The sequence below is a fragment of the Nelumbo nucifera genome, chromosome 1 (assembly GCF_055504915.1).
Source record: "Nelumbo nucifera cultivar China Antique chromosome 1, China Antique-T2T, whole genome shotgun sequence".
Classification (NCBI taxonomy): domain Eukaryota; kingdom Viridiplantae; phylum Streptophyta; class Magnoliopsida; order Proteales; family Nelumbonaceae; genus Nelumbo; species Nelumbo nucifera.
In genome coordinates, this window is record NC_142649.1 from 21,662,502 (window position 1) to 21,782,253 (window position 119,752).

Below are 119,752 nucleotides of genomic sequence, written 5' to 3' on the forward strand. Positions count from 1 at the left end.
AGAGCACCGTTTTTTTTACATGGCGCTGATGTGCCACCGTTTTCTAGAGCAACGACATCGATGTCAAACAGACACATAGTGGCTGGCAAGGAACTAAAGGAATGCTGACATGGTTATATGAGAGGACTAAGAAGGGGAAAAGAAGAAAGGAGAGAGCCTTCAGGGAAAAATGAGAGAACAGACATTTCTTGGAGCACCGTTTTTTTTTTTTTTTTGACATGGTGCTGATGTGCCACCATTTTCTAGAGCAACGACATCGATGCCAAATAGACACATAGTGGCTGGCAAGGAACTAAAGGAATGCTGACATGGTTATATGAGAGGACTAAGAAGGGGAAAAGAAGAAAGGAGAGAGCCTTTAGGGAGAAATGAGAGAAAGGGGAATGGGAGAATGGGAGAGATGTTGATGTGGATCATGTATATATATATATAGTATAGATGCTTTATTAATGATAGTTGGAGTATATATAAGGACCATTACAATCTGATAAGTATAACTGATTTTCGAGATGGTCTCCAACAACCTTTAGACGCGTCAGGAATGGGGGGGGGGGGTTCATCACTATATAATTGGCGAATGGGGATATGAATCATCCCCCTCCCTTAGAAGCATCCTTGTCCTCAAGGTAAGCATTTGGGATAGAAGAAACCCATTGGGTGCCAATGGTGGTAAAGTGGGTCAGGTCAAGTGTCAATGCCTGACTTTTTTCTTGAGCAACGAAATGTGGAAAGCTTGATGTATCTTGTTTCCTTTGACAACCTGAGTTTATAAGTTGTTAGTCCGATCATCTCTATGACTTCATAAGGGTCATAGTAACATGCGACTAACTTCTATGATTAGTGGGAAGATATTGAGCCTTTCTAGTAAGGCTATAATAAAAAATACACATATCACTAAGAAGGAATTCTCTCTCTGAAGGACCCATATCAACACACTTATTTATTTAGGCCTAAGCTCATAAGAGGTTCAATTTCAACTATTGCAAGGCCTAGTGTTAGTCACATAACTCTGTTTCCATCGCCTAAACCTTAGTAGCTCTTAGTAGAGATAGCAATTTTCCTCATTTCCCTGATCCCCGTGGGGACCCACCCTTAATGGGGTGGGGATGGGGATGATTTTTCCTCCACAGGGAGAGGGATGGAAAAGTTTTCATCCCCATTGACAGAGAAGGGGTGGGGATGTGGATAGCACTCCCCACCCCACCCCACCCCACCCCTCCCCGCAGGGATCCCTGCTTGTATATAGGTATGTATTTATCTATATATGTGTATTCATATTTTTGAAAATATGGTTGTATATGTTTGAATACATTTGGATATTTTTTAATAAGATTGTAAATTTTAACTATTTTTATTTTTAATTTTTTAAATGAAATAAAAAGAAATAACAAAATGATTGACATCATAAAAAAAATCATGGATAGAGGGGATGCCCGTGGGGATGGGGATGGGAACAACCTTGTCCCTGCTAGTGGGGATGGGGAGTGGCTCCCCATCCTGCCTTGCCCCATTGCCATTCATAGTTCTTGACACATTACCAATCAAAGTTGAGGGCTTCCTTCCATACAAAGTCTCAAATGAAGTGGTAGTAGTCATAGATTGATAAGTGGTGTTGTACCACCACTTGGCCAAAGGAAGCGACTGTGCCCAAGTATTGGGCTTAGTTCTGGAAAAACATTTTAAGTGTCAAGGATTCAATTCAATACCTCTATTTGGCCATTCATATGAGGATAGTAGGTAGAGCTCATCCTCAAAACTTTCCTTGAAATCTAAAGAGCTCTTTCTAGAACAAGCTCATTGAATGTGGGATCCCTGTTGACAATACCTCCTAATATTCCATGAAGCTGAAATACTTGATGCATGTAAGCATAAGCTACCTCCTTGGTAGCAAGGATGGGAAAGGGCAATGAAAATATTTAGAAACCTAGTTAATAGCCTCATGATCATAGTTTTTCAAATTAGATGGTGGTAATCCTTTAATAAAGTCAAGTGAGACTTTTGACCAAAGATTCTCTGGTATATGCAAAGGTTGCAACAGTTCGGGAAAGGGTAAGTTCTCATATTTATTTTGTTGGAAAATGTGATATTCTTGGACCCATCCTTGCACTAGTCAATCCATTCCTTTCCAATAAGAATAGTCTCTTGTTGTTTTCATTATGATGTCAAACCAATATGAGAGAGAGCAAAATATGGTTAAAAAATAAGGTGTGCCCTCACTCATACACACCCAAGAAAGAATTGTATTTATATTAAAATGTTACAAGAGTCTGAAAGGACAAATCTGCCCTTCGGGACCTCTAACATTCTCTTTTGGTCACAGGGGCTTTATAGTAGCTGAGGTACCAACCTAAGGTGACATAGACGAGGTGACACCTCATCAGCCAAGGCGACACCCCCTTAGCTGAGGTACCAACCTAAAATTCCCTATTTCATCCTTGTTGCAAATTTTGGCAATAATAAAAACATTCTCAAGAAAGATATCATTCCTAAAAATATGAATGCAGAAGGAACCCCTTATGTTCTAAATTGTACTCTATGAAAGTACATAAGACAAATTGAAAAGAAATCTTAGTGCATTCATGAGGTGGAAAATGAACGAAACAACCACATCCAAGCACATGAATTGATGAGAAGCTTGGTGGACAATGAAATAAGCATTGAAAGGGTAAGGTGTTACTAACAATAGAAGATAAAAGTTGATTAAATACACAGTAATGCTGGCCACCTCTACCCAAAAGGAAGTAGGAACATGAGAGTCTTAAAGAAGGGTTCTCACAACATTCTAGATATGTTTGTTCTTACGCTCTACAACCCCATTTTGTTTTGGAGTTCGCGGGCATGACCATCAAAAAATAATTCATTGTTCTTTCAAATAGGTTTGAAACTCTCTAAACTCCCTATTATAGTATTCCCCCTAAATCTGAATGCAAAGTTCCAATAGTACCATTAAATTGATTTTCAACTAAAGCTTGAAATAATTTAAATGAGAGAAAAAACATTTGATTTCTTGTGCAGAAAATAGATTCAAGTGAAACAAGTACAGTTATCAATGAAAAAAGCAAAATATTTATAGCCCAACCTAGAAATTATGAGAGATGACCAAACATCACAATGTATTAACTTGAAAGGAACGATAGAGTGTTCAACAATAGAAGGAAATGGCAAATTATGCCTCTTACTCAAGCAACATGTAATACAAGACTAATCAACATCAACAAAAGTAGTAGCGTTAGACAATAGGCAACTAGTACACAATAAAAATTCAAGTTTCTTAAGATAAGGATGACCAAGGCGTCTATGCCAAGTATACCACTCATTATTTTTGCGAGCAATATTAGAACTAGAAGCAATAGAAAGCAAACATGATGAGGTATGTGGTATCTTCATCTTCTTGACTTCTAGAGCAAAGAATCAGCCCAACCTACACCCCTTTCCCATTCACTATCCTAGTGTGTTGGTCCTAGATTAAACAATCATCAAAAGAAAAAAGAAACAATGTTACCATCATCAATCAACTGATCAACAAATATTAAATTAATAATAATTTTTTGGGACAAATAAGGTTTTAGGTAGATGAAAATGAGAATTAGTAGGGGTAGGCAAAGACAAATCATCACACGTAGTGATTTTAAGTTTTTGGGAAATTCCTTATTAGTACCTTGTACTTTAGGGGTTGTGTCAAGTTATTCCCCAAACTTCAAAACATGTCTCTACAGTACCCTAAACTTTCAAATTGTGTCTAATAGGTCCCTACTTTAATGGACAAGTGAAATGACAGAAAAACCCATAAGGTGTCATCTAATTTTCTTTATCTGCCAGTTCTACATAAACCAATTCAAGAGCTGAGTAACTTGATGTCAAACCTCATCTTCACTCTTTTAGTAGCCTTTGTAGCCGGACCAATCTGAACCTTTTGGGTGTCCTTAGATGAAATTGTATCACCTTTGGATGCCAAGTTGTATATGAACCAGAGGTCGTCTAGTTCCTCAGGGATTATCACCATTGTACTAGACCCATCCAGAGACTTTTTAATGAGCTTCATTGCAGTGGAGGAAGCCTTGAGCCTTGAGTAGTATAATTCTTTGTTCGGTTATAGTTGATTATTGAACAGGGGAGCAGGAGCTTCAACAGTTGATCGGTGTCTAGTTTCATAACCCTTCTTCCCCTTTCTTTCTTTTAACACTAAGACGAAATGGGTAAAATGGTCAGAAAAATACCATAAAGGGTAATTTTGCCATTTTGGAATTATTTAATGTGCACCTGATGTCACATGATGGTGTTGACTGATGGCTAACTAACAGTAGAAACCTATTAGACACAATTTGAAAGTTTAGGGTACTACAAAGACACATTTTGAAGTTTGGGGACTGACTTGACACAACCCCCAAAGTACATGGTACTTTGATAAGGAATTTTCCCCAAGTTTTTCACCATTAGTTGTAACAATGTGTTTAACAAAAGATGAAGGTTTGAGAGGCTAACCAAAATATATCCCTGCCATATAAATAGAGGCACTTGAATCAATTATCCAAAGGTGGCTAGGGTTGGGACAATAAGGTGATAACTTACTTGACAGACCAATAGCCAAAAACGTAGAAAAAATTATAGTGGATACCAATTGTCACATCTTTTCCTCGATTAGATAATAAAGGACTCTCACTTAGTTGAAGATTTGGACGAGGTAATTGCACCATTTGGACCCTCAATAGTAAATTAATAGGCTATGTATTGATTCTTCTTTGGGGTTGAAGTATGTCTTGTAGGTGGTCAAGTGGGACTTAGTGATGATGTGTTCATGTTGTTTGTGGTAGGTGCATGTGTTTATTTTGCAATGGGAAACCGCATGACCAAACTCCTTACACCCATAACATTGCACCGGAAACAAGTCCCTTTTGGGTTTGGACTTTCTAGCAAGAAAAACATTTAGCTCCAGAATCATGTTTCCCATCAATGGTAGATAAAGTAATCATCATAGTTTTTTCTCTGAGAAACCCTCCCAAGATAGAATCCAGGATAGGTGTAGTGCCCTTACTCAAAATATTTGACCTAATTACCCCAAATTCAGGCTTTAAGTGCATGAGAAAGTGCATTTTTTCTATTGTCAATGTGTTCTTTCATTGCTTTAACACAACAAGCTGTTAAGGAATCCCCCATATGGGCCGATTTATATTCATTCCAAAAGTTTACAAACTCGGCATAATATTCATGTATTCTCTTCTCCCCTTGATTGTAGAAGAAGATTTTAGTTTGAATTTGGTATTGCCTAGATAGGTTAGATTGCTTTTAAACCTTCTCCATATAGTCAAACATTTCCTTAGCAGTTCTTAATCCTCTCATCGGAATGGTAATATCAATCTCAATAGATCTAGGAATCCAAGAAGCAATTTTAGTATTGTCTATTTTTCATTGTTTCATCCCTTTACTGTCTAATTCATCTAGTTTGGGTGTTGAACATCAATATAGCCCCACAACCCTTGTCCTTCAACAAAAAATTGAAAATGGAATTCCACATTGTCTAATTATTTTCATTAAACTTAATAGGAAGAATTTCATTTCTATCTGAAGCCATCATAGTAGAAAAATACCAAGAACAAATCCAACAAGTGATAAACAACAAAGATTTAATGTAAAAACCACCAAAGAGAACACCTTTTCCAAGAGAGTAACTCCAAAGAATAATAGCAAGAATGGACAATCCAAATAAAGGCGAATTTTAGCAATATCAATAAGAAGAGATGGATCAAAACCCTACTACAATAGATTGGATCCAGAAAGATCTGATTTGGTAGAATGAAAGAGAGGGCTAGGGTGACACAAAATATAGAATCCCAGCTAGATACAATAGTTTGATTGAGAGAAAATGAAAAAAAAACACAAATCTAATATGAAATTTTAGAGTAAAGTAAAGAAAGATTTGTGTTGACCAAAACAACACCTAGAAGGCTTGTAGAATATTGCAGAGAAATTGATTTGAAGTCCTTCTATCTCCCTTTAAAACTCAGGTGTCGAATCCAAATTAAAAACATGTTAGGAAGACCTGATCTGATACCATGCCAAACTAGTATGAGAGAGAGAGAGAGAGTACGGTTGAAAATTAGGTGTGTTCTCACTTGCACACCCCTAAGAAAGAATTGTATTTATACCAAAATGTTACAAGAGGTTGAAAGGACAAATGTTCCCTTAATAAGTAACAAAGAAAGAATAAGGAACAAATAGAATACATATAATACAAGATATAACCATATGGCCAAGCTTATGATATATGATCTCTAAATTGTGGAACCCCAAATGGCCACCTAAAGGGCGAGTTATGCCTTTCATCAAAAAATTGTCTAGAAAACTTGGATTGAGAGATTAAAACCAATATTCCTTTCCTCCAAAACATCCCACCTTTAATCTAAAATTTTCCTCGTTATTCATTTGTTTTCCTCCTTAGTTGTTGTAGTTTAGGATCAGGCATTGCTTCTTCTTTAAACTCTTCCAGCCATAGAGATAGGATTGTCAACAGGTCGGGTCCAAGTAGAACCGGAATCAATCCAACAAGAAATACTAAGGACCTGGAACCGAACTAGACCTAATAGGGTCTGTAATTTTAGACCCAGAGTTAAACGGTTCTCGAGACAATTGGGTCTAACCCAATGGACCTTATTATAATAAACCTACTAAAAATATATTATGTATATATATATATACATATATATATCGAGTTGGACCTGGATAGATTCAGGACTGGAAAGAACTAATTCCAAACCAATAATAATAGGACAATATATCGGGGACCAGAACTGGCCCATCAATTCAAGTTCCTAGAACTAGAACTAACCCAATCAGTTTAGGTCCACCCACTGACAACCCTACAAATAGGAATTGGACATCAGAGGGCATTGTGCTACATCCATGATAGAGAGTCTACTATAACATTGCATTTCCTCTTATAATATCTAATTTCATAGTCATATACAATGAGCTTAGAGAGCAACCTTTGTAGTGTAGGAGTGGAAAGCCTCTACTATGATAGGTGTCTAAGCGTTAGTAGTCAGTAGGAATAGTGAAGCAGTGACCCAACAAGTATGGTCTCACTTTTGAACTACGATGACGAAGGCTAACAACTCCTTCCCATAAGTTGACAAGGATTGTTCTCTTCCTCTGATGGCCATGCTAAAGAATGCAATTGATAGGGCTTTTTGAGAGAGTACTGCCTCAATGCCTAAATTATTGGTGTCACATTCTATGGTAAATTCCTTGTTAAGTCAGGTAAGGATACCACTAGGTTTCTAATCATGGCTTCTTTAAGTCTATGAAAAGCTTATCTGCTTCCTCAATCCATGCCCAACTCCCCTTCTTCAATAAAGTTGTGAAAGGTTTGACAATACTTCTATATTGAGAAGCTTCTTACTCATTTACCTTCATTTGTTGCAATACATTGTTACTTGCACTTATTTACCTTATTCAATAAAGTTGTGAAAGGTTTGACAATAGTTCCATATTGAAAAGCTTCTTACTCATTTACTTTCATTTGCTGCAAGACATTGTTACTTGCACTTATTTGCTTTAGTTATTTGAATATATTGTTCATTTATTTTACACGATTGCATTTGTTGTTCTAATAATTGATTTAAAGCATTTTTTAATTTATTTGTTGAATCTTCTTATTCAACTACTTTAATCATAGTGCACACACACTTTAGGCCTTCCATTATGCAACTCTTAGTTTCATTCTTTAAAGTAGACTTAAATCAGTTTTTTCTTTTTTGAAAAGATTTTAAGGCATACCCAATCCATCCCCTCTTGGGTAAGGCCATCCAATCCAACAACTTGTGCTTAACAGTGGCCTAACTGAGTGCCCTATAGTTTATGCCAAGGCGGCAATTGCTATCCTTCTTCCTCATTAACAATAAAAGGGATGAGCAAGTTTTGGAACTAGGTCTTATGGTTCCAATTTGTAACAACTCCTAAACTAACCACTCTATTTCATTCTTATGGCTATAGGAATACTTGTATGGCCGGACATAGATAGGATTGGTTCCTTCAATGAGAGGTATATAATGATCCTGATCCTTGGGTGGAGGCAAACTTTTGTGTTCCTCAAGCATATCAAAAAATTCTTCTAATAGCCTCACAACTTTCAATTCAATCTCCTTTAAACCTGAAGAGGTTTTTATCATCTGATTGCAAAACAAATAGTTGACCTTCCTTATTGGCTAGAAGGTTTAATTCCTTTTAATTGTTGGGGTCCTTCCAAACCTTGACATTAAAGACTCATTTCAGCTAAGTCCCAAGTTATAGGCACAAGAGTTCAGAGCTATTGCATTATGAGAACAACATCATTATTAGGCAAATCAAGCTAAAAGAAATTAGTTGTGATGTTGTTACCTTGGATCTAGAGGGTTACCTATAACACTTCCCAACTCCAAGAAGTCGTTCGCCGCTAGCAACCTTGACTATGAATTGAGTGTCAAAAGTGGTGGATAGCTTGCACTTGTTACCAAGTAGTTATGAGTGAATCTCCCATTAATAAGGATTAATTTGTCCTACACAAATCCTTGAACCTTCATAATTTGCAATGATGGTCCCCTAACTAGGGCATGAATGGAAATATATGGGGAGAGTTCTTTACATTCTACATTATCTTTTAGTAATGTCTTTTCCATCTCCTTTGTTGAATCATGGACAATCCATAATAGTTTCTAACTCTTACACTTGTGCTAATGGATGTAAAGCTCATCATAATTGTAGTAAAGGCCCTTAGCCTTGCGTTCTCTTGCCTTGATAGGTGATAGTCTCTTGACTTCTGGGAAGGGCCTAGTGGTTGCAACTGGTCTAGAAGGTGGCATGGGTGGAATTGATGGTATCTATTGCATGGGTTTAAACAGGTTCACCCTTTGTTTCACCACAATCTCCTCTTGTTTGAGCAAGGCCGAATGCAAGCCTTTATCCATAATCCTGGGCTCCAACATTTCCATGCCCACTCTGATTTTGATTCATGCAATGAAGCACTCAACCAATTACTCCTTAGGGAGTCCCTTAACTCATCTCAAGAGCCTTTGAAACTCCTAGTAAATGGTAACAAAACTTGTCTGGGTGAGATGTTGAAATGACAAGATCTTTATAGTTCATTAAAGCAAGCATTGAGGGCCACAACATATTGCCACCAAGTCGTGCGAGGGTGATAAGCACAAAGCCATTGGTACCATTCAATGTTATTGCTTTCAAATCGAAGGCTTAAAACAGTCACCCATTATTCTTTGGGCATTCCATGCAATGTAAAATACCATCGGAGAAGAAGGATCTACTTGTTGAGTTGTAAGCTGTTGAGTCTTGGAAGGTCTAGTTTGAAATGCCTCCAACTACCTCTTGTCTAAGAGCCATAAGCTTTGTATCCGATGGCCAACATTGCTCTTAGAGGTTGGGTGGTTCTTCTAGTTCCTTGCCTTGGCTAGGATGGGAATTAATAGTGATACCCAACTGGGGAGGGGGTAGGGATGGGGAGTAAATTCAACACCCACCTTGATCTCAATTATATATATATATATATACTGTGTTTATATATGTATGTATGCAAATATATATTAAATATATAATATTATTTATATTTAAAAAATTTCTTTATTTAAAGTATATAGATCATGTTATTAACCTTAGTTTTTCATTGTGCCTAATGATTTAGAATAATATAATAATTTAAAAGGATCTATTTATGCTCTTTTATCATTAAATAAAACAACATTCTATATTTTAGCATTGTTAGATAGTATATATTCTTAACTCCAATCAGAATGATGTACATAAACCTTTATTTGTAAATGAATAAAGTACAATATTGTTTCATGTTAATATTGATATGTTTTTGTATATCTACCCCTTAAATTGAACACTTATGATACTCGTGTTAGTTTAGAATGTTCTCAGTTGTTGGATAGATTTGGGGAATTTATCTTGTCAAAGAAGTTGGAGCAGCTTGGTTCAGCCCGAAGTACACAGAATTTGTATTTGGATGACACAATAAACTCAGACCATTTTCTAGTTATGCCTTGGACCTTGGAGATTAATGGGCAAAACTGGCAAGTTATACATAACTCTGAATTTGATTATGGTACTACACTAGGTATTGGATTGGGTTGTCTTTGATATGCCAATCAGTGAGATACATCAAGGGTTAAAACCTGGGTATGTTGGGGCAATATGAGTAGGTGATCATAGTGATAGAATTGACCCATTTGTTAGAAAATTGAATGATATGGTTTACACTCTCTCTGATGGAAACCTAAACTATGAATAGTGAATTTCAATTGTGTTTGGAATATGATTTTGAAAAATGTATTTATGATATATATATATATATATATATATATATATATCAATGTTTTATGAAAAATGCTATAATTCCTGGGATCCATCTGAATAGAGAGTGTGACATTACACCTTATAACCAGGGGAAAGGTCATTCCCTATTGGACAATGTTTGATCATTACGGGCTGATGGGTTAAGTGTAAGAGACCATTACATGGCTGATTACCTGATAGACTTTATCTTACTTAAATCCATTATCTTTGGGTCTTCATAGGATGATTGAATTCAAGGATCGTTTAGGTATAAATGTTGGGCCCATATTGAGTCCATAGTGATGAGCTCAAGGGTTCACTACGTTTAGCAATGAGTTCAGCCAAGCCTTTTTGGGCCAAATCCATGTGGACTTATGTGAGGTCATTGTGAGGTCCCACGCCATGCAAATCGGTCATAAGTTGGTTATGCAACATCTTGTGTTGTGATCCTTTAAAGTAAATGGGCTGAAGGCCCATACTAATAAGATTAAGTTAGCTGTCACAACTCTGGGTCAAATCTGGGTTTGGAAATGGGTCCAGAGCACCCATCATCTTAAGAGGATAAGGCTTATCTCTTAATAGAGTCCAGATCCAAATTAGATTTGGATAATCTCCTAATTTGATTAGGAGAGTGCTCCATAGGGAGATAAAAGAAGAAGAGAGCGAATCAAACTAGAATACCACTCTCTTTTGTTCTCTCTTCTTTTCTTTTGCCTTCCAAGAAATCCTATCACGACTTAGGCTTTCAAGAACTAATTTAGATCAGTTTTCTTCTTTGTTTTTGCAAGAAAAACTCCGAATAAAATCAGGTTCACTTACCTCATTCAATTCAAGCATGTTGAATCACAATTTTGCTGAAAACTATGTTGTTGAACCAGCTTCACCTACACACTGCGCCATCTTTAGTGGAGGCTGGTTTTAGGACTGATTTGGGCGTGAACTTCCACCTTGGGATCTGCATTTGTAGTATCCGTATCAGGTATACATATCCCTCTTGATTTGGTTTCAAATCCAGTCCGGTTCAGTGCAAGATCAATCAGGAAAATTCAATTTTCAAATTCACCAAAAAATCAGTTCCCGTAAGGGTTAACAAAATTTTGAAATTTCGCCCAACCATCTAGCATGGTTCGGCCATCCATATGATGGGTTTTAAATCCTTCCAACAAGAATATTTCAAATTGTTTCTAACATGTCTTTAATTTTTACAATATTTTCATATAATGTTTCTAACATTTTGAACATGTTTTCCATATTTCAATGATTGATATTTCCACCAACACTTATATTTTAAAACTTGGCAGTGATTTCTATTTAAAAGAAATCAACAAATTAATAGTATTTTGTAAATGTACATAGATTAGAAACATGATTGAGGGTAGTTGTGTCATTTTTCCCAAAAACTATATCTAGTTTGAAATTCGAAAAGGAAGGAGGCTTAAAACCACTTTCATATTTTGAAATAGTTTCTAGGAAAAAGCTTTGAAACCTATTAGAGGCAAGGTTTAAATTATTGATATGATACTCTTAATATAGGGCATATTCAAGGTTTTATAAACAACCCAAAAATGGAACCACTTTGACCACTGGTTTTCGGGTCAGTGGTTCGACCGTATGGGTCGAAGGGTTCAAGAAGTTTGATATATTTAACCTTAGATTGGAATATTATGGTAAAAATAAGAGGTAGGTGGTTGTTGGATTAGAAAGGTAAGGAAAGAAAATGAAGAAAATGATAGAATAAAGGAAAAAAAAGGAAATAAAGGATGGAAGAAGGGGGATGGTGGCAGCGGTAATAATAGTGGTGATAGACAATAGCAACAACGTTTATCTCCTAACCCTTTTTGATATCTCTCTCTCTCTCTATAATCTTAGTGATCTCAGATATGAGATCTCGTCTCAACCTCTCCCCCATTTGTCCATCACTTTTTTTTTCTCTATTAATGCTCCCTTAAAAGAACTAAATATTTTTTATTAAATCACAAACGCTGCTTGGGTTGAACAGTTTAGTAGTTCAACCACACGGGTTAACGGTTCTTTGACTAATTCAACATTTTTTTTTTCAAAAAAAGTGGTCCTATTCGAATCTGGCTTGGAGATATGACCGATTCTAGGATCAAACGGTTCAACCATCCGATTTGGTCTGATTTTCAAAACAATGGGCATATTGTATCCATATACATGGCCATAGATATGTGTTATGCCAAGATTGAGTATGTATCCCATGAGTCGTGCATATCAACATGATACACCTCTATATCAGGTCGTATTGCGTAATATCAATGGATACAATGAAACGTAATGATGCCTAGTTTGACAAAATTGTATATTGATTGCTTCTGGATTGTTCTTGAACTTTAATAAAATTGAAAATTATAATTATAAAAACTAAAATAGAATCATAATTATAAAAACTGATTTATAATTTAAGATTTATTTTTTCACAAAAATTTAATAAGAACTAAAAGTTTATAAAAATAATTTATTTTATCTACCTTAAGTATTTATATGTTTTATTTTACATATAAATTATATGTTAAAAATGAAAGAATATTTATTATTTAAAAAAATTAGTGTTATTATTTATAGGAAAATACTAAATAAATAAATTTTCCAAACAAAATTAATAAGAATTAAAAATTATAATTATAAAAACTCAAATAAATGATTTACGATGTAAATTTTTCCAAAATTTTAATAATTTATATGTTTTATTTTACAATTATATGTGAAATAAAATATTATATGTTAAAAATGAAAACATATTTATTCTTTGAAAAAGAAATTTATTGTTTATATAAAAAATAATAAATAATTTTTTTTTTCTAAAATTTAATAAAAATTGAAAGTTATAAGTGATAATTATTATATGATGTGTACATATTTTAAAGTCTCAATATTGTTGATTGCAATGTTTTTCTTCATATATAACCTATTAAAATGCCCATTTCTCATGTGTTTATACCTTATTCATAGATTATTCAACTTTAGATATAGTGTTATTAATGTATTTATATGATTTGTATGCATTTCTTGGCATATCCATTCATTTTGATGTCTTTAGTTTGTATCTGTGTGTTTCCAAAGTGTAAAGTGTTTATATCTTATTGTTTTAAAAGGTGTGCCTTGGCAGAGAGATGAGGCGGTTTTCAAGCTAGGCACCTCACCCGGGCTAAGGCGCATGGGCATTAGAAAGGTGTGCACCTTAGGCGAGGTGGCAAGCGGTCTAGGCGACCGCCTTAATGATGTTTTTAAAGGTCTTCGAAAAAATCTATTTTATTTGTTTAATGGACCATAATTATGATATATTATGTTATATACTAATACTATTATACTATACCATATATTAAATAAATGAATAAAATATCAAAATTAACTTAAATAAGAAAATGTAAGAAAAAAGGAAACTGAATTGATAGAGGAGTCCTTACAAAAAAAAAAAAAAGATTGAGAATGAAGAGGAGTTCATGGTTTCCTCGAATTCTAAATTCTTGTTCATTCAAGACTGAACTGAATAGAGGTAAGCATATCTTCTTCTTCTTTCTTTCTTTCTTTCTTTCTTTCTACGGTTGAGAATGGTTGCATTTATCCACTATTTTGACACTAAAATAGGGGCTTCTTCTTCTTCTTCTTTCTACACAAATTTTTACACAAAAATAGGGGCTCCACCCCATCTTTTCCTTTGGTTTTTTCTCCTTAAAACGAGGGCTCCACCCCTTTCTCTCATTATTTTCAACGTTAAAACAAGGGCTCCACCCCATTCTTCTTCTTCATTCCTTTTTTTTCCATAGTTTTTTAGACCAAAAACAGGGGCTTTTCTCCAACAAATGTGTGTGCTTTTACCTTTCTTCTTCTTATTCTTCTTCTTCTTTTCTTTCTATACAGATATTTACACAAAAACAGGGGCTCCACCCCATTTTTCCTTTGATGTTTTCTCATTAAAAGAAGGGCTCCACCTCTTTTTCTCATTAGTTTTAATGTTAAAACAGGGGCTCCACCGCATTCTTCTTCTTCTTCATTGTTTTTTCTCACGAATTTTTACACAAAAAAACAAGGGATCCACCCCATTATTTCCACTATTTTTTACATTAAAACAGGGCTTGTATCGATTTTGATTTGATTTTTTGCATATATTTTTTGTGTATATTTTCACATTTTCTACCTTTAAAACAGGGGTTGTACATGTTTTGTATCTATTTTTGGTGCAAAAGTTGGGGCTTCACCCATTATTCTTCCTTGTGGATTTGCATTCGGTGCTTGAATTTGCAAATTCTTTGTAAACAGTAGAATATTTATTTATTTTTGTTATTATCAAGTAGAATTTATAAATTATTTGTAAATAGTAGAATAGTATATTTTATTTTGAAGTCTAAGGTTTGAGCCTATTTAAATTTGATTATTGATAGTTGCAAATTGCAAGTTTCAACCAATACCAATTGTATATTTTTATTTTTTATTTAGAATTTTAGATTGATAACTAATTTATTTTTTATTTTCTTATAAACCTTGCCTTTCAAACTTTAAAGAGTTACATTACATTAGGTTTCTTGGCTGTTGCCAACCAACTAGAGTAAAGAGATGGGAAACAAGTCGGACTATACTCAAGAAAGCAATAGAAAAGACATGGGTTAGAAATATTGTTATTTGCAAGATCTAAAGAACACAAATTCTATCACTTGCAAAGTGACAAATGGAGGGACCTTTAGAACAAAAGAGCATTTAATTGGTGGAAAAAGAAATGTAAAAGTTTGTACTAAATGTCCAAAAGAGGTGAAAGAAGAGATATTAGCGTACATGCAAAAAAGATAATGAAAGAGGACATGGTTAGAGGTCAAGAGGATAGAATTCCAGAGTTTGATGATTTTGAAAATATAATTGAAGATGAAGATGAGATGGGGGACAAGGTGGAAGTGCTTGGTGGTAATCGCATTCCTAATGTTTGTTGAAATGTAAATTCTGCTTTACGTTCAAGAAGAAATTCTAAATAACCCCCTAGAAAGGCAAAAGAGGCCTTTGGATTAATTCTTTCCTACTGCAAGACCAAAAGAAATTGTAAATTTGAGAAGAAAATAAAAAAATGAAGCAAACCACTATTTGTTATGTACATAATAAAGAAGGGAGAGAGCAAGTATGCATATGCATTACTAGATGGTTTTATCAAGTTGGTAATTTTTTGAATACTGTATACTTGAAAGTTTTGAATCAATGGTAGAGGCAATAGAGCAATTTGGTCTGTGATTAAAAATCCGAAGTTACTGTAAGTTGCAAGTTCCTTTCTTGGAGAAGGAGGTTGATTGTACAAAACAATTGCTTCAACACCATAAGGAGTCTTGAGAAAAGTGGAACTGCTCTCTTATGTCTGATGGGTGGATGGATAGAAAGGATAGGACTTTTGTGAAAACAAACCTTCCATGGGTTATCTTTATGAGGCTATGGAAAGGGCAAAGGAGGCCATTAACAAAACATTTGGTGGAAAGAAGGAAAAATATGAAGACATTTTTGAAATTATTGATAAGAGGTGGGAATGCCAACTTCACCAACCATTGCATGCAACATATTACTTTTTGAACCCACACTTTTATTATGATGATCAAAAGAGAAATGAGTCTGATGAAGAGGCTATGATTGGGAAAATAATTGAAATATTTGAAAATGACAAGATCAAGAGAAGTGTAATTACTGATGAATTATCCAAGTACAAGAATGCATAAGACATTTTTGGTTTTGATATGACTATCTCCCAAAGGAAGATTAAAGCACCAGGTAAATAATAACATTGATTTAATATAATATTTTATATTCTTAATATATTTATTTTGCCTAATCACTAATTCAATTATTTTTTATACTTTTTACTAATTGGTAGACCACATTTGATGCTTTTACCCCAAATCTACAAAAAATTGCAGTGAAAGTTTTAAGTTTAACATGTAGTGCATCCAGATGTGAGTGCTTGGTATTTGTTAAGTTCAACTAGATGCTTAAAGAAAGTTTTGACTCATGTAACACCAATGCCCCATTTCATTAAAAGATATAGATGAGAATAGTGAATGATTAATGGGGGAGATATGGCGTGACGAGGATGGTGTAGAAAATGATTTGGTGTTTAATGATGATACATTAACATGGGGAGATGTTGCTTATGCTTCTGGAATTGAAGATCCAAGAAGGTAGGTAAGATCTAGAGCTTCAACTTCAAAGAACAACAAAAGCTAGTGGCAAAAGACCAAGACAACTTCAATTGGAAGATGAAGAAGAGGAAGAAGTTAATGTTGATGAAGAAATGGAAGAGGATTTTGATGACTACAAGTTAGATGACAATGAAGATGAAGTTGAACTTCCAAATAAAGATGAAGAAGATGCTAATTGATTCTTGAAGAATGGTTGAAACCTTAGACCTTTTTTTTGTAGAAAATTGTCTATGACTCTTCCTCTTGAGAACTTAAATGTTCTTATTTCACATTTTTGTTGTTATTTCATTTATAGGCTTTTTGTTAATTGTTTAATTTAATTTGAAGTTTAATTATATATTTTTCAATTACATTCTTCAATTTTCTAATTTTTCAAAAAAAATGTATGCTTTGTTTTAGAAAGGCGTGCACCTCGTGTTGTTATTTCATTTCCTCTTGAGAACTTAAATGTTCTTATTTCACATTTTTGTTGTTATTTCATTTATAGGCTTTTTGTTAATTGTTTAATTTAATTTGAAGTTTAATTATATATTTTTCAATTACATTCTTCAATTTTCTAATTTTTCAAAAAAATGTATGCTTTGTTTTAGAAAGGCGTGCACCTCGTGTTGCGCCCTTTTGCACTTTAAGTTGTTTGATGCAATACTTGATACCGATACTTTGATCCTTGATTAGAGGATAATATCATTGACTATGCTCAAATTGCACCCTAAGCACTCTAGTAGATGAGATGAAATAGGATATACTTAGATCCAAATTTGATTTGTTAATATTAGATATGAATGGAATCTTATTCATTGGGCTTATAACAGGTTGGGACTGGATTTGGATATTAAACCATCAATCAATTAACTAAAAATAATCAGAACATTATATATTAGTTAATAAAATAAACCAAAAATGAGTACCATACTAGTTTCTTTACGACATTGGTTCAACATCAACATACATCCATTGAAAGGACAAAACATATGCAAAGAACTTAACAAAAGCATATCACAATATCAAAATGCAAAGATATAGAAGCATAAAGATGGGTAAATAACCAAAATTTTAACATTATTTCTAACTTACGACAAACAGGAAATTGTTAGAAGAAGAAGTTACTATATAAACACGCAAAATTAGTAAAGAAAAAGAAGAAAATGTGTTGATTGGACAACATTTTATGTTCTTCTTTACATATTGGTTCAGGTTTTGAAGTCTTTGAGGGTTCAATACAACATTTAGCAATGTTTGTGTTGATTAAGCCCTAAAAAATAAGAAAATAATAAAAATAAATTAGTATATGAACACACAAAATGAATATTTTAGTTTAAAAGTGTCTATTTTATAATTATAATCTAAAAAAATTAAGAATATAAAAGTTTTTTATAACACGCTATAGAAAACTGCTTGGCGATTAGGTGAGGCAAGCCTCCAAGGGCGCCTTGTTGCCTAGGCGCTTGCCTAGGTATCGCCTTGACAACTATGGCTGAAAAGGGAAAAATGTCCCATATGCCCATATTGAAAGAAAAGAGTAGTATTTCACACCATTCATTGCATATATTCGTTCATCCATAGCAGTGGTGCAAACAAAGATAAGAAGATAGTTGATAGTTGGGTAAACAGAAAACATCTATCAAGAAGACAATGACATGAGAAGAAAGGTACCTCACTAAAATAAGAATGGGAGTTTTCAAAATGAGGGTTGATTGGACATTGGACCTCTAAACCAAATACAATGCTTAGAACTAAGTGAGAGGCTTGACAACACAATGGATGAGAATGAAGAAATTGATCATCTCTCAGCTACTGCCTAAAGAATGCCATCTCATAGCAAGAAGTGGGTTGAGAGCACCAGGAGGCATGAAGCCACAGAAGGAAGAAAAACAGGAATATGCAGCAATGACAAGTAGGTTCAGATGTAATAACAGGATAATTCACCATTGTGGTTTCAAAAGAGAGAGAATATGTTGATGAGCAGACTAAAGTATAGAAATGGTTAATTAAAGAGACTTAGACCACTCTCTGACAAACTTCAAACATAGATATGTACTATGCTGTATAAACTATTTTCGGTTTATACCTAATAAAAAACAGCAACAAGAACAACATGCTTCAAGCACTACCGACTACTCAGATCTCAACTTCAAAATTCACATTCACTATAGTTGTAGAAACAAACACATACACACAATGGAAAATTACTAAGAAGTTCATAGTTCACATTCACTAGTTATAGAAACAGACACATACACCATGGAGTGATCCAGAAGGAAAAAAAAAGTTAACAGAACCCAGATAGAAGTGACCCAGAAGAAAAGGTTACTGAACCCGGATATGAAGATCGAAAGGGAATATCACTTGTCACAATTACAAAACCCTCTGAAAACACTATTCGTAGAGACTATAACCGTACCAAGTGATCCAATCTCCCAACAATCTCATTCGAATAAAGGGATTCATGAAAACAGTTGTCGAATTGTTAACGAGTGGCCTTCTTCTTTCCCGCAACAGGAACCCTCTTACCCTTCAACGTCCGACAGTTGTTCCTCGTGTGCTGCCCTCTGCAAGGCAACCCTTTCTGATGCCGGGTTCCTCTGTAGCACTGAATCTCAATCAATCTCCTAATATTGAGCGCGTTGAAAGCTCTCTGAGACTCAAATAGCAGAATCCTTCACTAAACAGCAGAAAGAATCGAAACCCACGAGACGAAACAGAGAAAGAAAGAGGGAGAGAGGATTACCAGTTCACCTTCGATCATGTATTTCTTCTCTTTCCTACCCTTCACGGTTACTTCGTTGGAGAGTTCTTCACGAAGGGTGGTGAGTTCCTCTTCGGTCAAGTCCTTGGTGACCTTGTTCTCCAGGCCAACCTCCCAGAGTATCTGGCGAGCTCGAGTTCGGCCGATGCCGTAGATATGCTGCAGAGAGTACTCGATCCGCTTGTTGTCTGGGATTTCAACGCCCCCAACACGAGCGCATTGGATGCTCAGAGTGTTGGAGGGTGAAGGAGAAGATGGGTCCCCTCCTTTACGAAGCACCGATGATGAAGGTGCGAGAGGTTTCGCCATGGCCAGAGCTTGAGCCATTCCTTCTCCCAATCTCCCTCTGTGTCTTGTTCTCCTCCGCGCCTACTGCTGCCATGGCAGTTTAAATCGTTGGGGACGTGGGGAGCTTCACCTTTGCTACGACCACAGACCTAGACTACGCTATGGTTGACCAATAGAAACAGGCCACGTCTCCCATTCAACGCTTTTTTCCGCGGACTTGAAAAAAACTTAAATTTACACTAGAAAAAGCTTAACGGGTACAGAACGGAAGGGGGCTGAAAGCCTGAAAGAACCGTGAGGAACTGAACAAGAAGAACGATTTGGGAGAGCTGAACAGGAGCGAGGGTTTGAAATTTGAACTCTACTGGTTCAAATCGATTTAGCAGAGAAAAGGGAGAAATTCGCCTCCTTTTCCGAATTGCACTGGGCGTAAGAAAATCGCTTTTTTTTTCTTTTTCTTTTTCTTTTTCTATCTTTTTGGTAATGATTTAGGCGAAGTAGCGAGCTCCTCTGTGTGTGTGTCTCCGCATGTTAGAGAAGATTTTCGTTTTGTTTCTGTTGGGTGGAGAAGAGGCTGGACGAGGCTTGTCGACTTTCCAATCGCAGGTTTTTACTCTGGGCTGTGTGTGTCGTCTTATCTGTCTGTTTTTACTCTGGGTTGGATTAGTGGCTTTGGTCTGAGTGGTTGACTTTTTCTTTTTTAGTTGAGAAATTAGTGACTAGCTCTAGTTCAATGAGAGGAGTAGTAATGGTTGCTAAGGTTGATACAACATACTTTTGGAGAATTCATTATGACTAAGTGAAGGCAAACAATCCCATTGTTGATCAATAAGCTTTCTGGATGAGAACAATTATGATGACAGTGGATGTAATCCAGGTTTGTTGCTTTGGGGTTGAGTTCTCTCACTTCTGCGTTTGAACAATGTGGTTTCTTTTTGTTGGTTATGTTTGCCTGACTGATGAGCCAGGCGGTGTTTGCCTTCTGCTTGCTTAAATAGTATAATCTGGACCAGGAGTTGACATGGCGCATGTTTGAATTTGTTGAATCAAAATGGTGGGAAGTATTATCATGAAAAAATTTTTCTACTTTGTAGTAAAGCTGTTTAGGATCCTTGTTATTTTTTGTGGTGGCATTCAAATGCTTTGACTACCAGAATGCATTGTATGCATTCAGATGGTGATTACTGATTTTTGGTATCTATTAGTTGAAGTACTAGCTCTGTGAATGAGATGAAATAAATGGCACTTCCATTGACTCCGTGGTTCAATTCATGGTTTTCCTTTAATTCCTTTGAAGTTTGAACCGGTGTTACATTGACAATTTTTCAGCTTGTTAATCTCCTTTATGATGTTCCTAAATTTCCATGGGATCTGCTCCTCATCCTTATGCCATCTCGCTACCACTTTTGTGTCCCCCTTGACTACAAGATTTCTGTAGTTTAGTGCTTTAGCTAATCTTAGACCTTATAAATGTAGTGTTTATGATTTTCTCTGATATATTTTGGGTGAATTTAAATGTTGTCTAAGTTCTTGAAGGTTTGATACTTAATTTCTGTTCAAAGGGAAAAAGAAGGAAGGAACACATCAGCACAAATACATACTACATTCAAATCAACTAAGCATATAATCCATTTCTCAACTATTTGGGTTCAGCTATACGAGTCATGCTTTTCTCTGTTATGAGCCATATAAATTGTTAACTGAGTGACTATTACAAATCTTGTGGAAATTTCAAAGGCTCAAGAGGTTTAAGGCAAGTGGATCCTCTGTCCCCTTTCCTCTTCAATATAATTATGGAAGCTCTAAGTAAGCTCACTTGTGGGCATCAACTGGAGGCCTTATTCAAGGGTTTAAAGTTGGGGTGGGAAGAGATCAAATCCTCTTGCTCCAGTTTGCTGATCACTTGATTTCTCTAGGCTTTGTTCTAAGATGCTTTGAAGCTGTCTCAGGCCTCAAGATCAACCTCTCCAAGTGTGAGTTAATGAAAACTGAAGAAGGATTCCTCGATCCCATTTTGGTTAACATTCTAGGCTGCAAGTTAGGGAAGCTGCCCTCCACTTATCTTGGCCTACCTCTGGGTGCTAGGTGCAGTTCTAAGAGGACCTGGGATCCTGTTATTGAAAGATTTGAGAAGAAATTGCCCCTGTGGAAATCTAAATACCTGTCAAAAGGAGGTAAGCTCACCTTGATCCGGAGTGTCCTGTCTTCACTCCCTATTTATTATCTGTCTTTATTCCAAAGTCCTATAAGTGTTGCAAGGATATAGAGAAGAAAATGAGGGCCTTTTTATGGGCTGGATGGAGGAATAATTTTAAATTCAATTTGGTGAACTGGAAATCTGTGTGCCAGCCTAGAAAATTTGGAGGCCTTGGTATCAGAAACATTAGATTGGTTAATAAGGCTCTTTTGGGTAAATGGTGTTGGAGAAGAGAAGAGAAGAGAAGAGAAGAGAAGAAGAGAGCAATGTGTCGAGAGGTGTGTGTTGTTCACTGTTCAAAGTTTAGTTTATAATTTGAAAAATAATAATTACAAGAAGGCCTCTATCTAGGTGCCCAAATATTGAGAGAATATAAGAAAGGAGAAAAAGACCAAAAACACCCCTGTTTAACCATTCTCAACACTCCCCCTCAAACTGAGCATATATGCTAATCATGCCCAGCTTGGCAAGGTTCTTAGCAAACTTTGGATGGTGAACACCTTTAGTGAGGCAATCAGCTAGTTAGTCTTCTGACCTTACAAAAGGAAGGCAAATCTCTCTGCTAGCAATTTTTTCTCTAATAAAGTGTCTACCAACCTCAATATGCTTTGTACGATCATGTTGGACAAGATTGTGAGCAATATTTATGGCTACTTGATTGTCATAATATAGTCTCATTGGAACATCTGCTTGGATGCCCATCTTAGTCAATAAAGTCTTCAACCAGAGTAGTTTAGACACTCCATGATCCATTGCCTTGTACTCTGCGTCAACACTAGAACGAGCAACCGCATATTGTTTCTTACTTCTCTAGGAAAACACATTGCCTCCAACTGAGGCACAATAACCGGATGTAGATCTTCTATCATCAATGGACCATGCCTAATCAACATCTATGTAAGCCTTAATCTTTAGATGGTTGTGGTTAGAATTCAACATCTCTTTGACAGGGCATCCTTTCAGGTAGGCTAAAATTCTGTTAACTGCCTGCATATGAGATGTCCCAGGTTCATGCATATATTGGCTAACCACTCCAACAACATAGGAAATGTCAGGTTTAGTCAAACAAAGATACAAAAGGCGTCCCACCAATCTCTGATATACCCCCCTGTCTGGAAGAACTTCTCCTTCAGTAGAGTTTAACTTGTGGTTGGGACCAATTGGAGTTTCTACAGGATTACACCCTAATTTTCCAACCTCATGAAGCAAATCAAGTACATATTTTCTTCGTGACAGAAAAATCCCCTTCTTGGATCTTGTAGTTTCAATACCAAGAAAGTATCGGATATCACCAAGGTCCTTAATCTCAAATTCAGAAGCAAGGAATGACTTTAACTGAGAGATACCTGTGATATCATCACCTATCACAACAATGCCATCAACATATACTATCAACATTGTTACTCTACTATCAACTCTTCTAATAAATAAGGTATGGTTAGCCTGAGATTAAGAAAAACCAATCTTTAAGATGGCATTCCTAGACCTGTCAAATCATGCTCTTGGAGACTGTTTTAGCCCATACAAAGACTTCTTTAAGCGGCACACTTTTCCATCATTGTTAGGAAAACTTACCCCAGGTGGTAAGTCCATATATACTTTCTCTTGTAAGTCCCCATTAAGGAAGGCGTTCTTTACATCCATTTGATATAAATGCCACGATTAATGGGCGGCAAGAGACATGATAACACGAATAGAGTTCATTTTAGCAATTAGAGCAAAGATTTCCAGATAACCAATGCCATAAGTTTGAGTGTATCCTTTGGCTACAAGCCAAGCTTTGTATCTTTCAATTGAACCATCTGCCTTGTGCTTAATAGTATAAACCCACTTACACCCAACAAGAATCTTATCTTTAGGGCAAGGAATAACCTCCCAAGTCTGGTTCTTTATTAGGGCCTCAATTTCTTGTTTCATAGCTTCCTTCCAGTGGGGGCACTGCATTGCCTTTGTAACACTACGAGGGATGGAAACAGAAGAGATAACTGAAATATAGGCACAATAGGAAGGTGAGAGAGCATCATAAGACACATAGTTAGTGATAGGATACTTGCTACATGTCCTCTTCCCTTTTCGAATGGCAATAGGAAGATCAAGGTCAGAATCAATAATATGATTGTCAGGCGGTTCAAGATTACCTAAGTCTAGGGAATCAGATTGTGATGGGCATTCTGCGCCTGATGAAAAACTGTTGCCAGGATTGAGGTCGATACACAAGAGGAGGAGGAGAAGAAATAGAGGATTGAGCTTCTAGCACCTTTTTTAGTGTGTCTTGGCTTCTTGCAGTACTCACAAATAACATCCTCGACCTTCTCTGCAATGGGATGTTTGCTAGTATTTTGCTTGGGTCAAGATGACATAAAGGCAAAATGATCATTCATAGAGGATTGCATCATGGAGGTTCTTCGGCTTTCTTCCCCTTGTACAAGAGAGTAAGTAGTAGCAAGAGAGACAACGCCTGCACTAAGAATGTGTTGCTTGGTGAAATCAATCTCTGGGTTTAAGCCAGCCAAAAAATCAGAGACTCTATTCTCCTCTATGTACTTTTGATACTGCTCACCATCTTCAGGGTCCTTCCAAACTAGAGTTTTCAAGTGATCCATTTCTTCCCAAATAGATTGTAGAGAAGAGAAATACATAGCAACAGATCTCTCCCCCTGATGCATACTGCAAGCTTCCCTCCGAAGCTTATACACTCTAGCAGTATTGTTAACTTGGGGATAAGTAGAAACTACCCTATCCCAGATATCCTTGGCAGATGGAAGAAACATGTAATTTCGGGCAATATGAGGCTGCATTGAGCAAATCAGCCATGACATAACAAGGGAGTTGTTTTGTTCCCACCTTGCAAATTTTGGGTCTTTAGGACTCGGCTTCACTTCCCTTCTTGTGATGAATCCCAGTTTACCCCTCCTAGTAATGGTAAGTTTAGCAAACTGAGACCACTCTAAAAAATTAGTTCTATCCAGTTTAACAGTAGTTATCATACCACTGGAAATATCTGCAGTTCGTGGGAGTACGTCGGGAACCATCTGAAAATCCTTAGATGATTCCATATTCTAACAAGACACCTTTTCACCAACCAAAAATGACCCCCAACACTTTAACCGAGGTTCTAGACCCAAAAACTAGGTTACCACACGGTTAAAAACCAAAGGAAGACCCAAAAAACTAGGTTGGCGGCAAAATAGAGGGAGAAAAAATCTCCCAAAAATCACACAATGCTTAGAAAATTATGGGACCACTTCTCGTCAATCCCAAATTTAAAAACAACCTGAATGGTCTAGGTTTTACAGCAGAAAAAAAAATCATTAAACCTGCTAAACATGGCTCGACATCAGATATGGAATTTCTGCGATTTTTTCCTTGAAAAATCCACCAAAAATCATAGAAGCTTCATATAATGACAAGAATCATACCAATTTTTTTTTTAAAATCAGGACGAATCAAATTGTGTTGGTTTCATAGACTGCCGCCGATACCTGTATGGACTATTGACGGCATCCGGTGGCGGTCTGACGTCAGCAGTTCGCCTCTGGGTAGGAGATCAGCAGAGAACCAACTCCTAGATGCTTATACCCGCTCTGATACCAAGTTGTAAAAACTAGGGTTTCAAGAGAAAGAAAGAAAGAAGAGAAGAGAAGAAGGAGAGGAAGAAGAGAGCAATGTGTCGAGAGCATGGTTTAAAGTATCGATAGGATACGCTCGTATCTTATGAAAATGATATGATCTGAAATGCCTGCTTCCAAGCGTTTCGGAACCCCAACTTTTTTTAATTAAAAAAACATGTTTTTAGCTTCCCAAAAAACCAAACTTTGAAAAAAAAACTAAAAAAAAAATAGAGTTTTTGGGCGTTTCTAAGTACCGATACGATATTGCCGAAACACGTATCGTATCGATACTTTGAACCTTGGTCGAGAGGTGTGTGTTGTTCACTGTTCACACCCTCAAAAGTTTATTTTATAATTTGAAAAATAATAATTACAAGAAGGCCCCTATCTGGGTGCCCAAATATTGAGAGAATATAAGAAAGGAGGAAAAGACCAAAAACACCCCTGCCTAACCATTCTCAACAAACAAAGAGAGATATAGCCTATGGAGAAGGATTATTGAAGTCAAATATGGGCTCACAAACCTTGGTTGGGATTTAAGCCCTGGTCTATCCCCAAAGGGGTGTGCTCTGTGGAGCAATATAGCCTCTATTCTCCCTGTTTTCTTGAAGGGTATCAGGTGCAAGGTTGGTAAAGGTAATTGCCTCAAAATTTGGCATGATAGGTGGTGTCGAAACCTGGCTTTACAGGAGAGATTCCCTTCTCTTTTTGATATTGCACTTGATAAGGATGTTATGCTTGAAGACTGCTTTGACTCTGAATGAGGAGGTCATTTGGGGCCCCACTTTTTGAAGAAACCTCAATGATTGGGAAATCAGCCCATTGACTGAGTTGTTAAGCCTTGTTCAAAGCATCCTACCTAATCATCGGACTGAAGATGAAAGAGTCTATTCTTGGAGCTCCTCAGGCAAGTTTTCCTCAGTCCTACAACGATTTGGTGTCTTGTGGGGACAATGATTTCCCTTGGACTTTGATCTGGAATTCCCATGTCCCACCAAGGTTGCCTTCCTGGTTTGGACTGCGGTGCTTGGTAAATGCCTTGTTGCTCAAAAGGGGGATGCTTCTTTCTAATATCTTGTGCCCCTTGTGCAATGAGACTTCTGAATCCTCCAATGACTTTTTTATCCATTGCAGTTTTTCTTCCCTACTGTGGGAAATGGCTTGGTCATGCTTTGGTGTTCAGTCCTGCTTACCTGAATCAGTTCTTCAACTTCTGCAAGGGTGGTCCCTCAAGGGATTGAATGTTAGGGGCAAACTGCTTTGGAGGATTTTTCCATCTGCCATCCTGTGGGCTCTCTGGAAGGAAAGACACAGATAACAATTATTCTGGTGTAACTTCAGTTAGAAACAAGGTTGTAGGCTTGTTCCTGGTTAAGTGTACAAAGGGCGTTCATGGGTGTCCAACTTTTCTCTTTTTTGCAAGCTGGATCTTTCTTTCGTTGAATCTTTTTGTATATTCCCAATGTACAGGCTCTCATTGTACATGGGCTGATGCTTCTTGATTTCTCTCATATTTTAATACAATACAATACAATACATTGCCTGTTTCATAAAAAAAAAAAGGCCTGAGATGGAAAACAGGTTGGAGATAACACTAGACAAACAGAAAATAAAGGACCCAATATAAGAAAAAAACACATTAGCAGCCTAGGTTCCTTTTAGTAATTTATGGTTTCTTGGTTTCTTTCTGAAACGCTTTGTTGTTTATAGTTTATGTTGTAGTTAACATCAAAATTGAAGCACATTTGTATTTTTATCATTTTATTTATATCTACTGTAGGCCAATTGTAGATAATGGCAGGTTAATGTCTCTATATTTATTTCAGTTTTGAAAATTTAATATTTGAAATTATAGTAGTTAAGAGTGGAATGATTATTTTTTTCCTTTTTACCAGGAACAGAAGCATTTTTCAAATGAGTGGTGGAGAAAATATTAACCTGAACAGTCGAACTGAAGAGGGTACAGAGAAGGAATGTAGATCTGCATGTGGACTAGATTCATGCAATGTCTCACAGCAAAATGCTCCTGTAGAAGAAGTAGGCCAGAAAGATCCAGAAGTAGGAATGATGTTTCAGACATGGAATGATGCATATGATTTCTATGGTGAATATGCTAAGAATGTGGGTTTCAGTGTCAGAATACAAGGAGGACACAAATTAAAGTCTGGTGTTTACAAAGATAGAATATTTGTTTGTTCTTTTGAAGGTCATCGTGCTTTTGATAAACGACGAGTCCATGTGAAGTATCGACGTGACAATAGAAGAACTGGTTGTAAGGCACAATTAACTATTGCCTTGCAAGCTAATGGAAAGTACCATGTAACTAAATTTGAAGGAACTCATAATCATATGGTTCTAAACCCAAGAATATCACAATTGCTAAAGTCGAATGGGAAAACAGCATTAGCACATTCAACTCAGGCTGATTCCAATAGTTCATCAACACTTCCAAAATCAACCTTAATTTTACCAAAACCAACCTTGATATTACCGAAAACAAGTTTTTCAGTTATGGATAAACAAGTCAGAGAACTTCAGAATCTTGGAGCTAGCCATGCTGCTTATAACAACTGTTTGTATGCAAAGAGGAAAAGGGACATGGAGAAAGAAGGTGAACAGGTTAGAGAGCATCGGGATCTTGGTGTTGTCCATGATGATTATGATAACTATTTGAAAGAAAAGAGGAAGAGGGAAATGGAAAAAGGAGGTGCAGGGGCAATATTGAAATACTTTGAGAAATTGCAAGAAGAGAACAGATTATCATTTCACTCGATACAACTTGATGCAATGGATCAAATAACCAACATCTTCTGGGCAGATGCAAGGATGGTGGCTGATTACAACTATTTTGGTGATGTCATTTCTTTTGATACTTCTTTTAGAACAAATGATGAAGAGCGACTGTTTGCAACTTTTGTTGGAGTTAATAATCATAAACAAATTGTTGTTTTTGGAGCTGCACTACTATATGATGAGACTGTTGAATCTTTTAAATGGGTTTTCCAATCTTTCTTGAGAGCAATGTCTGGCAAACAACCAATAACAATTCTTACTGATAAAGATGCAGCAATAACACATGCAATAGAACATGTGTTTCCAAAAACAAGCCATCGTTTTTGTATATGGCATATATATCAAAATGCGGCTAACCATTTGCAAATTATTTTTGCCACTTCTTCTTTTCAAGAAGACTTTCGTAGATGTATATATGAGTACGAGGAAGAGGGTGAGTTTCTTAGAGCATGGAATGATATGCTTATAAAGTATGATTTAAAAGAAAATGTTTGGTTGCAAGAATTATTTGAAGTGAAAGAGAAGTGGGCCTTGGCATATGGACGAAATCATTTTTGTGCTGATATTGTAAGTACACAAAGGAGTGGGAGCATGAATATGTCATTGAAGGGATACTTGAAATCAACTCTTGATCTATTTCAGATTTTTAATCATTTTGAAAGAGTCGTGGCAGACTATCGTCTTAAAGAGTTGGAAATGGATGTCAAAATGAGCCAGAGCACCCCCCATTTACCTTTTCCGATACAAATGTTGAGGCAAGCGGCATCTATATATACTCCAACAATATATAGGGTGTTTGAAAAGGAATATTCAGAATCTCTTGATTGTGTTATTCAAAATAAATTTGAGGTTGGAACAAAAATTGAATACATAGTGAAATATTGCAATGGGCTTCATAAGTATGTTGTTGCATTTGATCCATCAAACATAACAGTTGTGTGCAGTTGTAAGAAATTTGAGTTTTCGGGGATCATTTGTTCACATTCCTTGTATGTTCTTCTAGAAAGACAGGTAAAACAACTTCCATCACAATACATCTTGAAGAGATGGACAAGAAATGCAAAGGATGGAGCTGTAACTGATTATCGTGGTTGTACAATTGAACTTGAACCTAATGTACGATTCTCTATGATGTTTAGAGAGTTACAAAGAGTATCTAGAGAGACATCAGCACGTGCTGCAGAGGACAAAAGATCCTTTTTATTTTTATTAGATGTCTATAAGCATGCACGCCAAAGGATAGAAGAAATACTGAAGAGTAGAAGCTCTGTGGATTTTGGCTTGGATTTCTCATTCTTCTATTGATTTGTTGTATAAGATGGTTGTGACTAAGTTTTGTGGATGAATTTGACAGAGGAGGCAAAATTGCATCTCCTTATTTTGGTAAGTACCTTATAGATTGATAATTTTTATTGCTAATTTAATTATGTCTTTGATTGTCTTCTAGAAGTAAAGATTTATTACTTTTTTTTCTGTTCTGTCATTGATGATCTTTAGAAGGCTAAGATTCTCCTCATCAAGATCATGTAGCTTCTGTTAATTTTAGTTTTTATATTAGGATTTTGGATTTTTTCCTTTCTATTTATAGATTCCTTGTCGAAATTTTGTATCTTCGTGGATCATTCTACTCTGTGTTTAGCAAATTTTCATATAATATATTAAAAAGGAAAAACAAATCAACCATGGAACATTCTCAAATTTTCTGCTTGACAACCATAAGTTCCACCTGTATTTTAATATATGCATCATTTTGGTAAGTTAAAGTGGCAGGAGCAAAAGGGAGGGTAGAAAAGAAACTTCAGCCAAACTTTCTGGTATACAAAGGGGAGGAGGATATGTGTTCTACTCTTAAAACTTCCATACTGCATTTCAGCAATTTATCACTCTTTGGTGTTAGAATATGGACCTCTCACTTGGTAGTGGATCTTCCAATCACGTTTGTAAGCCTGGATCTTGTACACTTTATCAATTGAGAGATGGTGAGGTCAACTGTTGCTTTAACAGGTTCACAACTCACAAGAAAATAGACATTTTCTTTTTATGAATAAAATTAACTGTTATTGAGATAATAAAATATTAAGTATACATATAAAGTGTATATAACCCATAAAAAGCTGCCCTTCTTCCATCAACCCATTTTTATTTACAACTAAACTCAGAAAAATTGATCCCTGTTCACCCCTTGTTTTGCCAAAAAATCAGCCAATGGGCTTGCTTATCTATTCATCTGAAAGAAGACTCCAGCTCCCTTGAAATGACTTTCACCCCCCCCCCTCTCATGGTGTATCTATGCTTCCATCTTCCTTACCCTCTTTCTTTCAGCCATCCCACTACTATACTTCAAACATGCCATGAGTAGTAAGATACAAATGAGTGTATGGCTTGTTCACTAAAGTTTTACTCATAAGCATTCATAATTCTTATATTCTTGGGACTAGACATAGCTTATTGTCATTAACAATTAACTCTTTCCACTTCTTGCTTCAAGTGGTATCATTGTATGGCAATTCTTTATTTGTTCTCTGTCTTTTGGTTTTTGGATTGAAGTTACACTCCCAACATGGTGGTATGAAACAAGAGATGTATCGATCACACTTATTGAGCTAACATTGAAATAATGCAACTTATGGTGGCCTGATATGGCTTTTTAGTTCCTACAGGTTTGGTTAGTTCAAGGGGAGAGGAAAGATACTGATCATTATAGGTTTCCAAGGGTTCTTATTTGATGAGCTGGATGACTTTCGTGTGCATATCATAATCTCTCTGGTCTCTCCTTCAAATGGAAAGAAAATGAAACAAAAGGAGTTGAAAACAGAGCGAGGACACTCTTATATCTAAGGCAGTGCTTGGCGCGATGAGAAAATCTAGGTTGCCAAGTATTAGAATGTGTATTCCAGCCTGAAAGCAGTCACTTTGTGTCAAAAAAGGGCCATAGGTTTGGTCCATATCCAGTCCCCTCCTCCCAACAGGGACCAAAATTGTGCAATTGCCTATTATTTACATATAATGTATATTTTCTTTTGGTAAGCTATTGCTTATTTTTGTTATCTCCATCAGATGATGATATCTACCACACATTGGCTAACTTATCTAGGCATCATTTCATGTGGGTACTAGCATTAGGGGAGTAACAGTAGCTAGTGGGCAGATAGAAATGAAGGTTTGGTATTGGAAGTTATCATTACCTAGATTGCTATCTGATGAGGAGTAAGTTATAAAGTTATAGTTTTTTTTCTTTGTTTCTTCAGTTTTATTTGCAGGCCGTCATGACCTAAAATGTGGTAATAGATGCTTTTGAATTGGTTGGTCATTTGAAAGATGGAGTACCTGTTCAGTCTGATGAGAATATGAGATTAGAAATGATCAAATCTAATTGTCACATGGACTCTTCCCTTCTTAGGGATTACTGGCAAGCAATTTCTGTACTGGTGTCTTAAGGTTCATTGGGATCACAAATATTGTCTCAGGTATGCCATTTTTCAATTGCTTAATTGATGCATATGGGAGAATATGATGCCTAGGAGAGAAGACAGGTCTATTGGAATTTGGAAATGGAGAGAGGAGGATTTAAGCCTGATAGTTGCTTATACCACTATGGTCAAAATCTTATTTAAAAGTAGTGGTATGGTCACTTTATCATGATACATAGATCAAAGTTTAAAATGTTGTGGTAATGTCAACCACTTGAGTGTAAGAAATATGTTGGAAATATTGAAAATTTCTTGTAAATTTATTTTTGGTAATCAATTTTCTGTAAATTTGGGGTTGCAAATATTAATCTATGAAAAAGTTTTTTAATATTTTTTTGAAATTATATAAGGGCATGTTCTTTTGAATAAATATATATTATAAAGTGCTAAAAACAACGCTTTTAAAATGATAAGACCATTTCAAGTTGGCCTCTTCCTCTACTTAGAATAATTTTAAGGTTTAAAAATTATTTCCATTCTTGATAGTTATAGCTCTTATTTTATTTTGTTAATTTAATACAAGTTGTGATTTACTTATTACTTTGCTTCTTATGATATTATGTTATTTATCATTTCATAAGGGTTTAAAATATTAAAACATCCATTGGATTTTACGAAATTATGTATCATTAAAATATTTCATAAAAATAAGAAGAAAAGTCATATGGAAGTACAAACTTGAATAAATTATGGATTTAAAGAGAAAAACACTCATACTAAAACAAATTATTTGGACATGTGAATTGAAAACCTTATATTGATATAATTGACAAAAAAAACTTTTTTTTTGATAAGCAACTTAACAAAGTTTTATTAATGTTAAAGAAAGAATGTGCTACAAACCTAAATTCTGCCAAAGCACCACTTCAAAGCCTTGGCACAAAAAAATGACTCAAAATAAGAATGATTAGGCAGGTATCCAGACAAGGGACAGAGCTATTTATATTTGGGAACCCAACCCACTGTCGTATTCAACTTCAACCACCAATAGGGAAATGCAAAGTGGTTATCCTGTCAACTGGTGAAGATGGTTTATTTCAACATCCATAATACCATATCATTAAATCACATCCTTAACAACAGGTAAGGAGAAGACAATTATTACAATTTTGGAAGAAAGCATGACAATTTTTGTACAGGTGCATGAAAACTTAATCATCCACACTGGGAGATCAAGGGGCATGAATGTAGAGGAAGTTGTGCCAGTGGTGGTGGCCAGCTCACATCAATGGCCTGATATGGTTGAGAACAAAATGGGGAGAGGGAGATGAACAAACAACCAGAATTGAGTGAGATGCTGAAATATCCTTCTGGATGTTACAAAAATGGTAAGAATTTGGAGACTTCTTGGGGGGTGTCATAGAGAAGTTAGAAGAGCAAACAAAATCACTGTTCGTTGCAAAAAAGCACATTTGTTCTTTTGGCTTGAAAAAAGAAGCTAATAGGGAGTGTCAGCATGGGATAATAAAGTATTACGAATTACATAGGGGGTCTCAATGACAAAGCTAATAGCATTTTTTTTTTAATTTTTTGAGAAAAGGTAACTTTCATTAATGCTCAGCAGAAAAGAAGGGGAGGATACAGGCTAATCAACACAAAGAAAAAAACAAAAACACCAAAAAAGCCTCCCACCATTTACGTAGGTAAAATATTTCTGCCATACAGAAAATCCCTATCCACTCCAGATTTGGCAAGACCATCAGCCATACAATTAAGTTATCTAGGAATCCATCTAAAAGCACAGTCAAACACAGCTGCAAGATCCCTTATTTCATCAAGAAGTTGAATCTCCATGCGCCTCCCTCCTTGTCACTCATCCAGCTTATTACCAATTTGGAATCCTGCTCAACCACCAAAGAAGAATTAAGGCAGAAGCTACTCTGAGGCACACAAGAAGAGCTCTAATTCCAGCCGCTGTTGCATCTACCGCCTCTGCAGGTCTACTATAGGCTCAAACCAGGTTACCATTAGCTCTGAGAAGGATTTCAAACTGAAGAATGAAATCAGGAGGTTTAGGGGGACTGGGGGAGGAGTAATCAGCCTGGCTGAAGGATCTGGAGAAGAACTCAGGATCTGCTATAAAATTTTGTTCAAGTCATCAAAGGAAATGCCTCTTACTGGCCAGCATCCAAGAGTTGAGCATTGCCAATATTTGCCTTTCAGTCCTTCAGGAGAAGTTTTAGAGTTATCAGAAATTCTTCTATTGTGTTCCTCCCAGATACACACCACATGACATCATGGATGACCAACTTCAAGTATATACTACCCCTATAGCCCAACTTGCAACAATGTCATTGTTTAGCAAACTTAATCACTGAGTTGGGGGGGGGGGGCAAGAGTATGGGTGCAAATGGATCGGATCATGATACGACCTGATCCGAAATCTGATCCTATTTTGTCGGATTTGGATATCCCCTTATCAGACTTTCAGATCGGATAATAGGACCCGGTTAAAAATCAGACTAAATTTGGATCACCCCTATCCGATCTGAATATATATATATATATTATTGCATTTTTGTTATTTTTTATATCCAACATCCTTAACGGATTTGGATTTGAATATGTTTGTGAGATCCAATCGGATCTTCGGATCAGATCGGATCTACGATTTGTATTATTGGATAGGGTTCGGATGTACCCTGATTCGAATCCAAACTGTTTGCATTCCTAGGCAAGAGAAGCTGTCATTTCCTTGTGAGGTTAAGGAAAAACTGCCACAAACTACAAGCAGCCTCACAGTTAATGAGAAGATGGCCAATGGATTCCCCGTCTTTTGTACACATCACACAAACGTGGGGAGAGATATAAAGCTGCCATTTTCTCTTCCTAAAGATTTTATCATAAACATTAGCTTCACAGGCTGCTTTCCAAAATGAAAAAGGACATTTTATGGGGGACAATCATATGCCAAACCATTCTGTTAGAGAAAGAGAAGACAGAGGAGCCCTCAACTAATTTTAGGAAGTAGGATTTAATAGAAAAAGTGCTGGAGGTAGATGGAGACCAGATGTGTTTGTCAGGAAAGGAGGGGTCAAAAAGACAGTAGAAAGGGAATTTAGCAAAGAGGAGGCATCAAGAGATTCAGAGTTGAGCTTTTCAGAAACTAAGGTTGTAAGAGAAAACCCTGATCTTCTCTAAGGATTGCCCAAAAGACTGAGCTCTCTTTGTCCAAGATCAACTGGAAAAGATTAGGACAGGTAATAGCAAGGGGTTGTGGGGCCCAACCAAAGGTTTGTCCAAAACTTTATGCGCTGACCATTACCAAGACTTTATCTCAGGAAAGGAAACAGAAATTAAAGAGTTGTTTTATACCTTTCCAAGAGTTTTGAGAGGAGAACTTATTGAGGGAGAGGTTGTCCCATCCCTTCCTATTCTTTCCATATTTGCTTCCTATAACCAAGGTCCAGAGACTTTCTTGCTCCCAAGGGAATCACCAGACTCATTTGCCCAGAAAAGCAATGTTTCTTTCGTCCAAACACTCCAGCCCCAATCCCCCATCCCTATTTAGCCTGCAAACCTTCTTCCAATTTATCAAGTGATCCCTCCTATCATTACTCTTCTCACAGAAAATCTCTCTAAAGCTTTTCAATATGGTTCCTTATCCTTGCAGGGATCCTAAAAATAGAGAAATAATAAGGGAGGTTTGAGAAAGTTACTTTAATTAGAGTCAGTCTGCTGCCTTTGGATTTCTCCCAAGTGGAAGTCCTAGATATTTTATAGGCCAAATCTCTATCCTGCACCCCAAAATCAGGCTATGTTCATTCAATTCAGCCTGAAATAGACTGATTCACAAAAGGTTGCTCTTAAACAAATTCACCTTGAGCCCAGTAACTGCTTCATGACATTTCAAGTTTCTTCCCAAATTAATGAGATAATCCTTATTTCCTTCCAAGAAGACCATAAGCATCATCTTCTTCATTCAAGATTCTTCCCAAAACCCTATTTGAGGATAAGAATTTGTTTTGGAGTAAGGTTTTTCCATTGGTTTTGAGACCAGATCTTTTTTTGAGAAAAGAGATTAACTTGATTGAGAAAACAGAGAGTACATGTGATGATGTACAATCAGGCTACACAGGTTATAAAGGCATATTTCTATCACTGTACAAAAAATCCCTGTGTGTACCAGTTTTAGCCAAACTATCAGCTACAAAGTTTAATTCCCTAGGAATCCAACAAAGGTTTACAGATAAGGAATTTAACAGATCTCTAGCCTCATTTAAATAGGGGGCCAGTCTCCATGGACCTCCTTCCTTCTCCCCTAACCACTTTATCGTGTTGCCTTTGATTGTTAGATCAGTGAAGCCTAGGTCTCTCGTGATACAGAGCCCCGTTAAAGCAGCTAAAATTTCTGCCATTGTGGAATCTGCAACTCCAATTGGTCCACTAAATACCCACAAAGGGTGGCCATCCCTCCTCTTAAATACTCCACCAATTCCTGCTATTCCCAGGTTTCCTGTAGCACTTCCATCAAAATATAAAGTCACTTCCTTCTCCTCTCTTTGATGGGGGATGCTCTTCCCTCTTGAAGGACTAGGAGAGGAGAACAATACTTCCACTACATGGGAATGATGAATAAGAGAAAGGTAGGAACCTGATATTTTGAACAGTCTTAAGGTAGAAGGCATTGAACAGTATTTTGTTTTCAAGAGTAGTTTTGACATTTTGAAAATTTTTAAATTGTACGTGTCTTCACATGATAAGATAACTGACAGATTGTTAATGGTAGGAATTAAATTGATAGTTTTTGAAAGTTTGGGTACAACTTGACACTACCCCCAAAGTTCAGGGTACTAAAGTGGAATTTTCCCTATTTTATATTATATGGCATATATAAGCATGAAGGCTCAGTTTGGAAAGAGTACTAATACAAATATGTACAGTACAAATACATACAAAATACAAGGATTTGCACTTTACATATTTGCCTTTATACTCCTTCCAAACTGAGCCAAATTAACATATGTACAATATATAAATTATATATAAAATACATATAATTAAATATAGGCTATTGTTGAAACCTCCCTTGAAGTTTCTGGTTGTTGCTAAAAGGAGGCATGGAAATGTCTAAAATACCCATGCCCAAATTTTCTCTTCACATGAATCTCTTGCCCAAACCCTTCCAGTCTCTTTTCTGAAATTGATTTATTTTTCAAATTTGCCCTTCATATCAACTGCTCAACTTTAAATTCTCTATTTTTCTGTTGTTTATAAAATTTGTATTGTTTTTCTCCGTAGAAAGTAGTCTCAATAGTAATTGTATAGGTATTTTGGACATTTTTGTGCCTATTGTTAGAGGAATCTAACGGAGGGGGTCTACTTGCAAATTTGTAAGAAAGTTCAGGAGAGGTAATTGTAATTACCAAACTTCAGTAATTTACCCTTAAATATATTTGGGCTGAGCTGGGCTTTAAGTGTTAGGCCTAGGCCTGGCCCTAAAATTTGCCAAGAGTCCTTAGGACCATTATTTTTGGTTGGACCCTCTGAAACATCATTTCATGCCTTACAGTCTAAAGGTACATTTATATTTACTAGTGTTTTTTTGGTAATATATTTACTAGTGTTTTTGTTTTGGTAATATATTTACTAGTTTTAAATGGCCTATAACTTTCTTTTACCATGATGGAGCTTGAAAAGTTCCAAAACTCTTCTATTTACCCTTGCATGAATCCTACCACATACTATACTGTTAAGATTGATCCTGCTTGTGCTAGTGGAAACATGTATGTTATTTGGTGAATCAATCTTCAGTTCTTTGTATCATTCTAAAATTTATTGGATGTCCCCAAAAGATACCATTTTCATTATTCAAAACCAAGTTATGGACTTGCTCCAATGGTTTTATAGGCTTCTTCCTTCCCTTAAAAGGATTTTCAGATTCTCAATGTCACTGTTGGAGAGAGGAGGTGCAAAAAAGGTTGAAAGTATCAGAAATGATAAAAAGTATTGAAAAGCAATTTTATGATATGTATCACAGTGGCTACACACTTTGGATATATGGAGGATAACTCAAACCCAAAAACACATATCAATAACACTAAGTCATACTTTATAGACAAGTCAGTAAAAAACACATACTTTAATGGTCTATTTGAAGTGTAAACTATTGGAGCACAAGAAGTGAAATGGCTAAAGGTTAAGGTTCAGAATCCACGTAACCATGATAATTGGATTATAGTGTAATTGTAGATTTTTTTTTTTGGGAGAAAGACAGTTCAGCCCAGGGTCAGAATTTTTAGTTCCAAAGTACAGTTGAGGTGGGTGCCAGTTTGGAATTGATGCCAATTCACGGGCGGGCTTTGGTGTATAGAGTGGGGGTTTTTGACATTTTGAATGTTTATAACTCTACAGTGAAAATCAGAAATCTGCATTGGGCCTGTCTGTACTTTTCTATTTTTTTTTGGTAAATTATAAAGGCCCCCCTTGTACTTTAATTTGTGACAAAACCCCCTTGAACTTTTACCGTGTGACAAATGCCCCCTAACCATTAACGCAGCTGTCAGAAGTCATTAATATACCAAAATATCTTCATCCTAATTTATGGGGTGTGGATTGAATTTTTCAAAATGACCAAAATGGGCATCCCAAGTGGATATGACTTTAAATAGAATGAATTGGCAAAACAGGTTTCATGTAGTTCCTCATATAGTTAGAATAAGGCATGGATGATGATGATGATAATGACCAAAATGGGCATCCCGCCTCACCCCTTTTGCCTATTTCATGCATATTTTAGATTTTATCCTAAACCTTGACCTATCTTTGTCGAAGTTCTTCCAAATATCAAACTGGTGAACAATTGTCTGATATGACATCGCCAAATATACAAGAATCTCCGGTGACACAAGCGAACATATTTGTTTCTTTTATGTTGTTATTAGAGAACAAATAATTTTTTGGGTAAATTTCTTAAACTACCCTTATGGTTTAGCTAATTGGCAAAGTATACTCCTACTGCTTGACTATTACCCTTATTATACTCTAACATTACCCTTATTATTTCTGATGATTGACTAGCTCTACCCTTACCGTTAACATCCATTAATATTCTGTCAAAGCCCGTACACATGTGATACCACGTGACCTTTAAATTTTTTTAAAACCCAATATTATCATTGTCCCTTTCTTCTCGACCAGCAGCCCTTCCTCCTCTAACCTCTCTCTCTCTCCTCTCTCTCTTCCCTCCATCTTTCTCTTTCTTCCTGTTTTCCTTTTCTTTCTGAAGGCTTTTCTTACACATGTTTAATCCCCTAAAATTCCTTCCTGATTTATTTAGTTGCAAGTTTTGGTGACTAGAGAGAAGATAATCGTAGGAATTGTAGGGTTTGGGATTAATTTTTGTTATTGTCTGAGAGGAGATATGAAGACGGTGGAGATTTCTTTTTCTCCTTTTCAATTCCTCTGATGATGTGGCTATCTTTTCTGCTAATGCCTCACTTTACCCTTTTACCTTTTGAGAGAGGCAATGGTGTTTTTGGTCCTTGGAGACCCAAATCCAGAGAGAGAGAGAGAGAGGAAGAGAGTGACTTTTAGCAATTTACAGGGAGAGAGAGAACTCTGTAAGGATACCATATCCAGGAGCTGTTCCGACAAGGAAGTGCCTGCTCCTACAGCAACCAGTTGAACTCGGATTTGAGAGAAAGGATTTCATCTACAGCAGCCGGTGGACGTGCCCACTCCTTCTACCTCCCTAATCGCCCTTGTCCCCTTCGTCACCTCCGTCCACTGGACCCCGCAACCCCTCCATCGTGACCTCACCCAGGAACCTTCCAATCTCCCTTTATATGTAAGCATGTAGCAAAAGAACGGCTCAACCCCGTTATTCCTCGTATTGCTAGGATGGCAATCGCTTTTTGATTGTAAAGCGATTTAATGGAGAAGCAGCGGTAGAGTAAAAAAAGAAGAGGGTGAGAGAGAGAGAGAGAGAGAGGAGGGGGTTAGGCGGGAGTCCATGCTATGCATAAAAACTTCGACATCCATAAAACAACAATGTGGATGGCACAAAGCTAACAATCACACATTTACTTGGTCAATTGTGCCTGATTTTATTGTTGAGTATATCTCAGCTCATTGTACTTGGTGAATTGAGGTTTCTTTTATGAATGAAATTACCTTAGGGTTTCCAAAAGAAAAAAAACAGAAGAAAGAAGAATGGCACAAATGTAACAAGGTAATCTATCTTTTTCTCTGTTTTTTTTTTTTTTTTTTTTCTTTTTGGTGATACACACCATTAATAACCCCCCTTTTCCCAAATTGGTGGTTGTGGGAACCAATTCCACATCAATGTTGGAGTGAATCGGTTAACATACCAACGAGCCACCCCTCGGTTGTTAAGTAATCTGTCTACACCCGGTACATGCTTCATAAATGCAATTTTGGATTATACTCTGCTCAAGGTTCAAACTGTTGTAGAGTATTGAAATTGCAATTTTAATATATTTTTTAGATACATTTTGGAAATACACAGATATGGTGTAAGATTATGATATTGTGATACATGTGAATATATTAGGAAAATTCATATAAATCCCATAAATACATCAATTAGACCAAGTGCTCAAATTATGATAAATAAGGTATGGAGATATAAGTAACTGTGTTTTATTAGTTTTAATGTGATTTACTTACTGAAGTTTTTGACCATTGTTGAAACCTCCTCTGAAGTTTTGTAATTGCAATCACTTCTCTGGAATTTTTTGACACAGTTGCAAGTAGACCCCTTATGTTAGAATCCTCTAACAAGAGGCATGAAAATGTCCAAAATACCCATACAGTTATTTTTGACAAAAATATTTATTTTCCAAGCTTGCCTTTCATATCAGTCGCTCCAAGGTAAAATTACAACTTTGAGCTCTGTTTTTTTGTTATTCGTAAAAGTTGTATTATTTTTACAGTAAAAACCAGCTTTAATAGTAACTGTATTGGTATTTTGAATATTTTCGTACCTCTTGTTAAAAGATTTTAACAAAGGGGATCTACTTTCAACTGTGCTTAGGGGGAGGTGATTTCAATTACGGGGAATGGAGGTTCAAAAGTATTCATAAATTTTATGTGGACAACTTGGGTTCAATTCATTATGGGAGAAGGTCTTTGAATTAATGAATTTTAATGTTTATGTAACAATCAAAATTAATGGGGATTAACGGGCTATACAGCTACTGAAATGAACAGGGGTAAATTGGGAAGGGCAAGAAAAGTGGCCATGTATTGAACAACATCAACAATGTATTGGATTGGTGGACCCACACATGGGCGATGCAGATAAATTCACCCCGATGTAAATATGTAATTGCTGACGAAGCTCAAAGGGAGGGATGTCACAGTAACCAACTTAACTACTAGGTGAAACTAGGTATATGTAAAAGTGGTTTATATGTATTTAAACCTTGATTAGAGTAGCTAAGTTGTTAGACTATGGACAGCTAGGCTATTCTCTCTCTCTCTCTCTCTCTTTTCTTTATGGGGGAGTCCTATAGTGGCATGCATGTAGGGGTGTCAATGAGATCGGTTTTGGATTGGGCCCCATCCAAATCAAAATCAATTTGGAGAATTGGACAGACCAACAAGACATTGAATTGGATCAGTCCAAACTTAATGGTCCAAAGTATTTATTGGATTAGATTGGACCAGATTCATCTATAACAAATTTATATTGTATTGAGTTGGATTGAGCCAACATATGATTCATTGATAAAAGATAGGAATATTGGTGTCAATAGACCAGGTTTGAGTTAGAATTAATCCAAATTAAAACAAATTTGAAGAGATTGGACGGTCAAAACATTAAATTGGACCAGACCAAAATGATCCAAAATATTCATTGGATTGGATTGGACCTTATCCATTTGTAATGGACTCGTATTGAATTGGATTGGATTGAACTGAATCCAGTCCAATAGGGGGGGTGGTTGTGTCACTGTGTGGTCACAGTTCATTCTCATATCATATAGAATGAACAGGCTAGCATTTTTCTTCTTGTTTTATTCTGCATTCATTTCATTGACTTATACTAACTCTCTACTATAACTAAGATGAGATAGAAGAAATGGTGTGTAAAAATAACATTAAAACCTGCACATCTATCAAGGTTCAAAGTATTCACACAGGCCGATAGGGTAGGGCATATCGGCCTGTATCTGTGTTTTCTTTTAAGTTTTATTTATTTTTTTTCAAAACCAGTTCAGAGGAGTTGGTTTAAGTCCTGGCTACCTCTGAACCATGGTGTGACCCGATACAACCCCTGTAGGGATGTATACGTATCGATACTTTGAACTTTGACATCTATAGAATTCTTTAGCTGACACTTTTATCTCTTTTGGCTAAGGTTGTTTGCGGTGCTAATTTGATTTCATGCTATAAATGCATGGAAGTGCATATCTATAGGCTTCTTATAAATTCTGGTTTAATTTTGCTTTAAATTTGACTTTCTCTTATTTGTTTGTGAGAATAAATATAGGAATTAAGTTGATGTAATCTCCACTTTACATAAAAGCAGAACCTTTGGACAAATAAGGAATTAAGTTGATGTAAAAAAGTTGGTCCATTTTCTAAACCACACCAACCATTTTTTGATTCATGAACCAACCACCACCACACTTTCACTTCAGGGCATTATATGCAACCCAAGCTCATTGAGATAATGAAAATCAGCTACATTTCCCTTGTTGTTTCCATGTTTTTGAACCAGATAACATAGGCTGCATCAATAGTGCAATTTGGGTGGTTGGGTTGGAAACTTGTTAAATTTTCAGTTGTTCCAGCACTGACCTGAGCCCAATGTAGTTCAAGCCGACTTATAGCCCTACCTTAGTTGGGATTGGTAAATGTGGACCTATAGCTTATCACAATGTTCATTTTCATCATCATCCAAATCTTATCCCAAATATATGGGGTCAGCTAAATAAATCATGTTTTGTCATTCCATTCTGTTTATTGGCATATCCATTATTAAATTGTGAGTGGTTAAATCATTTCTTGCTTACCTTGACCCATGTCTCTTTTGATTTACCCCTAATTCTTTTACCCCTTAAAACTTGTTGGGGTCTCACAACAATCACCCACATGATAAAACCATAAAATATTTAAAATAGCAATCAAGAAAGATCCAATAACAATAAATATAACGAAATCTAAGAAAAGACAAATAAAAACAAGCACCACCAAAAACACAAAGAACTTACATGGTTCTGCCTTATCACTTACGTCCATGAGAAAGATGAAAATTGTTATTCACTATGAAAGAAAATGAGAAGTACTTTTTTTAGTAATTGAAAACGAGTAGTACAAGTACCTTGTGATTTGCAACCCAAACCAACCCTGAACTCTTGTACTCTAGTTCTCATTTTCCTCTCTCAACCCGAAGAACAAAAGCAAGAGAAGAACTCCACTCTATCTTTTTCTCTCTACCTCTATCTTTTTTTCTCTCCAACAAAGAAAATGAGTAAACTTCTTTCTCACTTGTTTGAAAAACCCTAACCCTACATATAAAATAAATCTTTTATATGTAAAACCTAAGGAATGACCAAACCAACTGTTAGATTAAAAATAATATAGCATTTGAAAAAAGGACCACCCCAACACAACTTGCATTAGTTCATTTCTTCTCATGGTGCTATCAATGGTCTTCTATACATGCAGCCATCTTATTTAGTCTAAATTCTCTTATTTTATCTCTTATTGGAGCTACTCCTAGGTCCCTTCCAATCAATTCATTTTTAACTCTATTCTTTCTAGTTTTTATACAGCTCATCACAGTATTGTATTTTTCTTTAGGGGAACAACAAACTAGCATTTGGATGATCGGTCCCATGAAGAGGGTAGCGTACATATCTTTTTATGACTACCATGTAGTAGTGTATAATTTGGAATATTAATACTTACAAGTATGTACTAGCAGGGACCCATGCGATGGATGGGAAAATCTGAAAGATTTAATAATTTTATTTTTCATTTAATATTGATTTATAAAAAATAATTATTTTTAATTGAATATGGACAAATATTTTTTAATAAATTTAGTCTTATTAATAATTTATAGTAATTTTAATAATTTTTATTTATTTTTATTATTTTTAAATGAAATTTTGATTAATTTTAAATAAATAAAAATAATTATAAAAGATAACATTTTTATTAATTCCACTAGTAATTAACAATTATATACGAATGACAATGGAGTGGGTTTAGGGCAAGGCACCCCATCCCTTTCCCTGCCCCACAATCAAGACACTCTACCCCATCCCTGCCTCGTCCTCAATGTCGGGCGAGTTTAGGGGCAAGGCACCCCGCTCCTCATCAAGGATGGAGAATCTTCGAATTTCCCTACCCCGTCCCCAGTATTGGGCGGGTTCAAGTAGAGGTGTAAATTGGGTCGGCACAACATGACCCATATGTGATCTACACAAAGAGCGAGTTGTGTCGTGCTGGCCCACGACGCGTCCCAGGTCATGCCTCCCTCCTCTAGGATAATTTAGGGGGTCAGTTCAGCATAACCTACGGCTCGAGCCCACATGGGCCCATGTCGTGTCATGGGTCGTGCTGGTCCATGGGCCGGGCCTTGGGCCAAACCATGTCGCACACCAAGCCAAGCTTAAGGCAAGGCACCCACTCCCTATCCAAGGTTTTTAAAATTGGACCGGATAGGAAACCATTATGGGGTTGAATGGCCTGACTGTTTGGTCCGAACGGATGACCCACTTTGACAAAAAAATAAAAAATTAGAAAAACAAAAAAGGCCAAAAACTGTTGTCCGGGTTGACATTTTGATCGCCTAGGTCAGCGGTTCGCTAACCAAATAAACGGTTTTTGGACAAAAAGCGGTATTAAGGTGAAACGGTGTCCAGTTCCCAATTTTTCCGATCTAACCATGTGGTTTGATCCAGTTTTGAAAACACTATTCCTATCAACCCAATATTCAATTTGATGATAGAAATGATCAAAGGGATATATTGAGTATCAACTACATGGTAAATTTCTAAAAGTACACTAAATTGTCTTTAATATTCAAAGTAATTTTATAAAAATTTTGGAAAATTTGTTGTACTTGTGCAATTTTGAAATTTTATTCAAATTTATTTAAATTTTTATTAAATAATTTATTTTCTTTTTAAATGGTTTACTTATAAAATTATATTAATTTATCTTATAATTTCTAATATAAACTAACTAGTAATGTCCTTTTCTCAATATTATACTAACTTATCTTAATAATTTGTGTAATTATTTGTTCAAATTATAGTTTTCCATTTCCCATAGTCATTTATCTTTAATAATTTTTAATAATTTGCAATGAAAATTACATAATTTTTCAATGTTTATCCAAAATCTATCATATGTAATAAATTTTCCTAAAATTTCCAAAATATTCTAATAATTTTCAATAGTTATTTAATACATTTTAAATAAACTTTCAAATACTTTATATCTTTTAATTTCAAAAATGTTATTATATGAAAATTTTTGAAAAATTTATTACATTTGTGTAACTATGGGGATTTATTGAATTTTTTTTAATTTTTATTAAATATATTTTTTATTTGGTAGTTTACTAACAAAATTACACTAATTTATCTTTTATTTTTCAATATAAATTAATTAATAATTTCATTTTCTAACATTATAAGATTTTGTTCCCCTATTTGTATTTGGTTATTAATTATAATAATAACAATAACTAAAATTTTATACTTTTTGATAATTGTTAAATATAATTCTCAATTTTATAGAAATTAGTTAAAGAGTTTTCAATTTTTATAAAAATGTTGTTAATGAGTTAATTAATAACAATATTTATTAAATTTTGATAATTTACTAACTGTACTAATAAGAATATTTAATTTTTGGTAATTTACTAACCGTATTTATTAACTTTTGGTAATAACACTATTTAATACTCATTGGATATGGGTGGGATTAAATATTAACAATATTTAACTATTTATTAATTAATGTGAATATTTTAAATGAAGGAGAGTGAATATAGATTTGGGGGATGCATTTTAGGTATTGATTAGAGAGTGGGTCAACATGATACTTTCCTATTGGTTTAAATGAGATACCTTAGGAGAGAGATTATAGAACTATTTTTAGGTAGTTGGGTAACATGGCTTAATGGGAGTGGTGGGAAGGGGAGAGGAGAGAAATGCAAAGAAAATGCAGGGTGGGGATAATGGAGCAAAGAGAGGCATGGTGACGGGGACCCATGCTTTGTTAAGCGAAAGTTAAACAATAGAAATACATAAGAGTATATAATTGTTTTGTATTTTAACTTTTTAATAAATAATCCGATCAAACTCAACCCGAGTTGGTTGGTTTTCTAGTATTTTATATTGGCTTTGGTTTAATAAATATATATTGATATTTTATATTTTAAATTTAATTTTTTTAATACAGGAAAGTAGGAAAATTCCCATATTTGTTAGCCTAAAATATTTTATATCATATATTTAATTTTTGTAATTTATTTTATAATAATATCGTTGTAATTTATGAAATTTAAAGTTAATTTTTAAGTTTAAATCTTTTGAACAAACAAACTAAACCGAAAATAGACCCAAATCGATACAACCCAAGTTGGTGGGTTTTCGCTAATGGTCAATTAGTTTCGAGTGACAAACTGCAGATTTGACTAGATTGATTTGGTTGGCAAAACAGTTTATAACTGAATTGAGTCAATCATTGAACACCCCTAATTTCAACTAAATTTATAGTTTAATCTCAAAGAAATAACAATAGCTTAATCTCCAATAATTATTGAAAATTTATATCAAATATACACAATCATTGAAAATAAGTTTATAAATGAAAATATAATAGATATATAATAAAAATACAATAATAACAAAAATATAATAAATATTGAAAATATACTAAGTTAGTAAATAAATAGTGTAATCTTAAATAATAGTTTAATCTCTAATAAGTATTAATCTATAAATTATAAAAAATATACAATTACTAAAATAAATTTATAATAAAAATACAATAAATACGATAAATTAAATTTCAAAAGTTAAATAATAGTTGTTTAATCTCTAATAATTATTGATACTTTTCTATTAAATAACAAAAATAAAAATAAATTTATAAATAATTACTATACGAATATTTATAAAAACCAATAAATAATTACTAAAAATAAAATAAATATTAATTCTAGTATATATAAATATATAATGAATATACACTATTGTTGTAAAATTATTACTAATAAATATAATTTTGTTGATAGTTATTGTCTATAATTATTAATTGATATAAGTGGAATTATTTATTTACAATATTATTTAGTTATTGAAATAATAATGCTATTTAAATTATTAAAATATTATTTATTTATTTATTGAATTTAATAATCCATACATTTATAATTGTACTATTATTACATAATTCATTAATAATTTTATAAAATATTAAATTATTATTAATATGAATATTATGATTTCTATTATAATTATTTTTCTACTTTTAAGATTTTTTTAATTTTTTACATAATTTCATTATTTTAACTATTTAAAAATTTTTCATGTTAAATATTTTGTTATTTATATATTTAAGTAATATGTAAATTATTTAAAATTTTTAGTAATATTTAAATATTACTGACTACTATTTAAGTAATATTACATGTTTAAAATATGTAAAATATTTAAAATTACTAACTACTAATTAAAATTTTAAATATTTTACATATTTAAGTAATATTTAAAATTTACTTAAAATCACATATTTAAATTTTACTTAAAATTTTAAATAGTAGTTAGTAATATGTAATTTAAATTTTACATATGTGATAGTAATATTTAAAATAGTAGTTAAGTAAAATTTTAAATATGTAAGTAATTTTACATATTTAACTAATAGTAAAGTTTGTAAGATTTTGCATAATAGTAGTTAGTAATATTTTAAGTAAAATTATTTAAGTAATATGTGAAATATTTAAAATTTTTTGCAGCACTTCCTTGCAACCCCTCCCCCAAACCCAAAAGAAACACCGAGGTTCTGTTGATTTAAATTCAAAACACCAGACTGATTTGCTTTTTATTTGATCACTGGTGTGCCCATGTTTCATACCACAGGTCTGGAACCAATTAATTAAATGAGAGACAAAATCCCAAAATGTAAGAAATTTTAAAGATGCAAATTCTGATGATTTGTGGGGATCTTAGATCCTTAAAGAGTCTTGGGTTGTATTTGGTATCATTGCTGCTTCTACTAGAAACGTTTGTGGTTTATCGATACAAAATTTTGACAATAAAAGTTTCCATTTCCATTTCATAATAAAAATCAGAAATCAATTTCCATTTCCACTCATAATAAAAAATGTGAAATGCAGACAATGTAGTTTTATGAGCTTATCCAATTTCTGCAGGCTGGATGTCTAAGATATAGGGCCTAAGACCATCTAGCAAATTGAATTTGTATCAATTCACAGTGAAATGTTTGGAACTAGACACTGTTAACTGCTATCTGGGCTCTTGGTAGAAGTCGACTGGTTAGGGACCTAAACTTTGGCATTTTTAAGCACAAAATGGCCACTGTCAGACTCATATTTGTGTCTCCAAACTTGTGATTTTACCATTGTAGTGTATGACCAAACAAACATTTGGTCCATCAATGCATGTTTAAATCACTGGCATTGGCTATTGATCACAGTGAAGACATGTAACATTGAGTGCCTAAATCCATTCCGTGCATCTAACAAAACCTACACTTTGTTATGAAGGTTGGTAAATGTGGCTATGTTACTTTTAATCTTCTTATGATAATCTACACAGTTGTTGAGCCTAGTGGCCTCAAGGAGCCAAATACAAATAAAATTGTTGAGAGAGAGAGACTTGCATAGATACCATTATGTCTGCGAAGAATACAGTAGTTGCATGAAATGGTTGCTGGGATAAGAAACTACCAATTATTCTTTTTTTTATTTTTTTAAAATTTTTTTAATCCATGTCATTTTTGAAATTATCAATTAGAAACTCTACTTTCCCCAAAAATCTTCCTGAAATCTCTCTCTCTCTCTCACAGGTTCCAATAATCTAAATAATCTAATATCCTAAAATTTCTCCTAAACAACCTCCCCCACTATCCCTAACTTTCTCCTAAGTTATCTCTAAAGAAAATTTGAATTAAAAAATTTAAGAATTATTTAAATATTCTAACAAAATTATGTAATAACTTTAAAATATTTATTAAAAAGACAAAAAATAATTATAATCGATTTAATAATATTCATATTATTAATAATTATATATTTTTACAAAATTCATCATGAAATTATGTACAAACAGTATAAATTATGATTTTCTTGATTATTCAATCTAAATGTTATTCAAATAATAAAAATCTAACATTAGAAATGGAATATTATTTAAACATTTCAATAACTAAATATCTTAAATAAAAAAAGATTAAAATTAATATTTTAAATCATTAACAATCTATTTTAAATAGTTACTAAATAACTTTCAATAATAATAAATAGATTAAGACTATAAATATTTAGTTAAATAACTAAATATTTTAAATAACGGAATATTTAACATAACTAGATTTTAAATAGTTAAAATTACAAAAATGTATTAATAGTACTATAATTTTATGGATTATTAAATTCAATAAGTAATTAATATTTTAAAATTTAAATAATGATATTATTTCAATAAATAAATAATATTGTAAATAACTAATTTCATTTATACCAATTAATAATTCTAGAAAATAACTTTCAACAAAATTATTGTTTATTAATAATAACTTTAAAAACTTAATCTTTAGGTTGGTTCGGTACAATTGTAGGTTGTTTGGCCAACCAAATCGACATGGATAGGTTGGGGGGTTGGTCACTCAGATTATATCGGTTTGGGTCAAATTTCTGTTTGGTCAATCAGTTCAAAATAAAAAAAAAAAGTTGTATGCAATTGTTTTAAAACAATTGTATACTCTTATATGACATTATTAAAAAATAAGTTTAAAATTTAAATTTATGATATAAACTATTTTAACCTAAGAAATATTGAAAAATTTCCACTTTACCATATTAAAAAAATATATTTAAAATATAAAACATTAATATATATCTATGGTAGGGTCGTTCGATTTTAGTCAGTTTACAAATGACCAAAGTGAAAATGATCCAACCCAGTCAGGTTGGAAAATTGTTGAACCAAAGCCGACTGAAAATACTAGAAATCAGGTTGGTTGGTTTCATTAGTTTAATTCTTAATGGCAATTGGGCGGGGTGGGGATGAGGAGCCTCTCCCCATCTCCGTCCCCGCGAAAATCTCCATCCACGTCCACATCTCCGTCTCCATGGGGATCCCCACTCCCCATGATTCTTTATAATGTCAACCTTTATGTTTTTGTTTTTTATTTTATTTAAAAAATAAAAATAAAATAATTAAAATTCACAATCCTATTAGAACAAATTCAAACATATTCAACCATATTTTTAAAAATATTAACATATAGACATATGTGTACATATATACATATATAAATGTATGTGTATATATACATATATTAGTGGGGATCCCATGGGGCGGGGATCGAGGTCCACGCAGGGTAGGGAGTGTTCTCCCTATCCCCACACCGCCCCCACCAACAGGGATGAAAATGTCCCCATCTCCGTCCCGCGGGGGGAAATCATCCCCATCCCTGTCCCATTCGGGGCAGATCCCCACAAGGATCGGGGAAATGAGGAAAATTGTCATCCCTAAGTTTGATAAACAACCCCATCTAAAATTAATTATTGTTATTTTTGTATTGTAAAAAAATTATTAAAAATATAAATGATTATTAATTATTATATAAAATATAAATGATTATTAATTATTATGTAAAACAATTGTATACTCTTAGATGTTTGATAAACAACCCCATCTTTAAGATGCACGGATCCCCACTAGTTCCAAAACAAAATACATCAAAATTGAATCAGATGAGTCTTGGCACTTCAGAGTTTGCTGTCACAAGTACACTTCAACAAGGTAAGATTCAACCCATTTACTAGGCCGAGTCAATACCTGTTTTTCCTACACAGCTAGGGGATTCTTGCAAGTAGAAACCCAGCCATTTTCATCAAATTTCTGCATTCCACATACATCATATTAGTTGTATCCCTCGACATTAGATGTGAAACAGTGAAAGTCAAGCCGGGTTAGGTCAGATTGAAGTGTTGAACCCTCATCCCCAATCCTAACCCAATTTGACATTCCGTCAAATGCAATCAATCCTAACCCAATTCAATCCAACTCCTCAACCCTAACCCAACTAACTGAAGGTTGCATCAGGTTGGGTTAGCTTGGAATGGCTTTAGATTGGCACAAATTCTTCATTTTGTTCTCACTTCTTAGATTGAGGATTAGCTTGGAATGGCTTTAGATTGGGGATTAGCTTCAACGTTAGTATATATTTGGGGACAAAGTTATAGTGCCTTAGGAGTACTATACTAGTATACTTGTGCCAAAAAATCATAGCAAACTTAGAATATGTTCCACGAAAACCATAACATGGTGGAGCCACTGGCATGAGTACAATCACAGAGAAAGCTGTAGCTATATGAGCCTATGGCTAGACTCCATTTTTGAAGGCTATATCCTTCTATGGCCACTTGAGTAGGTATGGCAAGAATTATTTCATAAAAGGACTGTCTGTAATCATAACAATAATGCTTGAGCTTGACCAAGTGAAACTGCCGTTGAGGTTGAGAATCAAGAACTTAATGTTTCCTAACCATGTTCTCATGTATATTAATTTGCTTGGGATGTATTTGGTTTGACAGGAACCAAGAGAGAAACAGAAAGCCCTCAAGAACTTTCCCCCAACTTTCTGTTTCTCTTACTTTCTATCAAACCAAACATAGACCTAGTGTATGATGTTCATGCAGACCAATTCAGAAGTCTTAAAAATACAGAGACAATGGTGGTTAACTGATTATATGTAAAATATCTCTGGAATAGATCCATTAAATGCTTAAATTTTACAAATAAGTAAATGACAGTAGCTATTTCAAGTTGGCAATAAAGGCAGATCCATATTGTCTATCCCTAAAGACAGTGGTAAAAATCTTTCCATTTGAATAGCCAAAAAAAAAAATAGTCTGGCCTAATTATAGGCCAAAATATTGACTGATGTATCTGAAAATGCTTGTGAAACATGGTTGTAGGCCTTCCTGTGTTTATTTTTATGTTTGAAGAGTGTTGAATGCAATAAAGCAGATGATAAACTGTCTGCCTATAAACTGGGTTATTTGGAAAACAGCATAGGCAATGAAGCAAGATTAGGACGATAAAAAAAAAAAAATATGGAGAATGTAAGTGTTTCAACAGTCAGTTATTGATCAATAACTTCCTGAAGCATACCATTTATAGTTGGGATTGTCACCAAGGCTCAGTTTGTTTGCCGTGGGAATTTTATTTGCAGTGGTGTAAATGTATGAGAGTACAAATAGACAGTGTAAATTCTGGTTTATTTTTGCTTCAGATTTGATTTTGTTTCTTTTTTCTTTTTTTGGGGATTTGGTCTTGTTTTATTCACTGCTGCAGTTCTCTCCTCTGAAGAGACATTGATAATATATTGAGCATTATGAGATGAAAGCACAGAATTGGCTTATAAGCAAGCGCTCAGGCTGCCCAAGATCACAATGAACAATGGTCTGAAGATGCCACTTTGAGTTTCAAACAGATTCAGCTAAAAAAAAGTAAATTATTTCAAGCACTTATCTGACTCCAACTTCATACGACCTCATGAAGGGAGAAAATTAATGCATATCAGGAAAGAAAACACAGTTGTGAAGATCAAAAGGCATTGAATTTACTAAATACAATTGAATCCATACTACAAAACACTAAAATGCGCCAGAAATTCAAATAAATTGAAGGATTAAAAACACAACCGAGTTCTCAACGAGGGGCTTTCTTCTTTCCTGCAATCGCAACCCTCTTACCCTTGAGCGTCCGACAGTTGTTCTTCGTGTGCTGTCCTCTGCAAGGCAACCCTTTCTGATGCCTCGTCCCTCTGTAGCATTGAATCTCTATCAACCTCCTAATTCTGAGAGCATTGAAACGCCTCTGGAACACCAAAACCAGAAACCCATTTGAGAAATAAGCCGAAAACCCAGAAAGAGGGCAGACACAAGAGATGAAACAGAAGAAGGAGAGCATTACCAGGTCACCTTCAATCTCGTACTTGGAGACTTCTTCACGAAGGGTGGTCAGTTCTTCCTCTGTGAAGTCCTTGGTGATCTTGTTCTCCATGTTAAGGTCGCAGAGAATTTGGCGAGCTCTGGTGCGGCCTATGCCGTAAATGTACTGAAGAGAGTACTCGATTCGCTTGTTGTTTGGGATCTCAACTCCTCCAACACGAGCGCATTGGATGTTCAGACCACGATACTGCAAAGAATTGAAGAAAAAAATCTAAAAAACATGGACAAACAAACAAGCTCCGAGGAAGAAGAAATGGGTACCTTTGGAGGGGCTGAATTGGGGAAATAAACAGCTCTGGAGAGAGAAGCAGAAGGATTTCCTCCCTTGCAGAGCAATGAAAGTGAAGGTGCGACGGGCAGAGTCAGTGCCTGAGCCATTTCTTCTTCAGTTCTTCCTCTACTTTCTCCTTTCTTTTTCTTCCGTTCTGGCCTTCGAGTAGATGAACGAAGAGGGATTGGGCTCCGATCACCTTATCCTTTTCTTTCTCGACCTTGGACCCATCGGACGGTTGAAACGAAGGACCTCTGATTTGACACGTGGCAAGTTTGATGCAGTTCCCAAAAATGTCCTTCAAAAATACACGTGATTTTTATATTCAGCGCTATACTACCACTTCAAAAGTACACGTCCGGAGTCGTCGTAGAGACTTTGCTTTGATCTTGATCAATCGGTCGACGAGGAAAAGTAGTGGACAACCCATATCCGTTCATAATTGAAGAAGAAATTCTTCTTTATCATTTGTCTTGATGATTGGTCCTTCCAAACCTACTGGGGTGCTCAAATATGCTCGTCGAGAGGGTCGTGCCAGATAGCATAGCAGTGACGAGAAAAAGGTCGTGATGAATCAGCTTCAATTGAGCAAAATGATTCATGCCAGACCCTTGGTGAAGGCTGGCCTTAATCCTGCCCGCTTTGATATGGACACTCTTGTTGCTTGCTAGTTATGGCTAAGATTCAGCATTGACAAACTTCTCTAATATCTTGTTAGTGCATTTTTTTTGTAGATATGGAGAGTAACATGAAGGCGGTATCGTTAGCCGAGGCAGCCGTAAAGAAGAAAACCACAAAAAAGGGAGGGGCTGAGGGTACCCCCCCCTGAAGGCAACTAGAAGAGGGAACGACCAATCGAAAGTGTGTGTGATCCGCATGCCACCAAAAAACTCCAAGTGGGGGTCTTGATTCAACAGCTTCTCCAATCACAAGAGGAGATCAATTGGCTCAAGTGTCAGGTGATCGAAGCGCAGTTAAGGCAAGAGGCGGTTGAGGGGAGAATTCGCAAGGAACATGAGCGGTGGAAGAACGCTGAGGCCAAGATTTCGGCGAAGAAGGAGTTGGTGAAGGAATTACTGTCTTCCATTAGCTCATTAGAGTGGCAACTTGAGGAATCCTCTCCATAAGCCATAGCTGACTATAAGGCCTCGGATGATTACAAGGGAGACTTGGCCCGCTTCGCTTCTCATGCCTACCTAGAGGGCTTCAAGATTTGCAAGATCTAGGTGTTGAAAGTCTTCCCCAACTTTGACATCAATCAGATGGACCCTTTCCTTGAGGCCTAATAGCCAGTGGAGGTCGTGGCCGGGGACTAGGGCAGTGACATCGCTCTTCAAGCCAATGGACAAGGGGTGATTGCCGAGGAGAGTACTAGGGATGATGCCCAGTAGTTGGACTTCATTTTCTATTGCTTGGGTCTATGTACCCTTACAAGTTTTCTTTACTTTGTGATTATTTCTTCTCTCTCTTCTTTTTTTTTTGTATGGGGGATGATCCCTCCTTAAGGGCATTTTTGTAAAGGATTGCTATGAATGCGAATGATATCTTTCTGTTGTGTAAAAAATTCCTTCATTGTTTAGTGCATGTTTATTCTCCGCACTCAACTAAGCAAGTAGTTCATTTTGGCTCTTTTTCCCTTTGGCTGAAGTGTTTCACCATGGTTTTTTATGGTTGAGGTTGTTAATCACGAGTTACTAAGTACGAGTAGCATTGAAGTCCTATGGGCTCCTCCCATGCTAGAAGGGGCATATTGGGCATCTTACCTACACGAGGTTGTATGTCCTGGGCCGAGGTCTGTTGGATGTATAACCTAGTAAATGATTGTATGCTCCAAATTGAGGCCTTCGAGATGTAAAACCTTCACAAGGTTATTTAGCCAAGGGATTCTGACAATTGAGGAGGCAAGAGTGTGTACACACTAGAATCACTTAAGTAAACAAAAAGAAACTTGCAATTTTCCATTAACTCATTTCCATGTACAACTTGGTTCTTGGTAGTACATACGGAGGTTCTCCGAGTTATAGGTACGAGGTATTGGTCTTCCACTTAAATATTATAGACGAAAGGTACTAGGTCCCACCACTTGCTTGATTCTATTGGGCCCTTCCTAATTTGGGCCAAGTTTTTCGATGCCAGGCTTAGGGACAATGACTTTCCTGAGGACAGGGTCTCCTTCTTTGAAATGACACTCCCTGACCTAAGAATTGTAGTATCTTGCTATCCTTTGTTGTTAGGCGATGACCCTAATTTGAGCTTGTTCTCGAACACCTTCTAGTAGGCCTAGGATATTTCTTAACCCTTCATCGTTGTTGGCTACATTGTATGCTTCTATTCAAAGCGTCGGCTAGCTGGTCTCTGTTGGAATCATAGCTTTCGTTTTGTATGTTAGGTTGAAGGGAGTTTCTCCAATGGCCGTTTGAGGTGTTCTTCGGTACACCAATAGTACACTAGATAGTTATTTTGCCCAAAGACCTTTGGCTTTGTCTAGTCTAGTTTTCAAGTCATCTAAGATGGTTCTATTGGTGACCTCAGCCAATCAATTGGTTTGAGGACAACAAACCAAGGGGTATTGCTGCCTTATTCCCAGACTTCTACACCACTCTCTAAACTTAGAATCATTGAATTGGTGACCATTGTGAGTGACAAGAATGTGTAGAATGCCGAAACGACATACGATATTCTTCTAGAAGAAGCTTTGGATTGTTCGTGTTGTGATGGTTGCCAAGGCTTCGACTTCTACCCATTTTGTAAAGTAGTCAATTGCTACAATCAGGTGACTTCTATTCACTATGGATGGAGGGAAGGGTCCAACGAATATCCACCCCCCACTTTGCAAAAGGCCAAGGACTGTTGAGGGCCAAAAGGGTCGTTACTGGCCGATGGAGAATATTGGAGTGTCGTTGGCATCGATCACATTTCTGTACCAATTCAATGGCGTCTTTCTGGATGGACGGCTAGAAGTACCCTTGTCTTAATGCTTTTTGTGCCAAGGCCCTTCCTCCAAGGTGATTGCTGCAGATGCCTTTGTGAATTTCTCTTAATACATATCCCCCTTCATCACGACAAATGCATCTGAGATAGGGCAAGGTGAAGGATCTTTTGTACAACTTGCCCTCCAATATTACATACCATATCGACTACCATTTGACCCTCCTTGCTTCGTTATTGTCTTATGGTAGCTATTTGTGTTGCAAATAAATGTGTATAGGGTCCATCCAGCAAGGTTCAGCTTCAACGGAACACACATGCTTCTCCTCTATACTAGCTCATGCCAAATTTTCTATATGTACTGGGTGGCCAAGGGCTGACCCCGAGGAGCTAGCCAACATGGAAAGGGCATCGGCTTGGGAGTTCTCGGCTGAGGGTACCTAATGCAGAATGAAGTGTTGGAACTGCCTGACTAGGTCCTGCAATTTACTCAGGTACTTGGTCATGTTGGGTTCTATGGCCTTGTACTCTCTGTTTACTTGATTTACAATTAGATTTGAGTTGCTGAAAACTTCAATGTGCTCAGCTCTGAGGTCTCTAGCCAGCTAGAGATTGGGAAGTAAGGCTTTGTACTCAGCTTCATTACTTGAGGCGAGAAAACCAAACCGAAGTGCATACTCCAATTTGTTGTTATCTAGAGTTAAGAGGATGAGGCCAGTTCTACTCCCCCTGGTGTTAGAGGATCCGTCAACATACAAAGTCCAAGGGGGTCGTGCCTCTTGGTTAGAAATATGGCTTTAGTCGAAGGTACACTCGACTAGGAAGTCTGCTAGTGCTTATGTCTTTATTGTAGGTTTCAACTGGTAGTGCATATCAAATTTTGATAGTTCTATGGCCCATTTAGCCAGTTGATCCGAGGTCTCTAGCTTTGACAGTACTTTCTTAAGGGGTTGGTCAGTTGATATTGTGATGGTGTGGGCTTGAAAACAAGGTCTCAACTTCCTGGTAGAAATCACTAATGCAAAGTTTGTCTTTTCCACATCTAGGTATCTGGTCTCGACATCGTGCAGGACCTTACTGACATAGTATACCGGTTTTTGCAATCCTCCGTTCTCTCAGACCAGCACCAAACTAACCGCCTCATCCCCGACTAAAAGATATAGGAGTAAGGTTTCCCCTGGAATAGGCTGCGTGAGTAGTGGTGGTGAGGCGAGGTACACTTTTAATTCTTCAAAGGCTTTTTGACAATCCTCCATCTATTGAAAGTCTTTTAGCTTCTTGATGACCCGGAAGAAAGGTATACACCTTTGGACGATTTGGACATGAATCAGCTGAGAGATGCAACTCAGCCGATGAGCTCCTAGGTCTCTTTGATTGACCAAGGGGGCTACATGTCTAGTATGGAATGTATTTTCTCAGGGATGGCTTCTATGCCTCATTGGGTGACCACAAAGCCAAGAAATTTCCCTAAGGTGACCCTGAAGGTTCACTCCAAACGTCTCATCCAGGTTGGCAATGTGTTGGATCGCCTTGAGGCTCTTCACAACATTGTTATCAACTTAGGCTTCAACGTTCTGCCCAATCTGTTCTTTAATTTGTTCACAAGCCTTTGGTATGTTGCCCTAGCATTCTTTAATCCAAAAGGCATCACTCTATAATAGTAAGTAACATGCTCAGTAATGAATGACGTATTCTCCTCATTGCCTGGGTGCATTCGTATTTGATTATAGCCTAAAAAGGCATCCATAAAACTCAACAACTTGTATCCTGTCGTGGCGTTAATCAAATGATCTATTCTTGGTAAAGGAAAGTTATCTTTGGGAGATGTCTTGTTGAGATCTGTGAAGTCAATACATATTCGCCATTTCCCATTAGATTTTTTAACCATGATTATGTTAGATTGCCATTTAGGATAGTGTACATCTTTGATGAAATCAGCATTAAGTAACTTGTCCACCTCCTCTCCAATAACTTTCCAATGTCCTAGTACAAAGTTCCTCTTCTTTTGCCAAACTGGCCTATAGCTTGGGTCCACGCTTAGTTTATGAGTCATGACCGAAGGGTCAATTCCTGATATTTTAGTGACAGGCCAAGCAAATATGTTAGCATTGGCCTTGAGGAAACTTACTACTTTAGAAAACGCATCATGAGGGAAGAGTGACCTGACTTGCATTGTCTTTTGGGCTTGGCTTCATCCAGGAGAACCGAGTCCTCAACTAGGTGACGTCGGCTGACAGGTTCATCCCTGAGGTCGAGCCCTTCTACTGGTAGGGTTTCTTTATTTATGCCTTTTAGTGTTGCAACGTTGCATTGTATGGTAGTTTATTGATTCCCCTTAACCACTCCTATGCCATGCTCTGTGGGGAACTTCATGGTGAAATGATAAGAGGAGATGATGGCCTTGAGAGCGTGAAGGGTTAGCCAGCCGATGATGGCGTTGTAAGGTGAACCGGTCTTTACAACCAAGAAATCTATCATTCGAGTGACACGTCGAGGTTCAGTTCCTACCTTGACTAGTAGAGTTATTCTTCCTTCTGGTCTAACAACTGTTTTGGATAACCCAACTAAAGGCATGTCAATGGTAAGCAGTCAGTTTGGTGTCAATTGCATTTTCTTGAATGCCCCATAGAACAAGATGTCAATCAAGGAATTGTTGTTTATGAGGAATCTTCTTACTTCACAGTTGGCAATGATCATTAACACCACCAACGCGTCATCATGGGGTACAACTACCCCCCTCAAATTGTCGTCAAAAAAGGAGATGAGGTCCTCTGGCCTTAATCTCTTTGGCGCCTGGTGCTGGACATTGTACTACTTGGCGTATTCCTTTCGAGGTGATGCAGTCATGCCCCCCATAGTCGAGCCTCCAATAATGACTTCAATAATCCCGATGAGAGGATGGTTGGGCCTGGGATCGGCTAGCGTTGGTGCAGATGAGGACGTTAGGTTTTTACCCCCAACATAATCTTTTAGGTGTCCCTACCTAATGAGGGACTTGATTTCATCTTTGAGATCATAAAAATCTTTAGTATAGTGGTTTGTGCTACTGTGAACTTACAATACTTTTTAGGATTTTCCCTTCTGGGATTCGTCTTGAATTTGGTGGGCCACTTAATGTACTCCTGCTTCCCTACTTGCATGAGAATATGAGTTCGGGAAGCGTTCAAGATAGTGTATTTGTCGAAGGATGGGGCTGGTGGCTTCTTCTCCTTATTCTTATTGCTTGGGCCATCGACTAGTCCGTCTCTGTCCTTCATCTTCTTCTCACTAGGACCCATTTCTAGGTTCTTAAGGTGTTTGTTGGCCTCAGCCTCCTTATTTGCTATGTACTTCAGGAACTCCGCCTTGTTCTTGGGTGGGGTTTTGGAGATGGACCAATTGAGGGGCCTTGGGTGAAGGCCACTAATGGTGGCAGTCGTAGATACCGAGGGGTCTAGGTCCTTAACTTCGAGTTCTTCCTGATTGAATCTATTCATATAATCTCGAAGGCTCTCCCCACATTTTTGCTTAATGGACATCAGGGAAATGACAATCTTCTAGCATCATTAACTGCTTACGAAGTGCCCCATCTAATCCTAGGAGCTTATGGATTGAGGTGGGAGCGTGGAGAACCATTTGTGAGCCGCTTCCTTGAAAGTGAAATGAAAGACCCTACACATCAGTGCGTTGGAGTAGCCGTGGAGGAGCATTAGGGCATGAAAATGCTCTAAATGGTCTTTTGGGTCTATGCTCCCATCATAGATTTCGAGAGTAGGTTCTTTAATGTTTGGTGGGAGGGGCTCTAAGGTGATGGAGTAGACAAAGGCCTTCACCTGAGTCGATGAGGTTGGTTGATTGGTGGATGTATCACCTCGGCCTTCTTTGACCTGCCTAAGCTCATCTTACATGGCGCCTATCTGTGCCTGGAGGTCCCTGATATGTTGGTCAATTTGAGGGAGGGGGACTTCGGCTGGGTCCAGAGGCTTTCTTACGGGAGAGATACGCTTAATTTCCAAAATTCTTCAAGTTGGCCTGATCTTGAGCTCTACGAGTAAGGTGATCGCGGAGGTCGTACATGGGCGGGAAAAAGCACTACATTAACCATCCCCTGATTAGTGAGAGGGATTGTAGTGGACTGAACGCCCACCGTCGTCCTTATTGCGATTCGAGGCAAGGAGGTTGGCGTGACGGTCTTGATGGTTCTGGTATGTCGCGGGCATATGAGTCCTGATGGTTTCCACCTCAGTTGGGAGGAAGCCGAGATGTGTTGGACCGGTGTTTGCTTGCCCGGTGATTACTGCTGCCAGAATTTGACTAACATTAGCAATGCGTGCGCTTAAGCGCTAGCTCACCAATACGTGGGTGGGCCTTGTGCCTTGTTGGTCCTGGCCCTTGACGGGGCGGCCCCCATATGGGAGGCCTCCTGTTGGGTGTTGTAACTCAATCAATTGCTAGGCTAGGCCGTCCAGGTGCTGGAGCACTATGCTAAACTGCTCTTGGGTGACCAAGTTATGAGAATGAGGAACATTGTCTTGGTTTTCAACCATTTTCCTTTCTTTTTCGGAAATATTAGATGATTTATTAATGTTTATTTAAGGGAATGATCTAAGTTGCTTCCCACAGACAACGCCAAATGTTGTTGCCAAATTTGGAGCCGAGGCAGCCAAGTAATTCCTGAGGTCCGAAGGTTAATGTCCAACCTATCAATAGTAAAAAAGATGTCAGAGGCCCTGGGAGTGTTCCCAAGGGTGGGGACTCTGGCGATCAAGTCAACCAAGGGCTTAAGGAGAATAGAGATTACTACAAAAGTGCAAGTGATAGCTGTAATAAGTGTGCATACCTCTGGTTGTAGTGTCCCTTTTATAGTAGGAGTCGCCTGACAAGGGAGTAATGCACGACATGTAATCGTTCCGTTTATCGCGGTCACATAAGGAGATATGAAGGGGTGTTGGCCGGTTACGACCCCATGCTACTGGCCTAGGAGTAAATGCACCTAGGACGTGCACCCACATTAAGTGCTCAACAAACCACTAAGGGTGGGAATTACCTGAGTGCCCATAATGAACAGTCGAAAGTCAGTAATACCCCTACTGATGTCACATGTCACGATCCAACAAGCCAACCAAATATACCCACATTAGTGCGCTTTTCAAATATAATAGAGTAGAACACATCCCTTTCCAAAGAGATAGAGGTGAGCCTCTTTGCCTATTGTACCTTTTAAAGAGTGCAACCATCCTGTTATTGTTGTGTGAAAAGGTTGGTTTGACACTCTTGTTAGGGTTAAAGCCTACTTGACCCAAGAAAAAAGCTAGACTGCTCTTGCATATGAAAGGGTAGTCTAGTTTGTCATTTGATAGCCATATGCAACACATCTGTCTTTCGGTGAACACACCATTCCATAAGAGTTTCCATACAAAAATCTGGCATCTAGGTGGGATTTTTGTTTCCAAAAGCTACCTTGCTAGTGAAGTGAGGAGTGGATGAGGATGGAAGCGAGGAGATGAACTTGTGGTAAGCTGAGGTAATTGAAAATTTACTTGAGGGTGTTGTTTTCCAGATCAAGCGATTCAAACCCAAGTTGTGGTGGAGCTGAATAGGCAAGATGTGTTGGACACTTAGATGTCTTGAAAAAATGGTAGATGGTGGATTGGTTCCAAGTTTGCTCAGTTTGGAGAAGGTCACTTACTTTCAAGTTGCTCAAGCTGGAAATAGTTGCTTCACTTGGTGTGAGAACCCCATTATGGAGGGTATCCACGGGTCATGTAATGTGTGAACTAAGTGATGAAGGGGAATTTGTCCCGATCTCATGACAGGGAGACACGTGGACATGACTTGACATAAGCGACAACTCGACATGGTCAGGTCGGCACGTGGATATGACCCGGCACCAGTGACAACTTTGCATAATCAGTTCGCTACAAAGTGACCTCGGGTACTCTGATACCCCGAACTAAGATCGTCTCGATACCAGGTCGCGACCAGGATAACGGAACCGAGTTCACTACAGATCGAACCCTAACAGATGAACCACTTGGGTCAAGACTACCTCGGCACAAGATTAGACCAAGACCACCTCGGTCCAAGGGCACTTCGGCATTCGTATCAGAATGGACCTAAAGAGCACGAGCTCGGGAAGGTCGCCACCAGTCAGCTCGCCATCAAGCAGCCCGATACCTAACAGGCAGCTCGCCTCCCGTTCAAAACGACCTCCACATGAAAACCCTGAGGATTTCACCACCATGTTCCGCGTCTTACGGGATCGTACCTCGCCAACGGCTATATTAGCTCACCGACTCCCCGGTTCAAACGGAAAGGACAGTCTTACTAGTTGGTGACATTTTGCCCACCTAACACGCAAGTGGATCCCATCACGGCGAGGATCCAGGAACCGCTCCACCAGTCCACAAGGACTCCAGTATATAAAGACTTCACCCCCAGGGGTGGAGGTATGTTCATTTTATTATTGTGTGTAATCTTTGCTCTCTAGCTCTCTAACTCATTGTTATCATCTTCAAGCTTTCTACTACCCCTGTATTCTAACTTAGCCATTGGAGTGTCCCCACTGGGTTAGCCACCCCGGGATCTCTGACTCCTCTCTTGCAGACTACCCAGTTCATGTCGATCTGGTAGCCAGATCATCTCTAGCAGGGAGCAGCCGGATTACTCCACATCACTAAGGAACCATTTTTTTAGTATCCAAATCATATTATGCTAGCTTGAGTTCTTCTAAAATGTTGTATGCACTTTTTCTACCATCCTAAACTGGAGTGTCCTTTTTATGCTTCAAAACTGATTATTTTAAGAAAGTATTTGGCATTCATGTCCATGGCCTATGGAGTGGTAGGACAAGTGAGAAGTATCCATATTTTCTTGTTGGACATAGTTTTGTTCATAAGACAACTGCACCTGAGACTTAAACCCAAGTAGGGATGGAAAATTTCCCCATTTCCCTGATCTTCATAAGGACCCATCCCGAATGGGGCGGGGATGGGGGGATGATTTCCTCCCGCAAGGATGAGGATGGGGAAATTTTCATCCCTGTTGGTGGGGACGGAGCGGGGATGGGGAGAGCACTCCCCGCCTTGTGGGATCCCTACTAATATATATGTATCTATGCATGCATACATCTATATATGTATATATGTATATATGTATATATGTATACATACATCTATATATTAATATTTTTAAAAATTTGGTTTAATATGTTTGAATTTTTTTAATAGGATTTTAAATTTTAATTATTTATTTTTAAATAAAATAAAAACAAAAAATAAAAATAAAAACAAAAAGATGTTGACATTATAAAAAATCACGGGAAGTGGGGATCCCCATGGGGATAGGGATGGGGACTAGCTCCTCGTCCCCGCCCCACCCCGTTGCCATTCCTAAACCAAGGTTTTAAAATCTGGACCGAACGCGAAACCGTCCTTAGAACCTATTCCCAGGTCGAATGGTCCGACCGTCCAATTTAAATGGATGGCCCATTTTGACTTAAAAAAAAATAAAATAAAAAACAACAAAAAACTATTGTTCGACTCGATGGTTCAACTGCCCAGGTCAGCATGTCATTGACCAAATCCATGATTTTTGGCTAAAACGCAGTTTTAGGGTCTGTTCGTTTCCTCTTAACTCTTATCCCTTAAGAAGAATCTTTTAACTTTAAGAGAAAATTGGTTGTTCGTTTATTCTTATCTCTTATCTCTTAAAGTGCAATCATACAAATTTTTATTTTCCAATGATACCCTCAAAAAGACAAACAAAAACTCTCATATATAGGGTCAAAATGGATATTTGTTAGTTTTCAGAATTTCGAGTAACATTCTCTGCATTAAGAAAGTTCAGACGAAAGAAAAGTTCACCAATACCGATATATCTCTTAATACAATTATTACACTTTTAGATGTCAGATTTCAAAGGAAACGAAAAGGCCATTAGGGTGAAATGAACGAAATACTTGATCGATTCCCAAGTCAACTAGTCCAATCATATGCTCGGTCCGGTTTTCAAAATCATGCCTAAACCCCCATTTTTCTTTAATAGGCAGAGGTTGGTCTAGGAAATTGTGTTTCGTTTTGTGTTTATTGTCGTGCCACCATTAGTTCCTTTTTATTCTCTCAATGAGAATGTGGGTCTTCATGGCATGGTTTGGATTGTGATTGCTGCTAAATAATATTCTATAGCAGTGGTCGTTTAAAACTGCCGCTAGAGAGTATAGCGACTGCGAATTTGGTTTCCCCTCCCCCTCCTCTTTCGTTTTCCCCATTCTCTTCCCGCCCTCTCTCTCTCTCTCTCTCTCACTTTTCTACTGTTCATGACCGATGGAGTTTGTCTCAGATTTCCATCGGACAGCTCCAACCAGCGACTTCAACGTCAGTGGCTGATTCGGTCTCTTCACCGCAGCATTGAACTAACTCTAGAACGCTACTACATTAGAGGTAGTTTCCTTCTTGCCTCTCATTTTGTTTTTAACATTTTAGTTTTGCAAAGTTTTTCCTATTATTTGGATTTTTCTAGTGTTGGCCTCGATCATCGTTTACTCAGTTATAGTTCTTGTTGAAAATCCAAATAACTATAAAAGCTTGATAGCTTCTAGTATTCATTTATAAACGGTGAAGTATTGTAGACGTAACAAAATGCAAAAGTTGATTTATATGATGAAACTTGCCCTTTCTTGAAGATTTAGCTAGGGGTTTTATTGCCTTTGACACTGTTACGGAAGTCCAAGGACAGTTAGGTTTCTTATTCTTCTTCAATAAACCACTGAAGGTAATTGCTACTCCATCCTATTAATTTGTTTGATTCATATGGACTTGCTTGAAAATGCTGCAATTACTTTATTTTCAGTTGGTAGAGAGAAGGGAAATATGCAGAGGGTTGACTAAGCTAGAGAGAAATTCGGGAGGAGGTAACGTTGGAAGACCCAAACTTGTCCTAAACCTTCCCCTTCTGTCTCTCCTTTTTCTGCTGCAATGTTGGGCTCCTTGGGCTAATCTTTGTCTTAACTCCACCAAGTGTTTCTAGAGATAGAGATAATGGTGTCACATCCAGAAGAACAATGTCATTGATATCACCGGCCCAGATGCCAACCTGAATTTTAAGAAACTGCAGGAAAATAAAATTAATTGAATTAAGGCATCAAACTATTGTATGCTAATTCCTCAAATACCAACTCGAAAGAAAACAAAGACAGATTCTTGAATATGTGAGCAATCCCTTCAAAGGATAAGAAACTAGAATATACAGAATAAACAAGAAGAGTATAAGTTCTAAAAATTATTGAGTTGAGAACCAGTAAGTAAAAACTGTTCCATAAATATTTACAAACAAAAATACAATGTAAGGAACAAGATAAATAATAGTAAATATTAAGGAACAAGCCGGAAAAGTTGTAAAGGGAGTTCTTGTGGAATGGGTGGAAGGATGACAAGAAGATCCACCTGGTAGACTGGGCAAAAATCTGCTCTCTAAAGCAATTGGGTGGTATGGGACTATACATAATCAAAGATACAAACATAACTCTCCTGAGAAAATGCCTCTCAAGATCTGATGTTGACAGTGACAACTGGTGGAGACAGATGATTGCAGCCAAGTATGGGCTTATAAATGGGGGGTGATAAGTTTGGAAGGGTATTCAGAAAGCCCAACCTCATTTGTTGATAAATGATAAAAGCTCAACCTCATTTCCTTGAAGGCATCACTCTAAAACTAGGCAATTGAACAAGATTAAGATTTTGACATCATTATTAGTTTGGAGACAGACTCTTAGTAGAATCCTACCCGAGTTTCTTTTAACATTGCCGGCTAACAAGGAGGCCATTGTGGTTGAAATGTTCTCTTTATGTAACTATGACTTGGAGGCAGTGGAAAATCTCTTCCTGCATTGCCCCATGATCAGACAAATCTGGGTTCATTTTCTTAACAATTTACAGTTGAATTGGATCTTCCCTAAGATAACTCATGATTTCCTCAATAATTGGCATATTGAGGGACTGGGCAGTAAAGGTGTGATTATTTGGCACCTGCTGCTAGCCGCTGTCCTATGGTCAATCTGGATGGAGGAACTGCCAGCTGCTGTCCTAAAGTCCATGATCTCAGCCTTATCAAGTAGATATATACATCATCTCTTGCACAAATGCATTACATTGCTGGTGTATTATTGGACCTTGCTATTGATGTAGAGGCATAAGTATCACATCACAATTTGGAGGATCAAAGTAAGGTCCAAAACATTTTGGAACAATTGTTAGGGTTGTACTCTTTTAATTAACTCTACCCACTTAATTTAAGTTGTTCTATGCTGATTAGTATCTGATACGAGGTTATCTGCTTTATAATTAAAACTATTTATATATCCTTAAGTCTTTACTATGCAGGTGATACTATGCATATATGATGCAATTAAATTTAAACAATATAATATTGGTTTCCTAGATTTAAGATCTATTGACATGATTGAGAAGTTGTTTGTGTTAACTAACACTAAATGTATTATACCTTTTAAACTGAGGGGGGGGGGGTCAGGGCCTTTATTTTTTAATAAAAGTCTGTTATGACTTTAATGAGTAGGTGAACTCAACTCTTTTCACATCAGCCTTGCAACTACCAAAAGCTATGTCCATATATTATTACTTTAATACCAAGTTTATGTGAAAACAATTGATTGATGACTACTTTGATATGAGCTGAAAGCAAAGCAACCAAAGCACCGACTTTGCAAGGTCAATAAAACATACCTTAAATGAAAAAATACTAAATGAGTAATTCACTGATGAGCTAGGCTCGAACTCAGCAAGACTTCCACAGTCATCTCCCTGTTTATCATTGTTAATGAGGCTCAAAATACAAGTTAAGCCTGAAAAAAGCCCACATAAAATAACAATGTTTTTCCAGAGCCACTTATACTGCCACTGTCACTAGAACCCTCAAATTCACTGGCAGCATAAATACAATCATCTGATGGATTCCAGGAGTACTGACTTGTGAAGTAGCTTGTATCAAGAGCACTTTCCGAAGCAGGGACAAATGCAGCCTATAATAACCATGGTCATTCAGATGACATGATCAATCTCAGATACATGGTGTCAATGGTTAGAACAGTGCTGTGGTGAGAAATAAGACAAGCTACATGTAATGTCACCTTCTGCCTGGCAAGTGTGTCCTAGTTGATGTCTTTGAAGAACATATGTTGCTTCACCTGGACCATAATCTCCAATGCTATTGCTTAGTGATTCTACCCAAGAAAACAATAGATTCAACATCTAATAGACAAGATTACCTTTGATGCGCCTTAGTTGATGTCTTTGAAGAACACATGTTGCTTCACCTGGACCATAATCTCCAATGCTATTGCTTAATGATTCTACCCAAGAAAACAGTAGATTCAACATCTAATAGATAAGATTACCTCTGATGCGCCTTTAGCTCCAAGTCTCTGTCCAGGATCTTCTGTTAGTAATCTGGAAAATGGAACAGCAATAGCTTAAGGTTACCAAACTAGAAAATTTATTGACAAGCATTTGTACACCTAGATTAGTCATTTCAATGTGTCAAAGCCCCAATTGGAGGCCGGTCAGGTCATTGGGAGAGGTCAGTACACTTGTACTGGCTAACTGAACAAGTAACCAGTAGCTAACATAAAAAATAAAACCAAAATAAAAAAAGGCTGAAGCTTATTACAACCAATTTGGCAGTTCAATGGGCTAGCTAACAAGATAAAACAGTTCAACCAGTTGGCTCAAACTTACTAATTCTTAAGGGAGCCTTATTATTATGTTACTGTTTCTGTTATATATTATGCTTTCTGTATTAAGATAGTAAGAGTAGAATGGTCAGCATAGCTCTTTTTCACCAATAAGAGGCATTAATGTCTTTTCAAATTACGTGAGTTGTGGTCCCTTATACATTAGCAGCCTTATACATTTTTTATAAAATTTTCCTTTTATCCCAAGTGGTGTTCTCTGTTGTTGTTGTTATTATTTATTTATTTGGGTTCTCTTATTACATAAGACCCTAGATACCAATCCTGCTTTAATACTATGAGCAATGTTGGATTGAAGTCTTTGTATGTATGAGTATTTGGCTGATAAGAGTTCTTATTAGCCTATACTTAAGTTTAAGTTGTCCTGTACTGGGCCTTTGTTAATGGGCCTAATCCTGTTTAATGTTTTATGTTGTCTGGGTGTCCCATCACTAATCAGGGGCATTCTAGTAACTTCCTGTATCATTGTACTACATCATAATATAAATAATAGTACTATCGACTGAGCTGTACAGTTCGACATTCCAGCATCTCTTCTTCTTCTTCTTCTTCTCTTTTCTGCTACTTCGGCTACAGTAATTTAGCTTTCATGGTATCAGAGCATTAGCTTCTTCCTGGTTTCAGCCGGCACACACTCTCTTCTCTTGCTGTCTTTTCATCTTCTCTCTTCCTTTTCTGGGTTGCTGCAGTGAAGACTTAGGGGTGTAAGAGAGTAAAGCAAGTTCGAACCTAGGGTTTCTCTTGGTTGTAGGACTCAAGGGAAGTAAGACCCAGAAGTAGATGTCCTACTAGGTTATTTTCAGCAAAAAGTAGCTATTTGGCTACTAAGAGAGGTCTGTGTAGGACAAACGTAGTTGAGGACTAATTTCAGCAGTCCTAGCACTAGCCGAAAGGGGCTTAGCTACTTCTACAGTTGCAGCTTCGGTGCTCCAACAAGGCTCGCACAGACTTAGCTTCTTCTACAGAGCCCACTGTTCACTTGCTACTGTTGCAGCCTCGAACTGTTCACTCGCTACTATACCCGAACTGTTGCAGCATTTGGTTCAGCCCAAGTGAAGTCTATCTAGTGTTCTACCAGCACTGTGAACACTTCTACCAGCATAGCAATGTGGCAAACAGCTCCAAGTTCAGGGTGGTTATCAGTCCGAAACCCCTCACCACTGCTGTGAGATTACCTAGGGAGCTGCCAGCTCCAGATTGTTCAGCACTGTGAACCCTAGTTGAGGACTGATGTCAGCAGTCCTAGTATTGGCCGCAAGGAAGGGCACTCTCTTTACAGTTGCAGTACTCGAAGTTCAAGTGGAGTTTGCATAGCACAATAGTTGAGAACCCTTAGCTTCAGGTCGGTTACCAGCCCAGAACTCCTTGCTTGCTGTTGTAACTAAACTGTTTTAGAACTGTGACAGTCTTGGCAAGTCTGAAACTGTGTTGAGTGCTGCCAGAACTTGTTGTGATCATTTCAGCTAATCAGATTTGCTCCAGAACTGGTTCAGAACCTTCAGAACTGCTTTGGCTAGTCTTAATCAGTGTCACCTACACAGTGGCTGCAGTCAAGATGTCTTCAATACCCAGAGATGTTTCTTCTAGAGATAACAGGCCTGCGGCAAGTGGGAATTTTGTCACCAACAACAATGATGACAACTCACAAAATACACCAACAGTGTCTTCTTCTCCTATGGGACAGGTTGCTGATTCCTTTGGAACTGGTACTTTGGGCTTCACTGCTAGTGAGGTTGAGGTCCTTAGCAGGGAATTAGCCCATCTAAGAAATAATTCTTTTGCTTCTACATCTCTTGCTAGATCAGGTACAGCCTCTGCCTTCAGTGCCACTGGTTCTATTGACTCTACTTCTTGGGTTATTGATTCCGGTGCTACTGACCATATGACACATATGTCTTCCCTATTCTCTTCATATCATTTGTTGTCTGGTCAGGATAAGATGAGAGTTGCTGACGGGTCTTTCTTCACTATCTCTGGAAAGGGAATTGTTGACCTAAGCAAGGACCTCTCTCTTAAATCAGTTTTACATGTTCCCAATCTTACCTCAAATCTTTTGTCTGTTTCAAAACTTACCAAAAATTTGAACTGTAGTATAACCTTTTTTCCTACTCATTGTGTCTTCTAGGACAGAGTGACAAGGAGAACGATTGGGTGCGGTCATGAGTATGGAGGCCTCTACTACCTTGATGCAGACATCGGCTCAGCCCTACAAGCATCTGCTGCTAGTAATTCGGAAAGTGTGGAGTCAATAGCTAAGCTGCATCTTTGGCATGCTAGGCTAGGTCATGTGTCTTTCTCCTCATTAGAAATGTTGTTTCCTGAATTGTTTAAGGGCATTCCAAGTTAGAGTCTAACCTGTGAAGTATGTCAAATGTCAAAACAATGTAGAACTATGTATCCAATTTCCAGCAATGAAATTTGTGCTCCTTTTGATTTGGTTCATTCTGATGTCTGGGGCCCTTCACCCATTGTTTCCTTTGATGGCTTCCGGTACTTTATCTGTTTTATTAACCACTACTCTCGTTGTACATGGATCTACCTGTTAAAAGGACGGGATGAAGTACCACGGATAACCATGGCATTTTGCAAGATGATTGAAACACAGTTTAATAAGAAGATTAAGCAATTCAGGTCAGACAATGCTGCTGAATACTTTGAAAAATCCTTGAACTTATTCATGGAAGATGCTGGCATACTACATCAGTCATCCTGTGCTTATACTCCTCAGCAGAATGGGGTTGCTGAGCGCAAGAATAGACATCTATTGGAATCAGCTCGAGCCTTACTATTCCAGCACAAAGTCCCCAAGCAATACTAGTCTCAAGCTGTACTTTCTGCATCATATCTGATAAACCGGATGCCATCTAAGGTGTTGGGTATGAAAACCCCTTTCTCTGTTTTGTGTCCCACTCTTCTAGACTTTCCCCTTCCTCCTCGGGTCTTTGGCTGTATATGTTTCATACATGTGAAGGATCCAAAGAAGACCAAGCTGGATCCTAAGGCTACAAAGGGAATATTCTTGGGGTACTCTTCTACACAAAAGGGTTACAAGTGTTATGACCCTGTCTCCAAGAGAAAGTATGTCACCAGAGATGTGGTCTTCTTTGAGTCTCAACCCTATTTTCAGTCTTCTCAGAATCCTCTTCAGGGGGAGACTAGTGGGATGGAAGAGGATTCTCATTCTCCCTCCTTTTTTGTTCCCCTATCTGCCTCGGGTCTTCCATCCTCTCCTCCTACTCCTTGTTGTGACATTCCGGGTCAACCCAGTGAGGCTCCCACTATGCCGGTTACCTCTCTTGATGCGGCAGATGTTCCTGAAAGCTCCAGTAGGCAACAAAAGGAGATACTTACATACAACAAAAGAAAAAGGGGCCCTCAACCTCATGATAGCAACCAGTTGGACTCGGATCACTCTGTCTCTACAATCCAAGGTAATTCCAACTCTCATACTTCTGATTTGGATCTTCCTATTGCTCTCCGTAAGCCTATCCGCTCTTGCACCACCCGATACCCCATTGCTGATTTTGTTTCTTACTCACATTTATCTTCTGCCTATCACTCCTTTGTGTCTGCTCTTTCCTCTATGCGTGTTCCTTCTAGGTACTCAGAGGCTGTGTCTGATCCAAGGTGGAAATAAGCTATGAATGAAGAGATGAAAGCCCTAATGAAAGCAAGAACTTGGGAATTAGTGGATCTGCCAGCGGGGAAGACCACTGTTGGGTGCAAGTGGGTGTTTACTGTAAAGCACAGGGAGGACAGGTCCATTGAAAGGTACAAGGCCAGGCTTGTGGCAAAGGGGTTTACTTAGAAAGAAGGGATTGACTACAAAGAAACCTTTGCCCCAGTAGCAAAGCTCAACACAATTCGGGTTCTATTGTCATTAGCAGCAAATTTTTCATGGGAACTTCATCAGCTGGATGTGAAGAATGCCTTCTTAAATGGTGACCTTCATGAAGAGGTATTTATGGAACCTCCACCAGGCTATGACTTTAGTAGAAAGGTGTGCAAACTAAGGAAAGCATTATATGGGTTGAAACAATCTCCCCGTTCATGGTTTGAGAGGCTCTGTGGGGCCATGAAGAAAGTGGGGTACACTCAGAGTGGTGCAGACCATACCTTGTTCATAAGGAGATAGGATAGTACACTTACTGCACTCATTGTTTATGTGGATGATATGGTAATTACTGGGAATGACTTGGAAGAGATAAAAAGACTGAAGGAGTTTCTAGCTTCTGATTTTGAGATCAAAGACTTGGGTCATTTGAGATATTTTCTTGGGATTGAAGTTGCCAGGTCAAGAGAGGGAATCTACATATGTCAGCAGAAGTATGTTCTTGACCTCCTAGAGGAAACAGACATGATGGGGTGCAGGCCAGCAGATACTTCAATGGAACAAAATCATGGCCTGCAGGAATCAGTAGGGGAGGACTACTGTGATAGAGAGAGATACCAAAAATTGGTAGGGAAGCTGATATACTTATCCCTCACTCGGCTAGATATTGCTTATGCTGTGCATGTTGTCAGTCAATTTATGCACTCTCCAAAGATCCCTCATATGAAAGCAGTTGAAAGGATTCTCAGGTACTTGAAGACTTGCCCAGGGAAGGGAATTCTCTTCAGGAAAAACAATAGAATTGAAATTGAAGCCTACACTGATGCAGATTGGGCTGGGTCTGTTGGAGACAGGAAGTCAACCTCGGGTTACTGTACATTTGTGGGAGGAAACCTGGTCACATGGCGCAGTAAGAAGCAGAATGTAGTGGGTAGATCAAGTGCAGAAGCAGAGTATCGAGCTATGGCCCACGGGGTTGTTGAACTCTTATGGCTCAGAACTCTTCTTAATGAACTTGGCATTAAGGCTGAAGGTCCTCTCAGGCTGTATTGTGATAATAAAGCTGCCACCAACATTGCCAACAATTTCGTGCAGCATGACAGGACAAAACATATTGAGATTGATCGGCACTTTGTTAGAGAAAGAATTGTCTCGAGTGAACTTTGTGTGCCTTATACTCCATCTGAGATGCAAATTGCAGATGTACTGACTAAAGGGTTGGCAGTAGCAAAGTTTAGGGACATGCTTGGCAAGCTAAACATGATTGATATCCATGCTTAGCTTGAGGGGGAGTGTTGGATTGAAGTCTTTGTATGTATGTGTATTCGGCTGATAAGAGTTCTTATTAGCCTATACTTAAGTTTAAGTTGTCCTGTATTGGGCCTTTGTTAATGGGCCTAATCCTGTTTAATGTTTTAAGTTGTCTGGGTGTCGCATCACTAATCAGGGGCATTCTAGTAACTTCCTGTATCATTGTACTACATCATAATATAAATAATAGTACTGTCGACTGAACTGTACAGTTTGACATTCCAACATCTCTTCTTCTTCTTCTTCTTCTCTTTTCTGCTACTTTGGCTACAGTAATTTAGCTTTCAAGCAACATCCTCCTCAATTTCTCCATTGCTATAACTTGTCAAACAAAGGTAATGAAAGAGGTCACATTGAGATATATCTTGGTCTCAATCCTAAGGTACCTTGATTTTAACTCCTATTATTATTAAGTTTACATTGCATATATCTGGCTTAATCCTACTTATTTTGAGGATCTTGTTTTGAAGGTATTCATCCAAAAATCTAATTTTGCATTTAATCCTTCTTTACTTTTATCAATTAATACTATGTTATCAGCAAACAACATGCACCAAGAACCTTCTCTTTTAGAGGTCAATGCAATCACATTTTGTAAAATGCAGTGGAAACCCTTTTTCTTTGAATATAAAAGAAAAATCCAAGCATTGACATCTTGGCTATGACTTGGGATGTGCAAGTATAAATACTAAACTAGTGTCATTGGTTTTTGTATATATAGTTATAAATATATTGAATTTATACCAAGAATCATATACTGATCTGATTTATCAAAAGTACTAATGCAAACCTGGATGCATGGGGAGAAAGGATGGGAGAATCCAAAATTCTGGAGGCATCGAGTTGCTGCCTTCCCATTCATATACTCCAAGTATCTTCATCAAAGCCTTCTAATTAATGGAATATAAGCCTTCTAATTAATAATTAAGGTACTTTTTCCAGTATTATATTGTCACAAAATTTTGAGCCAATTATGTCACTAAGGATGCATTTGGCATTCCTTATTTTAAGGACTTATCTCCCTTTTGCTGTTAAGAACTCAGTGTTCATGGGGGCATTTAAACTGCAAAAAAAAGGAGATAAGTCCTTAAAATAAGGAATGCCAAATGCAGCCTAAAACAATTAGTTTTCAGCTGTTTTAGTAACATACTAACCTCTAACAATTTAGATATTAAAGAGTATCTAAATGGTATACCATACCCTTCTTAAAGAAAAGATTTTCATACCCCAAGTTTTGAGTTTTCTAGTTTGGCTAGGACTTTGTTAATTTTGTTAGAGAACTTAGAGTCTAGGCTTGGCTATAAGGAGCTTCCATACTGTCTTGAAGTTTTCACATAAATTGTGTAATGCCCTTTTATTAATCTTAGCAGTATACTTCTTGGTTAGTATAGCTATATATGATTCTCCTAGGTGTTCAACACAGCAGGTTTTTGAAATATACTGGGTTGGGGGAGTTTGAGAGGCAAGAAATAGAAATTTGAAATCCTGAAATATCTGTACCATTTAAATATAGGTCTATTATTCCTTATTTTCATCAGCTATTGTCATAATGAAAATAAAATTAATATTGAGATGGTAGATTGCTTGAACAGTTGAGGATAATTTGAACTTTGAGGATTTCTTATTGAGAAAAGATTGAAGTATGCCAGCTTTCAAATTATCTAGAAAAAGAAGAGAAAAGAGAAAAACAACAGAGAACATGATCGACTTTATTCAGATTATAGCTGTTGTAGCTTATTTCTACCTTTTTTTTTTTCATTATCTTTCACAATATACAGATATCTTCAGCTTCTGCTAGAGAAAAAGAACTACAATCTCAAGTGATTAGTCTCCAGCAAAGGTATGAGATGTGGTATATGGTTTTTTATTGTAGCATGCTTTTGTTGATATTCCATGTTCAACTGAAAGTTGTTTTTAATTTCAGCATTGGAAATCTTGTTGAAGAGTTGCAGAGACAGAAAATAATCAATTCTCAGGTATGCATCTCCTCTCTTGAAGTGATTGCCAAATCATGTTGGAGAAACATAAATGTTATTGCTAGAATGTCAACTCTTTGGTTTGAACTGTAAAGCTACCTTGATCCAACCCTATCAAATCAGGACTGGGTTACATGAGTATAACCTGCATTGGTTTTGGGTTTAGCTAGTTCCAACCCATTGGGTTATTGTAGCCACGTACATAAGGTCATGTGGTTGGTGACATAGTGACATTGGAAATCTTTAAATATAAACCAATAACCTTCACTAAGAACAAGGTACCGTTCACGAGGTAGAGCAGATTGGTATTGGTATGGGGTTGGGGTGGGTTCAGTAATTCCATCACATTAAGTTGAGGCGATACAAGTTCAATAGCAGGTGCCTTTGGAGCTGGGTTGGGTTGTGTCAAACCCATACTAAACCCAACTAGTTGACATTCCTACTTATTGCCCCATGTGTTTTCCAAGATTTCTGGTGCATGATGTGCAGGTTAATTTGTCAGGCATCAATCTTTTAGTTTAAGGGGGATGAATGATGTGCTCCATTTACCCTAAATTGGTGGTTGTGCCTTTAGCTGCTAGGTGTTGAAAGCTTATAATTAGGGCTCAAGTAAGTTTGCATGTGAACAAAGGATCCTTGCATCCAAGATCAAAGCCATTAGGTTCTGTTTAGATTAGTGCTGAATGCAAGGGAAGGAAAAGGAATCAAATACTTTTTTGCCTCAATCATGTGCAATTCAAGTTTTGCTTCCATTCTGAAATTCAAAATCTGCGCAATTTTCATATTGATGTTACAGTGCAAGTTTCCATATTTTCTGACTTACAGAAATACTGAAACCTTAAGAATTGGGTACCAAGTTCCTTGCACTCATCCAGGAACTTCAAATGTGAAAAGTTCATTCCACCTGGCAGTACCCTCATCCAGGTTATTGTTCTTGAAAATCAAAAGGCTTAACGCACCTAGTCCTTGCACTCTGAAGGAAAGGCCTTTGTTGATCTGTTGCCTTGCTATCAACTATAAGGCGTAAGACACAGAAGAAGTTATGACTATTCATCATCAAGGATGGGTAGGCCCTGAACAAAGTAGGATCCAATTACACTTCTGCTTAAAGAATTGCAATGATACAAGGGGAAAAATAACAAACTTCAGTTAGATGCACAACCCTAGACTCTAATACCTGCCCTGGTCTGGTGTTGTCTCATCCAGTGAGGGATCAAAGCCCTAGAGAATGTATCTTGAGGAACACATTTCCCTTATCAGTTGGCTGAAGCATGTGGAAAGAGAGGAGCATTGCATTTTTTTTTTATAGAAAAGCTATCCTATAAATGTTGTGAAAGAAATATTTTTGTTGAGTTTCAAATATTGAAGAGTTTTCATGAGTTACAAATATTTTTTCTTTATTTCAAACTATGTTTAAGCATACATTTTTCTGTGTCATTCACCAGTTGAGATTTCATTCTTACCCCAAGTTTATTTATGATTGTTTTCATCCTTTGTGCATGTATTCATTTTCGTTGAATTTTGGGAGAATTTTTTGTCAATCAAGTGTTTTGAGTTTTGAGAATGGACAATGAAATTTGTGTTAAAGAATGTCTCAATTTGAAACTAAGATGTATTAATTTGTGATTCAAGTGTATTGATTTTTTTTTGGTCGAAAAATATTTTGAATGGAGAATAGACTTTTAAATTGCATTTGTATTGATTTTTGTATTTCATTTTAATTTAGATGAATGTAGACAAAACAAGTTATTTGAAACAAATCAGGAATAATTTACAAAGAAATTATAGAGTATATGAACAAAAAAAGATTTACCAGCAGTTGCAACTGCCGCTAAAAAAAGCGTGCCAAACTTATAGTGGCAGTCGCGACTGCCACTAAAGATAGTTTCAGCGACAATTTTTGCATTTGTACCAACAGCCGTGAAAACTGCCGCTAGAACTTATAGTTACAGTTCTTTTAGTGGCAATTAGCCGATTGCTGGTAAAGTTTCTAGCAGCAGTTTTAGGGACCTTTAGCGGCAGTTGAAGTCATTTTTCATGTAGTGGCATAATTTATTTTTTGTCCCAATAAGTCTTCAATTTTTGCAAGATGTGGGGCAAGGTTCAAACTTGAGAGGGATCAGCTTTGCAGAATAACATAATATCATCTGCGAACATTAGATGAGTGGTTTCTAGGCCATTTTGGTTCAATTTGACTCCTTGAAGATTCCTTTCCATGGATGTTGCTCCAAGTAGTTGTGTGAGGGTCTCCATGCCTATGATGAAGACGTGAGGAGAGAGAAGATCACCTTGTTGCAAACCTCTATTTAGATGAAAGTGGTGATGTGCTTCACCTCTTAACATTATTGAATAAGGGAAGAGATGCACTGATAAATTAAACTGCACCATTTTGGAGGAAATTTCTTTTTTTTTTTAACTCCACATAAGAAAAGCTAGCCCATTCAATCAAAAGCCTTGGACATATCCAGTTTGCTGCAATGTGGTTTTATGAGTGATTTCCTTGGCCAATAGAATATTATCTGAGATTTGTATATTCTTTAGGAAGCGGGCCGATTGGAATGGAGAGATGATTTCTTGCAATCTCTGGACCATCCATTTAGAAATAATCTTGTATAGCATATTGCAAAGGCTAATAGGCTTGTAACCAGAGGTGTCCACTAGGAAATTGTTCTTGGGGATGAATACCAAGTTGGTATTATTGATTTCTTTGGCGAGTTGTTCTGTAACAAAGAATGCATTGACCATGTCTAATATCTCTGGGCCAAGCATGTTCCAATGATGCTGATAAAAGAAGGCAGTGAACTCATATGGTCCTAGAGCTTTGTGAGGGTTCTTGAGTTTGACGATATTGTGTAGCTCCTTAGTATTTGGAGGTGTCATCAGTAGTTCAATGTGATGTTGTTGGAGCTCCGAAAAGGTGACATTTTGGAGAGTTTGGATCAAATGATTCTATCACTCCCCCTTTGCCAGATTGTTTGTGAGATTGGTGTGAAGCATGCTTTGTAAGGAGTAAATCCGGATTCTTGACATGTAGAGTTTAGGGCTGTTCATAACAAGACCCAAACAGACCAAACCGGTCCGATTCAACCCGAATTAGTTGTTTTTTCTTAAGTATCGGTCGGTTTTGGGTTACAAAAAAATATAAACCGATAGTTCGGTACCTGAACCGGCTTAGATATATATTATATATATATATAATATAATATAATATTATATATATATATATATCTGATATATTTCAGTTTTACTATATATATTTCAGATATATATTTGTGGAAATATATATTTCAGCTTTATTTCAGAAATATATATTATATATAAAATTTCTGATATATAAAATATTAGTTTTAATCCATCAAATCATTTTTAATTTTCAGGCATCTAGCCTTTGCTTTGTTAGACTTGAATCCTTTACCGTTCACACCGAGAGAATCATTCACAAAACCGACCCAAACTGATTCAAATCGACCAGGTCGGTTTTACTTAGTACTGGGTTGGTTTCAGTTTCATTTCTAGGTAAACCGACTAGGTCGGGTCGGTTGGAAAAATGCCAATAAACCGACCCAACCCGACCCGTGAACAACCCTAGTAGAGTTGGTTGGAAGAGAGAAAGAGACAGAGATCTATTTGTTTGTAATTATGATTTGTACTTCTATCCAGTGTCTTCAACCTATTGTTGACATGGCTTGTTGAATCATTCAAACAGTCACCCGCCCATGATTTCAGGTTCAGTTATACTATAATCCAAGAATTGGTCAAAAACCATTGATGTGGTAAAAAATCTACCCAACTCAGGCGGTTACTTGTTCAACCCGACGACTAGGTCATAAGTCACAGACTAAATGTGTATGTAAATTTCTGGAGGCCATAACTTTGTGCTTCGATGTTGGATTGATGTGATTTTTTTTTTTAAATTTTGGATAACTTTTTGATATCTATGCATCTCACCCCATTATTTACACTAAAGCCTCCTTTTTGGTCTCAAATCACAAACTTTAGCATTTTTTACAAATAAAAAAAATTAAATTAAATAAATCAAATATAAAATAATGTATACATTACATGCACAATATAATTATACATTATTTATAGATAAAATGTGTTTATACCTATGTGTGTGTGTTGTATTTTCTGATGTTACTCGGTCTAACTCGTGACCTAGAGGCAAAAACAGTTCGACCTCTGGGTCTGTTTTTAAAACACTTTTCCTACCTGATGTAAAATTTGTACTATTTGCAATTCAAGTTTTGCATCCAAAAAACAAGCTCAGATCTGCTACCCACACCTAGAAATGACAATGGGGCAGGGTAAGGCCAGTTTTTTGTATACCCATTCCCAACCCTGAACACACATACCGCACCCCATCCTTGCCCCGTACCTCAATAGGAAATCCTAACTCTGAATTTGTCGCGCCCTACCCCAAGCATTCCTACTTACAAGTTACAACGCTATTTTTTGAGTTAAAACATATTATAGCATGTTATATAATATGTGTATAAAATTTATTTTACACAGTACATAATATAAATATTTATATGTAGTATGTATTATAGGTGATATATTATAATATTTCTATAAAAAATATAAAACATAATATAAAATAGTATATTATACATATTCTCTATTGGGGCGTGCTTGTAGCCAGGCTTAGGTGATCGGGCCCAGATTTCTTACTCACTTTTCCTACCCATCTCTACTCGCAGTTAATTGGAGTCGCACATCTCTCAATTCATAATAGATATGTGTGGTTCCAATTCACAGCGAGTAGAGAATGGGTACGAAAAGTGAGTAGGAAATCCCGAGTGGATCAAATACTTCCCTTGCTCCATCCCCGGTCACCAAAGTTTCAAGTTTCTCCAAAGCCCACCTTGAACTGGTCAACAGTAAAAAAAATAACACTTCGATTAAGGCGAGGTGGATCAGATTACCATCCCTACCCACACCTACCCAAAGGACCTTACAGCACATTGGGAATATCTAATGTCATTCATGGGGAGATGTTCCGAATGTAGTGTCTTGTGATAAGTGTGAGTAGCATTTTCCATGGATAATATGCAAAAGCTGGTGCAAAATTTGCACCACCTTCCGCTTACCTAAATTCTCTTTCATATAAAGTGGGGGTTATGTTATACTTGACTCACAAACAAATAACCATCCTCCAACCTCCATTCTTTTTCATATAAACTTGGGACTACTTCATTTTACTTCTTATCAAACATGACAAAGTCAAACTCAAGCAAAAGTAAATAGGAATTTACATTTTTGCACTCTTATGCACTTGTGCATTTATGCTAGTGCAAATGAAATTTGCAAACTAACCGACCTAAGGCAAATAAAATTCATTTGCGGAAGAGCTATGTTTGGTGACGATTCATGCTGGCTCAGCCAAAGTTAAACTAAAGTAAGCCTTTCACCTCTCAAATCCACCATTGTGCAATAGGTGTTAAAAAGCCTTTTCTACTTCTTGCTCTCGTTAAATCTTTCTTGCTACCATGTATCACCATATATAACTATTCAATCAACAAAAAAAAGCCTACACTTATTTTTCTCACTAAATATTGGTTCTATCCATTTTCTCTCATCTTATATTTACAAATAGGGGTGTTTGAATCTGGTTTGGTTCAATTTGAAGATCTCAAACCAAATCAGTAAATTACAGTTTGAGAAATTTTATTATGGTTTGATCCGGTTTTTAATATGGTTTGGGTCATTCTTAAGGCTTAACCCAATTAGAAAGACTAAATAGCATGTATGCCTAAATAAATAACAAATATAATTCAAATATCAAATTGAAATCTTAATAAGTGCCACCTATTAATAATAGGGGTTATATCAGATAAGGGCAACTTTTGGGCCCTAATATCAATAAAAGTAATATATTTAATAAAGTTTCAAAAATAAATTAACTTTTTAAAAATAATATCACAAAAGGGCAAAGTTACTGTTCATCTTCTTCTTGTAGATTATACATCAGAGTTGCCTGCCACTGCCTTTGGCATGTTTCTGACTATTGTCTCCGACAACCGCCTCTGACTGTCGTCTCCGACGATTGAGAAAGCATCGTTGATAGTCGGACACCGGCAAGTGGGTCTCCGACTGTCGCCTGTAGTTGCAGAAACATTTCCTTAAATCATTTTTCAAACTTCATACCCCTTCGCCTCTATATAAAAAAAATCTCACTACTCAAATGGGAGTGAGTGAGAGAAAGAAAATTTTACTCATGACTCTCCCTGAACCATAGACGGCAACCATGTCCAAATCCACTAGTTTCCCCAAATCTAGAAAGCAGGGCTTATGTGGTTTAGGAAAACCATCTGAGAATGACTATGTCGTCGCCGAACTGAGGGAGGCCCATGGGCCATGACCAACGGCTATTGCGGAAGGAAGAGGAACTGAGGAAGAGCAGCTGCCAACAGCGTGCTTTCTGGGTACTTGGCCATTTTGGTTTTGTTGTTGTGGTCGGGAGTGTTGCTGGTTGTTACTGTCAGTGGGGATGTCTTTTTCAAGGGAGCTGGCTGTCTTCACGCCTGGGCCCAGTTGTATTGTGGCAATGCATCATGTCAACGAAAGCGGCTTTGATGTTCCATCGTCTTCCTCATGAGAGAGCAGTAGAGGAAGACGATGAACAGTATCACTGCCCTTTTTTGATATTTTTCTAAAAAAGTTACTTTATTTTAGTTATTTTATAAAAATATTACTTTTTATTGATATTCAGGGCAAAAAGTTGCCCTTATCTGCTAGAAACTCTTAATATTATACAAGTTGCATTGATACTTTCTCAAGCATTAATAGCTCCTTGGGCATCAAATTACAAGTTAAAAATTGAAACAAACAACAATAATATATGTATGAAATGTTAAATGAATACATATATACATGTTCATGGGTCAAGCTCAGGCTTAGCTTTTGCCAAAATTCTAATGGGCCTGGTTTGAAGCTGGAGCTCGAAATATTATAAGGTTGAGCCTAAAGCTCATCTCATGAACAAGTCTAAATGTACATACATATATACATATATACATGTATACATACACATAACATATGTTTCAACATATGTATTATATATATTATATACATTAATAAAGATATTATTAACAATTCAGTTTAATATGGTTTACAGTTTGGTAACATGGTGTTTATATGTCATTATCGTTGTCGTATTGAAGCATAATCAGCAAGTGATGTACAATCAAAATTTCATTGTTTTTTCTTTAGAACTGTTCGTAGGATGGAAAGAGTCCTAGATACAGGAAGGGTTTTGTAAATTCTAAACCCTACCTATTTCCCTAGACTTATTACCAAAAGAAAAACCTCTCTAAACCTTCCAACCCATTCCTTCCCTACTCCCTAAAAGCCGTAGAGGGTTGGTGGGTTTGTCCAAAACCCACATCCAATTTCCATATTATTTTATATTACATATAAACAATGAATAAGCAAAATAACATGAGCAAATATCAAAATTTTTGATTGTTCGATTTTTTGATAATTAATTCAAGATATTATTAAATTCAACACCTAATATATAAGTTCATATGCAACAATATGTGGGTCTCCTCCCATTGCCCCATAGTCTTTGACAACTTCTTTAACATCCATTGGACATTGACCTTTTCAAAACCTCCATATTTTGGATAAATTATACAAGCTAAACCCTTCCGTTAGCTGACACTGAGATTTTTTTTTTTTTATTTCTTTTGAAGGGCTACACAATGGGGGTAGCCCATTCCCCAACCCAAGTGCAGGTGGGATTCGATCCCAAGTCTCCACTATGTACGACCAACATGATACTTTACCAACCAGCTGGTTTGCACCTTACCTGACATTGAGATATTAATAGAAAAAAATTAATGATGCCATGATTTTAAGCATAAAAAACCATTTTTACCCAAGGATATGAACAGTGAAGTGAAATATCCATTGATTGAAAATGTATCAACTATCAACAAAAAAATAAAAAAAGAGGAGATTTCTTTTGAATGAACCCCCTTTCTTCCATCACCCTCCCTTGCTCTCACCACATATCTGACTATTTTGTTCTTTTCGTTGATATTATTATTATGTTTATGTTTAAATGGTTTAAGGCCATGTTTGGGAGTGCTGAAAAATAAGTGCTTATTTGGGCCATTAAGCCCTTATTGGTATTTGGGGAATAAGTGCTTATTTTAAAAATAAGGGCTTATATTTTAAGCCCAAATTCTTAGCTTTTTTTAAGTGCTTATATAATAAGCACTTACTCAATTTTTTCTTCCAAAATTATCCCTAGTTGAATTTTAAAATACCACTTATAATATTATCCCTAGTTGAATTTCATAAAAGTAATTTCGTAAAAGTTATTTTATAAAAGTATTTTTATAAAGTTTTTGTAAAAGTGCTTTTATGAAATCACTTTTACAAATACACTTTTATAAATGTACTTTTATGAAAGCACTTTTAAGGAAGTATTTTTATGAAAGCACTTTTATAAAAGCACTTAAGAAAGCACTTTTATGAAAGTACTTTTATGAAAGCACTTTTATAAAAGCATTTTTATGAAAATACTTTTATGAAAGCACTTTAATAGAAGCACTTAGGAAAATACTTTTATAAAAGTGCTTTCATAAAAGTGCTTTTGTAAAAGTGCTTTCATAAAAGTGCTCTCATAAAAATACTTTTATAAAAGTGCTTTCGTAAAAGTGCTTTCATAAAAGTATAAAAATGCTTTTCTAAAAGTGCTTTCATAAAAGTACTTTCATAACAAGTGTTTTTATAAAAATACTTTCATAAAAGTGTTTTTATAAAAGTAATTTAATAAAAGTTTTTTCAAAGGACTATTTTGAAAATTTAAAAGAAAATGAAGGACAAAATAGTCACAAATGCTTATTTAAGTGCTTATTAGAGAAAAAGACTACCAAATGCTCAATATAAAATAACTGTTTATTTTAAAAAATAAGCACTTAAAAATATTAGGTGTCAAAATAAATGCATATTCAAATAAACACTTTTTTTAAGCACTTATTTTTAACTTAAGTACTACCAAACATGGCCTAAGTAATTTACCCAGATATATGTATGCTAAGCATTTAAAGTAATTTATAAAAGTACTACTTAAATCATAACTTGGGAAAGTGATTTGCTTTTTCATTTTACAATATGCAACATCATAGGGGTTATTATACTAATGATCACAATTATTGGTTGTAGAAATGCTAGCTTAATTTTATATTCGATCGCTTCATGCCAATATCTTGGTTATACATAAATCAGTATAAAAAAGCGTTGCTTTTGATACACAAACTGCAAGAAAGAGGGATTAGAGAACCTGGGGTGGCTAACCTGGCGAGGTTGCTCCGATGCATAAGTTAGTTCTCAGTAGGTAGTTGCGAGCTAGAAATCAATAAAGTAAAGAGCTAGAATGCACTTAACCGCACATACCTTGTGTCACTGAGGTAGATGCCCTTATATAGGTGTTGTTTGGTTTGGGCATAACGCACCGTGTTTGAGGTCTCCAGGAAGACGTGCCTAATCGACTCGATGTCCTTGGAGGTAGCCGTGCACGTAGACCAGTCTTCGCACCTTGTTCGGTTTCCTCTGGAACATCCGATATGGGGGGCAACTTCTGAGAAACCCAAGACTTTCAGGATATGTATGCTGAATTGGGCGGTGAGCATGTCTCGCAGGTCGCCACCTGAACCTCAATCAAGTCGGCAAGCCCTCAAGGGAGGTCACTCCTCATCGAGGTCACTTCGACTGTACTAACGAGGTGCCACAGGTCGACCCCTATACGAGGTGTTGCAAGCCATTCAGAATTGTGGACGAGGTCGTCAACTAGGTTTTCGCTAGGTTGGCGGTGGTGGCAGGTCACCAGGTCGGACTCCATCTCTTTTAGGCATTTTCTTATTTTGTTCACCATTTAATAGCTGAAATTCTAAAGTTGGTATTTATTCTTTTGGAGTTTGTTAGGGAAGACGACCAAATTTAAAGAAATTAATTAAGACTGTTTGGTTTGAAGGAAAAGAAGTGCTAATACAATTTAAGGCCATGTTTGGGAGTGTTTATGTTAAAAATAAGTGTTTATTCAAATTAGCACTTATTTGTATTTGGTATCCAACTTTTTCAAGTAAAATAAGCACTTATTTCATATTGACAGTTTGGTAGTCTTTTTCTCTAATAAGCACTTAAATAAACATTTGTGACTATTTTGTCCTTCATTTTCTTTCAAATTTTACAAAAACACTTTTATAAAAGTACTTATATGAAAATACTTTTGTGAAAGTACTTTTATGAAAGCACTTTAATGAAAGTATTTTTATAAAAGCACTTTCATAAAAATGCTTACAGAATTACTTTTATAAAACTACTTTTACGAAATCACTTTTATAAAATTCAACTAGGGAATTTTATAAGTGGTATTTTAAAATTCAACTAGGGATAATTTTGGAAGAAAAGAATTGAATAAATGCTTATTGTATAAGCAATTAAAAAAGCTTGAAATTTTGGCTTAAAAAATAAGTCATTGTTTTTAAAATAAGCACTTATTTTGGACTTATTTCCCAAACACCAATAAGTGCTTAATGGTGTGGTCCCAGCCCAAATAAGTAGTTATTTTTAAACACTCCCAAACATGACCTAAGAGAAATAAAAGAAGTGCTAACAAGATAAATCAATGTTCAAAGAACTGGACTAGGCATAGAATCGGAGAAGGGAGGGGTTCATGGGTCAGAGGTTTGACCGGTGTCGAACCGTGATGATGTGGCATATACATATATATAGTATGGGTCATATAAATACTATATATAATATATTTTTACAACTTTTAATGTACTTAAATATGGTGGATGGATGATAAGCTTCTTAATTTTAAAAAAGAATGACTAGGGTTCAAGCCTTTTAACTTACATTTCTTTAAAATATGCACATAATAATGTAATATGTATAATAAATAGTCATTAATTAGCATAAGTGAAGAGGTGAATTAGTGGTAATTAAGTAATTTGTGAAAATAAGAGGTATTGGATTTAAATCTTGTTAACAACATTTTAAAATTTCACTTATATATGGACCTGAGTGGTTTCATGAAACCGGAACCGGTTCACCGGTTTTCCAGTTCAACCAGCCAGTTTTCAGTGGGTTTTGAGCAAGTTCGATTATTGGGGTATGATCGAACTGGTTAGAGCCATGGGTCATAGTTCAACCGGACGGTCTGGTCCGGTTTTTTAAACACTAAAATAAATAATTAAAAGGCTCCACACACTTTTACGTGTGAAAACTTCCACATGCCCAAGATGCCACGTGTGTATAGTAAATTCAAACTTAAAAGTGAGATATATAAAAGAATACAGTGAGTGAGTGTAGCATATTATCACTATCACGCTATGGGTGAGGAGGTGATTATCATAAATATGCTGATAATTAATTTCTTGCTAATTTTGAAATATAACAGTTGTGTTTTATAAATGTTCATGTAACACGTGACATGGCTTTGTCCTATTATTAAGGGATATATTTAAACTATATTTGGAAAGTTGCATTCTTTATTTTTAAATACAAACTTTTGAAAAAGATAGTGACTGAAAAAGTATTGATGGAGTGAGTGATTTGGCATAAAAGAGTAGGACGATGAAGTAAGAACCATTTCATTAAAGTGATAAAGGAAAAGAAAAGTGAGGTGAAAGGAGTGACTAAGGGTAAATTGCTAAAACCTCTCCTAAAGTTTATGGTTGTTGCTAACTTCCCTTGAAGTTTGGTAATTGCAATCACCTCCTCTGAATTTTTTGACATAATTGTATGTAGACCCCCTTTGTTAGAATCTTCTAAAAAGATGCATGAAAATGTCTAAAATACCACATAGTTACTTTTGACTAAAATGTTTATTTTCCAAATTTTCTCTTCATATAAATCACTAACCCAAATTCTTACAATCTCCTTGGATCAATCATTTAAAGGCAAATCTGCCACATTAAATTCTCTAATTTTGGACAATTTTGTGCTTCTTTTTAGAAGACTCTAAGAGAAGGGATCAACATGCAAGAGTATAAAAAAGTTCAAGGGAGCCTGATTGCAATTATCAAACTTCAAGAGAAATTTCAGCAATTGTCTGAAACTTCAGGGGAGATTTCAGCAATTTACCCAGGGAGTAATAATAAATTACAAGTCATTGTTTTTTCTCTCTCTTTCTTCTTCTTCTTTTCATTAATGTTACCCTTTATTATTATTACTATTATTTTTCCTCTTGAATGTCTGTTTCTTTCTTAGTAGCATAAAAAACACTTGTATCTTTCTATATAAATACTTTCAAACCTTCATTCATATCAAAAGTGTTCACGAAAAGATGGTACTGGAAAATAACGGAAGAAGAAAAGAAAAGAAAAATAGTACAAAATACAGGCCAAAGATCTGATATGGAGATAAGGAAATGAAAAGAAGTTGAAGTTCTTTTAGATTTTTATTACAAGTAAGTTTGATCTTGTTTTCTCTTATTACTCTTTTCATTTCAATTCTTTTATTTTGTCAAATTTTACAATGCTTATAGCAAACTTAAGTTAATAATTTATGGGTTTCTTTCTATTTTGTTGATTTACCTATTTGAAACAGACTAGATATTCTTTTGATGCAGCAACCTATTAATTTCATATTTCAGATTCATTTTTATATATATAGTACTGGTCTTAGTCGAAAGCTGAGTATCATTCTAAATTATCTCAAGAGAAATCAGAGATTTGTATGGGCAAACAAGGTCCCTGTTACCATTGTGGAACTAAAAGTGAGTTTATTTCTGATCTTTTCCTCATAGATTATTTTGTGATATTCTGTCCTATTATCATTGTGCATATATAGTAGTTTTGTAATGTGTTTTGAATTTGTAGTAAAAATTTTAATTTAATTTTAGGAATTTATGCTTTCATTTTTTTTTACTTATTTAATTTTCATTTTTTTATGTTTCCTGTATACATGTTTGTTTCAATATAAAGTAGAAGAAAAAAATACTAAACTGAAATTTCTAAGCTCAATTTTGTTCCTTTACCATTATATCAAAATACATAAATTAAAAGGGATGAAGAACAAAAATTTCATTATAAAAGGGTTTTAATTAGCTAATTTACTCTACTATTAAATATTATGCTAGCTCTTAATCTTTCATCTTAATAGCTTTCTTTTATATATAAAATTAAACATAATTACAATTTAAGCCATATCCACTGATAACTTAGTTTCTTAATTAATTATCTTAGTTGAAGTTTGATTGTTGAATGCATGGAATTTACCTTAGGGCTATTGAAAAAATATAGAGAAAAGATTAGTAATATTTTTCTTAATTATTTGTCTGTTGTGATTGTTTAATTTCTACCCATTAATTTAATACTAATGGATTTTCATAATTATTCAGACACTCCACTTTGGAGGAATGGACCACCTGAAAAGCCAATATTGTGTAATGCATGTGGCTCAAGATATAGGATAAAAGGCACATTGGAGAATTATTATCCTTTGCATCGCCCATTTTCAATATTTGACTCTACAAATTCCAAGACTTCAGAGAAGAATAAATCTAAGGCAACAAAAGGATTGCATATAAAAGTTAAGAATGACACAACAATGGAGGGTGAAGAAGCATTTACAAGGGACAGTATGTGCTCAACAAAATTTGAAGATGATATAGATGATACAAGCAACAGATCTAGTTCTGAGTCTGCAATATTATGCTCTGAGAGTTGTATCCATCTGGAGAGCATGGACAAGAAAGAAATCTCAGGTTATCCTCATAACTTTTAAGAAAAAAAATTCGTGTTTTCTATAATAATTTTTGTTTTGTATTAATTAAATTTTAGGGTTCGTCTGATTCACAGTCAGAATCAGAATCGGATTATGGAAATTTTTTGGAATTAGAATTGGAATGGTCTATTCCCATAATCTGTTTGGTTCATACAGGAATTAGAATTGGAATCGACAGGAATGAGGTTTCATTCCCGAGGGAGAGGCAGGGAATTACCATTCCCTTAAATGGGAGAATGCCATCGGATTCCGATTCCGCCCAACCAAACAGTTGGAATCAGAATAACCCACTCCGATTCCAATTCTAGACCCCATTCCTACGAACCAAATGGGGCCTTAGAGATATGATATTTAAATACCTGAACATAATTAATCTTTTAAATACAATGTGACATATATTGAATATTGCGTGGATACTTTTAAATTTATTTTAGTAGAAATTTTCCCAAGGTTCAAAATATTGATAAGGGCGATACACATGTAGGGCGTATCAGCCTGTATCAGTATTGTGTTTTTTTTTTTTTTTTTTTTTGGAATCTGGTTCAGAGGGGTCAGTTTAAGGCCGGTCTACCCCCTGAACCACTCACTGACCCGAAACACCCCCTATAGGGGCATATCAGAAAGGCCCCGATACAATACGTATTGGCCGATATGGGCCGATACGTATTGAAATTTTAAAATTTGATTTTTTCCATTTCCCAGATCCCCATGGGACCCACCTCGAATGTATTTGAATATGTCTGAATATATTTAGATTTATTTTGGTAGAATTGTAAATTATAACTATTTTATTTATTTAAAAAAAAGAAATAAAAAATAAAATGAATTTGACATCATAAAAAATGGCGGGGGAGAGGGGGTCCCCACAAGGATGGGGTTCCCCTTGTCTTGAGATTAAATCTGCTTTCATCCTCCCCCATTTCCACTCTCAAATTTTCCTAGAAAAAACATTAAACACAAGTATCATTATGAAAAATAAAAATTGCTTACCAAACTAAAAAACATATTGCCAATATATTAAATTTCCTTTTCTTTCTTATTTATAAATTAAGAGGTAGAAATCTAGTATACTTACATCACTGCTTAGATGAACAAAATTATAGATAAAATAAAATAAATCATTAAGTAAATTATAAAAAAAGTCATCAATATAGTGAATTATAAAATTAGTAAATACAATATGAAAAAGTTAATTATATAATTAGATTAAGTGCCTCTAATTGGAAAAAAAAATCGTGAAACCTAATGTGTTTAAATTCTCTCAAATTAAGGACAGTGAAGCATTGATATATGGTAAAACATTTATCCATGATACATAATAACTTTAGTTGATATAAGGTATAACATCTCTTCCAATTTTTATGTAGAAAAATAGAAAATTTGCCACTAGATTTTATTCTTCAAGTTGAAAATTATCAACTCCCCATATTGTTACTAGTAGACTAAGAGGTAGTAGTTGAAAATAATTAATCAAAGAATAACTTATAAATAGCAATGCAAAAGAAGTTACGTACTCTTTTGCTCTTTGCTTTTTCAAAATTTTATATGTAAGTTTTGAATTTATTTCTTTACATTGTTGCCCACCCACAGAAGAAGGTAGTTTTGTGAAAATAAGGTACCTTCTGAACCAACTAAAAAATCACATTGAGATCCCTATTTCATAACCATCCTTTCATTTAATCTCCTAGTTGGTGACATGTCTAAAGTTTACCTTCCAATTCTATATACCTTGAAATAAATTCCCAGTATTCACTAATAATTTCTTCCTTATAGTATGTAAAATGAGCATATATTCCATGCATTTTCCTGAGTTTTGAACGTTAGAACTTGTTTTATATATACATAATTATTAAAATTTCACTATTATCGAATTTAGCTCAAGGTTTCTAAGCTGTTATTTTAGAACCTCTTAAAAGCCACAGTCATTAGGACCATTATTATATGACCATTACATTTTACAAAGGTGCAGAGAGTCAAATTATATATTCTCTTTAAAGCAATAAGGACCACTATCATGCATATAATGAAATTTAATTAATTTTCTCACTTTACTTTGAGATGCCTTTAATTTACAAGGAGACCAAGATAATAACTATCAATTTTGTTATCATTTACATTTTTTTCTTTAGTAAGTAACTTAAATTTAATATTTTCAAATACTCCTAAAATTTGCAATCAAACAAGAGATCTTAGTTTTATTTCAAGGGATCAAATTCATAGTTTGTCCTATTGTACAAGGTTCAAAAATATCGTTATGCCCGATATGCCAGTAGAGGCGTATCGGTAACTTTTTTTTTTAGTTTTCTTAAATCTGTTTCAGAGGGGCCGGTTTAAGGTTCATTTACCCTCTGAATCGGTCTAAACCCCGATACACCCTATGTAGGAACATATCGGGAAACTCCCAATATAATACATTTTAGCCAATACATATCGATACTTTGAGCCTTGCTATCATATATGGAGATTTATTAAGGTCGAAATTAAGGGATTCCTAAGCTAAGCTGTTATCAGATGCACAAGGGATTCATGAACTTTTGAGCTTTAAGTATTCAACAAGAAAGAAAACCTTGGCATCTAGAGGCATCTTTTTCACATGTCAAAGGTTTGCCAATTTGCTAATTAACAATTTAGCCAGGGGTGGTTATTAAATTGTGGATTTGACTTTTTTTTTTTCCTTTTTGAATAAATAACTAACTATAAGAATAATTACCATTCTTGCCTGCCAATATATGGATTTAATGTGCATAATAATTTTGATAGGAAAGTCCTATGTTGATTGCAACATAACATGTAAACTATATCTAGCAATACTAGATTTATGAACTACCCAGAAATATAAACTCATCTTGACAAGTTTTGTTTTACAACCACCAGATATATTAACTGGCTTAGAATTGAATCTATATATTTTGCATTATTTTGGCACATTATAAATAGGGTAAATTACAAAGACCCCCTTGTACTGTGGGGTCAGTGACAAATACCCCTCTGAATTTTCATTTGTGACAAAGAATCCTGTAAACTTTCATTTGGCAATAAATACCCCTTAGGCTATTCACTTAGATGATAGAATGTGTTAAATTACCAAAATGCCTGTCTAAACTTTCCTGATTTTCTTTTCCTTGCCATTTTCTCTTAAACCCTAATTGACCAAAAAAAACATCTATTTCTCCAAACAAAACCACCTAAAATAACAAGAATCATTTCATTAGCATTGAAAGAAAAGCTTTTTTTTTAGTTATTTCACTGACATGAATGTATCTCTTAATCTTAAAATATAAAAGTTATCCACTCCCTTCTCCAATAAATCAAGAAAAACCAAACTAAATCATAAATTAATTTATATCTATAAAAAAGAAACCTCTACCATTTCATTTGAATATTGAATCTATCCAAAAATCTGCAAGGATCTATTGGTGCAACTAAGAGGACTTCAGTGTTATCTTTAGAAAAGTAATTAAATAATAATTCATTCAAATAAATAAGAAAAGGGTAGTTTTGGGGATTTAAACAAAAAAAAATCTGAATGAGAATCTTTTTTGAAGTTAACGGATGGAACTCTAATGGAGGGAGGTATTTGTTGCAAAGTGAAAGTTCAGTGGGTTTTGTTGCAAATGAAAGTTTAAGGAGGTATTTGAGACTGACCCCATAGTATAGGGGTCTTTGTAATTTACCCTTACAGATAATATAATATATATATCTACTTGTGTATTTAAATGGTAAATCCAATAATTTATCTATTTACATGGCATTTTTCCTTTTGACGGTAGAGATGAATTGTCAATTCCATAAAATTCAAAGTTTTATCATTTGATTCTACTTTCTTACATGGAATTCAGGAGAACTACAATTTTATGTGGAAGACAAATCATAATGGGGGTTAATTAGTTCCTTTTTGTAAATGCAACCTTGGTTGTGGACTTGAACACTTAACCTCCTTATTATCATTACATATTGTTTTCAATACTTTTAGTTCATTTAGGCTGTGTTTGGTTTGAAGGAAAAGGTAGGGAAAGGAAGGCTTCCCTACCTTTCCGTTCCTTCCCTACCTTTTCCTTCAAACCAAACATACCCTTAATTTCTTTTCAAATTTCCACATCTTTTGCCTTCTTTTTAAAATTTGTATCTTGTATTATGGTAAGTAATTAAGGCGGACTTGAACACTTGACCTCTTGGTTTCAATGAACTAATTTGCTATGGTTTTTTCACCATGTAAGATTTGGGTTTAAGACTTGATGGCTTAAGGATATATATATATATATATATATATATATATATATATATATATATATATATATATATATATATATACAAAAAAAAGAGCATTAATTCAAATATGCTTTATCATAATTTATCAATTAAGTAACAAAATTTTCTACTTAATATTGACCTCAGGTTCAGGCCAACCAAGTTTTTGGGACCAACAAATTCCTTCAAGAAAGAGGTCAAAGATTAGGCGTTCTAGTACATCACTTATTGAAATTCTAAGGAGGGACCTCATTTATACTAAACAAGAAAAAGAATTATGCTATCTATCTGAATCTTCGGAAGACTTGCTTATTTACAAGAGGGAAGATGCAAGGTTTTCTAATGAGATAGGTCTTGGCACTGTTCTTCTTAATCATCGGCCACTTTCTTTCAAGGAGGAATATGAGTCAAGCTCAATTGTAATGAAAAACATGGTCTCCTCTTTAAATGACACAAATATGAGTCCATCATCATCATCATCATCATCATCATGTTTGTACTATACCATTTCAAAGTAACAAATTATTTCAAGTCAAGTTGATAAAGATGCTTTTGTTCAAGATGTTGGATATATAGAAGAATTAAAAAGATAATCATGCTAGACAACATTGTCTTGCAGATAAATATTTGTAAGTGTTTGATGTTTTGTTACACATACTATGATATGCATTACTCTTCCTTCAGAATTATTCACGACCATATTTTTCCTCAAATATATAATCTAAATGTATATTTTCCTTATTATTAATGTTTAGGCCCTGTTCGTTTTTCGGTAAGTTATTTATCCAGTTAAATGCACTTACCTGGGTAAGTGTTTCCCATGAAAGATTTACCCAGGTAAGTGCATTTACCCATATTCTTTTATTTCCCAGGTAAATAAGGCAATGGCCATTTTACCTATAAAAATTCATTATTAAAAGGGGCATATTTATCCCATTCAAGTGTTGGTGACTTTTCCACCTGGGGGGAAGTTATTTATCCACCTAGGAGATATAAGTAGGAAAAAAAACTTCCCCATTTCCTACATAAATTTGAAAAAAGAACATGGATTTCTTGGTCAATGAGAATCAAAATCCCATTAACCAACTTCCCCCCTCTCAAAATCTAAAAAATAAACACCCCCTTGATTTTTTTTTTTTTTTCTGTACTCCAACTGATTTACCTCCTATAAGGAAATGGACTTGGCTTGGTCGTATGAGTTTGAAAGTTGGAGAAAAGTAGTCAGGAAACAGCAAGAGTTCACCCTGAAACTGTGCTGTAATGGTAAGATACCGAACTGAAAGGGTTATCTCTTGAAATGGGTTCTGGTCTGGCTTGGTCTTATATGTGAGTTCGAAAGTTGTATAAAATAGTTGGGGAATTGCAAGAGCTCACCCTGAAACTGGGTTGTAATTAATGGTAGAGATCCCGAACTGAAAAGGTTCTGGTCTGGGCTTGGTGGTATAAGTTTGAAAATTGGACAAGAACTTGCAAGAGTTCACCCTGAAACTGGGCTGTAATTGCAGAGATCCTGAGCTGAAAGGGTTCCAGTCTAGTATCTTTTCTGGCTTAGGATATCTGCAGCTTTTTTGTCTCTTTTCTACTTGTCTATTTATAAAAACTCTGGAAACTTTCAAGTTTCAATCCCTTGGAAAGGTCTTATTTATTATCCTTTTCTTTTCTACTTTTGTCTTTTCTTTACATTACTTTGTCTTGGACGCCCTTAGGGACATGCACTTAACTGGTTGCACCATGCGCTTAGAGTCATGCACTTTAAATCCCAAGGGCCTGGTGGGCCCAAGGCAGTTTATTATTTGTGGGAATTTACATCTGTGCCCACAGCATATTGCAACCGTGTATTGGGAACATCAGGAGATGTTCCTGTTGATAGGTAAAAAAAAAAAGAAAACGAACCAACTAGAAGAAGTTATTGGGCCCACTAAAAAAGAGTTGGCATGTTACACTACATTAATGGGTCACGGGCTTTTAAGACTCGAATTTTCAGTGCAATGCTCTTAAAAAAAGAAAAAAAAAAAAATCTTAGATTTAAATCTGTCTTTCGGTGGACAGATTGGACAAATCTTTGATTGGGATTACAAAGGATCCCGTTTAAAAAGGAAATGAGCATAAGGAGGCCTGATTGATCAAAGATCACGGTTGGTCAAATGAATTAAAAGCTTCATGGGCCCACCTCCTTTGCCAAGTGGCACTTGTCTCTAAATAATTGGAAGGGAAATCCCATCCATTCCCCTAATAAATGGGGATCACAAATTGATGGGGGAAAGAAGAGCAAGGGTCCTCTTCCCGTTTTCACACTTCGGCTCCTCAATTCCTTCGCCTCCTTTTACTTCCTTCTTTTTTTTTTTTAAAAAAAAAAAAATGAAGAAGAAGGGATGACTGCACCAAGATCAAGGAAGAAAGAACAAGGACTCCAGCTCTTCAACCATCCAAACACCGAAATTACTACAACTTCGTATCACATCAACCGGGGGATTTTGACCTTCAAGTTCCCGTGATAAAAAAGACTTCGGTCAACTTACTGCAATAAAAAAAGACATCGTTTGCCAAGTTCTTGTAGCCAAGGAAGCTTCCACCAAGTTGCCACATCCAAAAAGAAATCTTCTACAATCCAGGATATTGCTTTCAATGGTTCACATTCTAATCACTGATTGATCATGAGGAAATTTTTGTTCACACAAGGCCGATTGTTTCTTATAATTGCAAGTTCTAGTCGTGGTTTCAGATTTTGTCCAAGACAAGAGAATCAGAGGGTTTTCTTTGCAAAAAGAAAAAAAAAGTGTTTGTATACCACTTACATTTCTACAAAAAAAGTTAATTAAATTCTTTTGAATTTGTCCTCATTTTTTTTGTGCTCCAAATTTAGCACGAAATTTTTGTTGACAAAATTCTGGCACGCCCGATGGGATGTCTCTTTCCACTCATCTCTCAAGTCGGCACATCAAGTTTTTATAAGTGGCTTGGACACATGACACCAAAGAAAGTCGTTTCTAGTGTCATCGACAACAACATAAATGCAACTTATAGTACAAGTTCATCTAGTTCTTTGCCAATTTCTAAGTATGAGAGACAAACCACTCGTCTCATGACGAGGTTCAAGATTTCACAATTGGTTACATCTCTTGCTCCCTGTACAACTCTAGGGGTCCCTTCAAAAAGCTAAAACACCAAAATAGAACCTTTAAGACAACCAATGGTGAAGGACGCTACTAAGGAAGGGGTAGCTCTGAGAAAAGAGTTGATCTTATCAACAACTCCACTTGAGCATCCAAGTGGACAAATATCCATGTCGGACGCGGAATCTAGTACTGGCTCAAGGTTTGACTCCCATCCCAACTCTCCCAAGACCGGAGGGTCTGATTACATGTAGACTTGCTCCTACACTTCAGTAGCACCCGTCATGATGGTTGGAGCTACTATAGTGGAAGAACAACTTGCTAAGATGGCTACAACCATCGCTAAGTTAACAAAGACGGTAGAAGAGAAGGACCTTCAAATTGATTCTCTCATGAACCAAATGGAACAAATGCAAACAATGGCATACAACCAGGGGCCTTCACACCCACTAGGGTTCACCTCGCAAGTAAACCCTCTCCGAGAGGAATTTCCTGAACGTACTAACATATGGAACGCCCAACATGCTTCGGTCGCCTCTCTCTCAGTACAACAACTTCAAAACATGATAGTTGACACAATAGGTGCTAAGTATGGGGGTATTCCATAGTCATTAGTGTATACTAAGCCAAGCACTGAGCACATTGATCATATGCCCATACCATTAGGGTACCAGCCCCCAAGTTTCAACTCAAGAAACATATTGTGCACTTCGTGGAGATGTGCAACAATGTCGGGACCTATGGTTATTTGATGGTAAAGAAATTTGTACGATTTCTACGAGGAAATGCTTTTGACTGGTACACTAACCTCCATTCTTGATCAATTGATAGTTGTGATTAATTAGAAAGAGAGTTCTTGGATTGCGCCTACGGTACTCGACGTATTGTAAGCATGTACGAACTCACTGCCACAAAACAGAGAAAAGATGAACCAGTCGTTGACAGAAATATCTACTTTAACCGTCGAGACAAGCTCTTAGAAGCTTTAGCTATTGATACTTGTATTCAAAGCATGCATTGGGGTTTGCATTATATCCTCAAGGGATGAAAACCTTGAACATTTGAGGAATTGGCCATCTGCGCACATGACATGGAACTTAGCTTGCCTACCTTTAGAGAACATCACCTGGATGATTTCCAAAGGGAAAAGGAAAAGAAAGATGGCGAAAATGAGGTGAAATTGTCTAGGCCGATGCAAGTTCTAGCAACCTCAATAGCCCTTCTCAAAGTTATTGGGAAGAGAAAAAAGCAAGAAAGAAATAAAATCAAATATTCAGCAAAAGAAAGAAAATCTAAAACTCACTCTTAAGGAATTGGAAGTGAATGTGTATCCATTCCCTGACTCAGATGTCCCAGAAATATTGAATGCCCTTCTAACCGAAAAGCTTATAGAGCTTCTTGATAGTAAATGCCCAAAAGAGGAAGGGAAAGTTGATCATTCGAAGTATTATCGTTACCATTGGGTAGTTAGCCACCCAATCGAGAAATGTTTTATCCTCAAAGACAAGATAATGCAATTGGTTGAGTCAGGAGTGATTGAACTAGATCCAAGTGAGGACATAGCGACCACCAACATAACAACCGTTACATTTGGATCCTTTAAACCTGAAGCTCTCTAATTCCCCTATCATCATGTCATCTATGAACTTACACTGGGGGCATTACTAAATCAAACACAAATCCTCAGTGACCCTTTTACTTGTTGCCATACACTAAGGCTAGTACTAAATCGAGCACAAGCATAGGCCTTAAGTCCTAAGAAAATTCCTTCACCCCGGTCCACCACATCACTCTCAAAAGATGATTGGACCATCATTACACATCGGGAGCATCATGCGACACACCAATCCACTCTACCTTATGGACAATCAAAGCAAATTAAAAGGAATGTTCGATCATAGAAACCCCCCAAAAGCAAGAAAAGACAAGGCAAGTACACTACTATCCAACCACCGTGAGTGGTAACTAATGAAGTTTTGAAACAAGTCCCTCAACTTCCAATTACTCTACAAGAGTACATACAAAAAGAATTCTTTTCTAGAGGATGTGTAGTTATGCATACAATCACATGTTACGCGAAAAGAAAATGAGTCAAATTAATCAAAATTCGCTCTTAGATATGAGCTTAAATTATCTATGGTCCTAGATACAAGCATAAACTGTCTACAAGACTCCGAAGAATGAGTATAAACTATTCAACTTCTAAAGTAACTCAAATATGCTCCCAGATACGAACATAAACTGTATACAAGACTCCTGAGTATGAGTATAAACTATTCAACTTCCAAAATAACTCAAAGTTGCCTCTCAGATATGAGCCTAAACTATCTATAAGACTCTAGGGCATGAGTATAAGCTGCTTTACGCCCTATGAACCTAAATTATCTATGCTCCCAGATACAAGCATAAATTGTTTACAAGACTCCTGAGTATGAGTATAAACTATCTAAATTTCATTTTTCTAAAATAGCTCAAATGTGCTCCTGGATACGAGCATAAACTGTCTACAAGACTCCTAAGTGTGAGTATAAACTATTCATCTTTTAAAGTAACTCAAATGTACTCATAAATACGAGCATAAACTGTCTACAAAACTCCAAGAGTATGAGTATAAACTATTCATGATTTTAAAATCACTCAAAATTTGATGCAAAACTTTCGAGTACGAGTATAAACTATTCAACCTAATAAACAACTTAAAATGCTCTCTTGGACATGAGCCTAAACTATCTACTAAGTGCTCCTAGATTTCCGAGAGGTCGTCTAAGTGGTTTGAAGATTCCTGGAGGCAACTGCCATGCATGTTGACCATCCTACGGAACTACGTGAGCCAACTTCCAAGGATCGTGAGAGTGTTGGGATATGCTTGCTGAATTTGTCGGCGAGCACGTCTCGTAGGTTGCCACCTGGACCTCAGTTAGGCCAGCACGTCCTCGAGGGAGGTCGCTCCTTGCATTGAGGTCACTTCGGCCAGTGACGAGGTGTTGCATGTTGGCCCTGGACGAGGTGCTTCTAGTCGACCTGAGGTGGTCGAAGTCGCCAGGTTGGCGCTTGTGCTAGGTCGCCAGTTCGGCGCTTGTGCCAGGCCGCCAGTTCGACGCTTGTGCCAGGTTGCCGCCGCTAGTTCGGCGTCTGTGCCAGGCCGCCAGGTCGGCGCCTTGCCAGGTCGCCAGTTCGGCGCCTGTGCCAGGTCACCATCATCTTGGCTAAGTTATTGCCTAAGTAGTTCCAGGTATCACCCAGTTATTTCGAGATACCACGTGTCACAATGTCATTGGAGGGTCAAACCCGCCCTCATCAAAGAGTATGAACTACTAATGGTACAAAAAAAAGAGAAAAAAATTCTCTAAACCACCAACTTGGGGGGCATTTATTGATATATAAAAAAGAAGAAGAAGACGAACCAACTAGAAGAAGTTATTGGGCCCACTAAAAAAGAGTTGGCCTGTTACACAACATTAATGGGTCATGGGCTTAAGCCTCGAATTTTCGGTGAAATGCTCCAACATGAAAAAATAAAAATTCCTAGATTTAAATCTGTCATTCGGTGGACAGATTGGACAAATCTTTGATTGAGATTAGAAAGAATCCCGTTTAAAAGGAAATGAGCATACAAGGAGGCCTGATTGATCAATCAAATTTGGAGATCATGGTTGGTCAAATGATTTAAAAGCTTCATGGGCCCACCTCCTATGCCAAGTGACACTTGACTCTAAATATTTGGAAGGGAAATCCAATCCATTCCCCTAATAAATGGGGATCACAAATTGATCACCGAACTATCAATCTTATTGGGCTTGTATCATTTACACCAGCTAGTTGAATTCAATTTCTTGGCCGGATCTATCCATTATAAATAGATGGGGAAAGAAGAGCAAGGGTCCTCCTCCGGTTCTCACATTTCGGCTCCTCAATTCCTCTGCCTACTTTTATTTTTTATTTTTTCTAAGAAAAGGAAGAAGGACGGTTGCCTTCGTATCACATCAACCGGGGGAATTTCGACCTTCAAGTTGCTGTGATAAAACAAGCTTCTATCAACTTACCAAGTTCTTGTAGCTAAGGAAGCTTCCACCAAATTGCCATATCCAAAAAGAGATCTTCTACAAGTGAGGATATTGCTTTCAATTGTTCACGTTCTAATTATTGATTGATCGTGAGGAATTTTTCTTTCACACAAAGTTGATTGTTACTTGCTTTTCATAATTGCAAGTTTTAATCATGGTTTCGGATTTTGTCTAAGACAAGAGAATTAGAGGATTTTCTTTGCAAAAAAAAAAAAAAAAAATTTGTATCCCACTTACATTTTTTGCAAAAAAAAAATTAATTAAATTGCTTTGAATTTGTTTTCATTTTTTTGTACTCCAAATTTAACACAAAATTTGTGTCAACAATTCCCGACATGTGCATATGGGGCATTTATGGAGCACCCTTTGTGGGGTGTAGATGTGATCTCTATTTGTGGAATTTCCTTCACTCCCACCAACCTCGTATTTGTTATTGTCATTGAAACTAAGACAAATGCTGATAGGTTGCAGGGAGTTTACCTGTGAATGACACGTGGAATTGGAAAGCTGTAGACGCAAATGGTCTCTCTGGAGGCCTTTTTCTTGCCTGGAACAACTCTGTGAACCTTAATACTTTGAGCTCGAGTATCTCTAACTTTCTAGTGAATATCTCTGACAGTAGTGGTGTTGCTTGGATTTGACTGCACCTTTTGTTTATGGGGAACCTAATCATGCTCTTAGAGGGAATTTCTTTCGGTGTTTGCTTGATATAGAGAATGGGGTGGTTGGTGTTTGGCTCTGCGAGTGCATAGGGGATTGGAATTGCCTAATCAATGTCCCCGAAAGAAAAAAAAAGGGTATAGGCAATTAAGGTAATGTTCAGCATTGCGTTCATCTCGTGGATAGGATCCGCCCATAGGATGAACACCTGTTTGGTTGGCTGTGGATGGGACCGGTCTATACCCCAATTTCTCATTCACGGAAAAAACTCGTGGTCAGGGTCCGTCCATACTATTTTTAATCTCATGCTTCACACTCTCCTTGAAAGGCTGAAACCCTATTGTTTGTTTCACATTTTAATATTTTTGTCAATAAAATATTAATTATTTTACTTAATTTTTAAATGTTTAATGTTTTTATTAATAAAACAATATTTTTAAATATTTAAAATATATTTTTAAATATTTAAAATATATTTTTAAAATTTTAATTATTTTACTATTATTTTTATAAAAAATTAATATTTATTGGTTAGTATTAATTCATTGATGCATTTTTCAATATATTTATCATATAAAATGCAAATATTAGATATTTATGATTAATTGTGTAGATCAAGGTTTTCGAACCGCCGTTGATTCGGACAGTCGGACTGCTCGGCCTAGGAACCGTCCAGGCAAGTGGTTGGTTCCGTTTTACCCCAAACCCGGTTTTTGGCCAAAAACCATTAAAAAGTCAACAACCCATTGACATGGGTAGTCGAACTGTCAACCCATTCAGAACGGGCCATCCGTTCAAACCGGATGGTCAGATCGTCGACCCGAAAACCAGTGGCCATAATGGTTCCGCTTTCAGGTTATTTTTTAAAATGTTGGTGTAGATCATTCATAAATGTATAGATACATGGAATCAAAAAGTGTGGTGTGGGCCAGTTCACACCATACCTACAAAACGCCACTATATATGTGGATTACTCCAGTCGACACAGTTTGTCCACAGTTCAAAACAACTATGGATTGTGTATGGTGTGGATTGGTCCTTGCCACAGGATGTGTGAACTAGTCCATACCTACTAATTTCTCATCCACACTAAAGAATACCCCCTAAATCGTTGGAAGTTCAATGGACCAAACCCCGCGGATTTGTGGAGTTGGACTTTATGCTGATGGAGGAAAGACTTGGTTCAAGAATATCCTTACACAATGGACCAATCCACACTAAAGAATATCCTTACACTTGGTTCAAGAAAAGAGGTAATATGCTGATGGAGGAAAGACTTGGTTTAGCTTTTGCAAATTGTACGAATCTATTTCAAAATGCGCGTGTGATACATTTTCCGAGGGCCGGCCAGCTCTGATCACTAGGTAGACCCAACCATGGACAACTCATAGTGTTGTAAGGGTTTTATTGCTGATTCTTGGGACGAGTCTTGGAGAGGGACCAAAATATTTAACTTAGGAAATAAAATCTCAAAGGTGAAGCCAAGTCTAAGAAAGTGGAATAAGAGTTCGTTTGGTATCATTGCTGAAAACTGGTTCAGTATTTGCCGAATTGCCATGAAAAGGATGTCAAGAGAGCAGATTTGGAGGCAAAGTTAGAGAGAGGAGATGTTGTTGCATCAAAAGTCAAGAATATAGTGGATTCAATGGGGGGATAAAAATACAAAAAATTTCCATACTACCAATCCGTCAAAGAGCCAAAAATAGGATGGGGAGTGGATTGAGGATGAGGAGGCAGTTTGGGACCAAATAACTGATTTTTTCTAGCATTTGTACTCGACAGAGAATTCTAAAAACATTGAGCAAGTGGTTCATCACATTTCTACTCGTTTATCTTCTAATTAAAGAGATTTTTTTAGAAAGCGAAGTCAAGAAAGAAAGAAGAGATTAAAGCAGCCTTGTTTCAGATGAATCCGTCTAAAGCTCCTAAGCCAGATGGTTTGCCAAATTTGTTTTTTCGAAAATATTAAAATATTGTTGGGCCAATTAAGTGTGGTTGAAGCAATTAAAGAGCTCTTTAAATCGGGTTACTTATTAAAAGAACTAAATAATACTTTCATTGCTTTGATTCCAAAATGTAAGGACCCGGGCAGCATTTTCCAATTTCGGCCTATAAGTTATGCAATACCCCCTAGAAAATTATTGCAAATAGGCTGAAACAAGTTTCGGATGACCTGATTTGTCCCCACCAAAGCGCCTTTATTGCAGGAAGGCAGATTTCCAATAATGTTCCATTGTCTCATGAGTTGATACACTTCATGAAAAAACAAAAGGGAAGAACAAGTACATGATTGTTAAGCTAGATATGATGAAGGCGTATGACAGAGTGAAGAGACAATTTCTTGATAGTAATCTAGAGAAAATGGGCTTTGGTGATACTTTTAGAGGGTGAGTCATGCAATGTGCTACTACAGTTTCTTACAGAGTTGGAAAGGAGATAGGTAAGGGGACCCTCTCTCTCTATTCTTGTTCCTCTTAGTGTCTGAGGCCCTGTCTACCTCTGTGAGAGTAGCTAAGAGAGAGAGAGAAGAAAGTTTCTGGAATCAAAATTTGTCGTAACAGCCCGACTATATCCCACCTTCTCTTTGTACATGACACCTTCTCTTTGTCAATCCTCAAGTAGCATGAGTAGGGGTGCCAACGGTATTCGAAAATCCAATTTCGAATTCGATTCGACATAATCGAGTCGAATTCGGATATCCTATTCATATCAAATAGCTAATTGGATTTGAATTCAGATATGACCTGATTCTATTCGATAAATATCTAAATTCGGTTGATTATTTAATTCTTATATATAATATATAAAATTTTTAAACGTTTTATATAATTTATATATAATAATTAAATTATATAAATAATTTATATATTTATATACTTTATATAAATAAAATATTTATTTTATATATTTATTAATTAACTAAAATAATTAATTAGTCGAATTTGAATTGAATCAAATATTCGAATATTAATTTTCAATATCTGTAAGATAATGAATTGAATTCAGATATTGAATTTTTTAATCGGAATTGAATTCAGATATTGCCTGATCTGATTTGAATTCGATTTATTTACACCCCTAAGTATGAGATGGCATCTGGTCAAAAAGCTAGTTTAACCAAGTCAGATCTTTTTTAACTCTAACATCCCTACCCATCTGCAGAGAATGGTTGCAAAGTCTCTTAAGATTGAAAGAGTTTCTTCCCTAGGATTGCCCGCAAAAGTTGGAAGGTCAAAAAGGGATGCTTTCAAATTTGTTGATGATAGACTACGGGGATGGAAAGAAAAATTTTTGTCCATAGCAGGAAAGGAGGTTTTGCTTAAATCAGTCCTCAATGCCTTACCGGTTTATGTCATTGTCATGTCTACCTCTACCTAGCTATGTGAAAAATTGGCTAGGAGGTTTTGGTGGGGGCATTCTAATAGCGGGACCAACATAAATTGCATCAGTTGGGATTAGGGCTGCAAGTCGGATTGGCCCGAGTCAATAATTTATACTGTTTTGGGTTCGGGCTTCGGATTGGGCCTATTAAAATTTTAACAAATTCCTAACCCTAACCCAAAAAAATTGTACCCTTAATTGGGATAGATTATGCTAATTATAAGTAAGAGAACTAATGATGCTTTCAAGAAATGAGTGGGACTTAAAGAAATTGAATAGATTGTTTATTCTTGCGTTTATAGATAAAATCAAGGATTAAAATTTCGTCACATATCGGCCCAATTCCAAACAGGGCATAAAGTGTCGTGCTGGTTTACTTCCTTGGGATTGGAAAATGTCACTATGCGCTTCCAATGATATTTGGCCTTTTATTCGTGATATATTGGCTGAAGGAAAGTTCTTTAAAAATGCTAGTTTTGTTCATGTAAGCAGGGAGGCAAACAAGATTGCTCATTTTCTAGCTTCTCAAAATTGTGTAAAAGGGGAATGGATAATGGTCCCTCCCTCTTGGTTTTCAGTTTTGATCCAAAACTCTAACGTACTGAGGCCTGATTCTGTTTAATGAAATTTTCGTTTGCTTATCAAAAAAAAAAAGAAATTAAAAAGGATAGGAGATGGCAAATTCTACCGAATTCGGATTAGCTGAATGTACCTGTTCAGCGCGCTGTGGAACCAATACATAAGGTTCCATGCCAGTAATAAATTCATGGGCTCTGCTGTAAAGATGTGGGTCTCATGTATTTAAATACTGGCGTGGAACCTTATAATTGGTTCCACAGTCCGCTGAACAGTTAAAGCGTTCAGTTAAACCTTGCTCAATTCTACCCTACCTGCCCCGATGGGGGCGCTTTTCTTTTGCTTGTTGATGGGTTTTGGGGAGGGGGTTGGTTTTGAAATTCAACAAACCGTACGGGTAGGGTAGGCTAAACCCAACCTTCCATGACTCGCATATTGTTGGAAAATATATAAAATTTATGTACTAGGCATTAAATATAATACTATTTTGAGTTGTATGTGAAGGATAATTGATAGTTTTTTGTGTTTTTTTATATATTTTTATCAAATAATTGAAAATTTTGTTGTTTGTTTGTATTATTTTACTTATTTATTGATTGTATATAACAAAAAATAATAGAAAAGTAGACATGGGATCTAAACCCGACCCACCCCTACTCTTGAATGCTGGGAGAGTAAGGTTGAGGAGGGTTTTGCATTTTCATGTGCAGAGACGGTTTAGATTCTCAAATTCCAATCCGCTACAGGTTTTGAGAGGTACGAATTGCAAAGTTTAGAAAGACGGGTAAGATGTAGAATTTACAAAACCCTCGCTGAACCGATCCTGTTGCCATCCCTAAAAGAGGGTTGTGAGCTATGTGAATCATTCAGTACAAAGACTATCTTGTCACCTTTCTTTTGACTATACGTATCCTCAACCCCTACTTTATTCTCTCAAGTATATCTGTGTAACTAAACGCCTTAAAGACAATTAATGCTTTTTTGGATAAACGAACTAACAAAGCCCAGAAATAAAAAGTTCATTACAAACAGGCGGGTTGTCCCATTTGATCACATCTCCACATCCAAAGATTTCACTAACTGAGCTAAAGAATGGGCAGCCTGATTAAAAGACCTAAGCACAAAACTAAATTTAACAGTGGTAAAAAAGGAATGTAAACTGTTGATTCTATTCATCCAATCAAAAGCTTCCCAGGAGATCCTGTACACAAAAAATCCACTACATTTTTTACATCAAAATAAAATTCCACTTGTTTTCTTTAGCAGAAACAATGGCTGAATAGATACAAAAAATTTCAGCTACCATACTCAATCCAAAACACTTCAATTTCCCCTTATAAGAAAACTATGATAGAATCAAACATACAAATCAGAGGAAACACCATCATTTGAAATCAAAGTCTTTCCCAACATAGAGGAGGATACATAATCTGTTGCATGAAGACAACTTCAACACACAATCTTCTTATTAAATTCAACACCCAAAACCAGATGAATTACTTTGATTGAATATGATGTTATTTCGACCAGACCAAATAAAGTAAAATGCAAAACCTAACCAACTTAAGGAAATATTTAATTGATCATTATTAGTAGAAACACCCAAAACATATCTAAAATATCATTACTAGAAGAGTAAAATTGGTTCCTAGGAAACATTAAACCCCAAGGTGAAGCAAACAAGATAGCTTTAACAAAAGAGCAATTGACAAAAGATGCATGAAATTCTCTTACTCCAAATCACAGGAGCTTGAAGATTCTATAGTTAACCCAAACTGGATCAGCTTGTTCTTAGTAATAACAAAACCTCTAATTAACCTCCAAAAGAACAATTTGAAATTTGGAGGGATCTTTAAGGTCTAGATTTTCTTTATGAGCTTTTTTCTAAAAGTCCTCTAAAGTTTCATTAGAATCCTTCCAAAGGCAATCATAGCTAGAAACATTTAATATAGAATCTTCCACTAGATGACCCCAACCAAAGAAACACTTCATGACCAAAGGTCCTAAAAATAAGGGCAATCAAAATGAGTCTTACCTCACCCTATAGAAAAGATTGACTTAATTTTGTCACATCCCATTCTCTATTTTCATTAATGAAATCCTTAGGGGGGTGTTCCGTAGTGTGGATGAGAAATTAGTGGGTGTGGACTAGTCTTCACCACACCACAGTCCACAACTGTTTTGAATTATGGACAAACTGTGTGAACTGGACTGGTCCTCACCCACAGTGGCGCTCTGTAGCATAGTGTGGACCAGTCCACACCACACTTTTTTTATTCCATGTATCTCATATACATTTTATGAATGATACACATTGTTAATCATAAATATCTAATTTTTGTATTTTATATGACAAATATTTTAAACAATACATCAATGAATTAATATTAATCAATAAATATTAATTTTTTATAAAACAATAGTAAAATAACTAAAGAATTAAAAATATATTTTAAATATTTAAAAATATTATTTTATTAATAAAAACATTATAAATGTATAAAAATTAAAAAAATAAGTAAAATAATTAATATTTTAGATCATACAATCGAAATGCAATTACAGGAATTTCAGAGATAAAACTGAAGGTGTATCTCTGTGTATCTTGAAGGGATGAGAGATCCATCATATGGATGGCCAAACCCTAAAGGTAGGTTGGGCGAAATTTCAAAAATTTCTCTCTCTCCCATGTGTGAATCACATTCCCTATTTTAGAAAACTACATTTTCAATGACAAATCTTGAACCCTAAACCAAACCAGATCTGAAACCAAAAGGTAGGAGAGGGAAATACCTGATACAGAGTAGTAGTAACTCCCAATGAAGGTGTTCACGCCCAAGGAGATCACCAAAGACTAATCCCACTGAAGATGACACAGCGTAGGGTGGAGCAGAATCAGTAGGGTGGTTCTTCAACAACAACCTGATTCTTCACCAAGAATCTGATGGAGGGCGAGTGAGCCTGACTTCAGATAAGTTTTTCTCCAAAAACTTATATCAAGAACCTTTCTTGATCGCTCCTACAGGTGGAGATCGAACTGGCTATGGTGGCAGCAATAAGATAAGGCAAGAGCAGAAGATGGCGTCTGTCCAACTGCAATTGTCTTCTCTCTTGTTTCAGTAATCTGATTGGGTGAATTGGGGTTCTCCCTCCTCTATTTATAGCCTTAAAGAGAGGTTCTCCTAATCCCATTAGGAGTTTCCTAATCCAAATCTTGTATTTGGATTTGGACTCTCTTTAAGAGATAAGGATAATCCCTTATCTTATCTGCAGATAAAGATCAACCCTCCTAATCTAGGAGTTTATTAATCCAAATCTTTATTTGGATCTAGACTCTCTGAGTGGATAGGGATAACTCCCTATCCTATCTGCTGATCTAAATCCCAAAACCACCCCTCTTTAATTAATCATATTAAACCAGTTCGAATTGGGCTTTAGGCCCATTAAGTCCATGTACTCTCTTATCCTCCAAACTACTGCCCAGTTGGGTATCCTTGTATGAAGTGGGACCCAAACATTGATCTACACATCAGCCACATGGGTTCAGCCCATCCTCTATTACAAGGCCTGGCTGAATTCACTGTAGGAGACAGTGAACCCCTAAGTCCATTACCATGGGCTCTTAATGGGCCCAACATTTACACTAAATGGTCCCTGGGTCAAGCCACCTTATAGAAACCCAAGTACTGTGGGTAGATGCAAGATTAGCCCAGGTATTACTCTCAATGGTCTTACACTTAACCTCTCAGCCCATAATGATCAAACACTGCTCGACAAGAGAGGAACTCTCCCTTGGCTGCAATGAACAGTGTTGCACTCTCTACTCACATGGATCCCGAGAATTAAAACCTTTTGCAAACATTTTGAAACCATATATATATATATATATATATATATATATATATATATATATAAATATATTTTGCAAAACCAAATTTCAATGGTTGAAATTGACTTCCGACAGCTTTGGTTTCCATCAGAGAGAGTGCATCCCTGATCATTCACTTTGTCCGACAAAGGGGCTGATCCTGTCACTATGATCACCCACTCAGATGAATTCTCGGACTGTCCCAACATACCCAGGTTTTGACCCCCTCTAAGGATCTCACTGATTGGCATATCAAAGACAGCCCAATCCGACACCTAGCGCAGTATCATAATCGAGTCTAGGGGTCAGGTGTAACATTCCAGTTTTGCCCATCAATCTCCAAGGTCCAAGGCAATACTGGAATTCTGGTCCGGTTCAGGGTTTCAAGAAAACCCACATTGCATGTACCTCAAGTCTCACCCTGACAGCTGAGACAAGCTACCCCAACCAACTTGGCGGCACATCAGTGTCAGCCTTGGCAGGATAAATCCCCCCAAATCTATCCAACGGCTGTGAAGATTCTAAACTAACACGAATCTCATATGTGTCCAGTTTAAGGGTATTACACAAAAACACACCATAATAACATGAATCAAATATGTACTTTATTCATTTACATTAAATGTCATAAGGTATATCATTCTGATTGGACCTAAGGGCATACATTGTCTAACATATCTGCAGTCTGTCTTAGACCACACAGCCTCTGACCCCTGCTCCTTTAAACATGGGATAAAAAATAAGCCGTAGATGTGTATCCATAAGTTTTTCCTGTTGACGATATTTTGGGGTGTGGACGGGACCAGTCCTATCCACACCCAATTGAACGGGTATTCATTCCGTGGACGGGACCGAAATGAACACGGTCCATCCACGAGATGAACGAGGTGCCGAACACCGCCTTAATGACTAATTTTTTTTATCTAATCTGGTAGGAGGGCCGAAGGGAATTTTAAAACACTTTTTATCAAAGATCCAAGGGTAATTCCACACATGAAAGGAAGAGTTTTTACAAATTTGAACACCTAAATTAGGAAAAAGAGTTTATAAATATTTATAGATCATTTTCCAAATAGGAGATATAGAGGTAGAGAACCGATAAGGATTTAATTCATTGTTAGTGAGATGTTAATTCTTCAAAACATTTACCCAAAGTGCATTCGGTTCCCTTAAAAACCACCAAGCCAATTTACGAAGGAAGGCTTTATTTAATAGATCAAATCTTTTAAAACCTAGACCTCCTTTCTTAGGGGTAGCCAATTTACTCTAAGTAGCTAGAGTCCACCTTAAACCTTTTGTCTCTTTTGTGCCCTTCCACCTGAAATTGTGTCGAGTTTTCCTCAAAGGTAATAATTGTGAAATAGACATACAATACATTGGGATAGATTTCATCATCGTCTAAACTAAAGCTTTTTTACCAATATACGATAGGCATGAAGCCTTCCATTGGGCCAATTTACTCCATAGTTTCTCAATCACAAAATTTAGAGATTCATATCTTCATTTCCTTTACAGGAATGACACTCCCAAATATTTACAATCCTTAGGAAGGGGGACATCTTTATTTGTTGCCTAATCATTTTTTGCCCCTTTGGAGGTGTATTTTTATTGAACAACAAACTTGACTTTTGAAGATTTATTTGCAGGTAACATGGACTAAAATTTAGTTAGAATCTCTAATAAATCCATAGCCACTTCCCTGTTAGCTTTTCCAAAAAACAAAACATCGCAATTCGGTCACTCCTAACTGGTACTTGCGTGGTTCCCGAAAAGTACCTGAGATGGAGAAGAAGAAGAAGAAGAAGAATCCCCGGGGGCTTGCCTGGTGGGAACACTCCATTGTATCAGGCCTACTGACCTCTGACAGGGCAGGTATAACCGCCACTGTCAGCCTGCCGCAGCCGTTACAGGCAAGACTGAGATGGCACGCACGGGGCCGTCATCGCAGGGTACGTGCCTGTCAGGTGTAAGGCACCCTCTAAAGGTGGTAGGCACGACGCTGTTTGACGAGGGATATGGCTGCTGTCCCCATATTTGTCGGGTACAGTGGTCGGGCAGGAGATCTTCCTGCGGTATGCCGAACTACCCTTCCACGAGTTACCCTGTGTCGGGCTATCTCGCAAGCGATGAGCTGCCTGTGGCAAGCTAAGCCGAGGTGTCTGGCCCGAGGTGTCTTCACCTCGGGGTATCTATATGTGAATCGATGTGTTCTTGTCTGGGAGTGGCCCGTGGTCCACCGGGAGGAGCTCGGGTATTAGAAAAGGTCAGGGGAGCCCGAGCTCGGGGTGCCTTAGTCCCAGGGAGGAGGAGCAGGCCAGGCGGCTTCCGGCGAGTAGTCTATCCCGCCGAGTTATCGGGCTGAACTCGGTGGGACCTTCCCTCCGAGTTGCGGCTACGCCTGCTGTGCTGTCGCGTTGAGTCATCGTTTGAGCAAGGTCACGCCCACGTGTACCCAGGCTACGAGGTCGGGCCAAATCACCCTCCATCAATTGCCCCCCACTCCCTGTGCTGGCGGTGTTGACCCAGCGCGGGGAGTTCATATCGCGTCGAGTGAATTTGGCTTCGGTACTCATGCCGCTTCGTCACGCATTTCGCCTAGCTGGACCGGTCTAGATCCCGACTTAGTCAAAAGGAACCCGGGTCGTGTTCAGCTTACATGCGGATGTCACGCGGTTTGGACTTCACGGACACGAAAAAACGCGCTAAACTGATTTCACCTCGAGGAACCCGTAGCCGGTTTTTCTGAGAGCTGTTGGATCATCTCGATCTTGACCGTTAGTGCTAGGGCGCTGCGGCTATAAATAGTGGGGGACCCTTGGCCATTTATTCCCCACAAAGTCTCTAGCGTCTGAGTTGAGCTCGCGTCTGAGGTTCCTAGCTTGGGTCTTCTAGCTCGGTTCGCGTTTCCTGTGGTGAGTCCCCGAGTTCCTCTTTCTTTTGCGAATATCCTTCCCTTCTTGTCTCATAATGTCGTCTAGCGTAGATGTAGATAGTCTCATCGACGAGCCCGAGGTGGGTACCTCGGCTTAGGGTGGCTCCTCTGCCGCCCAGCCGTCCAATGTACATGCAGCTTCGGGTTATCTGGAATCCACCTCCCATCGAGGTCGGGTGCCAGATCAGTTCGGCCCTTCCACCATGACCCCGGAGAGGCTCCAAGACCTCATACAGTGGTTCAACCTCCCTGGGCAACATTCCTACAGCCTTCCTACCGGCAACTTCCCATGGGAGCACGGTCCTGACGAGATCGTGGTCTTTAGGGTGCAATTGATAGCCGGACTCCGACTTCCTCTTCACCCCCTGATTCTTGAGGTGCTGGTGCACTTCAACATCACTTTGGACCAGCTTCACCTGAACTCCATACGGAATGTGGTGGGGGCCATTTCCCTTTGTTTTGACCGACCTCTTCCCATTGACCTGGACGTTATCAGTACAATCTTGGTCATAAAGAAGAGTGCTTCGGGCACTCTCCCCGGGCACCGAAGGTCTTATTACCTGTCTCCCCGCCCGGGTTTCAAACTTATGCACAAGCTCCCGAGTAAGTCCCGGCTTGGAAGCGGGACTACTTCGTAGTTCGGAGTAGCAGGGGGTGTCCCTTCCCTACCGACTGGAGGGTGGCCGTTCAAGACCCCGGAATCATCCTAGACGGGAAGACCAAGAAGGCACTCCAGTCGCTGGCTCAGCTCAGGTTAAATTACAAAGACTTCACATCTAAGGAGAAGCTCATCCAGGCCGGCTTGAGCTCGAGTAGGTTTTCCTTCACTTCAGCTTTTTGTCCATATATTTACTTCGGGGTTACTAATGCCGAGCTCCACTGCAGGTCCCATGGAGGCGGAGAAGATTGATGGCCAGAGGCTGTTTCACCATATGAAGAGGAAGAAGCGTGTGGCCAAGAAGGCACGCGTTGAGTCTCCGCCGGCCTCTGCCGAGGCTCAGCCTTCACAGGCTCCGGTTCCGGAGCCCGAGCTCCCTGGCGTCCAACCTGTCATCGATCTGGAGGAGGACACGATGCCTTAGGGACCTAAGACGGCGGCAGAGCCCGCCATTGAGCTTGCCGAGACAGCTACTGGAGGTGCCCCAGAATCTGCTCCTGAGGCACGTCCCGCTGGGGCTTCAGCCGGGGCCTGTCCTGTGGATGCCGCCGCCGACGCTTCCGAGGAGTCCATCCATGTGGCAGAGATGATGGCCTCTAGTTCGGAGAGTCAGGGGGGTGAGAGTATTCTGAACCCCCAGTGTAGTCTCCAGAAGAGCAAGGAGGCCGCGTACCCAGAGGAGGTCATGGAATGGGCTGATCTCACTCCTGGTCAACTCGGTGCCCGGGCTACTTCTCATACCATGGTGGTAAGTTCCCTGTGAAAGATTCTCCCCCTCTTTTTTCTTTCGTTTTTTTTTTTTTTGCTGATTGGTCTTGCCTTCTTGTAGCTGAACTCCGTCGTGCATGCCTTGACCTTCCAGTCCGACCGGCACATGAGACAGGCTCTGTAAGCCGAGAAGTCATCCCGTGAAGCCCATACTGAACTGAGGGCAGCTCGGGGTCAGATCCACCGCCTTCAGAACGTCGCCTCAGCTCAAAAGAGCTTTATTGAGGTGCTGTTGAAGGAGAAGAACGAGCTAACCCGAGACAAGGACAAACTGAGGGCCGAAGTGAGCGGGTTCAAGGTCGGCCGGGAAGCTTTGAGGCTCGAGGTAGACAGTCTCAAGACGGATCGGGACAGCCTCAGGGTAGATCGGGATAGGCTCAGGGCAGACTGGGACGCCCTAAAGCTTGAGGTGCAGGGCCTTAAGGAGGCCAAAGGAAAGCTGGAGCGCGAGGTGGAGTTCCTCCGAGCTGACATCAAGGAGAAGACAGAAATCTTCGAGGACTCCCTCCAGGAGACCAAGGTGTAGGTTGTTATTGATTATGTCCAATCGTCGAAGTTTGACGATGTGATGACCGAGGCCTACTGCAAGGGCTTCAAGTTCAGCCGGTGGCTGATCAGGCACCTCTACCCCGATCTGGACACGAGCGCTATCACCACTTCCCGGATCACCGATGACATAGTGCGTCAGTCGGCGGATGATCCGGACTCTGAGGACGAAGGCGCTGACAATGAAGTAGAGGCCACTGGCCCAGTTACTGTCCCCGAAGAGGTCCCTAGCGGAGACAACGAGCCTCCAAAATAGCTCGGTCTTTGTATTTACAAGCTTTTTCTTCTCTTTTTTCTTTTTCTTGTAACAAAACTTTTGTAACGAAATTTTCATAATGAGAAATTTACTTTGCCAAACACGTGCAATTTTCTTTTACTTGCTGATGTGGTTGTTTGTTCCGAACTGTTAGGCTATCAGGCTAATTACATGAAGTGAGGGTTCCTCAACTGTCGTGATCCTGAACCGTATTCCAATACTTAGTAGGAGTAGCCTTACGCACACCGAGGTGAGTAACATAGTAGGGCACATGCCTGGCCTGTCTGCACCCGGGGCGGGCTATACATCACAAGGTTCATGTCCGAACTGCCTACGCCTTAGGAATTACAAGTGCTTAGCCTATGCCGATGAGATAACTAGGCTTTATATGGTGCCGAGGTCTTTCATTAGCCCAGCATCTTAGCCCTTAGGCTGGAGGAGCGGCTTATAGTCCATTCTCTTGGAGTCCACCTATGCTGAAGAGGCAGCAGAGTCTTATAGTTCCGAGACCATGTTAGCTCGGTATTTTGGCCCTTAGGCTCGGGGAGTGACTCGTGGCCTACTCAGCCGTTACAGATAATATCGTCTTAAGTTGACAATATTCCATGCACGAGGTACTTGTATCCCTTCGAGTGTCTCGAGCTCATATGTTCCTTCCCTGAGAACTCGTTTCACTCGGTAAGGTCCTTCCCAATTTGGTCCGAGCTTACCAACGCCGGGCTCAGGTACCATAACTTTTCGAAGAACCAGGCCGCTAACGCGAAGGTTCCGCTTCTTGACCCTGGCGTTATAGTACCGAGCAACTCTTTGTTGGAAAGTTGTGGTCCTGATATTTGCGAGGTCCCTTACTTCGTCAAGTAGGTCGAGGTTGGTACGTAGCTTGTCTTCATTTGCCTTGTCGACATACGCTTCCAGCCATAGCGAGGGAACCTCAATCTCAGCTGGGATGACTCCTACGGTGCCGTAGGTGAGATTGAAGGGAGTTTCTCCTGTGGCGGTCTTCTCTGTGGTTCAGTAAGCCCATAGGACACTAGGTAGCTCGTCTGCCCACAACCCTTTAGCTCGGTCCAACCGTGCCTTCAGTCCGCGGAGGATGGCTTTGTTTGTGACCTCTGCCTAACCGTTTTCTTGAGGGTGTGCAACTGAAGTAAAATTTTGTCGGATTCCCATGTCTTGGCACCAGTTCTGGAATTTGATGTTCTCGAACTAATTGACATTGTCGGAGATCAGTACCTGAGGTAACCCGAAGCGGCACACAATGTTCTTCCAAAAGAAGTTTTGGTTGTTCCGAGCTATGATCGTTATAAGGGGTTCGACTTCTACCCACTTGGTGAAGTAATCCATTGCTACCACTAAGAATTTCCTCTGGCCTGCTGCTGGCGGGAACGGTCCAAGTATGTCGATGCCCCATTGCGCGAAAGGCCACGGGCTGGTGAGATACTTGAGATCGGCAGTAGGTTGGTGGTGAATATTGGCATGCTTCTGGCATTTGTCACATTTTCTAATGAGCTCAATGGCATCTGCCTTCATTGTTGGCCAATAATAGCCCTGTCGAAGTGCCTTTTGGGCTAGGGTCCTACCCCCCAAGTGTCCGCCACACAGACCCTCATGAGTGTCGTGGAGTACAAACTCGGCTTCGGTAGGTCGCAAGGAACGCAGGTAGGGGAGCGTGTAGGATCTCCGGTACAACCGTTTGTTTATTATGACGTATTTGGCTGCCTGGCGCTGCACCCTTCTGGCTGCATTGCGATCTGCAGGGAGGGTCCTGTGTAGCAAGAAGCTCGCGAGTGGGTCAATCCAGCTCGGCTCTGCTTGAGCGACGGGAGAGACCTCCTCTGCCCCCCCGAGAATGCTAGGCCGAGATATGTCCTCTATGTACACGGTTCTCATGGTGATGTCACTGGTGCTAGCTAATCTGGACAGGGCGTCGGCCTCAGCGTTCTCCGATCTAAGGATTTGCCTGATGAAGTGTGATTGGAAGTTGAGCAGGGCCTCTTTGACTTTGGCTAAGTAGGCGACCATGGTTGGCTCACGAGCTTCGTACTCTCCTGTGACTTGGTTCACTACGAGCTGGGAATTGCTGTAGATGACGATGTGTTTGGCTTTTACTTCTCTGGCTAAAGCTAGTCCAGTTATCAATGCCTCGTATTCCGCTTCATTGTTGGATGCCGTGAACTCAAAGCGCAGCGCGTACTCCAATTTCGTGCCACTTGGGCCGTGCAGAACTATTCCAGCTCTGCTGCCCTGTTGGGTCGAGGAGCCATCTACGTGAAGGATCCTGGGCTCCTCATCCCAGTTCGCGCTTGGCCTAACTAGGAGAGATGCCACACTGGTTGCTACTTCACGGGGCTCAGACTCAACCGGCCTGGGAGCTTCGAGCTCACCCGAACTGGGGGCCTCGTGCTCAACCGGCCTGGGGACTTCGGAGCTGAATGTGTACTCAACGATGAAATCTGCTAAGGCTTGGGCCTTAATAGCAGTTCGCGGCTTGTACTGGAGGTCGGACTCGCTGAGCTCAATGGCCCACTCCGTCAGCCGACCAGAGACCTCGGGCTTAAGTAAGACTTGGCTCAGAGGTTTGTCGGTGAGGACGATAACAGTGCGATTACTAATGCGTATGCTAGCTTTTCTATCTCCAGGTATCTCGTCTCTGCTCCCTGCAATACTTTTCTAACATAATAGATGGGTTGTTGGACCCGATCTACTTCCTTTATTAGTACCGAACTGACCACTTCGTCGCTAGACGAGATGTACAGTTCTAAAACATCGCCCTCCTCGGGCCGGGTTAAGATCGGCACACTAGCGAGGTATTTCTTGAGCTCGTCAAACGCGAGATGACAGTCTTGGGTCCATTTGAACCCTTTGCTCTTAATTGCCTTAAAGAACGACAGACAGCGGTCCGCTGACTTGGACATGAAGCGGCTCAGGATGGCTATGCGGCCATTCAACCTCTAAACCTCCTTCAACTTTTGAGGTGGTCTCATATCTAAAATGGCCTTAATCTTATCCGGGTTGGCCTCAATGCCGCGCCGGTTAACGATGTACCCTTGGAATTTACCCGAGGTAACACCGAAGACACACTTGTTCGGATTCAACTTCATATTGAACTTACGCAAAATTTCAAAAACAGAATGCAAATCTTGAATTAATTCATGCGAAAATTGAGTTTTGACGGCCATGTCGTCTACATAACATTCTACTTTTCTGCCAATTAATAGCTCAAACAATTTATTTACAAGCCTTTGAAAGGTTGCCCTTGTGTTTTTCAACCCAAAGGGCATAACCTTGTAACAATATAGACTGAACTCTGTGATGAAGGCTGTCTTTTCTTTCGTCCGTCGGGTCCATCTTGATTTGGTTATAGCCTGAATAGGCGTCTAAGAAACTTAACAACTCGTGCCCTGAGGTCGCGTCCACAAAGCGGTCGATTCTGGGGAGCGGGAAACAGTCTTTTGGGCAGGCTCGGTTTAGGTCGATGTAGTCGACGCACATGAACCACTTGCCGTTAGCCTTCTTCACCAGAACGGGGTTGGCTACCCAGCTCGAGTAGTGGACTTCTCATATGAAGTCAGCTGCGAGGAGCTTCGCGACCTCCTCGTCGACCGCTTTCCACTGCTCTAGGGCTAGGTTGTGTTTCTTCTGTCTAACGGGCCCAATTACAGTATCAGTATTGAGCTTGTGGGTTATAAGGCCAGGGTCTATACCGGGCATCTCTGCTGCGAACCATGCAAAAATATCTAAGTTTTGAAGTAAAAAAATTACTAGTTCGGATCGCAGAGGTTCCTGGACGGAAGCACCGATCTGAAGTGTCCGAGCTGGGTTTGTTGCTGAAGTTGGAACAATGACTGTTTCTTCCGTGGGTGCAGCTCATTCTTCGCCTTGCTCTATAGGCCGCTCCAGTTCGAGGTCATCGACCACCTTGGTCTTTCCCACAGACAGCGCCAAATGATGGTGCGCAATCCGGTCACTCCTGGCAGGCACTTGCGTGGCTCCCGAAAAGTACCTGAGATGGAGAAGAAGAAGAAGAAGAAGAAGAATAAGAAGAAGAAGAAGAAGAATCGGCGGGGGCTTGCCCGGCGGGAACACTCCGACGCTTAAGTTAGTATTCTATGGAAGAAGCAAGGAGAGAAAGATGGCTAAGAGTGCAGATAGCGCGAGTGATGGAAGATGATGCCCTGTTGCCTGAGAATAGGCTCCTTATAGCAGAAATCCGTTGCATCAGGCCTACTGACCTCTGACAGGGCAGGTATAACCGCCACTATCAGCCTGCCGCAACCGTTACAGGCAGTGCTGAGATGACACGCGCGGGGCTGTCATCGTAGGGTACGTGCCTGTCAGGTGTAAGGCACCCTCTAAAGGTGGCAGGCACGACGCTGTCTGACGAGGGATATGGCTACTGTCCCCAGATTTGTCGGGTACGGTGGTCGGGCAGGAGATCTTCCTACGGTATGCCGAACTACCCTTCCGTGAGTTACCCTGTGCCGGGCTATCTCGCAAGCGGCGAGCTGCCTGTGGCAAGCTAAGCCGAGCTGTCTGGCTCGAGGTGTCTTCACCTCGGGGTATCTATAGGCAAATCGGTGTGTTCCTGTCTGGGAGTGGCCCGAGGTCCACCAGGAGGAGCTCGGGTATTAGAAAAGGTCAGGGGACCCCGAGCTCGGGGGCAGCTCGGGGTGCCTTAGCCCTAGGGAGGAGGTGCAGGCCAGGCGGCTCCCAGCGAGTAGTCTATCCCGCCGAGTTGCTGGGCTGAACTCGGTGGGACCTTCCCTCCGAGTTGTGGCTACGCTTGCTGTGCTGTCGCGCTGAGTCATCGTTTGAGTAAGGTCACACCCACGTGTACCTGGGCTACGAGGTCGGGCCAAATCATCCTCCATCAACAAACATTAGATAGCAGATCCTTGGAGCTCTCTTGCTCATCTTGATCCCCTTTAGGGCTATCAATGGGTCAAGTTGGACCCAATAGACCTGACGGACCCGAATTGATGGATCGGTTGTGGTTCTTGATAAATTGTCCCAAAACGTATTGGTTTGGAACCGATTCCACCCAGTCCTGAATTGATTCAGACCATGCACGAGATATATATGTATAATATATATATCAATGTTCAAAGAAGTAGATCAGACATAGACGAGGAAAAGGAAGAGGTTCATGGGTCAGAGGTTCATGCATAATAAAGTAATAAATGAAAATAAGAAGTCATGGACAGTGTTTAGAAAACTAGACCGGACTTGCCAGTTAGACTGGTTAAACCGTTACCTAGAACTTTGTCTGGTTTGGTCATACCCTAATAACCAATTTTGCTAAAAACCGGTTAACCAGTAGGTTTAATCGGAAAACCAACGAACCGGTCCCAATTTCATAAAACCGCTTGGGTCCTTAAATAATTGAAATTTTAAAATGTAATTTAACAAGACTTTGACCCATAACCACTTAATTTTATATATTGCTTAATTACCACTAATCCACTTCTTTACTTATGTTAATTAGTGATGTTTTATTATACATATTACTTTATTATGAACGTGTTTTAAAGAAAACGTAAATTACAAGACTTGAACCTTAGTCATTTGTTTTAAAAAGTAAAGAACTTGCCATCCATCCACCATATTTAAACATATTGATATGTGTAAAATATAATATATATAGTGTTTATATGACCCATAGTATATATATATATATATATGCATATGTCACGTCATCATGATTTGACCCGAGTTCAACCTCTAATGCGTGAACATCTCCCTTCTTCGGTTCTATGCTCAGTCTAATTCTCTAAACATTTTGGTCATGGGTTTAAATCTTATTAAATGCATTTTAAAATTTCAATTGGTTAAGGATCTGAGAAGTTTCATGAAACTGAGATCAATTCACAAGTTTTTTGGTTAAACTGGCCAGTTAACTGGTTTTCACCATTTTTTAATGAAAGCGGTTACTGGGGTAAGACTAAATTGGCTAAGGTCCTGGGTCACGGTTCAACTGGTCCAACTGTCGTTGGTCGGGTCCAGTTTTCTAAACACTAATATATTATTAAATGTATTCATCTATTTAATATTTTT

The 119,752-nt window shown here is 37.5% G+C and overlaps 5 protein-coding genes across 16 annotated transcripts; 2 read left to right on the top strand and 3 right to left on the bottom strand.

Moving 5' to 3' along the window:
- The first annotated feature begins 13,702 nt into the window (after positions 1–13,702).
- LOC104605812 (protein FAR1-RELATED SEQUENCE 5-like) lies at positions 13,703–43,590 on the top strand. 7 transcript variants are annotated; one of them, XR_016081274.1, is made up of 3 exons: positions 19,799–19,971; positions 27,246–29,526; positions 43,389–43,590. XR_016081274.1 is itself a non-coding variant. In XM_088896473.1 (2 exons), exon 2 carries the CDS (start codon positions 27,265–27,267, stop codon positions 29,446–29,448), a length of 2,184 nt encoding a protein of 727 aa, XP_088752599.1. In that variant the 5' UTR covers positions 13,703–13,837; positions 27,246–27,264; the 3' UTR covers positions 29,449–29,752. The 7 variants fall into 7 exon arrangements, 5 of the variants coding, with proteins under 5 accessions (XP_088752599.1, XP_010269021.1, XP_010269020.1 ...); XR_016081273.1 differs by lacking the exon at positions 43,389–43,590 and adding an exon at positions 30,804–31,728; XM_088896473.1 differs by lacking the exons at positions 19,799–19,971; positions 43,389–43,590 and adding an exon at positions 13,703–13,837 and having other exon boundaries at positions 27,246–29,752.
- Positions 18,627–19,638, bottom strand: LOC104605813 (small ribosomal subunit protein uS13c-like). Its single transcript, XM_010270721.3, has 2 exons — positions 19,237–19,638; positions 18,627–19,143 (listed from the first exon to the last, which is right to left on the bottom strand). Exons 1-2 carry the CDS (start codon positions 19,579–19,581, stop codon positions 18,976–18,978), a joined length of 513 nt encoding a protein of 170 aa, XP_010269023.1. The 5' UTR covers positions 19,582–19,638; the 3' UTR covers positions 18,627–18,975.
- LOC148802992 (uncharacterized) lies at positions 24,088–24,795 on the bottom strand. Its single transcript, XM_088887187.1, has one exon. The coding sequence runs from the start codon at positions 24,793–24,795 to the stop codon at positions 24,088–24,090; it is 708 nt and encodes a 235-aa protein (XP_088743313.1).
- An 8,812-nt stretch (positions 43,591–52,402) lies between the features above and the next one.
- On the bottom strand, positions 52,403–53,274 carry LOC104605811 (small ribosomal subunit protein uS13c-like). The gene is made up of 3 exons (XM_010270714.3): positions 53,080–53,274; positions 52,781–53,005; positions 52,403–52,684 (listed from the first exon to the last, which is right to left on the bottom strand). Exons 1-3 carry the CDS (start codon positions 53,194–53,196, stop codon positions 52,517–52,519), a joined length of 510 nt encoding a protein of 169 aa, XP_010269016.1. The 5' UTR covers positions 53,197–53,274; the 3' UTR covers positions 52,403–52,516.
- A 10,689-nt stretch (positions 53,275–63,963) lies between these two features.
- LOC104605810 (uncharacterized) lies at positions 63,964–88,379 on the top strand. Of its 6 annotated transcripts, XM_010270710.3 has the most exons (6): positions 63,964–64,437; positions 64,680–64,768; positions 74,682–74,743; positions 74,828–74,879; positions 87,496–87,618; positions 88,243–88,379. In XM_010270710.3, exons 1-6 carry the CDS (start codon positions 64,314–64,316, stop codon positions 88,315–88,317), a joined length of 525 nt encoding a protein of 174 aa, XP_010269012.1. In that variant the 5' UTR covers positions 63,964–64,313; the 3' UTR covers positions 88,318–88,379. The 6 variants fall into 6 exon arrangements, 3 of the variants coding, with proteins under 3 accessions (XP_010269012.1, XP_088757718.1, XP_010269015.1); XM_088901592.1 differs by lacking the exon at positions 87,496–87,618 and having other exon boundaries at positions 88,243–88,377; XM_010270713.3 differs by lacking the exons at positions 87,496–87,618; positions 88,243–88,379 and adding an exon at positions 75,705–76,341 and having other exon boundaries at positions 63,965–64,437.
- Positions 88,380–119,752: the final 31,373 nt, after the last annotated feature.

Bases quoted from the DNA above. Each gene is read 5' to 3' on its own strand.
- LOC104605812 (XM_088896473.1), top strand. From the start codon at position 27,265: ATGAGTGGTGGAGAAAATATTAACCTGAACAGTCGAACTGAAGAGGGT.
- LOC104605813 (XM_010270721.3), bottom strand. From the start codon at position 19,581: ATGGCTCAAGCTCTGGCCATGGCGAAACCTCTCGCACCTTCATCATCG. The intron at 19,144-19,236 runs GTAATCCTCTCT...TTTGAGTCTCAG, and splicing joins ACATGATCGAAGGTGAACTG to AGAGCTTTCAACGCGCTCAA.
- LOC148802992 (XM_088887187.1), bottom strand. From the start codon at position 24,795: ATGGAATCATCTAAGGATTTTCAGATGGTTCCCGACGTACTCCCACGA.
- LOC104605811 (XM_010270714.3), bottom strand. From the start codon at position 53,196: ATGGCTCAGGCACTGACTCTGCCCGTCGCACCTTCACTTTCATTGCTC. The intron at 53,006-53,079 runs GTACCCATTTCT...AATTCTTTGCAG, and splicing joins CCAATTCAGCCCCTCCAAAG to TATCGTGGTCTGAACATCCA. The intron at 52,685-52,780 runs GTAATGCTCTCC...TTGGTGTTCCAG, and splicing joins ACGAGATTGAAGGTGACCTG to AGGCGTTTCAATGCTCTCAG.
- LOC104605810 (XM_010270710.3), top strand. From the start codon at position 64,314: ATGACCGATGGAGTTTGTCTCAGATTTCCATCGGACAGCTCCAACCAG. The intron at 74,880-87,495 runs GTATGCATCTCC...TTCATATTTCAG, and splicing joins AGAAAATAATCAATTCTCAG to ATTCATTTTTATATATATAG. The intron at 87,619-88,242 runs GTGAGTTTATTT...ATAATTATTCAG, and splicing joins TTACCATTGTGGAACTAAAA to ACACTCCACTTTGGAGGAAT.